The sequence below is a fragment of the Crotalus tigris genome, unplaced genomic scaffold (genome assembly GCF_016545835.1).
Source record: "Crotalus tigris isolate CLP2741 ecotype Arizona unplaced genomic scaffold, ASM1654583v1 scf7180000017694.5664430, whole genome shotgun sequence".
Taxonomy (NCBI): Eukaryota; Metazoa; Chordata; class Lepidosauria; order Squamata; family Viperidae; genus Crotalus; species Crotalus tigris.
In genome coordinates, this window is record NW_024096572.1 from 362972 (window position 1) to 507150 (window position 144179).

A 144179-nucleotide genomic window follows, 5' to 3' on the forward strand; every position below is an offset into this window, starting at 1 on the left:
CTCAGTTGGACTTACTCTTTGTCCTCAAATAATACTCTAGGCATCTTTTGCACCGCTTCATTTCCTCATGATATCTACACGATAGAATTAAAAAGATTTGCTTATCCCTGAATCTTTAGGACATGTGTATGAAACCAGTAGGAATAATAATCTTGGAATCTATGAGTAACAGAAGAAATAAAGCTTTTCTATGGTCAGCTGATGATGGTCACAGTGAATAGATATGTAATCAGGTGTTCATTATATGGTAACAAAAAATGAAGACATTTCTTACAGCTCTGAATATATAACCCTGATCAATTGCTCACCACAATGCAAAGTGACATTCCTCTGCCTAGTTAAATGGAATTTATTTTCTCCTGTGAAAGAGGCAGGATCCCTGCTTTATATATATGTATATGTATATGTCTTTTAAAATGCTAAAAATGCGAATCCTGGGCATTATGTTAACCAAATAAGAATATTAAGCAGTCTGGTTTATTATATCCTGGTGTTCGTTTTTCTTTCTTATTTGGTTAATATGTATATGTATATGTATATGTATACAAGAGGTAATAACATTCATGAATGCTGAAGCCAGTTTGGGCCAGTATTCTAAATATCTCTTTTCCCTACATAGTATCTAAATCAATTGGGCTGCAGAATAACTTTTTTTTCTAAAGTCAGTAAGGGGTACATTGAAAAATGCCTTAATAAAATATCAAATGCCTTGATAAAATATTTCTGGAAATTTGGTCTTTTCTGTAAATTTCTCTATTTGGGATTTAACCATTTATTTTTAAATTATTTAATTTTAACCTCTGGTTTTAATGATCCATTTTGGATACACAATCCTCTGTGTATACAGAAAAGGAGAATAGAATGTCCTAATCAAACGAGCAGGCAAACAACACAGAAGGCGATTTCACTGAAATTAGTGTAAATATAAAAAGGGTATAAATTAGGGTTTAAATGTAGTTCATTGATTCATTTTTGTTTGTCAAGCTCTTTTTAAGTACACGCTTTCTTCTAAGTCAGTGGTTCTCAACCTGTGGATCGGGACCCCATTTGGGGTCGAACGACCATTTCACGGGGGTCACCAAACAACGCAGTCCGCCATTTTTCCCCCTTTTCCTTAGATGTGCTACTCCCTTTTATTCTATTGGCTTTCGAAAGCCAATAGAATAGACTCTCTTGAATAGAGTCTAATTCTATTGGCTTTCCAAAGCCAATAGGAATTGTCCAGGCTGTCTCTGTCCTGCTGAGCCCGCCAAAAGTCCCATTCTGCAAACGGTGCTGCACCGGTTGAGTAGTCCTCGACTTACGACCGATTGAGTAGTCCTTGACTTATGACCGGTTGGGGGTCGCGGCATTAAAAAGGTTGAGAACCACTGTTCTAAGTCAAGGTATCTCACCATAGATGTGCACATATATGTAGATTTACTCAATTATTCAACTGATTAATTGATTAATGCAATCAATTGACAAAAAATAGTGATGATTAATCAATTGTGATAGTAATGTTTTGGTCCATTTATATTTTCTTACAATTGAGAGTGGAAACTCTTAAGGCAGGCATGTCAAACTCGCAATGTCACGTGACGTCACACAAAGTATTGGAGCTTTTTCGCCATTGCCGGCAATGGGGTGGCCGTGGCTCTGGTATGATGAAACGGGCCTGCAGGCTGGCAGTTTGACACCCCTGTCTTAAGGGAAGGACTAATTGATGATAATATTCAAGAGCAGGGCCTTACTTCAGAAAGCACAGGGCCAAGACTTAATTGAGTTTTTACTTAAAGATATACTTGACCCTGACCTTTCCATGAGAGAATTTTAGTCTCAGGAATTACTGAGGACTGGGTGCTGATTTGAGTGAGCTTCTTACTAGAACTGATGACAACAGCTTTCTAAAGAAATGAACAGCATTTTAATTTCCCATAATGCTTGGTTGTTATTTACTCTTGAATGTCACCCTGGCACTCATTGGGGGAAACATGATCTACCTCCTGAGTTCCAAGAGGAAATAAGGACATTATCTTTCTGTTTGGTAACAATACTTGGCGCGAGGTTAACTTTTTGGCTAATAAGCAAGGCCAAAATCTGAAATATAAACAAATTGGTTTGCTTAGAAAGGGCTTTTTGTTTATTCACAACTCATTGCCAGACTGTTCCTTATAAAGTAAAGGATATTTCCCCGAAAAGGTCCTCTGCTGTGGAGGTGACACCACCCAGAGTCACCCTTTGAGGGAGATGGGTGGTTTCTAAATTAAAACTTACAATGGGTATATGTATGCATGTTTGTGTGTAGGTTTGTGTGTGTGTGTGTGCGTGTGTGTAACAAGCACACAATCAAATACATACATACATACACACACACCATTTTAATGCCTGTTGGTATAATGGTAGGCCTTATTCCAGGCCTATATGCATTAACTGCTGAAGCTGTCTGCCTCTAAGAAATCAATTGGAGGGTCTTTACCACAATACCTACTGTCCTCCTCTTCACAATACCCTGAAAGGTTAAATATCACCCAATTAATCAAATTGTCATACTGAAGCTAAGAGATGTTATTCTTTTCCAACTGACGAAAAAGGAGCAATGTAAGGAACAGGTGGTCCTGGAATTAACTTGTTTTGGCTAAAAGAATACTGAAATCTTTTCTTTGTAATTCTGTTCTTACATAGAAATACAACCAAGTGGGTTAGGGCGATGCAACCAATTATGATTCAGTAAACAAAACCATGATTTAAAATGGTGGTTGAACAGAATGCCAGTCTTCACTTTTATCAAACTCCCTCTCAAGTTTGTGTATTTTAAATTTCATCTCCAACCTGATTTCCTGCAGATGTGGAGCTTTATGAATCCCATCATCCTGCATAGTCCGCACAGAGAAGGGTCTTCTTAAGAAAGGCTACCCTAACAACATCTCATCATGGCTGTTTTCACCCACAAGGCAGTTCTTTGCCCTGGCCTAGCTTAATTCTTCTGCTTGTTTCTCTACCATCAGAGAACAGAAGAGGGAAAGATCCCTGTCAGTTTGGGTTTTTCAAATACTTTGACTGGAATTACAGCAAGGCTTCAAAAGCACTAACTGTTCGTTTTTCTTTGTTCCCATTAAAGCTGAAAATTCCTAGCCAAAGTAACAAGGATTCCCATTTAATTTTGACAGTTCGACCTGAGTTAGTCAAAAACCACCCAAAGGTAAATGGAATAAAGGCAGCAAAGGGTGGTTTGTGGGTCGGTTTTTGGTGTTTTGTTTTTGTTCTGTGGGTCAGTGACTCCTAAATCTTTCTTTGGCATACAAATCAAAAATCTCCCTCCAAAGTCGGTCTGTGTTGAGGATGATTATGAACTAAAATTTGGACAGCAAAATTAAGCATTGCTGATGCTGTGTTCAGGGGAGGATTTTAAAAACTTGATCAAATATACATTCCAATAATATCGTTAAGTCCAGCCTCTACATTGCCCTAAATCAGTGTTTCTTCTTAAGAGTTGTGGAATTACCCAGGCAGCATGCTGGCTAGGGAATGCTGGTAATTAAAGTCTGCATGTCATAAAGTTGCTGAAGTTAAAGAAAAAAGATAAAGGTTACCCCTGTCCAGTTGTGCCTGACTTTAGGAGGTGGTACTCATCTCCATTTCCTAGCAGAGGGAGCCAGCGTTGTCTGAAGACACTTCCATGGTCAGGATTAGACTGGACAGGACAGCAAAGGGGGATAACCTGGATTGGCTTGGATGGCTTTTCACATACTATGGCTAGAAGAGTTCTTGGCCAAACAATTTGTGCAAATGCTTTCATCTGTTTTATTCTGTCAGTCTATTTCTTGGTGTGTCTTTTCAGGCTGGCAATGTTGTAAACCTTATGTAGAGCTACCATATCACATTGTTTTAAGTTAACCTATCACTTAGGAATCTCCTCCAATGTGATGAAAGTGAGTCCCTGGACTCCATGCTCTTTTGAACCATTCCCCCTCATTTTGAGAGGGGGGAAGCTCTCATATGAGGAAGTTCCACAACACTAATTATGGAACCAACAATATCTAGTTGATTTATGGTGCCTTTGAATTAGTATTGACTCCTGGCAACTGCCTGGACAAGTCTCTGAAGTTTTCTTGCTAAGGTTGTTTTTTTTTTTTTTTTTTTTTGAATTTGTCATTGCCTGTTACTTGGGACTGAGAGGGATTGACTGGCTCAAGGTCACCCAGCTGGCTTGTGCCTAAGCAGGACTAGAACTCATGATCTCCCAGTTTCTAGTCTGATGCCTTAACTATTACAGTATATCAAATGGGCTCAGGTTGAATAATTCAGTTCAATTTCACTTCCTGTGCTAAGCACATTGGGATACAAGATACTCCACAGTTGAATATTGCAATAAGTAGCAAATTATTATGTTTTTTAAAACCTGTTTTTTTAAATTAAAAAAAATCAGAATTCAAAGATCTGTGTTAGGGTGATGCCATTGAACATGACTTAAAAGTAAGCAAGAGCTGGTGATATTATGACTTAAAAGTAAGCAAGTTTGCAGGTGATATTATTCAGGGTAGTAAAAACCATACCAAATATGAAGAGTCTCTTAAATATCACTCAAATAGTAAATTCAGTTTAACTAATGTATATTAAGGCAAAAACTCTTAATTTCACATACACATTGAGCTCTCTGCAACTAACCATTAAAAACAAATCCTTGAGGACATAATGAATCAGACAATAAAGATGTCAGTTCAGTGCAGGGCTGCTGTAAAAAAGGCAAATTCTATGCTGTAGATCTTTAGGAAGAGAGCTAGAAATAAAAATGCCAACATTTGTTTATACAATCTCAGGATCTGAGATATTACAATTCTGGTTGTTGTGCTTTTAAGGTTTAGAATACAGCTGGAAAAAATTGCGGAATGGAGCCACCAAGTTGATCAGAAGCCCAAACATTTTCCTACAATGGGAATCATGTATCTTATGACTACTGAAGTTTCAAATATGGAAACTAAAGAAACCAAGGTCATAATGGGGCTGACCTCACAATCATTCAAGTGGTTTTTTTGTCTGTTTCCTTTGTTTCTATATTCCTATTATTTGCACAAAAGTTTTATAGTTTGTTATTGGGAATTGACACAGAAACAAAAAGAATGCCAAGGTGAAATGGAGGTGGTGGAAAATATCAATGTAATGCTGTCATCTAGTGGACAAAGAAAAATTATTATTGCAATACTAAAATATTATACAGTTGCAACCTGCCTTAATTAAGGTTGTTTGCAGATGCGGCCACCACTATAGGTGCCATTCAGAATATTGTGGTCAGAGTAATACCATTACTTGTAATCTTACAACACATTAAGGTCTGGTTTGTACACATATAATACACTTGTAACTCATGTAATACATATGTAATAAAGTATGGTTCACAAACCACACATCTTAAGTCAAAATACTGTAAAGTCTTGTTAAGTTTTCAACTTTGAATATAGTGCCAATCCAGCCTTTGGTTTGGTTTCGGTTTCAATTCATGTATTCTGAGTAACAAAGTCTTCTATGCACACTACAAAGTGTTTCTGCACTTTGACATCATTATTCTACCAAATGTTCTTTTAAAAAAATCATGATCAGAAAAATAATGTGTTTAACAGGCATACAAAAACAATTATATATTTGATCCAGTTAATAAATGTTTTTGATTTTACTTATAATATAAACTTTAAATTAAAATTGATTTTAAAAATCATATTATTTGATGGGCCATATTGAGAATATGGAATAGATATAAACCAGGGTGGTGCCCAAAAATTCTTCTGTGGATTTCAGCATAGCAAGCATTTCTTAGAAGAGAAGCAGCAGGTGAACAGGAGGAATTATTGGAAAATCCTCAAGGGGAATATAATATTAAATCAGGAGAGCAACTAATAGCAGAAGGTTATAGTTGTCAATGGTCTTCCTATTTACAGTTAGCAGAATGATTCAAATTAGGTTAAAAAAAACTTATGGAACAAAAGAAGGCATAGTCTGAAGTACAATATGCACCTATATTGAACATATAATTGCTAATTTTTTTAAACACCTTTGTTGATATTTTAACAGAACAAGAACAGGTTAAAGAATGTATGATAAAATGGGCCAAGAATTTTAGTTGTAATATACAGATGGTTCAGTGGGAAAACATGCAGTTAAAAGGGTTGAAATTTATATTAGGGTTGTGAACTTAAAAATAATGCAACTTGAACTTTCATAATAATGCAATTCTGGGTGATGTATTTATTTACTGTCATTCATTTGCTTACAATACAAAATAAACAACCATGCAGTGTTACTAGACAAACTGGTAAGACAAAACATCATGGTCTAGAGATCAACTGATTAGACAAATAATCTCAACAAAAGAATGGATAAACAGATACAATGAATTTGGTCTGCAGCTAGAAATTTTAAAGTCTGAAAACGAAATAAAAGAAGACACTATTCCAGAAAACAGAAAAGATAATCAGAGCTACTTTAATTATCCACTATTAATGGAATATAATAACTGAGTCAGTTATAGATGAATAAGATAAATTCATGAAGGACAGATTTGCCAATCACTATTTAGTCATGAACTGCCAAGCTCAGAAAGCCTCTTTCATGGTGGCATCTAACTAACTTCCTAGAAAGGCCCAATGGGACCTTCTTTATGTTGATTGCATGAAGAACTCTTCTCCACACCCACCAAGAATGTGGGAGATTGTGCAGATTTTAATAAACATGATTATTTAAAGCATACGATTTGTGCTTTCCCTTTTTACTGTGTCGCTTTATATAAAATATTCATGTTTTCAGTGATATATCCTTCTTGTTTTGTCAGGACTCTTCTATTTTAAAGTTTTGTCACCTAAAACCATCCAGAGACTCCTATTACTAGGCAGGGTGCAAAGAATGATGATATTGATAACACTGATTAAAAAAACAAGATATAAATCCTAAAATGTATTCTTCCCAATCCCAGTTCCTGAAGAACATTGACTTATGGACTTTCCACAGACATTTAACAATCAGCGATTGAGGGCCTCTAATCTAGTCAGGCAGGGCTACATCAAAAAAACAAGACAATAAAGAAATACAAATGACTTGTTTACAAGCAGCAAACTTATTTTTCAACAAAAGGTAATGCAAGAATAAAACTTGTTTTCCACCAAAATGTAATGCAAGAATGAAACAAATTGTCATTGAACATTTCCCTCCAAAATATCTGATTTGCAATTGACAAGCTTCTTGTTCCTCTTGTTTGGCAAAACCTTTTATTGACTTTCTACATTTAAATGGACTGGGTGCCTACTCATTTTTTCCAGTACTGCAGACAATTTACTTAAATGAGGTAAGATCCTCACTATTCTAATGGTTGTCTTATTCCTACTATAAATTAGGACCATTATTTTACAAAAGCTTTTCCAAAACATGGCAGAGAGTTATCAATTCCTCTTTCAAGTGAGCGGCAATTTCTGATACTTTCTGTGGTGAATCAAGAACTTCCACACTGCAGGTAACGGGGTTGTAGTGAAGAGGAAAAGGCTTCTTGATCGAAAGAGCATATTTCCTGTGGAGCAAGGTACAAAGGATGTATCTCTGGTCTGAAGAAAACAATGGTCTTTTCCAGTTGCATGACAACATAATGTACCATCAGCTCTAGCAGTAAAGCAAGATTTTTTTTTTTTTTTGAAGATCGGTGTGCTATCTGAAATATGAGTGCAACCTCATGGTTCTTCCCCAGCCTTTGACTGACCTACACATATATCATTAGGGTTTTTAATAACAACCTTCAAATGTTAAAAAAAATGTGAAGGTCGTAGTAACCTTTATTTCCAAGAAGATATCTGGGACTACTTTTTGGGAAAATAAAATGGATGAATAGCTGTACCCCAGTATGTCTAATTGCCCAGAAAAAGGATAAGTAAACATAGGTAGCATAGAGTGTTCTAAGGAAGTGAGTGGCTAGAACAATTGTCGTACGTACTTTGTAACTGGTTATGTCCATCATGGGAATCATTCTTTGAATGGGTCTCACCAGCAAATAATTTATAATTGCATCCTCAGTATATTTATATACTCCAAAGATATTAATGCTGATTGTCTGAAAAGACCAGGAGTCCCTGATACATGTTAATGAAAGAAGTTCTAAATCAAGATTACACAACTTTTTAAAGTTGGGGGCTCCATTCACCTTGAAAGTCACATCGAATTCATGACCAAATATATATATATATGGATGGAATTACTTTGCTTCAAATAAAGTTTAAAATTAATTAACATGTCATTAAATTGCCAAATATGATTAATGATTATTCCCATATATCTAATAGTTTTCCTTCTCCCAAATTGAAAATCATAATTCAGCATCAGTTTCACAAGAACTCTGAAGAATACATTTGATCATTGACATCTAGAGATTGCAGGTATTGTACTCGTGCTATAAATCCAGATCAACCTAATCTGGTAATATGGATCTACCATCTTTATACTTACTGTAGCTGAGACTTTGCATCTTCAAAACAGTCTGCTACAAAGTAAATGGGTTGAAAGGTCTGGTCATGATAAGGTTGGACCACCATCACATCTGGATCAAAGGGTTTATATTCTGGCTTTTCTGATAAAGCATACTTTTAATGAAGAAGATCAGAAGAATTCATTTTAGATTGAAGTCAACTCTGTTGACAACACAATAGATAATTGAGAGCAACCAAGGAGATGAAGTGAATGGATGGATAGGGTGGTTGAGTGAAATTTCCATGAAATCCATGGAGCTTCAAGAAAAGTTGTTTTAAATTTTGCTTTCCCACATCATAGAAACAGTTTTCAGTGCAAACCAACATTTAATTCAGCTTTTTCAGAGTTCAGATTTATTTGATTTGCACTTTGCTAATGTCCGGCTTTATACATTTTTAAAGACAGGTGAGAAGGAGCAATTCTAGTCTCTATTTTTTTTTTGCTGTTTTCCAAAAAAGAAAGTTTTTCTTTTTAATTCTTAAATGTACATGGAACTTCTTTCATCCAGAGTAGAAGGAGATTCTCCCAATGTAATAAAGCATATCCTTTGGAAGGTTCTACACTTCTAGTAAATTAATAATGAGCAACTTCCTAGATTAGTTAAGAAAGGCGAACCAATAACTCTTTGAAGAGGCTTAGCCATGGCTTAGGCAAGATGGTTTTCTCCCTGGCTCCCAGAGCTATCAAACCTGTTGGAGATGGCTATTTTATTATTTCTTTGTTGGGAGATTCTATATGGTGCAAGCATGTGGGTGATCATTGTTCTCTCCTTGATCCAGAGAGGAGTTCCAAGAAGCTGATCCATTCACCAGTTCCTCTAGTCCAGGGGTCAGCAACCCACGGCTCCAGAGCCACATGCGGCTCTTTCATCCCTCTGCTGTGGCTCCCTGTCCTCCATCGCCATGTGCACTCCCACAAACAAAAGAAGTTTGTGGGACTAAAAAAAAAGTTCAATTAATCAATTCCAACTTCCCACGGGAAAAAAAAGCAGTGGCAGCGGGGCGCTTTGTGTGGGGGGAAGCAGCAGCGGCGGTAAAGCGCTCCGTCAGGGGGGGTGGGGGAAGCAGTGGTGCAGGGTGCTCCATGGGGGGGAAGCAGTAATGGTGGTGGAGCACTCCATCGGGATTGGGTGGAGGGAAGCAGTGGCGGCGGGGTGCTCCATGTGGGGGGGGGAAGCAGTAGGGTTTTGTGACTCCCAGTGTTTTCTGTGGGAAATGGGTCCAAATGGTTCCTTGAGTGTTTAAGGTTGCTGACTCCTACTCTAGTCAATTCCTCTATTATTGACTTCACAAAAGTGGAGCTGCCTTCAGTCTGCCATTACAACTCTGGAAGTCCTTGCTACTGTATTTCTTAAGTGCCAAAAGGGGGGAAAAAGAGTGTTTATAGCAGCTTTACCCAGCTTTGGCATTCTGCAGATATATGGATTCTCAATTCCCAGGATTCCCAGACACAATGACTATTGCTGAGATTTGATTTTGGCAGCTGAAATCCATGAATTTGGATGGTGTCCAGGTTATGTAAAGCTGCTCCAGAGATACATCCCTGCCTGTGTCCTCATATTATGACTCTTATCAGAAGTGTCAGGGAAAGAAAGAAAAAGAAGAAGAGAAAAAGAGGATGTCTTTTCAGAAATAATGATGGTGTTCTAATATGACTTAATAAAGCCCAAATTTATTTTGTGTCAAAACTGGGCATATCTTATTGAAACTCCTCTAATTTGACCCCTGCCTTATTTTTTCCATGCTCAAAAGCTGTGCAGGATCAGATCTAGTTGTAGCTGGATGGATATCGCTAAGGAATTCCAAAGAGATAAATTAAATTGGGAAGCTAAAAAAAAAACAAATTCCCTAATAAAGGCACTGGGAGGCTGCTGCTAAGGCTGGCCTTTGGTCATGTACAGGAATCATAAGGAGTTAAGCTAGCCTGAGAGTATCTTTATATTTTGAAACTTATAGTATCTCCGAAAGTCAAAATAGGAAATTTAGGAGAAAAAGCAGCCTTAATTCCCTTCCAAATGCTGAATTTTAGCTGGACTTAAGCTCTATTATTTAGTTTGTAATTGCATGGTGCTCAGTAGATTCTCCCTGTGAATATTCCTTAAATCTAAACCAGATTCATTTGTAACAATATGCAGATACATATTGTTACAAGGCTTACCAATACATGTTGAAAAGTTTTTATAATCTCAGACCCAGCTTTTCTTTCAGAACCTTTCATCCTTGCAGTGGGAAGATACGCTTAAAAAGTGCTTGATGGCCCCATATAACCCTTCACAATGAAGGGAGGTTTGTTTTTCAGCAAATGAAGCACGCAGAGCAAAAACGCCTGCCAGCTGTGAACTATGGGCCATTACATTTTACCGTACATGGGCTCAACTCCAGCCTGGGTGTTAACATAAAATTCATTCTATATAATGCGGAACAGCTGAACATACAGTAAAAATGTAGTGCAAAACTGAGTGTGTTGGTCAGTTTTCTAAAGTTCAAGAGACATCACACTCACTGGCATGGTAAGTTATGGGTTCAGATAGAGTATGTTTAAATGTCACCTCCCATTTGAAGGACAAAACCATGTTTCAAGGCCAAATGGTACTTGAAAATGAACTCTGAAATTTGCCTTCTTTTAAAAACACTGGCTAATTATTGCTTTATAAACAGATATATTTAACAGCAGCATTACAACTGGAATCATTTTGGATAGCTCCAGCTAGGACAGCCAAGTGAAATCTTCCACCCAAAGTGGTGCCTTAAAGATATACCGGACTACATCACCTGTAATTCTCAGCCAGCATAGTTAGAACAAGTGAGGTGGATACTGACGTAGCATCAAGCAGTGGCCAGGAGTATATACATTAGAGGCACTTTGTCTCTATAAAAATTCATTGAATTTAAAGCAGGTCCATTAAAAACAAAAGGATTTAAATTAGGCATGACCTACTGTAAATCTTATCTACTTAACTGAATTTACTGTAAGTGTTACTAATTTGTGGAAAATTTAACTTCAGCATGTCTATATGCTAGGTCACCTAAGAACAGTTAAATGAGAACTAATTCAGGGGCATCCATAGAGTGGGACATCAAGGAAAGCAGATGATAATTGAGGTCCCATTCCTTTTATTTTATTTATTTTTATTTATGCTGACTGTGTTCAGCAGGTCAGCGGTTCAAATCTCACCTGCTCAAGGTTGACTCAGCCTTCCATCCTTCCGAGGTAGGTAGAATGAGGACCCAGATTGTTGGGGGCAATGTAAAATATATATACATTGCTTACTGGTGTACACCTTTAGAGAGTGCTTGCACTTAAAGCGGTATATAAGTCTCATAAATAAATAAATAAATAAATAAATAAATAAATAAATAAATGAAAGGAAAGCAGATGATAATTGAGGTCCCATTTCTTTTTTCCATATGCTACATCTTTTTATGCATATTGTACATAAAATATATATTGTCATAAAAAAACACCTCCAGACATGTGTCTTTTCTACTTATGACTAGGTTTGAATCCAAGCCACACATTTTAAATACAGGTAGTCCTAGGCCAGGGGTAGGCAACCTTGGCTCTTTTATGACTTGTGGACTTCAACTCCCAGAATTCCTGTGCTGGCTCAGGAATTCTGGGAGTTGAAGTCCACGAGTCATAAAAGAGCCAAGGTTGCCTACCTCTGGCCTAGGCTTATGACTACAATTAAGCCCTAAATTTTCCATTGCTAAGCAAGACAGTTGTTAAGTGAATTTTGCCCCATTATACAACATTTCTCGCCACAATTGTTAAGCGAAACACTGCATTTGTTAGGCTAATAACATGGCTGTTAAGTGAATCTGGCTTCCCCATTGACTCTGCTTGTTCAAAGGTCACAAAAGGGGATCATGTGACCTTGGGACACCGCAACAATCATAAATAGGCCAGTTGTCAAAAATCCAAATTTTGATCACCTGCCTATAGGGATGCTGCAATGGTCATAAATATGAAAAACAGTCATAAGTCACTTTTGTTTGCTGTTGTAACTTTGAATGGCCACTAAACAAATGAGTGTAAGTTAAGGACTACGACACTGAAACAATGACCAATCTGAGCCTTCATTATAATTGGTTGATGAGAAGTATCTTGTTTATCATTAAAATCCTGTGAAGAGTTTTATTTCATTTTAAAATAAATCTATAAACCTCTGGCTCTGAGCTACTTCCAGTGTTCCTGGTTGGTAATCCCTGTTTATTGCTAAATATTGCACACTTCTAAGCTGTTGATGTTTCTACATATATCAGACAAAAATATTTTTAAAAGCTTACTATCAGTTCCCCATAGGAAGAGAGGAGACCTGCGCCATAGGCTTTGATCGATTCATTTTGTTTGCAGAGACCAAACTCAACTGTAAACCAATAGAACTAAGAAGAAGAGAAGGAAAAAACAGATTATTAGAACTTATCTGAGAAGGAAAAAACAGATCAATGAGAACAAATTATGAGGAGTAATAAAACTTTTCCAATTCTTAATCCAGGAATTTACTACCACTCATCCTTGGGTTAGTGGAATTGTTTGTTCATCTGCCTTGATACTCCTTTGTTGTGATGAGAGAGTATTATGTTGACAACTTTTCAATTTTCTCACTGTATCTCTACTTGACACAACATTTGATGCATTCTGGAAAAACAACAACAGCACAATATCCACCAGCTGAATTGGGACCCCTGAAGTTCACTTCTGTAAAGGAAAAGAGGGAATGCAAATATGTCCCAATGGGAATTGCTTCTATCTAACCACTTTTTTCCAATGTTACACCTTCCAAGTGTATTAGAAAACAGTTCCTATTTGGATGGTTGGAGATAGCCATGCTATGGGTGCTTGGATCCTGGATGGTTGGATATGGGGGAGGAATGCTATCCTATGAGAATATTTTGCAAGAAGTACCCATGATAATAGAATATCTCTCTCTTTCTCTCAATGTGTCTGTAAGGACAGCAAAATCTGCATTTTCTTGCAGTAAATAAGCAATATGTCCTGGCTCTTTGGAAAGCATAGAATATTTATATGATATGTTCTATTGATGTGAGTTATTGCATACATGTGACTCCTTTGGCATTGTATTTCTGCTGTGAAAATGTGTGTAGGAGATAACCAGGCTGAGCCCGAGGGAGGGGATAAACACATCAAAAGTCACGAGTCCCTGCATGCCTGCAAGAGATCAAATGCTTTTCTTATCTCCCGCTCATTTCCCTTAATGGCCAGTTGGTCAGATTCTTGTAGAGAGCTTAAGCTTATACTAAATCTTTATACTCATTTGAACTGCCTGAATCTCCTGATTTCCCATGTGCTTGACAATGTGATTTATACTCACTGTTGATAATTTTTCTATATCCTCATCAGATACTCCAAGAGAAGCCAGCCCGATATCCTAAATCAAGCATATTGATTTTTATTAAAATCGTAAGATGTTTTGCCACTCCATTCCATAAAAGCCTTTCAGAATTATGTCTTCTTTTTTTGTTGTTGTTAAAAAGGAAAAAAATTATAGAACACAAAGAAATATATATAGTCAAAAAGAAATAGCAGAGTTATATTATTTTCAGTAGCATCTTCAGGTGGTCACGACCTCTCCCCACGAGGGGCAGGGCTTGCACGGCAATGCTACATTTTATTTATTACATTTTTAATGCTATCCATCATCCCTGCAAAGTGACTCTGGGTGGCTTACATGCTATAAAAACCTTCTAAAAAATAATAATTAAAATTTTAAACATGAAATATTAATGTTATTTCGTTGTTAAAAATCATTATTGATTTAATTATAGCATTAATTATTAATATTATAATAAAAATATGAACACACTGCTTTATCACTCTGTTTCCCTACTCCTTCCCTTTAGGACCCAGCAGCATACCCATACCAGTCAAGAAGAAAGAACTAAACAATATGCTGTAAAAAGTCCCCTGATCTGTAACTTAAGAAGGACAGATAAATTAGGAAGATGAAGGCTATGTAGACTGTTCTCATGTGAACTAGACTCAAGCAAATGTTCAGTTCAGAAAACTGTCTCCATTTAATCCAGTATACTTTTGCTGACAGTGGTCACTGAAGTAGGTGCAGGAAGCCAAAGGATTGCTCACAACTTTGTCCTTCATCAACTGACCAGAGATACTATATGGTTCCTGGAACACGGAGATCTAATAGCAATAGTTGGACACATTCTCCATTAATTTACTTATGAGAACACGGAGCCTTTTCCCAGGAATGTTTATACTGTAATCAAGGTTGTCATCTTTAGGATAAACATCTGTAGGGTTTGTTCTGCCTGCAACTTTCCTTAAGTTAATTTATTATTTCATGACTGTTAATAATGCAATATAGAGCCAGGACTTCATATTTGGATTCTTATTTAGCCAAGAAAAAGAATGTATGGAAGTGGAGCATATACTTTCTAATATGAAATAATCCACCCCATGTGATTTGAACATCTGGCAACATCAGTGCAGAGCTGTAAATCAGATGGTTTATCCTAAAGCAATTTAAGCCAGCATTGCTCAGCCCAACCCAGGCAACAGCTGCTTGCTGAAAATGGCCCGTGCAGCATTTGAATGAAGATATAACAGGAGACAGTTTGCCATTATCAGCTGCTGCTGCTACTGTTGCTCTCCAGAAAGTTATGGAACAATCAGCTGGTCCAAAATGCAATGCCACAGGAAGTATGGGCACATTTTAATATGGCCATGACATTCCACCGCTCTGCAAGCTGCACTGGTTAACACTGAGCTTCTAGGTATGATTCAAATGCTCGTTGTCATCTATAAAGTCCATCATGACATGAAGTCAGGTTATTTGAGGGATGGATCACTTATATCCCATATTCATTCATTAATATCAGGCAGAGCTGGTACTATTCAGCTCCTTCAAGTAAGCTATGCCAACTATCAGGATCCAGGAAGTGGTGCCATGGTACCTGTCCTTTGACCTGCTATTTCCCCTCAGAAATGCATGTGACTTCCACTTTAATGATATTTTGGGGGTCTTCAAAAATGTAGCAATTGTCCCAGGCCTTGGGATAGAGCACCTGTGGATTTTTTAAAAAATATGGGATATGGTAAGTTTTTTCTATCAGCTGAAATCTATCCTCCTCCACCTCCTCAGGAGCTGTGGTGGCGCAGTGGTTAGAACACAGTATTGCAAGCTACTTCTGCTGACTGCCAGCTGCCAGCAGTTCAACAGTTCGATTCTAACTGGCTCAAGGTTGACTTAGCCTTCTATCCTTCCAAGATCAGTAAAATGAGGACCCAGATTGACTCTGTAAACTGCTTAGAGAGGGCTGTAAAGCATTGTGAAGTGGCATATAAGTCTAAGTGCTATTGCCATGGTGGCGAACCTATGGCACACGTGCCACAGGTGGCATGCAGAGCCCTCTCTGTGGGCACACGCGCCATCGCCCCAGTCCTAGGCCTTCAGCTGGGTTTTATAAAACCTTTTTGCTTTAGGCCTCTACCGCTGTGTGCAAAAAAAAAAAGGTTCAATCAATCAATCAATTTCAACTTCTCGCAGGGAAAAAAAAAGATCTCGCAAAGTTGGAATTGATTGATCTTTTTAGTCCCACCAAGTCTGCTGTTACCACCACAGCCATGCCCACCCAATGGGTCATGCCCACCCAATGGGCACACCCACCCAAAGTGCCACACCCACCCGGCACCTGATGCTACATAAGTGGGTTTTGGGTTGCAGTTTGGACACTCGATCTCTATCACTGTGCTATTGCTTCTGTTTTTGATGTTGCTATTGTTATCATCATTATTTCTCAAACTTTAAACTTATTACATGATGAAAATGCTTTTAATAGACATTTTATTACATATTTTTATTTTTGAAGGAAAATATTTGTAGCTCAGGGTTGAAATGAGGGGTCCTTGGTGCTCTCAGAGCTTGCCTGTTTTCTTGCAGATGTTTCATTACCCTAATTGATGATGTTCCCTAGTTAGGGTAATGAAATGTCTACAAGAAAACAAGCAAGCTCAGAGAACACCAAGGACCCCTCATTTTTATTTTTCTACATCACCCTACTTTAAAACCTTGATTATGTTTTGCTTTTATGCTTTATAAATTCCTCCAGAAAAATATTTTAAAAATAAACACAAATGTACAGTCTGGATAGACTCAGCCTTTTGTTTACACTTAAGAACTATACTGCCCCCTTCCGGTTTCATGAGTGAGGTTCAGAATACACATAGCTGTCTAGCAAAACTTACCTTCTTTATCAAATTTCCTAACATCCCTCCAACTTCTGCTGTGTTTTACAAAACTTTGCCCTAAAAATTAATTCTGATTTTGTAGGTAGCATTAGGCAGAAATTATGGTCATCTCCTATCTGGTCTAAATTACCAAATAAGGTGTCAGGTAGGACACTGCCTAATACTAGGTCAAGCTGTTTGTCTAGCTCAATATTAACTATACTCTCTGATAGAGTTAAACAAAAGAAAGGTTTTTGCAGATGTTAATAAGAATTCCAGAGGAAATAATTTTTGTAGAAGATGTAAATGGAGAGGTAGATCCAAGCTTAAATAAATTATCCCAAAGGAAAAAAAGGAAGACAGCTTCCAAGAAAAGAAAGACAGCTTCCAAGTATACACACACACACACACACACGCGCGCGCTTGCAGAGTTGATAACTTCCCACTCTAATATTCACATAACATCCCAATGTTATTTCTTTTAACTTTGATTGTGGTTGTTGTTTGTTTTCATTTGTTTGCTGTGTTGTGCTGTGTTAGTTAATGGTTCAGAGAATTGTAAAACTCAAAACATAGGTTAATGATTTAATTACTCAAGCATATGCCATGAACACATCACCATGCCAGGGGCATTCCTTCCATCAGAATAAGGAGAACAAAATTACCTGTGAAAACTGAGCAAAGTCCTTATCAGCTAACATGGGAACATGGCCCAGCAGTTCGTGGCAACAATCCCTGCCAAAATAAACAGGTTAAAAATTGCCATAATGGTGTCCCTGGTTTTTAATAAGTGAAAACTCTTAATTGCCACATCAAACCACAGAAAGCCTATGATCTACAGTATATATATATATATATATATATATATATATATATATATATATATATATATATATATTTTTTTTCTGAGGTTTTCACGGGTGTTTGTATATAGGTCTTTGGTTGTTCGGGTTTTCCCCCGTGTAAAATTGGAAGTGTCTTGGCAACGTTTCGACGAAGTCACATTCGTCATCTTCAGGCTGGTGTTTTTAGCTTCTTGCTTTGAGCAGCAATGTGTGGTTTTAGCTGTTTCTTCCTTTTAACTGCCAGTGAGGGTATGAACTGATTGGATGGGAGCTTGGCTGTGTTCTGATTGGGTGGAGGTGTGTTCTGAATGGTTAGGGGCTTGGCTGTGCTCTGATTGGCTGGGGGAGTGTTCTGTTTGGTTGTGCTCAGGTTAGTCTGAGTTGCAGAGGGGTTTAAGATTTTGGGGTTAGGGAGTCGTTTGTCAATAAGGGCGGGTTTCCAAATGGCTGGTAGGCGGGAGGTATCATCTCGCTTGTTCATGCTGTGTGGGCGTTTTTCTATCTCGATGGCTTCTCTGATTATTCTGTTATTAAAATGTTCACTTTTGGCAATGGTTCTGGTATTTTTAAAGTCAATTTCATGTCCTGTGGCTTTAAGGTGTTGGACCAGGGAAGATGTTGGTTCCTCTTTTTTGACTGAGTTCTTATGTTCTTCAATGCGTGCACTTATTCTTCTGTTGGTTTGTCCGATGTATGTGGTGGGACAAGTGGTGCATGGGATTTCGTATACTCCTTGATTTTCTAATTCAATTTTATCTTTGGGGTTTCTAAGGATGGTGGATATTTTTCTGTTTGTGCAGAATGCTGTTTTGATGTTGTGTTTATGAAGGATCAGTAAGATCCTTCATAAAACACAACATCAAAACAGCATTCTGCACAAACAGAAAAATATCCACCATCCTTAGAAACCCCAAAGATAAAATTGAATTAGAAAATCAAGGAGTATACGAAATCCCATGCACCACTTGTCCCACCACATACATCGGACAAACCAACAGAAGAATAAGTGCACGCATTGAAGAACATAAGAACTCAGTCAAAAAAGAGGAACCAACATCTTCCTTGGTCCAACACCTTAAAGCCACAGGACACGAAATTGACTTTAAAAATACCAGAACCATTGCCAAAAGTGAACATTTTAATAACAGAATAATCAGAGAAGCCATCGAGATAGAAAAACGCCCACACAGCATGAACAAGCGAGATGATACCTCCCGCCTACCAGCCATTTGGAAACCTGCCCTTATTGACAAACGACTCCCTAACCCCAAAATCTTAAACCCCTCTGCAACTCAGACTAACCTGAGCACAACCAAACAGAACACTCCCCCAGCCAATCAGAGCACAGCCAAGCCCCTAACCATTCAGAACACACCTCCACCCAATCAGAACACAGCCAAGCTCCCATCCAATCAGTTCATACCCTCACTGGCAGTTAAAAGGAAGAAACAGCTAAAACCACACATTGCTGCTCAAAGCAAGAAGCTAAAAACACCAGCCTGAAGATGACGAATGTGACTTCGTCGAAACGTTGCCAAGACACTTCCAATTTTACGCGGGAGAAAACCCGAACAACCAAAGACCTATATATATATATATATATATATATATATATATATATATATATATATATATGTTGTTTCAGCGGTTTCTTTTCTGCTATATTGAAAAACCTTGACATAACTGATTCTCCAGGTGGTGTGTGGATTTCAAAAGCTATGCAGGAGTCAACTTCCTACCTATTTTGCATGTTTACCAAAGGACTGCCCTGAGCAGACACAATCCAAATTCAAACCAAATGGAGCATCCGTAGACCAGTTCCCAAGGTGGCCCATAACTACTGCAGCATACACATGGCATATCCAGTCCTCTATCAGTTGAGGAAGTGGTCAGAAACTTTGAGGGACAGGTATCAGAACACAAGTACTTTTACTTTGTAAAGGTCTCCAAATGATCCTATAGCCAGCCATGCTGAAATGGATGAAGTGGCCAGCCAGATGAAGGTGCAGCTCCATTATGAAATATTTTAAAATATATCTAACATTAAGATTAAGATGAGTGAATCAGCCAGTGTTTGTGGGTTTAACAGCCAGTGAGAGTGCTGGCTGGAGTCTTTTGTCACAATAATGCTTTCACTGGTTGCAAATCCCCAAAGAAGTAATTGATTAAGTCAGCTCACCACAGTGCTTGGATATATAACATGCTCCATGTGTAAATGCACAGCTACAGTCTCAACTGGCTGGTTGGCATAATACACTGGCAGGTGGCATTGAAAGAGAGATGGTAGCAGGGGAGGAAAGTTGGTGGTCATGGAACCATGGTTGCACAGTTTCTTTTTTAAAAAGGGGGCAGAAGCTCAAACATAGAAAGACACACTAATTCCCACAATATAAGAGTGCATGGTAAAGGTGATGGAATTAGCGGAGATGGCAAAACTGTTTTAATTGTTCCATGCGCCTTGGACTATAGTCATGCTAGCTGCATGAAAATGGAAGCGTCTTCAGGCAATACTTGGCTAAGAAACAGAGATGAGCACTTGCCCCTAGAGTTGGACATGACTGGACAGGGAAAACCTTTATCTTTTATTTAGTTTTGTTTCTACGATATTTGGAAACTACTTCTGGATTTTTGCTTGAAACAGAAAAAAAAACAGAACTTTGATTTTAGATTTTGATATTAGCATGAATTAGTTATTATATAAATGGCTTGGAATGTTGTGAAATGTAAAGAAAAAAGCTGAGGTTGTAATTATTTTTTTTGTATTTTATTGCACTGAAAAAAGTTGGTAGTCACTACTGTTCTCTTTCTTTCTTTCTTTCTTTCTTTCTTTCTTTCTTTCTTTCTTTGCACTTCCCTCTATCTTCCTTTCTCTCAGTTCTCTAATTTTTGTTTCTTTTTGTATTTTTATCTTTTAATGAAACTCAATAAAATCTATTTAAAAAATATAAAGAAAGGCAGCAGCAGCAACAGGGTAGCAGCCAATAAAAAGATCCTATGGATTCAGTGATTGCTCAGGATCTTCCCAAACCAAAATGCCAATATATATTAACTGTATTGGCTGGTCTCATTGAATATTATGGTGTCAGATCACAGTTACCCCCATCTCAGGAATAGACCACTGTAGTGCTGGTAAAGAGGTTTTATTTTATATTGTTGTTTTAAATACCATTCATTACTGTATAAGAGCTGTGGTGGCACAGTGGTTAGAATGCATTATTGCAGGCTACTTCTGCTGACTGCTGGCTGTCAGCAGTTCGATTCTCACCGGCTCAAGGTTGACTCAGCAAATGAGGATCAGATTGTTGGGGTCAATATGCTGACTCTGTAAACCACTTAGAGAGGGTGTAAAGCACTGCGAAGCAGTATGTAAGTCTAAGTGCTATTGCTATATAGAAGATGTAAAGATATATATAGTATCATGAAAAATTCAGAATGAGAATGTTCCTTCCTTTTTATATGAGCTGCATACAAGTCCATGCCTTTATAAAGTTGTATTTAGGAGGAGTTTTTTCAGACAAAGCTTACACTACAAATTATTCTGTTCCATCTTTTCTTTGGCAGCTGACCAGACTACCATCTGTGGCTATAAAAAGATATTGATTTCTTTTCCACTTTGAAAAACTACAAAACAGACTGCAAAGCAAAGAAGGAAGAATACTTGTCTCTTCCCATATTGGTCTCCTATTAGAGAATGCAACTGGAAGAAGGAAGGGAGAAAGAAAAGTAGGAAGTCTGAATGGGTGGGAGTACACATGAACAACCCCATGTGTAGTTTAAATTTCAGAGAAATTTATACAAACATTTTTAAAGGATAGAATTTGGCAGTGCACATACCGATATTGGATTCTGGTGTCAAAAGTTGAAAAGAATGTAATAAAATATGGCTGAAAACAAAACTGATGGATAAAAGAAATGAGTGTGTAGCCTAGCCAGAAAAGAGCATTGGGTGAGAACACATCATAAATGATTGAGGCTGACAGTGAACAACTGTGTGAGTGCCAAGTGAGCAAGAATCTTAAATGCTTCCTACTATTTTTTTTTTTTTTTTTTTTTTTTTTTTTTGTCTCCAAGCTACTTTTTAAGAATTACATCCCTTGTGTCCCAGTTCTGGTAAAACTGAAATGCTGGCTTTGCCTTCTTCAGACTGGAATCACCCAACATTTTGAGACCATGGTTGGCAATTCCAGGGCATGGCATCAGTAGCAGCTGTTAAAATGCAGCCTTCAGTGACACACTTAGAAAATCATGACATGTATCAGCTTATTTTTACTTACGGTTCTGGGGAATGCATGGGTGACGACCAATGTCTTATGTACTGAGTACTTTGGAAGACACGAAATGCCAGGGCAGCAAGGAAATCCCGAGCAGATAGTAGCCCTGCAGCTGGTCTCAACCTGAAGCCTGTTCTTTCTATAAGAGAAATTTACAGTGCAGTTCAAGTCGTGATGAAAATATACTTATACCTTAGTAATGATGCAATGTGCCAAGCTCTGCTTATTTTATTATTCCATGTTCATGTTTATTGTCCTGCCCTGAAAATGTCTCTGTTTCACACATGCATTTCTTATTAATGTAGGGCTCTTCCCTTTTGTTCTCTATTCTTCTGCAGGATTGTAACTTTCCATCTAATCATGGAACCTTGGATAAATGATTTTGGAACTTTCTCAGCGTATTTGCCCCTCACAGAGCAACATGCAAAAATGTAAGAAAATCAAACAAGTTCACAGTGATCTCCCCAAGGAAGGGGGGGGGAGGAAGATCTGAAAATGAATTCTACTATTAAAAGAAAGGTGATGCCTGCTCAGAAACACCAAGGATTGAGTATGAGCTGTTCCCACACTCTTAGAGTCAGAAGCCTTGCCCCAAAGTTGGAAGCTAACGTTGGGAACACTGATCCTTTCATCTGCCCTTATCTGTTGAGGAACCAGTTGTCTCTTCTGGATAAAACTCCCCACAGACCTTCTGGGCTACTTGAATGGATTGGTATCTTTGTCCTCTTCTATTGTCTCATCAAAGATCAGGAACTCAAGGCAACTCGCTGTGAAGTAGGCTGGCCTAAGAAAGAGTCACTGATCCAAAGATTCAAAGTGGATCTCCCTAATGCCAATTCTCAGCCATTAAGCATAATGCTGTCTAAATGGGAACCATGAGGCTATAAGTTAAAAAAGAGAGGGGAAACCATTAAGCTATAAGCTCATAATGTTCAAAGTCAACAAATGTCATCAACTGTGTTCTTGAGAAGTTGTCATGAAACAAGAAGCTGTTCAGTATAATTGATTTCATCAGGTTTATAGCTCTGATGGTGTCTGTGATTCTATAAATGTTGCTATCATCATCTCTTTCAGAGGTTTCTTTTGAGGTCAATTAAAGTCCTCTTGAATCCGTGAGGATAAGTTGAAGAAGGCAGAATGACAAATGGTGCATTTCAACTCTAACTAGCACGTTTTGCAACATATGGATAGGAGCTAATAAGGACAGAAGCAGCACCCATTTGAGACATGCAAACAGAGTATTTATGGGGCTCTTTTCTTGCTAAGGTTTAAGAGCATACAGTAATGGCCAAAATTGTGGAAACCTTTTGGGGAAAGTATACAGTAGAAATGCCACCTTTGGTTAAGTTTACACCAATTTTTCTTCTAATTTCTTTATAACTGTAGCCTTGTTCACTTAATAATACTATTTTACATCACTTTCTGGGCTACCAGTCAACGCTTTGCACCATTACTTTAATTTTATTACGTTTTACAAGCTCATTAAACGAAAGAAAAAAAAACTCCAACCAACTTGATAGTGATCACATAACACACTGACAAATGTCCTCTCTCAGCTTCAATACATGACATCAATAACTAAATCCTACTGTGATCTGATTGGCTCATTGCGAAAACAAGATGACACCTGATTGGCTCTCTAAACACTCATGCTCATTGGCTACAATCAGATGAAGGAAAGCTACCTGATATCAAAATAAGCAAGTTGTGTTTCCTTTTTCTAGTTGTTTGGCTATAACTTTTCATAGAATACAGTACAGATAATTGAACAAACTTTGTTGCATTACATTCTTGATTAAATTATCTTTCCATTGATATATAATTTTATGGTGCTACTCCAAAGAAAAGTGGTGTTATTAGCCATCAAACCTCAAAAATACACTTTTCCCAAAAGGTTTCCACAATTTTGGCCACTACTATAGGTTACATCACTCTTGACAACTTCAAGGATCGTAGCAATGTCCCATCTGACAGCAGCTTGCAGGCTTCATTCTGTCCTGTGCCCACTCAGACACAAAATAGATGAAATAAATCTTTTTCTGAATGCCTTAAAATGTTGTCTACATTCTTATAATTTTTTTGAATGCCTTAAAATGTTGCTTACATTCTTATAATTGTTCAAATAGTGTAGGGATTTCTCCTTGTTCAAAATAAAAGTAAGTGGTCAATACTATGCTTGAAATTGTATTCAATATAACTTTTTTAAAAATTAACACCAGTCTGTAGGTTTCCAAAAGTAGTCCTGGAGTTCTGCTGCTTATTGGCCTTTGGCAAATTTCAAAAACTGGCTGACTTCCCCAAATTACCAGCTTCTTCAGCTGCATAAACCTTCAAAGTAGAACGCTAATTATTGGGCTAGAAACAGTGGTGGGATTCAGCTGGTTTGCACCACTTCGGCAGAACCGGTAGCTAATTTTTTGTTGCCCAGGTCCAGAATGGACTTGGCATCCACACAGAGAACTGGTTGGTCACATATTTGAATCCCACCACTGGCTAAAAAGAAGTGCCACGTTGCTTGGCCTGGAGGCTCCTTAAAGTGTGTTTCTACACTAGCAGTCCTACAATTGCGCTAACCTGTTAGAAAAGCAGAGACATCTTGGAGTTGAGGGATACAATCCGCTTGGTATCCACAATATTTTTCTAGTTGATGAAAGGCTTCCAGGTATTGCTTACAGGCATGGGTGGGGTAGAGGGCACTCAGCTTCTGGTAAATTTCTTTCCTAAAAATTACAATTGTTAACTAACAAAAAGTTCACTTAAAAAAAATAAAAATAAATCAGAGTCATAATATCAAGGGTGTTCAAAAGTCTTGTGGCAGCATTCCAAACAAGCAACATCAATGTAGGAGTTGTCGGAAAAGGCAGGATGGTGGTCACAGTAGTATAAATAAAGTCTGTATTTTGTGTCCACTGAATCTGTAAATGTACTATCCTGATCACCATTTTCTTATTTTGACCCTTTCCTCCTCATGGATGTTTCTGCTCCAAAAACTCTTACTGTAGTGTTTTATCCTTGGTGCTCTCGGAGTTTGCCTGTTTTCTTATAGACATTTCTTTACCCAAACTAGGTAACCTCATCAGTGCTGGTAAGGAGTGGGATTTGCTCTCCATTCATATTCTAGTAGCCTGCCCTGTCAGTATTGGTGGTGATATAATGTTGTATATGACAGCATAAGAAATTATTAAATATAGAAATGGTAAGATATATTTTATTCTAATTACCTGCAAATGAAATGAAATGATATTCAGTTTGTATTCTGGACCCATCCATTAGTGTGAAGAATTTTGTCTACTCAAAAATCAAATACAGATGCTGAATGGAACCAGTTACATATCTCGAGTTTGAAATGGAATATTGTACTGGCAATATTAGATTAGCCTTTCCTACTGTGTCTTTTATCATTCCCAGTAAGTGTGGGGTGCTTCACATTGTATTCTAGTACATTGGAAAGGTAACAGTCTGGAGAATTTGGCCACATGAACAGCTGAACATTTAAAATAAAATAAATATAGACAAGTCAGCTCGTTTACTTAAGTAATATGACTGCTCTTTTTTCTAAGGAAAGATGGACAAAGACATGTATTTTTTATGGGTGTGAAAGAAACTGTAGCATACAAAAGTTCCATGAATCACTATTTATCTAAACTGCAATACAAGCATTGCAAAACAAGGTTAAAGTACTATTGCAGGTAGACCTCAACTTACAACCAGAACTGGGATCAGAATATCCATTGTTAAGCAAGGCAGTTGTTAAATGAGTCACACCTGATTTTAATGACTCTTTGCCACAGTTGTTAAGCGAATCGGTGTAGTTGTAAAGTAAATCATGCAGTCGTTAAGTGAATCCAGCTTCCCCCATTGACTTCTCTTGTCGGAAGCCAGTTGGGAAGGTTGCAAGTGGTGATCACATGACCCTAGGATGTTGCCACAGTCATAAATACAAGCATATGAATTTTGATCCTATAACTGTGAGGATGCTCTGACGGTCATAAGCGAGAGGACCAGTTACAAGTTACTTTTTTTCAGGGCCATTGTAGCTTTGAATGGTTGCTAAACATTTGATTATAAGTTTAGGACTAACTATAGTACTGTAGATGAACATGAAAACTGCAAGATAGCAATAGCAATAGCATTTAGACTTATATACTGCTTTACAGCCCTCTCTAAGCAATTTACAGAGTCAGCCTATTGCCCCCAAGAATCTGGGTCCTCATTTTACTGACCTTGGAAGGATGGAAGGCTGAGCCAACCTTGAGCAGGTGAGACTCGAACTGCCACACTGCAGGCAGCGAGCGGTCAGCAGAAGTAGCCTGAAGTACTGTATTCTAACCACTGTGCCACCATGGCTCTTATTGACAGTGGCACTGTCAATTCCCCATGTGCAGAAATCCCTTTACTTTCAAGTCATACACTTACCAAGTAGCAGTTTCTTCAGCAGTGTACTCAACTCTTGGCAAAGAGTCACCCCTGGAAAGGCAATAGATTCCATCTTTGAGCTTTTTATATTGTGTATACGTGATCCATATTGCCAAGCTTCACACAGCCAGGCAAAATTAAGAAAGCAGATTTCAGTAGGCTATCTTGAATGCTAAGCTGGAGTAAGTACAGGAACCTAGAAACTACACTATGATTTTCCTAACCTCATTTATAGGAGCTAATTAAGGCAGAGTCTCTGAATATGTTCAAATGATTTTTCCCAGAGTTTTCTGCACTTGGCTGAGTTGTCATTTATGAGATAAGCTGTCAGCTGATTGCCCCGCTGCTTCCCCCCCCCCATTTTTTAATGTTTGTGTTTTCTTCCATTTCTCTATTGGTCTCCCCCAATCTCTCACAAATGCTAGTTCTTGAGGGGTTTTCTTAAAGTATTTTATCAAGGAAGGCTGAAAACGCAGGAAGCCAGAGATCTTTAATGAAGCAACCCAGTGCTCAAATTTTAAGGCAGCACTGCATAGCTGTTGGCTTGAGGGCCACACCAGGCTTTGGACAACATATCAGGGCTGTATTCTGAAAATGGGTGGAGCCATGTCCTATTTTGGGTACCTTAAAATTAAGGATGAAAGTATTCAAATTACATAAAGCTTATTATTTTGTTCAGTTATTAATTTGTTGCACTTACTGTCTATAGTTAAATGCCAGGTCAGCAATAAAAGCCCTCCTTTTCCTATATTCTGGATCAGCATAACCCTAGAAGAAGAAGAAAAATGCTGCTTGCCAAAATCCAAACAATTCCATTCCAAAGTCTAGTGCTTGGATTTAATTGTGACAATGAAAAGAGAATTTTAGAAAATCTGAAACTTAAGTGAACATCGGGACAAAAGATTGCAGATTTTTTTATGGTGCCCTTAAAAAAGATGAGAAACAGAGACATGATAAGTGATTTTCTGACTTGTTTTGAGTAGATGGGTTTTGCCTTGCCTTTCAAATTTACTCTGGAGGCAGTGTATGAAACCAAATTCATGTAAAATTAGGAGTTTGTAGTATTCCTTGGCTATAAATGGGGAGGAAAGAACCAAGTACCAGTAAATGAGAATATTTGTAGCTGAGGGTCCTTGGTGCTCTCTGAGCTTGATTGTTTTCTTGCAGACTTTTCTTTCCACAAACTACATAACCTTATTGATCACTAGCATTAGTCACTAGCACGGATTATGTTATCTAATTTGGGTAATGAAACATCTGCAAGAAAATAACCAAGCTTGGAGAGCACCGAAGACTCCTCAAAGAGCCAAATGGCAATTGACATGTAGAGAAAACCCTACCATAATTTTGATCTAATTGATCCATCTAGGATTCCATAAAACTTTTTCATCTTTTGTTCAGTTTGGTTCAATAGCTACAACCCAATTTGTCAATGTTCGGGACTATAAGAGTCTTGCCCAGCTCTTATTTTGCCTTCAGTGGAATATGTGTAGATCTATTTGGATCTGAGCAAGCATCTGTTGCTTCAGTTTCATCTCTCTTTTACATAAGCCCCATCACAATCATTCCTCCTTCATTAAAAAAAAATAATTTAGTTTTTACAGAACAACATCAACGTGGACAGCCAGTCTTCAATCTATATTCTGAACGGTGGTTGTAAGAAGAGTAATTATGCCAGGAAAAATAAAAAGAGCAACTATCTTCAACTGGATGGTTATTGTACCAAGAAGCCTCTATTTTACTATTGGTACAAGATTTGATAGGGATGTTGGTAACTCCAAGCCTAAATAATTTAGAAAGATACAAACTTAACTTACCGGGTGGTCAAAATTCAGATCAGGGTCAAACTTGGTGATCAGATGATGGCAGTAGTCGAGATCTCTTATTTTCTTTGGGAACCATGGAACTGTTGACAATAGTACCAATTGCACATTGTAAGAATGTGACATCTATAGGTTCCACGAGAGTAGCAGGAGTAATTTATTTGTTCAGTGGTATCATATACACTATTTTTCTTCAGTGTGATTCCTTCAGAGATGTTTACCCCACAAAGCCGCAAATCCAAACCGTCTAGAAATTCTGATAGCTGTAGTTTCAACATTTCTCAAGCTATACAGTCAAACAAAGAACTTGATAAACGAGATCATTATGAAAATAATCTTGACTTTAGCAGCTGAGGGATTGTTTAGGAGTTCATGAATATAACACCAATGTTCCTTCATTATCAATTGAAAGACCTCTGCTTATCAACATGGCATTTTGCTACAATAATAAATGGAATCTAAATCCATACAGAGAAACTATTGTACAGACAAAATGTGGCTCTTGAATCACATATTATCTTTAAAATTCTGGCTAATGGCTTTTAAAATCTTAGCATGTTAGTTTAATTATAGTTAGGAATCCCCGGTGTATACTGAAGAGGTATATTAGGAAGAAAGAAGGTAAAAGCCTTTTATGACATACCTTTTTCTTCTCTGATAGCTTCCACAATCTCTGCCACTCTCTTCAAGGAATTTAAAAGACTGCTAACCTCACAGTCCTGAACTTCACATCTTACAAAAAATTCAAGGTTGTCATCAGCGTTCTTTGATGTTCTAGCTGCTCTGCTTTCAAAGTGATGGATTTTGGCTTCAAACATCTATACAAGCCCAAAACAGGAAGACATTTTTTAAAAACCATTTTAGCTTGTTAAAATAAACGAAGTGCAAACCTGCTTTTCTTCTAAGAATATTTCCCTTTAATAATAAACAATTCATAATATTTCTTGTTTATTTTCACACAGAGTAGAAGATACAACCGCAAAACTCTCTAATAGATCTGAATTATGCTTAGAATTCCCAAAGATGCTTCCAAGTGTGCAAAGTGTGAACCAAATCTAAAGGCAGTTATGTATTTTGCCTGTAGATGTGCAACAGCTCAGAAAAAATGTTGTTACTCCTGAGAATAGAATTATTATTTTTGTTCTCTACTTCTCCTTTAAGTTGAAGAGTGCTGATATAGGGCAAAAGATAAAGATGGGTTTAAATCTGGCAGACACCTCAAGAGAAAGAGTACAAGAACAGCCATGAGCTCACAGAGATGCTGTAGGAGGTATGATGTTACAATTAAAGGAACTAGTAGTGCTGGATTTAAATTCCCATCTAGCTCCCCAAAAAATCTTGGACTAGTTAGTTTCCCTGTTAAAATCTTCCCACAGAATTTTCATTAGGATAACATGATGAGGAAAAAAGAGACAGTATCTATGCTACTTTGAACTCCTTGGAAGAAATCCAGGATGGGAATTTAATGTACTAAGGAGCACAAACAGTACTGAATGAAAGTGAATGAAACATAAAAAGAAAACGGTTGAGTTTCCTTGCAAAAAAAAAATAAATATCCAAATATATGTGTGAAATATATTAACGCAGTTTATCATTTGCCTTCTAAATGGGCTGGGTATCTATTGCTATAATTCCATACAGCAGGAAATCCAACCTATCCTGAACTATGAAATTGAGGTAAAATATGCCAGGAGGTGCTTTCAGTGTCAGCTTTCTACAGCCTGTTTCCTTCCACGATCCTTTCCATTCATCAGGCTCTTAGATTGGAGACGTTTCCTCCTTTCTTTTTCCTCCTCTCCTTTCAAACTGGGAAGCGCCGAACTCCAAGCTTTAATGGCCTTTTCTCTTTAGAAGACACAGTGTGTGAACCTGTTGGCATAAGGCAGAACTTTCAACAGATGTACCTCGAAAACTCGAACTGTCTTGGAGATGCTGGTTTTCTTCTTGCTGCTCAGGGCGAAGGTGAGGGTCAACAGAGCGCTCCGCTCGTCTCTTTTCCGAGTCAGATCCGGGGATCGCCGCGTCTCTGACGGCTCCATCTCTAGAGATCCGAAGAGCTCACGAGCGATCCAAAGAGCTCCTGGTCCTGCAAGATCTCTCGTGAAGGAGACGACGGTTTCCCCGACAGGGTCGACCTACTCAGCTGCCCATACGCGTCTTCTCGGAGCGCGGCGGTGGGGTTGCGTACCTCCTTCGGCCGGGGAGGACTGGGGACCGGATTCTCAAGTATGGGACAGGTGGTTCCCCCAATGCTTCCTCCTTCCTTCAATTTAATGCCTCCAGCGCCAATGTGAGGCCGACTGGGGATGATGGGAGAGGACTCCAGCACATCTGGAAGGTAGCAGGCTGGGGAAGTGTTTGACACGTGATCTATCCCACTGTCAGTAATCGACCCTCGGAAACAGTAACTCTCGCCCTCAAACTGGTTTGACAATGACTTTTGAGGTTCTTGCATTGTGGTGTAATGCTGGGGTGTTTTTCGGCTTATGTATCAAGTCTGCCCATTTTTTAACTGACTGCTAGCTGCTTTGAGAATCATGTGTGTTCAGAGACGCTTAGAAATGACTCCGCTCCCCCACCCACCCCCCAAAAAAGGCTAGACAGAATATTCGATAGCAGCCTTCAGACCGCTTAGGCTCAGAACATTTAAAAAGCTTTACTCTAGCTGTGTGAATATTACTCCTTTTTTTCACTTCTGCTCCGATCCAAGAGGGATGCTGTTGGCTGTCAGCTAAATTGATCTGCAGTAGTGGATAAGAAGCCCATTCATTCAGTCGCATTCGCACCGCACACTGGGCTTGCCTGGAATTGGACTGTATGTAGTTCCGACGTTGTAGGGAAACCTACAGTAGCTATTGTTATTTGATATTCTGTGATTCAGAGCATCATATATTTTATTTGAACAAGCTGATAGTAGGAACTCAGCAGTTGTGCTTCTTTGTCGGGGTTTATGGTTAAAGGTGACATTTAAGTATGGTTCTTCAGTTTACTTGGCAGGAATTCCACGGAATTCAGTGGAATTTACCCCAAGGCAGATGGTGGCATCGGGGGAAGCAACCTCGCTCAAAAGGCTCTGAGGAAGATTTGCAGCGTAAAATAATTTGAATTTAGTATCAAGCACATTCTGTCAAATTAAAAAAGAAACCAGACGTTTTTGATTTTCTGTCAAAGACATGTACAAGTTGTATTATTGAGGGTACCTTAAAATCTGTTGAATTAATAGGCTCCCTAATAAATTTGATCCTTCTCTAAACTACTCTCAGTCCCTGCCGTTTTAAAAAAGCCTTCGTCTGTTCTTTACATGGAAAGGGACAAACTGGGTGAAATATGCCCAGTTCCTTGATATTGTCTTGGCAAATGCAGAATTGCCACATTGCACGAATAGAATCTTGCTTGAAACCTTTCAAGGAATAAACTCTTAAATGCAAACAACACCTGCACGATTTTTGCAAAACCTATGAACCCACGACCCAGACTCCAAACATGTGTTTAAGGTTCTGAAGAGCCCCCTTACAAGAATTTAAGGTCCCGTTGCTCGAGATTGAAACACTGCAATACCAATTCAAAGCGGTTGGACACCATTTCATCCTTTACCCCTATATGGGCAATCGCAAATTCGTAGAGGTACCACGGTGCTGTCCTCGGTGCTGAAAAAATGCTCGTTGACAGAGGAATCCACACCAGTGGATTAAATTGATATAGTTCTCTCTGATTTGTTTCTCCAATTAGTTTTCATTTAAGAGGCGATAAATGAGCTTGTGTGTCTCTATATATCATTATGAAGCACAATTTCTGCAAGATAGTACAGAAGTCTGTTTTTGAGGATGGCTGCTCATTATTTTTCTTTGGTTATTAAACCCTTGATTTGAATGCAATTTAATTTAAATTTGAATGCAATATAATGTAAACTGTAATATTTAATAATGTATTTAATGTGTCATGATTTTTTTTAAAAGTTGGCATATATTAACTATTTTATGGGAAAGAGAAATGTTATTTCTAAAAGTATTTTAGAAGGAAAATATTTTGTTAAAATATTGTTTTGTTTGAAAATATAAATATAAGTCAATTGTAATTAATACATTAATTTTAGACAATAACTATTATGAAAACCATTAGGTTCCATGCACAAAAATAGCAAATGTATTTATTTGAAATAATTATATATTTTAAATATTGGTTTAAGAAAAATATGATTGACATTTTGGTAATATTTTCTACAAATTAGCCAGCAAAGAAGAACTTAAATGTAAGTATATTTGTTTAAAATGTTTAGCTTTACATTAGCTAGTATTTGAATCATTTGAATAAGGGTATCAATGTATACTCTTTTTCAGAAGATAAATGTAAATAATCCATATACATTTAAAGATAGCACTAAAAATTGGATTTTTCCCTGTAAAAAAATGAATTTGCCAACATATGCAGCACAGAAATATTCTGCACTGTAATGGTTCTACCAGCAAAAATACATCAATAGAATGTGTAAAATTGGACAGAGTTGTAGGTAGGACATGAGTAGTGAAGAAAAAATATTTGCACAGCATGCTGGACTTTTGCATGTCACAATTATCTCTTTCCCCATAGTTTACCTATGGAACTTTACAACAATCCCAGTTGATCAATTTAAAATATTTATCTTTAACCTATTGGACATTATTATACAATAATATATGATACCTAACATCAACATAATCTTGATATCTAATCCATAGATAATTAGCAGTGTGAGAAAGTAAAAGTAAAATTAATAAAGACTTTCATGGTTCAAGTGTAGCTTCTTGAATTTTTTCCAGAGATGTATTGGAATTTTAAAAAAATGTGTGGAGGGATGTTTTCTGAAACCTTGACCATATGCAATCATTTTCAGTTTCACTCTTTCTTATGTCATTTCTTCTCCTACACAAACTTTTATCACCTTCCATAACATTTTCAGAGAGTTACCCTGTTAACAGAGTCTTGATAAGCTTCACAATGTGATATTGGATTGGAAAGAATAAAAGCACTTGATTAAATGCACTTCAAAAATGTATAGCTCTTATATAAAAGATGAATTGAATATGCTTATCTTTTCTACTATTTTCCTACATTTTGCCTTTTCAATTATATAAGGTGCATTGGTTTATACCAGGCCTTACTGTAACAATATAAACACTTAGCATATAGAAATCATATCTGAAAGACCTACTTAAAGAGTTATTTATATTAATTTTGTAGAGACTTATATGATCATATCAAAAACTGGAGAGGGATTTGTCTATAGATATATATAAACATATTATATATTAGATTTTGTTACTTTTCTGCATTATATGTTAATTATGGGCAAATTAACTTCATTAAAAGAAAGAAAAGAAGGAAGGTGAGCTGGGAAGTATCTCTTTCACTTTATCTTCTGGAGAGCATTGCAAAGAAGTTCCATTTCATCTGCAAAGACATCAAGAAAATAAAAGTTTTACTTTGTTCTATATGTATTACATTTGAATTTTCTTCATGGAGTACAAGGCAGTGCATATGGAATTATTCCTAGTTTACCCTGTCAGTAGAGATAATGATGCAGAGATTACTGGGCAAGCAAAAGAAAACAAATAATACAAACTTATTGCCATAGGCAGAATGCAAGGCAACTCACATATATGCTGACAATATATGTGTTTGGAGGAAAAATATTGCATGACTTATGAAAAAAAAAACCAATGAGGTGATCAACTGTGCTACAACTGTAAATTTATTGTCTATAGATTCCATACAACATAGAAGCTCCCACTCATACAATAATCTTTTTGTGCACAACCATTAATAAACACTTTTTCAGTTTTTCAGATCTTTAATAGGAAACTATTAAAAAGACGTTGTTGAGGCTGATAAACAGCAGAAATGCATATGGTGCATAAACAAAACTACATTCATTATGAAACTCCTCTGAATTCCAGGAGAGAATGAATACAACTGTCACCACAATCTAATCACAAAATGGTTTATTTTAAATATGCTACTAGAATTGGAATTTTAAAAAATCTGTTTTTAATTTATCATGAATGTGAAAATCATGATACTTGATTCCACCTAACTCATATAGGGCTTTGAAATTTAAAAATGCACTGGAAATCAAATATCCATTTCTTTGTACATAAGGAATTATTAGTTGAATAAAATGAAAAGCAAAGCACACATATAAAAGATTCTTGTCATCCGAATAAAGCCATCCAAAGTTCTGAATTTAAATACTTACTGCTAATGGCATCAGATAAATTCTTTAATTGCTTGATATTGTCCAAAACTTCAATTCTTTCAGTATATGGATTGTAGCGGACTGAAAATGGCCGTGAAATCATTGAGGCATATTTTCTGTAAAATGCAGAGCAAACATTTAAAGATAGCCATATGTTCAATTTTTGGGTGAAATGTCATTCTTTACAGCTGGGAACTGTAAATTTTATGATTTGTTTGAAATGTAAAGAGGAGCAATAAAACTGAGATCTTGTACAATAAATAAAAACTATAATGCATGTCTTAGAGGTGGAGTGCAAGCTATGCCTTTCATTTGATAAGGGGACAAAATAGAGACTTTTTTTTTCTCTTTCATGTATTTCCTGCAGTCTCAATTTCTCAGTCTTCTTTTGTGTATCCCTTGGTCCAACTTCTCTGGGTTATCATTTATATCACAGGTGACCTTTTATTAATAACTTTATAACACCTCTTTCAAATTGAAGATTGCTACAGTAGCTGGCAGTAAACCTATGGAACTGATACCATGAAACCACTTGCAATAATCTAAGCAGATCCTACCTTAACTTTTGTTTTGCATCTTCAAAACTTTCAGCTACGTAGTAAACGGGCTGGAATTCAGTAACTGGATATTTTTGGATTGCAGTCTTTTCCAAGATGAGAGGTTCAGTGACAGGTTTATCTGACAGAGCATACTAAAGAAAAAGGACAGAAGAGGTTTTTTTTTATCTTAAATAGAAATTATTGTTGCTGCCACAATTTAAGCTTAGTAAGTTCTAAAAATCCTTTCCAGTACTGAATAGGAAAGGGGAGTGTCACTGTATTGTAGTCAAGTATACAGAGAGATGTCTTAGGAGTGTAGAAATGCAAATTAAATTAGAGAGGCAAAATATCAAGGAAAACAAACAAAAAATCTGGCTGAGAGCTTAGCATCCTCATAACTCGGATTTCAGAAAAAATATTGGGGGAAAAAGGAAACATGTGGCCATGATGGAATGTCTTTACAGAAGGGAATTATGTGATGGCAACTCAAAACTGGGATATTCCATTTAGAAGAATGATTACATTCCATTTTTTATTGCAGTACTGTGTTACATATTAATTAACAAGGGTGATAGATTTATTGATGCCTTCATGGACTAAAAGAAGATCCTCTATCTTACAACAGCAGTCTTTAACATGTCAGCCTCCAGATGGTATGGAATAAAACCCCCATTGTGGTTAGAATTAGCAAAATATTGGACAAACTGACTGATAATAATGAAGACTGCAGTACAATACTTCTGAAGGCACCAGTTCAGGAGCTCTACCCAAAATTCATATCATTTCTGGCCAGTCCTTTCCAACGACCAGCATAACCACAAAGGAATCCCTTCAATTCAATAAGACTGAGATGGACCTTCCTAGAATAGGTAACAACATAGTTTCACAATTTAGCATGTCCTAATTTTTTCCATTTTTCTAACAGGTCTATGGGAAAGATATCAATCTCATTTCTACTCACAAAAAGAAAAATACAAGATGGCCTCACAGATTAAAAACCTAGCCCAAAAAATACATATGGAAATGAACTTTGAACCCACCCGGGTTCTTTTATCAAATTTATTTTAGGCACATCACCATGCTTTTCTCTTTCACATGAACCCAATAGTCCATAAATAGCACACTGATATTATTTTTGAAGAGCCATAGTTTATTGATTGATTGATTGAATCAGTGTATACTACCACCCATCTTGCAGATGTCACTCACACCTTTGTTTTTTTTCTTTTAATTTTAAAAGAATTGGAGAAGATTTGTGCAGCATGATATCTTTTTTTCTCTAGAAGGCATTCGGGAAAGGAGGAAGAGGGAGCAGGATATGATCTCTATTTAATTATTTTTTATAAGATAACATGTCACCATGAATTTGGGACTCTCCATACTGAGAGCATGAGGGTGCTGCCAGGGTTGAAGTTTCAAGCACAGAATGAGCACCTTCCATACTGAGGGTGCTCACTCTGTGCTTGATCCTTCAACCCTGGGAGCAGCAACTTAATGCTCAGAATGAAAGTGGGCTTCCATGGTGATGGATAGCCTGTTTTGGAACATTCCTTTGCTCCAAGATGGAAAGTAAAGATGTGGTTTGCACAGTGATGTCACAGTGACTTTTTTTTTCCAGGAAGCAGAATAGCGTTAAATTTGAAAATTTGGAGAATAAGGATTTCAAGGAACAAGAAGACAATAAGAAAAACCAGAAAAAAAGCTACCACATTTAAGCTAGATTGCATTTGAAACAAAGCTATATAAACATCACTATGCCAAAATTTTACTTTGCAGAAAGGTTCAGCAACTTCATTTGCAAAAATCATGAATTCATACTTGCAGTTCACCATATGATGACAAGAGTCCAGCACCGTAGGCCTTAATTGCGTTGCCTTCTTTACAGAGGCCAAATTCCACAGTGAACCAGTAAACCTGATGTAAAATAAGGTGTAGAGATTATTGTTACCGTGGCCTACAGAATTTCAGATGATGCTGAAATAGGGCTATGAAATAAATGAAAGAAACAGAATCAGTCATATAAAGGAAAATTTCGTTTTATGAATAGTTCATCAATGGATACTTTCTTGATGATTCTATTATCAATGAATAATGATTAGTTGTTTATTTGGGTAGAATTCTGACTCTCTCTGCATATAATTAACCTTCAAAATGCTATTTGTTTCACCTGTACATAAAATGCCAATGCATTAATGGTTATAATCTTTTGGGAAATATTTCAAGCTTATAAAAGTACTACACTAGTTAATGAATTTTTAATGGTTAGCTACATTAATATAATGTACTTATCATGTAAAAATGAATTATTTTTCAAAGGAGAGTTTCAAGATAATTCTGAAACCAACCAGCCAATTAACCAATTAATTCCATATTAACTGCAGGATGTGACTGAAGCCATTATCAGAATTGAACACTGACCGTTGCAAGTTTCTCAATATAATCATCTGGAGCTCCTAGAGAAGCCAACCCAATCTCCTGTAAAAGCAAAACATTTTCAGTTTCTTATTTTTATTATCATCTACACACATCCCTGCACACACACATACACACACAACTTTTTTAATCTGAAAAATGAAATAAAAGGGAGATAAATTATCAATAAAAATATTTCTCTTTTCTATTTGTAAATTGCATTTCCTTCCAACATGGGAAATTACAGATATAGTTATGTATGTACCTTGTAGAGGAAAAAAAATGCATCTATGCAACATGCACATAAGTTGCAAAATTGGGTGCAACTCACTTAACAACCACCTTGCTTAGCAACAGAAATTATGGTCCCAGTTGTGATTGTAAGTTGAGGACTACCTGTATAGGAATGCAGCTTTACTGATAAAACTGAACTTGAAGGTGAAGGTTCGTTCTCTGAACTTGTGGGCTGGTTTCTGAACATTTCATTACCAGGCTAGATAACATTTTCAGCAGAGTTTAGGGGATGGCAGTGTTGGTGTTCTTCTGCTTATAAGGGCTTTGTGTGGTTAGTAGATCTTGTGATGGGTCAGGTGTGGGTGTGTCAAGTGAGGATCTTGTGATGGGACAGATGTTGAGTCATCAGTGGGAATCTTGTGATGGGTCTTGTGAAGGGGAGGTTACATCAGGTGAGGCTCATCCTACACCCGAGCTACAGATATTCACCACTATTGCAAAACTGAACTTTCTGTCCCAGTATTGGTGTTGCTAGTATTTCAATATTTTTATTTAATGTAGTTATTTAAATTTACTGACTACCCAAGTCTGATGGGCTCCACATGATATAAAAAAACTAGAAGAAAACATAAAAATAACTAAAAACATTAAATCAAATAGGGAACCCAGACTAAAACAACAGAATCAACAGAGCAGAGCAAAGCAAAACAAAGCAAAACAAAACAGGGCCTTAGACAAATAATAAGCATCAACCTCGGGCCTGGGACCAAAATCAAGTTTTCAAATCTTTCTGGATCCCTTGGAGAAATAATGGTGACATGGTTCCGAAAGAAAGCAGATTTTCAAAGAATTTTGAGGCTTATTCCTCTAAAAGAATCTTTTATTATTCTGCATAGCTTCGGCACTAACAAAGTTAAGCCAGAAACTGAATCCTCCCTTCCCCAAGCATCTGTAACAAAGCATAACTCACTCCTTCATTTTACAGTCATCAATCACATTCTCCAATTAATGTGAAGTGTGAGGTGCCCCTCCCGTTGCAGCTAAGCTGACCTTGGCCACACTGTGCCCAGACATTGTTATGGTTAACTTGCATACTTTCCCATCCCTTAGACTACTACTATCTGCCTTAACTCTAGAAATGCTATACGGGCTAAATAAAACAGGTTTGCTTCTTCATATATGGCAAGCAAGAACATCCGATGTTAGCAGTCTTGACAAATGGATTCTCTCCTGCCTGAGTGAACTTCCTGCTGGTCAACTATCAACATTAAAATTTAGCTTTTACTTACTTGAGAAAACTGAGCAAAACTGGGGTCAGCAAATAAAGGGACGTGTCCTAGGAGTTCATGGCAAACATCACTAAAAGAAAACATAAATCAGTATGAAAACTTTCTGATAGGATGTGTTTGTGAGAGGGAAGAATTCTTGCTAGGAGAAGCAGTGTCATTTGCTACACATGTTTTGGCCTTCTTTCAAGCTTAGCCAGCCAAAAGCATATATATATATATATATATATATATATATATATATATATATATATATATATATATGTATAGAATTAAGCCTTTCCTACCATGGCATCCTTCCCTTTTTTTCTTGTTCTCTGTTGTGCCAACTTATAGACTCATGATCTCTAAATAAAAACCAATCATCTCTGGAGAATATTCATGCATATTTTCTACAAATTGACTATAAAGTTATATGCACATTTCTATACTGTTTTGGTTCACTTCCCCTTTAATCATGCATAATATTCCAGGTTTCCAACTATAATACAACTGTATACTTTACAAGACCAAATACGTACGGTTCGGGTGTATACATTGGTTTTGATGAATGGCGAATATACTGTGTAGAGTGAAATACTCTAAAAGCCAAGCCACCCAAAAAATCTCGAGATGAAAGAAGACCAGCCACGGGCCGTAAACGAAATCCAGTACAGCCTTGAAAGAACAGAAAAGTTCTAGATTACCATGAGGCTGAAATCAGATTTAGCTATGCTCTAAAGTTCAATTCAGCATTCTTATTCAAAAATCACTGAGTTACTTACTCCTAGTAACATATGGATAGAATTGCAGCCTGTCAGCTTCTGATACAGAAGTCACAGTTTTTCAACCATTGTTTACTTACTTTTCAAAAAGTTTGAGACATCTTCAAGCTGGGGGATGTTATCTTCTTGGTAGCCGCAGTATTTTTCCAGGAGTGGAAAAACATGGTTGTGTTCATAGCAAGCATGTGTAGGATAGAGAGTCTTCAGCTCCCTAAAGACTATCCCCCATGTCTTCTTCTCTTCCTCAGTGTAAGTCACCCTGGGTATAGGTTGTCCACTGAAAGGGAAGTCAACACAAAAAACTGATTGACCTCTAAGAAATACATTCCCATCTTATCAACATCAACACCAGAAATTCAACTCATTCAGTCCGATGTGATGTGGCAGATCTTTACAGATTAGGCAGGGAAAGTAATCATTACGATGAACTTTTTGCTACATACATGCATCCTTTGATTCTTCCCTTGTAGGTTTAAGCAACTTTATGCTAATATTCAACCACCACCACCCTGCCAAATATACAACTGCTTATAGATCAAATAGAAATAAGGCACCTCAAAGGTTAATGTATGCTAAAATTCTCCTTACTAATAAACACCATATTCTGATTCAGATAGCCCACTTTGAGATAGTTTGATTACTGCTATGAGTTTATCATGTTTTTCACATATTAAACTTGTTGTGGAATAATTAGAGTCCTGATCGTTTTATTTCAGTCTGCTATGTCCATGTGAGGTTGTCTTATATTGGATCAAACTGATATTATGCTGATCTTGCAAATTCTGAAAAAAATTTCCACAAGGAAAAGGTTTCTTGTTAGGCTTATTATCAGATATTTAGTGGCTTTCTTCCACTGAGAAGCAGCAGAGGGTGTTACTACTAGGATTGCTGTTTTCTGCTAAGCCATCTTTCCATTTCTCTGAGGTTTCTGTAGCTGCCCAAATCCTTTCATTCTCCACTATTCAGTCAGAATGGAAGAAGCTTCTTGGATGAGAAGTGAAACATCTTCAGGAGGGGGAAAAAAGCCCAGTTGCCTTTTGAAAACGCACCTTTGGGGTAGTTTGGAAAACTTTCCAAACTAAAACAGGCTGATAGGATCTTCCATCAAGTTTGAAGAGAAGTGCAGAAAGTCAGGACAGATACAACTCTGAGATATAACTCTCCAAAGAGACAATTCTATAATAAAAGGCAGGGCATTCCTTGGCATCTTATAATGTAGCAAATCAAGATCATCGTGCTCCATCCATCAAAGTACTGTGGAAAAATCTTTCCTCCATTGAAATAAATTTTGAAAACAAATTCTCTTTCTTCAGAATGAATGAAAAACGGGAAAAAAATGTAACAGAATTTTTCAGCACAGCATTAGGTTGAATTATTTACCAATGACAGGGTTTTCTATTGCAATCTTCCCCAGTCTGATGCAGTTCTGAGAACTTCCAGAATTCCCAATCAGTTGGTAGATCAGGTAAATAGGTGCACAAAGCAACAATAGCAAATTCAACCCTAGTCTTATTATAAAAAGAACAGAAAGTGTTCTTTGCAACACTTTCTCTTTGCTCTTTGCAAAAGAGATGAACATACACACTTATCTCTTTTGCGCCATCAAGAGGATAGCATCAGGTTTAAAAAAAAGCTCAGAGCAAGCTGCTTTGTAATGAGGTCTTCCTTCTGATAGACTTTTTAAAAGCTGCAGCAAACAAGCAGAGCTCCACACAGTTGGGCTCTAATTCCTAAAATGCTTCAGCAAAAGACAATCTGGTATGACACAAGCAATTTAAATATTTAAGAAGATGCAGAAAAAGAAGATTATTGGTGGGGCAATATTGGAAGAAAAATTCTTTGTCTACTATGGAAGAATGGATACTTAAGGTGTCTAATTTAGCAGAAATGGCGAAAATCTCCACCTATTTGAAGGACCATTCACAAGAAAAATGTATTTCAGTCTGGAGAAGATGGATTGATTATATTCAAAAGAAATATGAGACTGAAAAGTACTATCTTGCTTATGAGTAGATTTTAGATTATTATTAATAGTTTAATATGGTTGAATTTATATTATTTTTAGTGTTATGGTTTAATTATATTATTATTTTTGTTTTTAATTAGTTAACATTTGTTTTGAAAAGGAGTTAAAGTATGTTATAGATTGATTGATAGCATAGTTGGGTAATGTTCGTTAGATTATGATTGCTTATTTGTTACCCTGTAATCAGCTCTGGGAAGTGGGGGAAGGGGAAGGGGTGGGAGGGGTTTGGGTTATATTGTATTAAATTTGTAAAACTTTTAATTAAAAAAAAGAAGATGATGTAGAAAAAGAGACAGTAAAGAACACTGCTAGGATCCCAGAAGATCTGATAGCTACTTTGTCCCTCATCCACGGTACTCTGTTATTTAGGATTAAATTACCTGAATTTGGGAAAACAAAAACACCTGTTGGGGATTAATTCTTAAGAAACATCACCACCATTCCCAACATCCTTACTTCTTACTATGTAGTAACAGTTTGGCCTAATTTCTCTCATGCTGTTCTTGCTTTGCCGCTTTAATGATCTGAGGTGAAATAATCTGATGTACATGTCAACTGACACTGAAAACCAGGCCCGTGTACAAAACAGCTGGCTTAACTAAACAATGCCTTCAATCTCTCCTGGCCTTAAAACTGGGGTGCTAAAAGTCAGCCCAGGTAATGGCTCAGCAGGAATGGCAGATCTGTCTCTTCCCTAAATATAGGTCCCCAACAGTCAGCCTGGCTCTGTCTTGAACCCAAAAGGAATCCTTTGACTTGCTCAACTTGTTGCCTTGACATTAAAACCAGGGCGGGCGGGCGGGGGGGGGGAGAATCGGCTGTTCAGAAAATAATTTTAAACATAGACAGGCGATTTATCTAAGCCTTTCTCTCATCCTGCCCCAAATCAAAGCTTTTTTTTTTCCAGCAATTGAATAGCACCGTGGCACCGTGGGGATAATAGGAGGGATTTCTAAAGTGGCAGCTCTTTGTCAGAAGACGAGTGAGACTCCCACCATTCCTTGTCCCTTCACTTCAGCCTGATCCTAGGGGCAGCCCCCCAATAACTGTGCAATTTTCTGTGTCTCTGCACCAGTCCTCCTTGATCTCTGGAGCCTTAAACATGATTTTGAATGAGATGGGGTGTGTGATGAAACTGCTTTGGTTTCTATAGCATTGACATTTCTCATTAATCCTTAGGCCACCTTCATGGGCCTAAGAAAAGAGGAGAGGTTTAAGGCTCTGTCAGACACCAATTTGAAAGCTGCTGAGATCAATAGATCAGGGCTCAGGGTGGCAGGTGAGAAGGAAAAAATGAAGAGACGGGGGTGTAAGTGTGGGCATACATAAAGAGGGGGGAACATAAAGATGAATGACCGAAGGTCTTAAAAATGAACCACACAACACCATCCTAAATTGCCCCTCCAGCTCCACAGATTGTCCTTGAAAGGACTATAATTTGATGCTCATAGCTCCTATTGTTTGCATGTTTATTGATTTCCTTTATACACATGCATGCAATAAATGCTACACCTTGCCTGATTACCCATTTATTTATTTATTTATTTATTTGAAGGAGCTCATCTGACATGCGTAGCTTGGCTTGTTTCATCTTCATAGCAACTTCAGGAAGTGGACTTGGTGGAAAAGAAAATTCACTCACTGGCTTTGTGACTTCATCTGAACCTATTAAAATGCCTATCGCTACAACTCTTTGCCATGAATCCATGCCAGCTCAATGATGTTTTAATGTATGGTTTTATCCATATATTACACCATAAACTATTCTTTATAAATCACAATGGCTAGATTCAGACAGGTTGACAAAGCAAAGCTACCCAAGCCCAAAGGGTCAACCACTGGCTCTAAAATCCACTTACTACACCCCAAATCTGAATTAGCAAAGTGTAGCATTTGTTTTCCCATAACATACTCTGCTGCCCATTCAAAAGAAGGGACCATTTCCTAGCTATTCATGGAGGTTTGGTTCCAACAACATGCAAAGACAAGGGCTGGGTTCCAACTACATATTTACCAAATCTGTTTCAGCCCCTTCTCCACAACCCCATTTCTTGAAACTGCTGGTATCAGCTTCTGTCTATATCAATGAATGCTATAAAAATCAAGCCTGTTTTTGTTAAAAAAAAATTCCCTGTTCTATCATTGAGGTTGAATTTGGATTCAAAATCCTTTTTTAATATATTTTGAATTGATCCTTGAAATCCTTTCTATCATGTTGTCAGTTTTGAAGCAGAAAACACTGATGCCCAAAACAAGAACTCCTTCAAATGAGGGCCTGGGAGAGGACTTCCCTCCTTCAGAAGGAAGGAAGGAAGGGAGGGAGGGAGGGAGGAGGGAAGGGAGGGAAGGGAAGGGAGATGGAAGGAAGGAAAGAAGGAAGGAAGGAAGAAAGAAGGAAGGAAGGAAGGGAAGGAAGGGAAGGGAGATGGAAGGAAGGAAGGAAAGGAAGGAAGGAAGGAAGGAAGGAAGGAAGGAAGGAAGGAAGGAAGGGAGGGAAGGAGGGAGGGAAGGAGGGAGGGAGGGAGGGAGGGAAGGAGGGGAGATGGGAGGAAGGAAAGAAGGAAGGAAGGAAGGAAGGGAGGGAGGGAGGGAGGGAGGGAGGGAAGGGAGATGGGAGGAAGGAAAGAAGGAAGGGAGGGAGGGAGGGAGGGAGGAAGGAAGGAAGGAAGGAAGGAAGGAAGGAAGGAAGGAAGGAAGGAAGGAAGGAAGGAAGGAGGCCAATCTCTGGCCATCCCATTCCCCATCCCTTTGATTTATTAGCTATTAAAGATTGGTTGCCTTATGAATTTAAAATGAGTCCTACTTGATATAGACAATAAATAAATGAATCTTCTATAGTTCAATACCTCAACATTTGCCTACCTATGTTTGGATAATTTTTAAAAAATTGTATATTGTTTTATCAATTTTGTTTTGTTTTACTTCCTTTGGCTTTTCTTTTGTTGTTCAGTAAATATAAGGGGATTATTGGTCTTTTTTTGTAAATAAATTCAGGAATGCAAATTTTGGTGTATTATGGGCAAAATATATTGGCAAAAGAAAGCTTAGGACCATATAGGTTGGAAACATGCGGATAGATCGATAGATGAGAGAGAGGGGGGGGGAAGACAGACAGACAGACAGACAAATAGACAGACACATATACATACATACATACATACATACATACATACATACATACATACATACATACGTCTGTACTTCCTAACCCTAACCCTAACTTCCTATTAGTTGCTAACAGGATTTAATTATCAAATTTCATCATGCATAAAATTACTCCTACGCTATCTCTTCAGTCCCGCAGTCTAGAAAATAGTGTGAAGACTAATCAGCTCATTGAACATTTTATCATGCAGCTGGAACAGTGACGACAGTCACGATTAGATCAAGAACACACGCAATGCATTATTTTAATCTTGCTCATAATCCTTGCTATAATGCAAATTATACACACTTCTTTCCTCTCCCCTGTTTAATGTGAAGTACATGAGACGCTATTTTATTTGGTGCCTGGTGCTTTGTAGTCGCCTCTGATGCTGCAGCACAATTAGATAACAAAGCTTTGTGGAGGCTGGAGCATGATCCTCATCTGAATGCCATTTATTACCAGAAGGCTATAATTGGGGGATAAGCACAGTCAGAGGAGGATCTAAGAACAGAGGAGGAAGAAAGCAAGCAGGAAAAAATAAATATTTTATGGAAAATTTGACTGGGGAAAAATTTTGTCTGATGGTCCATTTTATTTGGACTCTCAGTGAATTCAGGTGGGCCCCATATGAATGAATCTAGAATTCACATGAGACCTTCTACTTTCATTTGCTCTGGTTGGCCTTTTTTATTTAATTTGATTACAAACTATTTATTTAAACTTTTCCTCCTTCCATTCTCTTGATTTCAAAATGCCTAGATTTCCTCTCTGTTCAAAAGCTTCCAGGTCTGCTACTGATAATGCTACCAATGAAAATAAGATTTTTGTCCTTATTTGAGGATTCTTTTTGATAGACTGGATCTTAATTTAATTTAACATTCTAAAGCACAATTATCCAAAGGTAAAGAGATACACAGATGCTCTTAGGATTTTATGAATTTAAATTCAGCTGAACAACATGAGAAATGTTATGATGGTCAAGATAGTTCAACAATCAAATAAAAAACTTACAGGGAGAGTGAGATGATTCTTATTGGAGATCTTTGGCCAAAGATTCAGGAATAAAGCACTATGGACACTCCCAGGGCTTTTTTTCTCATAGAACGCCCAGAACGGAGTTCCGGCACCTTTTTGGGATGGAACCTTGTAGGGCAGGCAAGGCAGGTTGTATGACGTGTGTGAGTTCTGGCACTTTTTTTTTTTTTTTACAAAAAAAAGCACTGGACACTCCAGCTCTGGAAGACACTGATCTATTATTCTTTGAACATCTATAGACAGCTTGCCTGCTAGTAGTCTGGAGTTTGTTATTATTCTATTATTTCATGCTGCATCCAATCCAACCTGCTCTACCCAGAATAAATTCATTTCACTTTTCTTCTTCCTCCTTCAGGGCCATAATTTGCATCATCCCTCTCACTGACCAAATGACCAATGCCATTTCCACATCCTTCTCAGCCATGTGGTCAGTTCCTCAACATCTTCAATGAAGCAGTACTGTTGCAAAGAATAAACAGGGAAAAGCAAACCTTGATTTATAATGTGTCTAATATGCTCCTTATCACTTCTGGATACCATAATTCAAGATGCCCATTTCTCCAGTATGTTCTGCAGACTCAAACTTCTTTACTGATTACTAAATAAACATTCAGCTGACTTGTGGTCAAAGATGCAGAGGCCATTACTAAGGCAGTGAATGGTCCTGGACAGAAGATCGATGGTGAATGTGCCGATGCTGTTGTTGTGGGCCATCATCTGGACTCTGTGGTCAAATGTGGTCTGTAGACCACTGTTTGAAAATCACTGATCAAAAGGAGCACCTATTTTGTGCCAAAGAAGTTATTTTAGGAGGTAGTTTCTTCTTTCTAATCTGCATACTTACTGCCTATAGTTGTATGCTATGTCTGCAAATTCCTTTCTTCTGGCCCGGTAAACTGGATCTTTGAAACCCTAGAATCAGATAATAAAAAAGATTGATTTGTGAGTGTTTAAAAATGTAGGTACAATTTAACAAAAATGGATGTATTGCAAGTTGATTTAAGGCAAATCATGCTTTAGAAGGGAGTGGAGGAGTGAATGGTCAAGTTTCACCAAATGGTTCAAAGACCTGACCTAGGCAAGTTTAACAGAAATATGTAATAGTACAGCTTGGGAGAACATAGTTAGTTTAGATTGTTTTAAAAACACCAATACAGCTCCATCCTGTCCCCCATTGGAATAGCCTTCCTGAAGAGCACTGATTCACTGATTTGTATTGGTTTTAATCCTATGTTAGCAGCCCAGATAAGGCATTTGCAATTTCAGTGGCCCTATAAATTGAATTAAATAAATAATGAAGACATTTTTCATTATTTGTAATCACACAGCAGATTTGATTTATTTACTCTGCAAACTTAAATGGCTGCCCATCTTAATGAAATAACTCTGGGTGTTTAATAAGCATAAAAACAAAAACACTCATATAAAAACATTAGGGGGGAAAAAACCCAGTAAAAATGCTCATTAAGAAGTCTGTTAACCAAGAGAAAAGCAGAAATCTGGCTTAAGTATTGGTAGGTGCTAAAGCCTAGAGATGAGCTGGATTTTTAAAGTTTTCCAAAAGGCCACAAGAGCAGGATCAGGGACACCTTAAATTGGGAGGGAAGCTGTTCTGCAGGGCAGGCACCAGAAGAGATCCCAGATTATTTTGGCATTTATGGAAATACACCACTTCACTGTACTAGTATTCTAACCCTGGATTTTATAAGTCAAGAAATTATATACTTACTATAGACAAACGGTTGGAAAGAAAACGCCTACTTTTTAATTATTTAAAAATGAAAATAAAAACAGTTCATGTAAAATGACAACACATCATAATTAAATACAATAATGATTATGATGATGATGATAAATTGTATCAGAAGAGAGAAATACTGAGTGATAACTGTCAACCAGCCTGCCTCTTCTAGAGACCTGCTTTTCTTAGTAAACCCCAAACCCCAAAAAGACATTTTCAATGTCCAAAATAAGGCATCGGTTCCAGATACAAAATGGAAAGCAGTGCAGCTGTATTAAAAAATATCTTCATCCATAGCAGAATAGTATCAGGATCACAAGAAGTGATAGTATCACTCTATATTGCACTAATGACGGTTCTGTGACAATTTGCCATGGCCAACTCGCCGCAGGCAACTTGTTGTGGTCAACTTGCTGCAGGATAACTCGCTATAGGACAACTGCAGGACAACTACTGCAGGACAAGAGTTACACTAATATCAAAGAAATAGTGGAATAGAACCATTGAAGAAAGAATGCAAAAGGAGGGACAGAATGAAATGTGAATGGCAAAAATTAAAATATTTTTAAATTTATTTTAAATAATTAAATAGAATTGTTAAATTGTCCTGCAGAGAGTTGTCCAATGGCAAGTTGGCCATAGTGAGTTGTCCTGCAGGGAGTTGGCCATGGCGAGTTGGCTGCAATGAGTTGCCTGTGGCAAGTTGTCCCATTCCACTAATGAGGCCAATACCTGGAATATTTCATCCGTTCTATGATACAAAAAAGATGCTGAAACACCAGAAAGAATGCAGAGAAGGGCAACAAAGATGATAAGAGGTCTGGAGTCTGAACCGTAAGATGAACAGTTAAAGGAACTAGATAATGTCTAGTCTAAGAAAGAGAAGTCTTAGGGATAAAGATGATGGCTATCTTCCAGTACTTGAGTGGCTATCATAGAGATGAGGGGATTGACTTATTGTCCAAAGCGCCTGATGGTATGTCAAGAAGCTATGGAGGAAGCTCATTAAAGAGACATCCAACCTGGAACTAAGGAGGAATTTTCTGACAGTGAGAAGTATTAACAAATGGAACAGTTTACTTCCCAGACTTGTGGGTTCTCCATTGCTGGAGTTTTTAAAGAAAAGATTTGTCTGGGATGGGCAGGGGATGGGTTAGAAGACCTCCAAGGTCTCTTTCAGCCCTATGATTCTATGATACTTCTGTATTGTTAAACACTTGGGTGATGGCATCATGATAATAATTGTATACTAGGATCTGATAGCTTCACATATCCTACATAGGGCAGATTAATTCCCTAGGATGAAGCTAAGATCTAAGTAGGCTAAAGCAAAATTAATATATATAGTGAGGAAATTTCAGATAATATTTCCAGTTTGACTTATTATAAGCAATATCTAAGTATACCTTTGTTTCCCCATTCCAAACAAAACCAACAGCAAACCCTACAAGAAAAAGGCCACTGATGAACTGTTTCTAGCAGTTGGAATTGAGATGAGTCTTTCATTTGGATGCATTATCTTTTGTTAATAATTTCATCTTGCTTTTGGTTACTGTGCTTCTGTATCTATAATATTATTCACTTGTTCTTCAGTACAATGACCCCCCATTCACCTTATTTTGTTCTAGGACTCGACCAAATATTGTGTGTGCCAAATAATTATATGGGGTGCATCATTCATTTTAGATTAAACTAGTGAGCTAGTGAAAGAAAAATCACTCTTCCTCAATTAGTGTAATAGCAGTATTTTTTGCTGCACTCTGTATAATTTATTTACAAGTACCCAGCTTCAGTTAAATTAATAGTGATAATTACTGGCTAGGCTACATCTTCTGACATCAGAAGGATACAGAATGTTGTTTTCCTGATCAGTGGTAAGCAATTATGTGGTAATTCATCCAAAACTGTATTTGCTACACAACAGTGTATTGTATTGTGAACCTCTCCCTCTCTGTCTGTCTTTTTCTACTAGTGATTAGTAGAGAAAGGTCCCCTCCTAGCACCCAAAAAATGTTACTATCACCACAAGCTGATTGTTGCTTTAAATCCCCCCATATCTCTCCCTCTGTCTGCCCCCCCCCACCTCTCTCTCTTTATTTTGGATTTTTACTAGAATGCCAAAATACATAATTTATCAAAACTCTAAAAAACACTGGAACCAAATGTTTAGAATTTTAAAAAAGGAATTATTTAGAGGAAGAGTTAAAATGGAGAAGAAAAAAAGGCAAAATAAAGAAGATATCACATCTTTCAAGGAGATATAACAACTCTATGTGTTGCTTGTTGTCTACTGAGTATTTCCAAACAATATGCAAGATACTTTGCTGTAAAGGGAGCTTATTTGATCTCCCATTAAAATATTTCCTGCATTCAGAGCTTAATTAACATCACTTAATTATAGGAGCCTCAAGTCAATTAAAAATGCCCCTCATTGTTTTCACCCAATGAAGTGATAGCATAAATTCTGGTATCTAACTAATCAGATACACAAAAACTAGATCCACTACTCTTAATAACTCTGAATTCACATGTTAAAAAAAAAAACAAAACCAAAGTTTTTGTGATGTTTCTCAATCTCACAAACACTAGATGGCACTGTTGAGCTACAATAGAACTTTCCTCCTCCAACGTGGATATTTTTTTACCGAGATTTCTTTTAAATTGTGACACTGCATAATAAGTAATTCTGAAAGTTGTAATTATTGTATCTCACTGTGTTAGGGATCGATGACAGATCTACCAAATTGTAAAAAATCATACATTCTTGGAAATGGATAGATTTTTTGTTTAAATTATCTATGCACATTTTCATCTGCGCCATTTGGATTATAAGACATTCCCTACTTGTATGATTCTGACTGTTTCTTTTAAATATGCCCCTAACTTCACAAAGATGGAGCTTTATACCAAAAACCACAAATGAAGGTCATAATACAGATTTTTGTTTATCTATGGCAACCATCCTGGTGCCCTCAAAATGTTGCTTTCGGCTCAACTACCAAAATTCTCAATTCTGGAATGGTACAATCTGAGTGATATTTACATTTTAAAATGTAAAATTGTATATGAGATTAGAAACAGATTATTTTTTTAAATGACTGGGTAAAGATTTTTTTTGTCTTTAACAGATATTATCCTTTCTTACAGGATGATCAGCATCCAGTTCTGCTCCATAGCTGAGGATCTGATTGGCAAATCTGTCCAGTTCTTGAATAGATCTTGGGAACCATGGCACTAAAAAGCAGAAAAGAAACACCAGTTGTGATTAGTTCCCTGACACTTCATAACAGGGTAAGGAATATTAAGTTACTCCTATTACTTTATTCAATATTCACTTGACCTTTACACTGAAACATAAATAATAGATCATTTACTGTATAACATTGGGTTAAAGAGTGGAACTGCTAGTTTTGTTCAGTAAATTTTGCCCTGGTGGCTGAGAAAGAGCTCAGTGGCTTGCCCAAATAATTGGAAAAAACACAGATGAATATATTGGAGGCCATTTTCTAAGCCACTATTTTTCCAGTTTATATTATGCAAGAAGTAAGCAACTATTGTAAACAAACCAATAAGGCCTGTCTGAATAAAATGATTGGTGTAAAAGAAAGGTGTGAGCATAGAACTCTTACTAATTGGACCACTAAAAAAGATTAAAATATATTGAAATGCATCCATTTTTTTCTCCTTGGCAATGACCTCTTGATAGACTTGTATTCATGTTTTCCATTTCCATTTTTTCATTTTCATTTTCTATTCACGTCTCTCCAAAACTTTAGTTGTATTTCATATACATTACAGAATATTAAAGTGAACAACAGTCTATTTTGCATATATAATATCCATTTTGTGCTGTGCTTTGAATATTTGGTGTGATTACTGAACCAGGATCTTAGGGAGAAACATAAAACATCTCCCTTATCGTCTCTGAGCTGTGTTCATTTTTCACATTGGTCTATTTTATTTCTTTTGATTTGCAGAAATCAGGACTTTCTTATGAGACTTAGTCAGGATTTAAATAAACATTACTGGGTTGTTGTTTTTTGAGCCACTAGATGGCAGCAGTAGCAAATATTATAGCTTTGAGCATATTTGTGCATGAAAATCTCTTTTTAAAGGACATCCAAACTCTTTGGAGAAACAATTGTGCCCTGGAGATTTTTAACAAAATAATTGAAGCAAGACACCCAGTTGGATCCATGTCTGTTATGATCCTCATGCACAGTAACTCTCTCAAATACTGAGGTTTCTCTTATGAAACTGGATGCTTGTAAGACCCACAGTTACATAACTTGAGCCGTTCAGGACCTTGAGAGCTAATTTCTTGACTCAAATTCTACAGATCAAAAAACTTTCTTTCATTTTAAAAATTCTCTTTTACTTATTGCATTCGTGCAATCCTACTCACATTGCTTGGCATGTTATAATTAATAGTGACATAGTAGCATCATATACATGTAAGTAACCAACTTATTGACTAAGGACCTTATTTAGGACTTTGAGGGGGAAAGACCTGCTTAAATTTATGTATCCTAGGAAGAGGCACAAGTTATAAGAAGAGGCTAGATTCCCCCAAAAGAAGTTAAAGGGCATTTTCAGAAAGTTTTAAATTCCTTTGTTTTGCATAACATATTAAATTTAAAGTTGAATAACGTTCAGAACCCTATTGAGAATAAAGAGTATTCAACATTTGGCTACCCTTGCAGATATCACTGGCATGGTTCTCTCAGTAAAAAGCAGTCTGGTTAGTCAGACCAAAAGACTCCAAGCAGCAGCATTGTTTCCTACAACAGACAAAAAAATGCCTACGGAAAGCTCATAACAGCGAGCACAGTATTGTGCTTTGTTATTTATTTCCCAATAACTCTAATTTCAAGGCACTAGCTTATAGACATCCAGGCTGGTAATGATGTTCTAATCCTTCAGGAGCTTGTCCAATCAGAACCAATGTGCAAAAAGTGGGTTGCATATACCTTACAAATATCCTTATTTAGACCTTTCCAATCATTCCTATGCATTAGATAGAATAGAATAGAATAGAATAGAATAGAATAGAATAGAATAGAATAGAATAGAACCTATACCATCTCAAACAGGTGATTGTCTAGACTCTAGTCTCTTCTTAAAAATCTCCAATGATGGAGCGCCCATGATTTCTGGAGGCAAGCTGTTCCACTGGTTGATTGTCCTCACTGTCAGGAAGTTTCTCCTTAATTCCAGGTTGGTTCTCCCTTTGATCAGTTTCCAGTCATTGTTTCTCATCCTTCCCTCTTCCTTGTGGCAGCCCCTCAGATACTGGAATACTAGCTTTTTTGTATTAGCTTTTTTGGTTGCTGTTGGCTCATAGTCAAGTGATCATCCACTAGGACTTGAAGGTCCCTCTCACAGTTATTGTTTTTAAGCCAGGTCTCGTGCAATCTGTACTTGTACCTTTGATTTTTCCCGCCTAAATGTAAAACTGCTTTTCTCCACATTGAAACTCATTTTGTTGGATAGGGTGCATTGTTCAAGTTTGTCAAGATCTTTTTGGATCCTTAGTCGGTCTTCTGGGGTGTTGGCTACTCCTGCCAGTTTAGTGTCATCTGCAAATTTGATGAGTTCCCCTTATATTCCCTCATCTAAGTCATTTATGAAGATGTTGAAGAGTACTGGACCTAAGATGAAACCTAGGACATACAACTCCCCCCTCTTAAATGTTTAGCATTTTAATAATGTTATTTGAATACATTTTTAACCTTTCACTGGAATAGTGTCCTCACCTCCACTGTAGCTGTTTATTTTCATACTTAGCTTTATTATTCTGATTCTACCTTGAAAGTGTATTATAGAAAATGAGGATGTGTATATGTGCATTTATGTGGGTCTGTCCATCAGCTTTCCTCATCCTGATTCTTCCTAGATATGTTAAATTGTAGCTCCTTCATTGTCATTGTACAATAATAAGAACATTTGCTGATTTGGAATGATTGGGTTTAAAGTGCAACATACATGGAAGATGGGAGCCAGTTGGATGTAGTGGTTAATGCAACAGACTAGAAACCAGGGGAGAGGGAGTTCTAGTCCTGCCCTAGACATGAAACCATCGGTGGGCTGGTCATTCCTTAGAAGAAGACAGTGCCAAGCTGCTTCTGAAATGTTATACCAAAAAACCCTGCAGGGACTGTCCACCTACTTGCCATAATTTTGAGTCAAAATTATGAAAGAGATAAAATATAACACCCGCAGGGCAATTTTAATGCATATATATAGGAGCACGAAGCCGAAAACACCAGCCTGAAGATGACAAATGAGACTTCGTTGAAACGTCGCCAAGACACTTCCAATTTGACGCGGGAGAAAACCTGAATAACCAAAGACCTACATACAAACACCTGCGAAAACCTCAGAATATATATATACACACACACATATATATAATGCATACACACACACACACACACACACACACACACACACACATACAGAACTAATCCCAAATTAATTTATATTATTTCATCCCATATAAACATGTGAAGGACTGCTTTTTAGAACATGCTGAGATATTTCTTTTTCTGAGGCTGTTAATGAATGGCCAGCACAAGCAGTTGCCACACTGACACTCCATGGACTTCTGTAGGGCCCACGCAAGTTGTTTAGTAATAAATATTGATTTGTATGCAGGAGGAATAGCAGCATTTTATGGTCCTGCTGGGGACACCCAAGTGGTGACCAATTTGCTAGAGGTCAGATGCTTAATGGGATGCTAATCAGCTATTTATATGAGAGTAAGGAAACCAAAGAGATTCAGAGATTCTCCAGAACTTTGCCCATTTTGGGGAGGGGGTCAATGACAGGACTTCAATATTTATTGCCATTTTCAGCTCAGGTTGGAGCCTTCTTTAAACATGGCCAACTGTTCTGGTCAGCCCCAGGCCCCCAAGCTAACAAGGCTTCTACAGACCCTCAGCTTCCAACTTGTCTCCAAACTGTAATAAATTATTTCTATTTTCTCACTGAAACTGAATCATATTTAATTATTTCGCTCAGGACTCCAAGGAATCTAAGCATACTGAAAGCACTACATTGTGTCTTCATGACAATTCATTTGAACCTTTAGTGCAGTTTGATTATCAATTATACAATTACCCCAGAACCCTGTGATCAAAACCATAATTCACTATAGATATCCTGAAGCTTTTGGGGCCAGTTGCCAAATTTAGGATTTTGAGAAGTTATTATGGGCACTGTTGCAACAAAATGCAGTTAACCTGGCAAACCACAAAAGTCCTTTTCATCAGAGGGTAACTATAATAAATGTAAATAAATAAATATCCCTTTAATGTAGAAGGGTCTGTCTGATGCACAGCTTTCTTCTGTCTTTTTTCAGTCTCTTTATCATTTTAGTTTTCTAAAACTGCCTCTGGGGTTTTGCAGAGCCCCGAAGCTTGTTTAATATCAAAAAACTATTAGATGGGGCAATTCATATTTGAGGTTGGGGCTTTGTTTTGTATTACAGTAAGATAAAATCTCCTTTCTGCTGTTAATGGCTAAATTCTTACAGCACACAGAAGTACTATTCGCTCAGGTCTATCTCAATCTCACTGCAGAGTGTTACACAAACTCAGCCAAAGTGTGAATTTAAGCCTTGACTCAAATGTTAAATGTGGGTATAAGAATTCTGATCATAACAGAGATATAAACTCTAGAGACTTATACTAGAGCCTTCTGATGTATAAACAAATGGTTCTCTTAAAAGCAGGGTGGGTGGGAAAGCCTTCCATGCTGTGTGATTGAGGAAAATGTATCACAAATAAATGTTAACTGCTCTGTGATATTCCTAAGATTAATGATCCTGCTCTTAGTGATGGGCAGGATACCCTATCCATCACTATCAATTTGTCATCAAGACTGTACGTATCTCACCATCTGCCCAGCTATTGTGCAGTTGTTGTGTTACCATCAGAAGCCAATTGGGATAAAGTAGTTCAGACCTGGCTATTTACTGGTATGTGTGTGTGCTTATTGCGTGCTTTTATTTTTTTATAATCTCTTTTGTCCCTTCTCTTTATCAATCATACCAGTTGCACAAATATGTGGTTTTTCTTTTAATTTAGTCTCTGATTATACATTTACGAATGTAGACTGGGGGTGGGGGGGAAGAGATATGTACAAATCTAGTAGAATGTGTTTACAGATACCTATATATACAACAGATCTTTAGATCTGGAAACATATTGATCAGGTTGGCTATAAGCAAATCATTTGAATGGTCTTACTCTGTGGATTTGAAGTTTTTTGTTATGGTACACAAGGCTTAGAAACAGAAAAAATATTCCTTCTGGACTGCCAACCCCACTGCACCTTTTAAAATATATTATTTGTATAAAGCTCAGCTTTGACTGTAATATTACTATGTACTAAATCAGGGCTTTAGACTTCTGTGTAGTCTGGTGATGATCTGTTTATGTATACACAGACATTTGTTAGTATTTCCTAAATACTAATCCTAACCTCCAGGGACTACAAGTGACCTAAGGATGGAGCAGATGGGGTTGGCATACTTTTTGCCTCTTTTTTGTGTTTTCAGACTTCATAGGATAGTTTCCATAAAATCGGAGGCTTAATGCATCTATTTTTCTATATGTGTGTGGGAGGGGGGGCAGGGATTTCAAAAAGTGCAACCATGTATCTGACACAACCCATCCAATAGATCAGGATAACCTATAAAATCAACAAATAAATAAAACTCAATAGTTGGGTAGATTGTGCCACCGTGAGTTCAAGGGCTGCAGAAAAGTGGATCACAGATCCCATGAGATATGGGTAGCATATCCTGTTTTTTTTAAAAAAAATCATTATATCAACCAGCCCACAATGATCCATCTTAACCAGATTTATTTGAACATATAACTAACATGTTTCAATGGTTCTTACTAAGATGAGTTGCATAATTGCCTCCAAGTAGAACCTTCCCCCTTATTTCTTTCCTTCCTTATTCTTTATGGCAGAATTATGATAAAGAGAGAAGAATCAAGATATTCCTTTAGCCTCCAAAAGTAATTAAACTTTCAATTTTAAGTTATTGTGGCTCCCTGACAAGCCATAACATTTTGCCTGTCATGTTCCTTTCCTTTTTTCCCTTTACAATGTCATGGGTAGGACACAAAAGAGAGGATAAGAAGATTATCAGGATTCATTTCAAGAAGATACTATTCCCCTTTCATGTTGCTCCCAGGAAGGAAAAAGACACAGCAGACCTAAAGCATTTTAAACCAATCTTTTCTGAAATCCTATTAGGATCGCACCTGCCATTTGAAGAAACCATGATCAGAAGATTTGGATGAATGTACATGAAACAAATGTTTACTAAACATGTAAGTTCCCCTGACTATATTTTCTTCTAGATTCTATATACTGAATGCAGGTAAGTCATAGATATATAAGTATGTGCATGAATGTAGTCTTGTTCTAATTCTTTGATTTATTCCTATTAGAATTAAGAAGTTATAAAAATCTTTGAATTTTTATGTTATCTTCTTATGAATGTGGCATGAAATAAGTTGTCCAGATAAAATAACTATGCCCAGGCCAATAAAAAAATAAGTATAATTGGAGATAACACTCAGGACAATTGACCTAGTTTGAGGCTATGTCAGTCTTGCTTGCAGTCATTCATGAATCTGTTTTATTTGGTTGCTGTATCAGAAGGCAGGACAGAATGTAATATTTGAATAACTAAAACATTTTTCTAAATAACTCAGCATAATATGCCTTTTAACTTATATTTATATGCAGTATGCACATTTCAGGATATCACAAAGGAATATCACAAAAGATTAAAAGCAAAAATGTGTCCATCATTTCTTTGTTTGAAAAATGTGGATCAGGCTGGCAGACCTTACAAATGCAAGCCAACTGAAATTCTTGAACATCCCTTGGTAAAAAACAGCAAAAGCTCCCTTGTACAAAAATTTGTTAGGTTGAAACCTTTTTTTCTTACCTGCATCCTTCCTCTTTTCACGTGAAAGTTCATGAACATTTGCTCTGATGTCATCTCTCAAGGTCTTGATGATATCTGGAAGGGCAGAAATATTCTTGCTCTCCAAATTAATGAAAAATTCATATTCATCTTTATTCAGCCGGGAAGGTCTGGATTCTATGTGAGTCAAGTTTATCCCCTTTTCCTAAGACAATGAAATAAATAATTTTTTTTTTGCAGGTGGCCTAGAAAGTATCTGACAATGTATTTTCTGTGGTCTGTGAGAGTATAGTGTGTATACTTTATAAGATATTCTAGTTATTTTTAAAAAATAAAAATGTATATTTCTGAACCCCACAGAAAAGAAATTGGTAATTGTGTTATACAAGATTATAGGCATGTATATGCTATTATAATAAAGATTAAGTTGATATTTCTGTAAAACATGAATATAACAAATGTCCTACCTTTCTTCATTGCCAACTACCCTTTTCCCCAAAAGTAAGGCCTACCCTGAAAATAAGCCCTAGCTTGATTTTGGGGATAGGCTTAATATAAGCCCTACCCCAAAAATAAGCCCTAGTTTTGGGGCAAAGTACACACTTAAAAATCAAGCTAGGGGAGGGGTGGGGCGGGTAGATCTGCCCCACACACCCCGCACCCACTTACCTGGTAGCCAGGCCTCTCCTTGCTGGCCCACTTCTTCTGCAGCGTCTTCTGCAGCCAGGCCTGCATTTCGTAGTCAGAGGCCTTTCAATCCATAGCTCGGTTCTGCAAGGCCTCTGCAGCCACGGACCAAGCTATGGATTGAATCCATAGCTCGGTACTCAGCTGCCTAGGCCTTCTGGAAAGGTCTGACTGCAAAATGCAAGCCGGAACGCATCTGCAGAATGAAGCTGCTCTTTTGGCTCCAGAAGAAGTGGACCTGTTGGGTGGGGCTATCGGTGCCAAGGATAAGACATCCCCTGAAAATAAGACCTGGTGCCTCTTTTGGAGGCAAAAAAAAAGTAAGATCCGGGCTTATTTTCAGGGAAACACGGTATTAGACCAGTGGTCATTAATCTCAATGGCTATTTGGTACCATTCAGCTCACAGACATCTTGATTCTCAATAGCAATTGCTAGGGAACATCAATACAAGGTAACTATTGTCTCCATCTTCTGTCAGGGGCTTGTTGTGATCATCACATTGGCCACTGGGAAATAGGATGTTGCATCAGGTGGATCCTTTTATGTTCTCCTATGAAGCATTTTTGAGGAAAGTTTACTTACAGTTACAACCCTTACTGTTCAATCCATTGGAGGCATCAGAAGGCCAGATAACAACCTCCCAAAATGAATACTGTATGGAGACTTACCAAATGCTTACACTCAGATCCTTCCAAGTAATACAGTAGAAGGCTCAAACATGACACAGATATGTGACACAGTTACTATCCCAGTAAACCAAGAATAGTTCCAACCCTCTTGTGCAGTATGAAAGAAGGCAAGTACCTCCATTTCAATAGCTGATTTGAGAAACAATCTTGTTACATATATGATGACTTAATGGCAGGGATGTGTCATTGCAGTTTCTCATTGATTTATTTTTAATTAAAAGAACCTAACAATATTAAAGATCAGGTGGGGCAGGTCTAATAGTTCTCAAAGAAGGTAGACCCAAGGACTATATACTCACTCCATGTCAAAGTTACATTTTCTTTTTTTATATAGTTGTGATCATGAAAAATGTCTATTTGAAAGACAGCTACAAAAATGAATTGAGTATTAGTGATGTGTGGTTTTAAATATCACAAATACATAACAACACCAATATAGGGAGGTAGTTATTTTTTTTCCAGAGCTGAATATTTAATATATTCAAGAGCAGGGTGTTAATGGCAGAGAGAGAAATTCAAAAGGACCATTTGCTCAGAAACAATGTACACTACTGGATCTGTCTTTTCTGAAGTTTTAAGTAATGAGCAACAAAGATGGGCTAAACTGTTTGGCCAGATACCAACACAACAAGTTGAAAAGGTCAGAAGTGCATTCAAATCCCCTGGCACAGGAAAGAGATCGTCCTAACAGGGATAGCCTCCATGCAAAGACCTCTATTAACCAAGCTGAGCCCTGAGGTCAAGTTGTTTTAGCTCTCTAAAGATCTGCACTGGTCACAGACAATGCTTTGTATTTGCTATTTAATTAGGTGCTCACAAATCATTAGAGGGCTCCAGAGCTAGGGAAGGGTGAAGTTTAAATTACTCCATGTAAGATTTATTATGATCAAGACCAGACCCTAAAACTCACAGTCTGCTCTAAGCAAGAATGCTACAGTTGGCTCTAAACAGGAATATTATGTTTAATTATAATTCCAATTTACCATAATTCAAATAATTCCATCATTGGAATTAAGATTTGGGATTTATAGTGAAATAGCAAGGTTCTTTCTTTCAAGAAGTTGTGGTATTTCATGAAATTAATGAACTGAACAGAGAACACTAGATGGAAATGTGAAACTTTATCTTCATCTCTACTCTTCTTCCATTGCCCTTTTGAGCTCGAGAAAGGTTGCTGTATCCACCATTTTTTTTTAATAATTGGCAGAAGCCAATGATCAAGGGGTCCTGAAAGATGACAAGTGATTAATCCCTCTAATTCTATACAGCATAACAGATACATGCTTAATTATTATTAAAGACATACTAGGGAACAAGGACGCCTGCATCTTGAAATCTATACTTACCTAGTCATATACTGTAATCTGAAGATAGGCTGCAGAAACAACACAACACAATTCCTACCAGCTACATCTATGGTTTCTTTAGTTGTGTTCTGGTGTGGTGGATCAGATGGGAAAGGTGAAAGGTGAATTCAAAGAAATAGTGGGAAATATAAATAGATAGCCAGATCCTTTCATTTTTTTAAAGGAGCCAGATGGGGGGAAAAAAAAAACTCCTGAAAGCATCAACCAGTCAATTATCTGCATTACAGAGCACTGTGGATCAAGGATCTAAGCTGATAAGAGTCAGCTTCCTATCTTCATTTTTTTTATTATTTATTATTATTTTTTTTTTTGCCTTTGTGTGACAACAAAGTTAGGATTGCAATATGAGTATCTCTCATTTTGACCAGCAACTAAAGGATAGTTGTCTCGAAAGAAGAGAATATTTATAGCTCAGGACTGAACTGCTGGGTCCTTAGCACTCTCTGAGCTTGACTGTTATCTTGAAGATGTTTCATTACTAAACTACGTAACAACATCAGTGATAGTAGGGAGTACGGTTTGCTCTCATTTTATATATTAGTGGCTTAACCTAGCAGTGTTGATGGGAGTGATCTTAGTGGTGCCTTGATTGGTCTGTTTATTGTTAGCTTGTTTGAGTAGACAAACAAGCTAACAATAACACTCAGACATTCAAAACACTCAGACAAACTAGCTAACAGTAACGCTCAGACATTCAAAATACTCAGACAAACTAGCTAACAGTAAACAACAGACCAATCAAGGAACCACCAAGACCACTCCCATCAACACTGATACTAGTATATAAAATGAGAACAAACCATACTCCCCACTACCACTGATGATGTTGCCCGGATTGATAATGAAACTTCTACAAGAAAACAACCAAGCTCACAGAGCACCAAGGATCCTGCAAGATAGTTGATTTGAAATTTTAAGCCTAGATTCCATGCTAAATTTTCCCATTTATTCACTCTCCCCATAAAGAAAAAAAATGAAAGAGCTTCAAGCACAATCCCAAAATCCCATTCATCTGTCATGGTGTGGAAGGAGATAGAATTTTATGATCACTTCCACTAATTTCTATTACACTGTTTATATGTTTTATCAGTTTATGTTGTATATTTAGGTCCCCTTAAAGCCATGAAAAGAGTTTGTGCAGCTGGTATCAAGCTCTAAGCATTTCTCACTTTCATATATTTTTGCAAATTTTTATTCTCTTATCAGGGAATCAAGTGGTGACTTTGAGGTGTACCTAATTTGTTTACAATATCAATCTTTACTGGTAAAGCGTGGATGATCAGCAAGATAAACAAATATATTTACTTTTGTATGTTGATATAATATTTTCTTCCACTATGCTTGTCAGCTCCTACCCCTGTGAATTCAATAAATATCAAGTTCTGGAAAAAACATAAATATTAAATTATTTTCTTATCAAATTATCTGTGCCGATTTCATAATATTTGAGCCTATGTAGAAAAAAGGATCAGATTTGTTTTTTCAAATGCAGATATATTAACTAAATTGAACTGTAAAAAATTGCTGTGATATTAGAGTATGTAAATTCAGCAGATATGTAATACCTTTCTTTTTAAAATTTTAATTTTTTAAAATAAACATCCTAACCATTCCTTTGTTTCCCCTTGTGGAAAATTCTGCATTATGTTTGAACGTACATATATTTTTGCATTTCTCACAGCAGAGGAACAGATGGTTAATTTTTAACTGCTTCAAACAAACACATTTGATCTTGGAGTTGCTCTGAATTCATGTACAAACATCACTCCCCCATGAAAAAGCTCAGCACATGATCATCACTTCCTCTGTTGCTAAATTATGTTGCAAACATGAGTATTTCAGCTAAAGTAAACATTGCTGAGTTCATCCAAAATGCTGACAGATAGTTACAGCTTTGATACTTATGTAATGAACCTGGAAGGGGAGAAAGGGCAGCCATCTTTCTTAAATGTCCCCTAACTTGCTGCATGTTTTTATAACAGGGGTGCAAAAAAACATCTCCCCCAGAGACCCCCTTCAGAATCAGTGGCTCATTTTGCATTTTTGGAAACACATCAGAAGAAAAACAAGTATGTTGGACAAAGCCTTAAATTAAAAACATTTATCCCATATCAAGAATAAGAACTCCCTTTTTCTGTTGAGGATGCAAATAATCTAGGAAAGGCTTCTTGCTGGTGGTAAGTGGGGCCAAAGCCAGTGATGGGTTTTGGCTGGGTCCAAAGTGGGAGATACTATCCTTTTTTCTTGACTTTTTCTTTCCACCTTTTTGTCTGTTCTTTCTCCCTGCCAGTGGTCTAAGCAATCATTTTTACTTGAGGATTTAAATGGCAGGATGAAGACAGTATTTAAAAATAACTGAGGGAAACTCTATACCATTTCAGACAAATGGCTGTCCAGTCTCTTCTTAAAACCTTCTAGTGTTGGAGCATTCACAACTTCTGGAGGCAGGTTGTTCCACTGATTAATTGTTCTAACTGTCATGAAATTTCTCCTTAGTTCTAGGTTGATTCTTTCTTTGATTAGTTTCCATCCATTGCTTCTTGCCCTGCCTTCAGGTGTTTTGGAGAATAGCTTGACTCCCTCTTCTTTGTGGCAACCCCTGAGATATTGGAACGCTGCTATCATTTCCCCCCTAGTCCTTCTCTTTATTAAACTAGACATACCCAATTCCAGCAACCGTTCTTTATATGTTTTAGCCTCCAGTCCCCTGATCATCTTTGTTGCTCTTCTCTGTACTCTTTCTAGAGTCTCAACATCTTTTTTACATCGTGGTGACCAAAACTGGATGCAGTATTCCAAGTGTGGCCTTACCAAGGCATTGTAAAGTGGTATTAACACTTCAAGTGATCTTGATTCTATCCCTCTGTTAATGCAGCCTAGTACTGTGTTGGCTTTTTTGGCAGCTGCAGCACACTGCTGACTCATATTTAAGTGATTGCCCACTAGGACATTTCACTAAATACGTCTTATTTTAATGGGTCTGCTTTTGTTAAAGTCCTTCTTTCCACCCTTCTGTAACAGATTTTCAAAAGTTACTTTAAAAAAACCTTTCCATTTGGAAAGATCTTGGTTTTCAAAGGCCTGATTTAGTCAAATGATTTTTAACCAGCACTGGTTTAATTATTTCTAAAGCTACAGTTTTGTGGCATGCTATTGTTTGTTAAACAATTTAAAAAGTTTAATGTCATTTCAACCTTTTTAACAATAAAGGCAAGGTAAAAATATTTCAATAAATAAATATTTCTACCCATGGTATTGCGAGAATGTGTGACACAACTACATAAATAATTCTGCTACTTGTAAAAAATTCCCTTCTCTAGCTTCTCTATAAATCCTGATGGAAAAACTAAAAGGTGCTAGTGGAAATTTCCAACCCACAATCTCCTAGAAAGTCGAAAAATATTCTCCAAGTTAAATATTCCTGTTCCATTAAATTAAATTAAATTAAATTAAATTAAATTAAATTAAATCTATGCCACATAATGGCTTTCTTCCAATAAACATAGTATATAATCTGACACTTATTTTGTTGACATCATGGGGTGCAATACCTCAGTGGTTAACGATATTGAGCTTGTTAGCTGAAAAGTTCCCATTACTTGCCCCAGTTCCTGCCCACCTAGCAGTCTGAAAGGATGCAAATGTGAGTAAATAAATAGGTACCATTTTGGTGGGAAGATAATAGTATTCCATGCCCCTCAGTGTATAGTCATGCTGGCCACATGACCATGGAAGCATCTTTGGACAATGCTGGCTCCCTCAGCTAACAAATGGAGATGAGCACCACCACCTCCCAGAGTTGGAAACGACTGGAAAGGGGAAACCTTTACTTTTACTTCTGTTGATATCAGTTGGCAATACTAATATGAGGCAAGTAGGCTATGAATAAACACACAGAGACAGACATACATGCATACATATACAAAGAAGCCTGTGCATTGCCTATGACTTTTATGTAAATTACCCAGAATCTCTGGGAGCCATGTAGTATATAAATATAGCATTAATATAAATGTATTATAATATACACAACAGTGTGAAATTCATAGCTGCCAGTCCTTTAACTTGTATTGACCTTCCTTATTCTTATGATTGGTCATACAATCAGCCAGATGTTTGGATTTGGAAGTTTTATCCAACTACTGAGTTTTATCCAACTATCGAGTCCCTTCTCTGGCAGATCTGGGAAAATGACTATTTTACTACAAGCTTCTGTGGATGGAAGCTAAAACAAGTGGGCTTTCCTTATTGACTGCTGTAAAATGAAATAGGGTTGAGTCGCATGAGGGATAAATAAATTCTGTTTAACCTGTAAAAGTTTCTTTAAAAATCAAAGGCCATCCTTTCAAGCCTATGGAATGCCCTTGGCCAGTTAGCCCAAACTGGTGCCTTTAAACATGTTGGATTACAATTTCCCATATCCCTAGCCAGCACAAACAATGAAAGACCAAAATATTGGAAGGGTACCAGGTTCCAAAAAGCTGAAATATATAACATTCAACAAATGATGAAATGAACTCTTTATAATTAGTGCAAAGAAAGTTACATAAAAGCACATGTTTGGGTCCATTTAGCCCAGATTTGATTTTTCAACTTTCTAGTAATAAATCAGGCGCTGTTTTACATTTAGGTCCATATCATACCACTGAGACATAGGACTATATTTTTTTTCCTAATGCCCATAATAATTTCTTGACAATCTCTCATTTGGCCCAAATTAATTAAATGGTCATTCAGTATGACAGGCAGGAAGCAAGAAAAGCTATTACAGAATGGAGAACAATATAATATTGTACTATAGTACTATATTGTAATATAATACTGTACTGAGAAGGACTTGTATCTTACAAAATTCAGGCTGTCAGCTAGAAGAGGACAAATATTTGCTTAGCCAAAGGTTAGGATTAACTGTAATGATCTACATGTTAAAGGAGGAACATTGCTGAATTTGCTCTTGATGTTAAGAGATATTTAAAAGTGAAACAATTTTCTGGAAGGTGAATAATCAAGTCTTCTTTTTTAAAATGCTGAAGTCTCCTTTAAGTTGAGCTAGATTCTTGCTGATTTTATGGAGGCATACATTTAGTTACCTTGGCAACAATTGGGAAATAATTTGCCATTTCCTTCTTCCAGGAAGGGTTTTTTATTTTTATTTTAAAAATCCCAGTTTAGCCTATAGCCCTAATATTCCTTGAAGACCTCACATATAGATACTAACAAGCTGCTTTGCCGCTGAGCCCAGACAATGCCTGTCTCCACTACTAGACATCTTTAGACAAGGCTAGCTTGTCATCTAGGAGGTAACCCAACTCTGAATTTCATGTGTCAAGCTGATTCTATGAGATGAATGAAGAACAGAGCTGCACACTCATCACAGCTTCGCAAGAGCTCCACAGGGGAAGGCCAATGTGTCTGTGGAGGCCGAGGCACTTCAGGAGAAAGAGGTTAAAGGAATATTGTTTCTCCACTGTTATACACAACTAAGAAGTGCAGCCAAGCTCTCCATCAGATTGAAGAACAGCATTTCAACCTCCTTTCAAGTTAATGTCAAGTGAATCCATCTGATTAACATCCTCGAGAGAGAAAAAACAAAAACGAAGAACATATACTGCTTCTCAGGATACTATTCCATAAGCAAGTTAGCATATCAACAAAGTATATTAGTCTTTATGTTGCTACAGAGTGTTTGTAATGTTTTTGTTGCTAAAAATAAGTGATTTTTTTTTTTATCAGTAATCATTAAGGAACCTGATCTACATGCAGGTTTTGTGTGCTTGGACCCTCAGAATCTCTCTAGACCTGATCACAGAAACTCAGACTGTACAACATGATTTTGCTTTCTTTTTATTTATTTGCTAAAATACCCAGCAATATAGTTATCTGACACTACTAGGACTAATACATCTATTTGATTTTAAATCCATCCTCAAGGGATGGGTTTCATCAGAAGGATGAAAATTTTGATAGAAACCCTCTAGTAACGTCATTGTCTCACCCCAGTGCCCTCTGTGTAATTCACAAGCAGGCTGTTGGCTTTTTTTTTTTTTAATGCAGCCTCCGGCTACAAACATTTGCCTGCCCATGATCCAAATGACATCTCAAGACTTGAACAGAGCCATTTTGTTATGTAAAATGTCTTGTTTCCATCCCACATACTGTATGTGTGTTGGGGGGGGGGAGGGATTTTCAATCAATGCATTTGACTCAAACATTTTATATATCTTTTGAGCAAAGTTTGAGTTAGATGCATTGATTGAAAATCCAGTCTGAAGTCAATGAACACAGAAGGAAAGATTTTACACATCTCATCCGGGTAATCATTGGGTTTTTTTTTTCTTCAGTCATGAAACAGAAGCTTCAGGAAGAAAAAAAAATCTACCTGTCCCTCACCGCCCTGTATTTCCTCTCCATTTGCAGCTCAATTGTTATTTTCCTAAATAAAAAAAATCATGGAACTCTGTTTATTACCCAATTTGTGTTTCAATATAACTTTTTCCTAGACATACAGTGCATTAAAAACCCACACTAGATCTTATTTAAAGAAAGAAAGAAAACTGGAATTTCCAAAGGGAAATTAGCTACCAGAAAGCAAGTAGAGTTATTATCATACTGTTATTATCTTTTTGGGTCTTACATGGGGGAGGAGAGCATCAGTGCTCTCTATGGAATGCTTCTGCATAATTCAGAACATGTGGAAATATATCTGACATTGAAAACAACTAGTGTTCCTGTCATAATTTCTTTTTCTGTTCCTCCCACCATCATTCTCTTTCAGTTTGATTAGAAACATCTGCTTTGATTCTCTCCACACCAAAACATTGAATGAAATTTTCAAGAAGTTGGGAATACTTACATAGAATTTAAAAAGTGTGTATTAATGTTCCCTCTTTCATTGTAAAATCATTTCTGGCTTCTCAGATTTAAATCCCAAAGAAGGATATCACAGGAAAAATCCTTATGTTAAGATTGTGGGATTGTTTCCTTTTTTTTTTTTTTTTAATTTTCCAGACTGGGAAATGTGGACAGCCAAGGAGTTTTCAGAGTGATGGAAAGATGTGCAGGGAAAGAAACCATTTAAGAAATAACTTTAAAGTAGTTTCCTATGGCCATATCAAGAGATAAATTTAAGAGGATTCCAAATATGATAAATGCAATTATATTAATTATATATTATGTCTGAAACTGAGGGCAGATTTCTTTAAACAAATCTTCTCAAGGTGAATTATATAAACTAAGCATAATGTATGATGCTCTATAGTGAAGAGAAAGTGTATATTGCCCTTGAAATGTTTTGTTTGCATTTCATCTATGAGCACTTCAATGAGACTTTATGACTGCAGAATTACATAAAGTTCTATTAAGTGCAATAGAAAGGAATGTTGTTAACATGTTTAAACCAAAACGTTATCAGGATGCAGGAGTTGGCAGGAGCTGAGATGAAAACAGGAGCTCACCCTGTCGCATAGTGTTTAGGTCTTGACCCTGTCAGCTTTCTAGCCAGAGTCATAACCCCTGAGCCACTATGCCGCCCTAAAGAAATTGGACAAAATTTCTTTAGGGAAAAAAGATACAAGTACTTTTTGCAGGTGAAGAATGACTGATGAAATCTCACAACAGATTTTGATAAACAGTTAATATAAAATCCAGCTCATTTTGAATTGCTGCTTTCTGCAATTCCTCACCATTTTCCCTTGCCAAACGGCCAATATCATAGAATACTGTAGGAGCAAAGAAACAAAAGAGTAACAGCCAGAGTTTGGGAGGTGACAATTTTGAAATTGTCATCTGAGATTGGCCACAAAGAAGATGACATCTGTGGACTGCATCCATGATGGCTGGATTGTCATTTTGCAGCATTGGTGGTGCCTCTTTTCCTACAACTGCTTTTGCAAAATACATACCTCAAATATGCGAAGAATTTTGGCCAAAGCTCCAACTTCTTCTTTGAGGGAAAAAATCAGAGAGATTGCATCATTCTGGGAAGTGTTCTCTTCAATGTACCTGGATTCCTATATAATAAATATGAAATTAATTACAAGGCTTCGGTGTCTGGAAACTAATTGCATCTACTCTGAGTTCTAAAATGGAATCTGGCTAGCTGTTTTACACTCAATTTTTCCAAGTTTTTTTTATAACTTGCATCCACCTTAACTCACATATAAGCAGACTGATTAAAAAAAGGTTTTTTAAAGGTTAAATGTGTTTAAAATGATAGTTGTTGCCATTGGCTTGTTCCTTAGGGATGGGGGAGCAGCCTCTATTGCCACAAGCTTCATAAAATTTGAATTGCAAATACTATATACTGAGTGGGAATGGAAGGAGGTTGCTGTGAAACAGTGAGTTGAATTACTCCATTTGTAAGATATCCCTCTGTTCTTAGGTTTGGCAAATGATTAGAAGCTTGCTTTTTTAAAATGCACAAAAAAATAAATCTAATGTCTACCTCCTCCTTCTCAGTTTTATTCGTATTGCCAGTCTTCCTTGCTACTTTCTTAAGCTACATGTGTTGAGTCTGAGACAAGAGAACTTCTTGTTAAATTACCTATACTTTTTTCAGCGCTTATCATTTGTAGCATTAATCCACTGGCCCAGATCAAGCCTGTGAAGCTCATGAAGCATACTTATTAAATGTCAGACAAAGGTTCAGCTAGAACTATTCAATGGCTCTTGGTAAATAGAAATGTCTGTTTTCAGTAAATGTTTGTTACAAAAAGGGGGGGGGGGAAATCAGCTCAAACCATTTTGGTTAAATTCTTCATGTTGGAGAGCAAATTGCATGGTCAATAAATTTTAGGACTAGGGTGAGAAAAATATCTTGACACAAAAATGAAGTTCTTTATTGCTTCATTGCTAGAAGCAATCTTCACAATTAAGCAATTGTGAAGAAATTAAGCATATCCAAAGACTGGGAGGAAGGAGGGTTATACCCTCTTATGAGGAAAATTTTGAACAAATCCAGAGTTACTACATTTATCCCAGCAGGGCACATTTGATGTTTTGTACATCCTTTATTTTTATTCTTGGAAAATCAGGAATTCATTAGTGGATTTCACTGTGGTATTTGTTTAGTTCCACTTTAGTTAATATGGAAAAACAGCTTTTTAAAAAGAAGCCAGAATAAAGTGATAGAGTCCCATCCACAAAAGCCATGGAACTACTAAACTGTTTGAAGAAAAAGAAACAGCAGCAGCTAAAAGTCCATTAATATTAAATATTTCCATTCAGAAATTATCCGAGCTGAAGGAAGCCTCTGAAATAGGGACAATTCAATGCAATTGAAAGGTAAATCTGCTATTTGTTTTCATAGTCTAGGTCAGTGGTAGCGAACCTATGGCACGTGTGCCAGAGGGGGCACTTGGAGCCCTCTCTGTGGGCACACATGCCGTTGCCCCAGGCCCGCCTCCCCTGTGGCCCCCTCCTCACCAGCAGCCCCCGGAGAGTCATCCCTGGGCACAGCCCACGCAGAGCAGCGCAGTCAGGGACATGGCAGCTGGGCAGCAGGGACAATGATGCTGCGTGGTATGGGCAGGGGGCATGGCCATCATGGCACTGCAGGGCCATCTGGGCAATCTGCTGCAGTGGGCTGGCCCTGTGGGCAGGCCGGGGGCAGGGCGGGGCAGGCTGGGGGGCAGGGCAGTTTTTGAGCACTCAGTCTCAAAAGGTTCGCCATCACTGGTCTATGTACATAGGAAGAGACTGAAGCACCTTCAGGTTTCTCTGCTTTCAAATGCATCCAACTGTTAGATAAATCTTGATCTAGCTTTTAACTCCAAAGACCAGAATTATGCATGCTAAAGTATTCCCTGTGATACATTATGAAAACAAAAGTTGGATTTGAAGAAGCACAGTAGGAAGACTATTGAAGCCTTCGAACTTGCTGTTGAAGAAGATTCTTGAGAATATTGTGGGCAGCCAAGAAAACAAATGAATCATCAAACAATTCAACCCAGAGTTCTTAACTGAGACACAGATTACCAGGCTGAAATTATTCTATTTTGGACACAGTATGCAAAGATCTAAGTTTTTGGAAAATGTTGGAATGCTAGGAAAGACAGAAAGAAAGAAAAGAAGGTGGCCAGTAGCAATGTGGCTGGGCTCAGTTACAGTAGTGATCAATGAACCTTTGGAAGGCCTGAAAGACCAAGTTAGAGATAAATTGTCATGGAAAAAAATCTCTGTATTCATTAAGAGTTGAAAACAACTTGATATAATCACTTAGTGGTCTAACTTTCATATTACACTGAGTCAGGCATTCACCAGATTTTAGATATGCTTAACTATTGGTGATAAAGAAATACATTTGAGGATACTTGCTTATACTGGGAAAGAAATAAAACATTGCCGTAAAGAAATTGGATGACATTATTTTCTTTTCCCAAAATTCCTTTGCTCACAAATTCGAGGATCTGGGTTTCTAATTATAGATATGTTTTGGTGTCCATGGTCAGCATACGCTAAATATTTCTATCTATCACATAATTCATCAAAAATATCATTCACCAGGACCCATCTCCAGATTCTAAGAAGTCTGCATGAGATATTATGCAGTTAGTGCAGTTAGTGTTTAACTGCAGTTTCTTAACATGAACATATATTTTAAATCTCAGTGTATAGAAACTACGTAGGTTAGACTTAACTTACATTTATACAACTTATTTATTTGTTGTGGGGAACATTCTCATAAATACCTAACTTTCTCCACAGTAGTTCAAGTAAACATATATTTATCATAATACAAATTATTTATAGGAAAATCTATGTGGAAAAATTGCTATGCCTGCAAATTGATTCCCCCTTCCTCAGTTCCAGAACAATTAAAATAAAATAAAATAAAATAAATTAAATAAAATAAAATAAGTGCAGGAATAGAAAGATAATGACTTATATTAGCCTATAATTACCTTGCTGTTGAAGGCATGAATTGAAAGTTGTATAACTAGTCACTGCAACATCATGCATTCTTTAAAAAGTACACATTAGTTTTTACTTATAACATTTAAATAACTTCATAATATAATGGACTTACTTGGAAAAGATCTCCATTCATGTTGCTGACCTTTTTGTTGTTTTTTCCCCCCTGAGCACTAATGAACAGTATTTTTCCTAGAACTTGAAGATATGAGCAATTTTACAGTGTTTGCAGGATCTTCTGCAAACTATGAACACACAAATTTAAAGCTGAGTTTACAACTGAAGGTTACACCCCCCTTTTGATCTCAATTCTTTGGCAGAGTTTGGACAAAGGTGGGGTTTTCTTCACACACCCTCTACACCACCCCCTTCAACTCTAAAGGCATCACGGTTTGGCCATGAGTTGCAAAAGCCAAAACTGGGCTCTTTTGTTCTTCTACATGTGCTTTCTGTTTGGATGACAGCCTGAATTATTTCTTGTCTTCTTATGGTTTGCATTGTGCAACTCTGTAATTTCAGTTCTGGAAATATTCCTTCCCTACCTATATGAACCAACCATAACAATGTTGCTCGCTGGTAGCAATACCAGAGAGGCTTCTGCAGATACTTTTTAGATCCTAAATGGATGATCCAACCAAACAGGACGTCCAAATAATAGTTTATTCATATTTATTTCATCATTTGAAATAAATATTTATTTCATCATGTCATTAGAGGGAGAGAATCTTTTCATCATTTATTTCATCACGTCATTAGAGGGAGAGAGTCTTTTATTGCCCAATCCTGAGGCATACATTCAAATTTAAATGGGCACAAATTCCCTGTGAATAAAATCACAAAATTAGCAAGAACATAAATTATATTTTCCACATCTTGATCTGCCTGTCTTCACAGAAGTAAGAGTATCAGATTGCTAAATTTCACAAGATTCCTGTCACTTATTTTCAGGTAATCAAACATAAAATTGTAGCCAACTGATAGTGAAATGAAGGTACTTTCAGTTCTCCCCATGTTTTCCATCTGTTTGTACAAATTGCTGTCTGAACTACACAGTTCTGCAAGAAATGAGTTCAGTGAGACTCCCAAATGAGCAGGTAGAAGGAGTGCAGATCTCTTAAGCAGGATGAAACAGACCAAATGAAATCAGGACACATCGATTGCAATGATCACTAAAACAGCTTCCCAAGGTCACCCTGCGCCATTATGAAATAGGACAACCAGCTCCCCCAGAGGCAGTACTGGGAGACAATGAGAAGCAAGTGACAAACCATGACCAAACCCTGCAACTTAAGTTTTTGCAACAAGATACAACCAAGTAGAACAGAGATGGCCTCATGATACAGTAATACTGTTGTCATTTTGAAGCAATCTTGGTTTGCAGCAGACTCCTATTTTCTTATATATCAAAACCAAAAAAATAATATAATTTAATAATTGCTTGACATTTGTAGAACTTTTCCTACACGCCTGGGACACTAGATTTCCCAGTGAGTATTTTTGACTAGGATCAAGCAGGATATTAATCTTTTTTTTAAAAAAAAATCTGCCTTTTATTTAGTTCTCCATTCTTCTTTGGATACATGTGGCTCACAATTTTAATTATTTGTTAATGCTGGCCTCTCTATGAAGCTTGTGCAACTGTAAAAACAGGATGATTTTAATACAAAAGACAACGTGTGGATGTTATATTCAGGAATGAGGATAACGCCAATATTTTTCTATAAATTTTATTAAAAACTTTAAAAAGAAAATAAAAACTAACCAAAATTGATACATAATAAAAAAGGCAAAGAGAAAGAAAGGGAAGGTATAAAAAATAGAAAGAAACTTTAATTTTCTTGTAACAAATACAAGTGATTAAAATTTAACTTTTGCTCTATGGTTATAAAAAGGCTGTCTTTTTTCTATTATCTAATATTTTCTAATCATCAAAACCATAAATCAAAAGTTTGTTTTCCATTTCATGCAAAAGGTTTATAAGTTTATAGTCAGCAATAAATATATTGTAGATATTGTCTTCTCTGTAATCAAAGAAGTCAATTTAGCTATCTTTGCAAGTTCCATCATCCTCACCAACCATTCTTCCATTGTGACTAGTGCCAAACGCTTTCCTCTTTCAAGCATATAATAATCTTGCTGCAGTTATTATATATAAAAACAAAGTTCCATTACTTTTTTCTAGCTGCGTATCCATTAATCCCAAAATACAGGTCTCTGGTTTCAATTGTACATTACTCTTTAGAATCTTCTGAATTAGTGCATGTACTGAATCCAAAATTTTCTGGTTTTTATCATCCACCAAACATGATAAAATATCTCTTTAGGATAGATAAAGCCAATTAATGGGAACATGGCACAAAAAATAGTTTGCTAGGGCATATTTTTACTTACATGATTGGGCGCAAGTAGGGAGAGGCCCACAAGTCTTAAGACAGACTGAAAAGGGACAATAATTCCAAATTATATTCACTGGTAGTTCACTTTGTATGTAGATACTGGATTGCCACATCCTATGATGCTAGAGCGACAATATGTCCTATTTGTACAGTTTGGGGTGTTCATAGATTTACATTTCCTGTTCAGGAAGTGGGTGGCTATTCTGACAAGGAAGGCCTTTACACAAATTCGTCTGTAATTTATTATGTGTTTATCAAATTTTGAAACCACCCATGTCCCTCAACAGAGGAACTACCTGGAACAGGTGGCTTAGGACAGTTGGTCATCGTGTATTTGAATTAATGCAGTGTGCTTTTTATGGAGCTCCCCTTGAAAACCACTCAAAAGCTAGGACTTTCCCTGAAAATAAGACCCAGTCCTTTTTTTGCCTCCAAGAGGCACCAGGCGTTATTTTTGGGAGGTGTCTTTTCCTCGGTCTCCCCTCATGGCTGTGGCACCAACAGCCCCATCAGCCCACTTCTTCTCCGGCCGCCACTCGTGCACTTCACCCCCAGCCTCCATTTTACCGTCAGATTCAATCCATAGCTCAGTTCTTGGCTGCAGAGACCTTTCCAGAAGGTCTCTGATGTCAAAATGCAGGCTGGTGTCGATTCATGGGAGGCCTGGCTGCAATGGTAAGTGGGTGTGGGACGCATGGGGCAGCTCCACCCCCCCTAACTTGATTTTTAGGTGTGCACCTTGCCCCCAAAACTAGGGCTTATTTTTAGGGTAGGACTTAGGCCCCAAAATCTAGCTCTTACCGTATTTTTCTGTCTATAAGACGCACCCTTGTATAAGACGCTCTGGCATGCGAGTTTCTCTGTGCCAATCAAATCTGCAAGTTCGGCCAGCCGACAATCTTGCTCCCTCCCCCTCCCTTTAGTGGCAAGCCCACAGCGGCTTGACACCTGCACCCGGCGGTACGGCAACCCACACAGGCATGCCCTAGGCTGCGGTGTTGGAGTTATTGGGTTATCTGGCCTGCTAGGCTGAGTCATTAGCTGCAGTAGGCCAAGGTATGAGGAAGTCGGAAGTAAAAAAGATTGGAGTAAACAACGTGCCGTGCGGTGCAAAGGAATGTGTTTTGGTCTTTTGTTGGTGCCGGGTGTAACAGCTGTATAGTAGCGTCTGCAAAACAAAGCTAGCACATGTAATATGCTAATATGCTGTGTCATAACAAATGTGGTTGGTGTAAGGTGGTCACCAGGTGCATATAAACCCGCCTTCTGATAACACAATAAAAGGGATGCTTCGGCTTTGTTTGGGGCTCCCATCCCGAGGAAACCACGTGTACGTGTCTGTTCTTCTACACCCATGGGAGACCGCTGGGCGCGTGAAAACCCACACTGCGGAGGTTACCATTATTTTTCTGTGTATAAGATGCTGCATTTGTATAAGACGCACTTGATTTTTGAACAGGGTGTTTGCAGGAAAAAGCATCTTATACACGGAAAAATACTGTATTTTCAGGGTAGGTCTTACTTTTGGGGAATCACGGTAGTTATGAGCATGCTATGGCACATGCACATCACCTCTGCTTTGTGAGCTGTACAGTTGTACCAGTACAGTAGGTTTCTTAGTGCAATTCAAGGTGATGCATAAAGCCCTTCATGGCATAGGCTGGTTATTTGAATGGCCATCTGTCTTCCATAGCTTCTTTCCTTCCTAAATGATGACGCAGTCAGCAAGCTTTGCATACCATCAAATAGATAGTATCACCTGATAGGGACAAGGAAATGAACCTTCTCTTTTTCAACACTTGCCCTCTGCAAAGAGGCCTCCAAGATTTGCATAGCCCCCACTTTGACCCTATTTAAATGAGCCCCTAAAACCTGGTTCTTCCCACAGGCCTAGGATTAAAGTAGTTGGTGAACTTCTCTGTTTTGATGGTGCTGGTACTCTTTTTATGGATACTTCTTTTATATGCTCTCTATATTATTTTACTTTAACTATTTCACGTTAAGGTAGTCCTAGACAAGTTATTAATTAATTTAATAAGTAAGTAACATAAAACAATCTTTTTTAAGGCGTCCTCTGTTTGAAAAAGTACTTGAGCTATCCACATTTAAAAGAGAAATAACATCAGACAAAGTCTTCAAATTATCCATCTAGGTGTCGGCCTTTTGCAAGTGGGGGCACAGTTGGATTGTCAGGCTGGAGAGCTGAATGCTTGCAATGGTTCATACATTTCTTCTTCTTCGTACAAGGATTGTTTTGTCAGCAGATGGCACTCTGTCTACATGAGTTTACAGAAATCGCACTCTGGCATTTTGCTTTAAATACATCATAGAGCTGGAACCAATGCAAATAAACAGCACCAGACAGAGCATGAATATAAGGAACTGCAATCCCTCTGCACCTGTATCAGCACCTGCCACTCTCTTCACTCTAGTTAATTGAGTCAATATGGATTGGGCTCACTACAACATCCAAGTGCCACCATTTTTCAAGCTTTTTGATCAGTACGCAAACAAGCAACACTTAGCAGGGCTTTTGGTCAAAGTTATAAACACAAGAGGTTAGTTAATACTGAATGGTGCTCAGTTTTGTCTACACTGGTTGGCAGTGGTCCCCTTCTAGGGTTTCAGGCATATTTTCCAAACCACCTTGAAGGTACAAGGACCGTTCTTCAGACCTGTTGTGTGAAAAATATGAGGGGAACACACCAATTACTGTACTGAATCAAAGGTTTCCATACATTTGACAGACACAAATATGTAGCCTGGGTTAATTTTAATCAATCAATACATGAACAGGTATAATGTTTTTGATTCATTTATTTAACTGGGTTCTTTGTATCTAAGTTTAGGTCTTGTGTGGAGAACAGATCTTATTTTAAGTCATATTTATGCATAAATATTCAACATTCAAAGGTGTTCACAAACTTTAAAGAACCACTGTATATCAATACAAACAGTGGGTTCATATAACAGATTAACAAATATAGTGCTTGTTTATATAATACCCAAACACCTAAACAAAGTATTATGGCTTAATATGATAGACTAGTGTATTCAATGAGCTATATGCTGTATTGCATACCACTTGATTCTTCAGTCTTATGGTACTGCACAATTAAGATCAAAACGAAATATAATATACCTAAAATGAATCAAATAACATTTCAATGATAATATTAACATTAAACTAAATAGGCATCCAGTGACCTCATGCCAACTTCCAAATGAGATGGGTGGCTCAAGAAATGTGGAAAATAAAATAGAAATGAATGCCTTTCTGCACAACTTCTTCATTAAAGTTTTCTTGAATCTCAGAAGCAAAGGAACCATTCATATCTCTGACAGGAGGCTGTTCAAAGGAGTGGGTGCTACCATAGAAAAAGATATATTCCTTACTTTACCATAAGGGAGGATGCTGCAGTGTGCCCATCTAAGACAAACACACCAGCTAGGTGTTTTTCCATCTGAAGAACAGTGTAATGGAATGTGAGAATAACCTTCGGAGACAGGAGGAAGATTTACAGCCTAGACAATGGTCTCAGATAAGACAGATCTGAGTCCAAAGCTGGAATGGGATTGCAGAAAGTGTTTATCAGAAGGGACTCTACATAGTTTCTGGAAAGCAAAGACAAAGGGGAAAATGGCTTTCAGACTTGCAAGATTCGTATTCATGGCTTTAGTTTTCTATCTTGATTACTTACAAGGCTGGCATATAAGTACCCAAATGCCAAGACATGTAGGCCTTTGTGGGTCTATGCCAACACTTTGAATTGTACCTGGAAACCTACTGGCAGCCAATGCAGCAGCCACACTAGAGGTGTTATATGTAAATAGCAACTCTTATCTGCTAGCATGCAGCTGCAGGATCTTGTATCAATACAAGTTCAAATAGTCTTTTGAGGCATTCCATGTAGAGGCATTGTAGTAATTTAGCCAGGAAATGAAGATCATGAGTTACTTCCCCAGAAATGGCCACACTGGGACTCAGCCAAAGCTGATCATCTGCTCCTCTAGCCACAACCTCTGTATCTATAAAACAATAAATGAAGGTGAATCTAGGAGAACTTTCAAGCCATAGATCTGCTATGGGGTGAAGAAGAATGCCACCCCATCCAGATTAACCACTGGAGCAGTTAGAGCCACATAGTTTCTGGGACCAGATTTCAACTTATTTCTTCTTATCCAAATTCTTATAGCTTTCAGTCACTAGATTAGGACTTCTATAAAGACTTCCTCTCACAGAAACCTGGGGCAGACCCTAAAATTCTCCAAAACTGAACAAGTCACATCTATAGAGATATTCAATCATCTAGGTCATGATTGCCCTAAAGGTGCTGTTCAAAAAGCAACTGAATTTTCTTGGTTTTTTTTCCTTGAAAATTTTTCGCTTCTCATCCAGGAACTGAAGAATGGATGAGAAGTGAAAAGTTTTCAAAGAAGAAAACAAAGCAAGTCCAGTTGCCTTTTAAGCAGCACTTTGGGGACCACCAAATCACCTTAAACCAGTGGTTCTCAACCTTTTTAATGCCGTGACCCCCAACCAGTCGTAAGTCGAGGACTACCCAACTGGTCATAAGTCGAGGACTTTCCCTGCCCAGGAGCGCCACGTATGCATGGTGCCGCCCCCTGCGCTGGCCGAGGCGTAGCCGGCAAGCGGCAGAGACGGCGCAGGCCAACCACTCACTGGGCCACCAGCTGGCCCAGCCCAAGGGAAGTAAGGCACCCGCCGGGCCCCACGCACGCCAACAACCCTCCTTGCGCCCGCCAGCCTCTCACCTCCCACCCCTGGCCCTCTTTTACTTACATTTTTAGTAGTTGCTCAGCAGAGAGGGGTGGAAACTTCCAGACAGCTCGCCTTCGCTGCAGACAACTTGCAGCATCGTTTGCAGAATGAGACTTTTGGCGGGCTCAGCAGGGCAGAGACAGCCTGGACAATTCCTATTGGCTTTTGAAAGCCAACAGAATTCTATTGGCTTTCAAAAGCCAATTCCTATTGGCTTTTGAAAGCCAATAGAATAGAATTCTATTGGCTTTCAAAAGCCAATAGAATAAAAGGGAGTAGCACAGCTAAGGAAAAGGGGAAAAATGGCAGACTGCGTTGTTTGGCGACCCCCGTGAAATGGTCATTCGACTCCAAATGGGGTCCCGACCCACAGGTTGAGAACCACTGCCTTAAACAGAGCTGCTGGTGGAGTGTACTCTAGTAATACACAATAAGGGTGGAGAGCAAGAGCACTTTGCTTCTGTTATCACTTTGATGTAAGCTCAAATCTGTGTTCAGTTGAGTTCATTTTCAGTGTTTTGCCACACATTGTTTCAGCATTTTTATTCACATTATCTCCTTCTGTGCCATAATAATACCAAGGAACCTCTTGGAATCTGTAAATAAGGAGAGATTACTTGAGAGCAAAGCCATGAATTTTTGTAGTCTCCCAGAACCCCACACAAGAACAGAAGTAGAAGTCCTCAAGGATTAGAAGCAAGCACCAGAACAGTGATGAGTTTCAGAAAGCCAGGGAATGTACCAAACAGCACCCAGGGCTGGCAAAGACCAGTAGCTCAACTTCCTGTTCTCTCATTCTAGAATTCCCCAGCTTGGGTGATGCTTTCTCTACCTATAGTGCTGAAACAGCTCATGGTCTTTTAAATGCTCCAAACCAGGGGTCCCCAAAACCTTCGGTCCGTGGACCAGCACTGGTCCGCAGCATGCCAGCAACTGGGCCACGCAAACAACAAAGCTCCATCTGCAGGATGCAGGCAGCACATGAAACCACATCCCCTCTGGTCCATGGAAAAACCTTTCTCCATAGAACAAGTCCCTGGTGCCCAAAAGATTGGGGGCCGCTGCTCCAGACGATAAAGTTATCCAGGCGTCCCCACAGTCATTCAACTACCAAGGCCCTGGCCTGGCAATTCAGCTTGCATTAACACCTAACTGGCCAATCTCCACCCAGGTCACACAATGTACTAATATACTACAATGAATTCCCAAACAGTTTGAACCGCAATTTCCCCATTGTAGCCTAGCATAGCTTGCCTTATTGAGTGAACTCTCCTAGTTCCAAATCAAAGCACAGCTCTTTCTCTTCAACATAGAGTCCATTTCTCTCAAAAATCTGATCACCCCTTCCTGCATATACTTGTAAGGACTGAGCTGTAGGTTATCTTCTGAATCACAAATTAACAACAACAAAAACAAAATGATCAGCATCATAGAACAAACTAGAGGACAAGCTTCAGAACAAACTAGTCAGCATGTTATACTTCAAAAGAGGGTTTGTTTATAGTTTTGCCTATCCAAATGGAGTCAATGATCAGCCAGAACTGGTGGAGCCAAGCCAAATTGGATGATTCTTTCAGAGTGGCTGGAATTTCATGGTGCACCACATGCAGCACTATTCAACATTTCTTGACATTTACTAAAACAGCGCACAAGATTGAGAAGCATCACTAAAAAAGAAAAAAAAATTCTTAAAATGTGATCCCAGAAAATAAATAGGAGTAGCAGAGTTGCAATTAATCTTCAAGATACTAATTTCTTTGCCACAAAGGAAGGATATCTTCTAAAATTAATCAATTTAAATGTATTGTAAGACTATAGTTCCTTTCTTAGACAGAATGGCATCTGTTTTGGGTTGTTGCCCCCACTCTACCGTTCCTACTCCCAGCTCACTCCATGCTCACTGTTGTCCCCCACAGATTACTTTCAACAGATTGCAAACAGTGACCAGAAAATCCCACCCCTAGAATTCAATTTCTTCAATTTGGTGTCTTCCCGATGGGCTGAATTTCAACAATTGCTACATTCAACTACTATTCATATCCGGGGATGATAATTATCTGGTCCAATAGGCTAGGAGGGAACAAGATTAGGAAGGTAGTATTATGTTAGGCCAGGGGTGTCACACGGCCGGCCCAGAGGCCGGTTGCATCATGCGAAGGCCACTCCCACTCCAGCAATGCAAAAAAAAAGTCACAATACGTTGAGATATGTCACGTGATGCGGCAAGTTTGACACCCATGTGGTAGACTATGATCCTGGTACCAGCAGTGCTTGATCTACAAAGGCACTGAGGGAGATAGGTAAGAAATATACATACAATACATACATACATACATACACACACACACATAGATAGACAAATAGATAGAATGAATATATCTATATTCATGAATATACACCAGGATATAATAAACCAGCCTGTTTAATATAAACAAGCCTGTGGTTAAAAAGAGTTACTAAGCTTTCGTCCGGCCAAAGAACTGCCGGTGTCATCAGAGTTAGAATAGCAGGAAGATTGGGAAGGCAGCTCATATAGCCTCCTGCCTCTGCGCCCGGCTCCTTGAGCGTGTCATTGGCCCGTTGATTGTGTTAATCCTTATCACACCGAGTTGTTCTGCATCAGGCAAACTGTCTTTGACTCCACTGGTTGTTTTACGATCCTCAAGTACTCTTTTTGAGCGTGTGCAAGCACTTTATATATATATTTATATATATATAAATATCAAGGCAGAAACTGATTAGGATCTTGGCAAAGAATATAAGCATCTGTGTCAGCATCAGCCTCCACAAATGAATTATAGTACCAGTTTTTGGCTACTAGGAAGGCTTCTGTGGGTTTTTGTAGGCTGCTTTCACACAAGATGCTTAAGCTATAGTTAATTGTCCTTAATCTAATAGGTCCCGAAATATCAGGAAGTCCAGGAACTTATGGTCTGAGCTCTCTAGACAAATACTTCTTCCTGTCTCACTTTGCCTATTAAACAGAATCTTCAAGTCTGCACATATTATAGTCATATTAATTTGTTACTGATTGGCAATTTGTTACAGGAATGCAAGTATTTCTTTATTCAAATTGTTGTCCTACTTGGCAAAAGTCGACACAGTCACAAATATGCACAGTGGTGCTTAAAAGTTTGTGAAGCCTTTTGAATTTTCAGCATTTCTGCATAAATATGATCTATAACACAAGCCCTAGAACTATATAAAGAGAACCCAATTAAAAATATGACACAAAACATAATTTATTGAGGAAAATGATCCAAGGCTTCAATAACTATTTTTCCAATATGACCAGTTACTCCATTATTCCTCTGAAAAACACAAAAGGACCATCCTGGACAAAACCAAAGGTATTATCACAATAACATCCCAGCATAAAGCCCACCAGCAGAAATGAGAGCCACTACCTATCGCTAGCAATTGATCCTAATGGTTGCATATGAGCAACATGACTAGCTTATTTCCTCAATACGTATGTGTCAAATATCTCCGTATTTCATACATAAAAATACATTAAAAAAAATCAAAAGAGCCCTAATTATGTAAGACATATGAAATAATTGGCTTGAGCCACATATCTCCAAGTCCCATCTGCTCCAATTAGCATGGCCCACAATGCAGGATGATCAGATTTCAACAATATTTTTAGGATCATATATTCCCTTCTCATCTAAATTCTTTGTTTTCAATGAATGGACCAGAACTTTAGAAAGATGGCATCTCTCACATTACCATCATGAATTTTAGAAATCATAAATAAAACAAAATACCCTAGAGAAATCATCAATCCCATAACAAAACTTTAATAGGAATTTAGTAGAAGTTGAGCAGAAGTAATCTAGGACTTTGATAAACTTAGTTAAAATTCCCTAATAATTCAACCATGAATTATTATAAGGGAAGTAAATTGTTCTTCACAGCTGGTCATCCAAGAATGGGTGGCTAAATATGACAGAAGACCATTAATCTTGAATAGTCTGTCAGATATATGCAAAGTAGATATATAGAGAGACACTGATTTTCATGAGATCTCTTGCATACCAATTTCCGAGAGCACTGAATCATTCCCAAGCCCTCCTTACATTAAGGTTATTCTTTCCATTAAGGCCAACTATATGAGTACAGAAGGCACATAAGCATTTCCTGAGGACCAAAGGCAACTTCTTCCAGCATCTGGAAGAAGCTAATTGATACTGTTGTTAAGTGTGAGAAGCAGATGTGTTATCTTAATGAACTGCTTTGCCCTTCGGCAACCAATTTGCTTCATCATGTTACAGAAGAAACATAATTGGCCTCAACTCCTTGCATGATCTTGAAGTTTCATCCAACAATTGTGTGAAGGCAGAAACCTCTCAGCATTTCCAGGAGTTGACTGTGGGTAGTGCATGAAGCTTACTCGAACTGCCACAGGAGGCAGCATAGTGAAGCACCAGAAGTAGGGTGTGTGTAAGTCACTTTACAAAGCAACTTAGAAATGTTTTGCACAAGAGTTCTTCAAACAAAATCACCTTTCTGAAACTTTACCCAGGGTTACTCATTGCTGCTCCTAGCCTTTCCGTACATTTGTCTAGTACAGGGGTAGGCAAGCTTGGCTCTTTTATGACTCTTGGACTTCAACTCCCAGAATTCCTGAGCCAGCCATGCAGCTCAGGAATTCTAGGAGTTGAAGTCCAAGAGTCATAAAAGGGCCAAGCTTGCCTACCCCTGATCTAGTACTATGAAAAGTCATCTAAATCGATGACCAACGTTACACACTGAACTACACATTCCATCCTTTAACAATATCATTCCCTTTAACTTGCAAGGTTCCAAAAACGTGTTAGGAACTGAAACCCCACAAATTCTTGACAAGGCTGATAGGGATCTGGACCCTTAATGCTGCAACTGAAGAGACCCAGATTGGAGAAAGCTGCTCCACCAACTTTTTCTTCCACTAAAAACCTTCACGTCTTCTGGGAGCTCCCGGTATGAACCTGACTGATCCGCTTGCACCACCTCTATCAGATATTCCTCCGTGCCTTCTTATCCTGCCAGAGATGCAGCTACCTTGTCCTCGGGTGCATATCTGAGCTAAGAGGCCTACGGTGGAAAGCGGCTGCCGGAGAGTTATAAAGGGGCGGTATTTCAACTTCAAGAGGGTCGGCGAAAGAGCGAGAAGCGCCGTCCTTCCTTTCTTGGCTGTGAAGTCTGGCTCCAAACTTTCGAATGAGCGCCATAACTGAAAGCAAGAAGCCAGATGGGCAATGACCCGCTTTGATCTTTCCGGCCGAAGGAACCGCTCTGCTCGTTCCCGCCTTGGCCGCTGATGGAGGCGGCACACGTGGCCCTTCAATACAGACACACGACCTGCCTCCGCCGAGCCAGCCGCCTGCCTCCAACCTTCTCCCGAGATCCTTTGCGCGGGAAGGCGGATCTAGGTGGGGGGGGGAGAAGGCGGTGCGTGTTTCTAGGGGCGCCTGGCAAGGGGGACGAGTAGCTTGGCTTACAGAGCCCGGCCACGCCTGCGGCAGAGTAAGCTCTTGTTTCTTTGCGCGTAAAAGCAGCCGAATGCGCTCGCTTAGCCCGCAAATAGAATGGAAGGGAGGGGGGGGTGTTTTCTATGATCTGCGCTACACTCGGCGGTTCCACGTCCCCAGTTATTTTCCTTTGGGGAAAGGAGACAAAAAAAGCGGCTCCCTCTTTCTCCAGATTTCGCTTCTTTCAAATGGGAGCGAGGCCTTCCCCCCCCCCCGCAACACTGCTCATTAGCATGAACTGGAGCTAAGATGCTTAAACACCTCATTGTTCAATGTGTTGTAATGGGGCTGAACGGGGTGGGCGGCTCTTCGAGGCCGAGCATAAGATGCAGCCTTCCGCCCCTCCCCATTGAATTTTTTTAAAACGGAATCATAATGAAAAAGTTTCCCAAAGGGGCAGAAACAATGAAGGTTTGAAAAATAAGGCAGAAACTGTCCAGTAGTGCTGCGCTGAGGTCAATGCCACGGTCACCCCATTCTGAAAGAGCAAATTTAAACAGCGAGAAAAGGGGGGGGAGATCCCAACCCAATGGAAGGGTCGGGATCTCCCTCCCCAAAATCCCACTTGCCCCGTTTGTTTCATCTTTCTTTCTCCATCGCCAAGTTGCAGAGGGAATCGTTGCAGGAATCTTTCCGAAATACGCAGCGCTAGTGGAAATCTCCCGTTTACATTACCGTAGCTGCCTCCGTTTTGTTTGTTTCATTACGCATTAACACCACAAACAACACACTTTAGCCGCTTCTTGCCTAAAACTCAACTTGATGCCGCTTTTGAAAGCGGGAATGAAATAAAGAAGAAAAAGACCAAAGCAACCTAGATGTGGGGCAAAAGGCTTGTAACAAATCCGTGTAAAATTGTTCCATTTATACTTTTATTGAACTCCAGCAAAAGGTTTTAGGACGTACGTCTTTAGTTGGAAAACATTCAAAATGAGTTAACTTTCTCTGCCTCTCCTTCCTTGGCAGCTCGCGTTGGTTTTATTTTCCCCAAGCTGCGCCTATTCTTCCTCGATCGCCTCTCTCCTTCCTCGGTTATTCAGCGGTCTGGAGCTGCCAGTGCGCGCGCGCAGCCGGACGCTCCGCTCCCGCGCCAGTTGCCACCCACTGCACGCTCTCTCGCCTGTTACCGAGGTGTTTCTATACAAACTTTAGCGTCCAGTTGTCATATTAACTATTACACGGCGTAATGACTGAAATCGTCAAAATAAGAGGGAGACGCGAGAGACCTCAACCCCCACCCTGCGATCCCCCCACCAATTTTTTTGTCGTCGTCGTCCTCCTCCTCCCCCTTTTTGCCTGCTCGAACTCTTTTTTTCCCCCAAAAGAACTTTTGCAACAAAAGCGCTAATTGGGCTCCAGAAAATACTCTGACAAGGCATGGAAGATAAGTTTCATAAAGCTCCACGGTTGTGAAGGGGGGGCAGAGGACTCTCAATAGACCCCACGCTTCTTTTCTAAACTCTCTTGCTGAGCCAAAAAAATAGGCCGATTCTTGAATGCTAGGCCAGCAGAGAGAGCGAGAGAGCGAATGCCCTGCGTATTGTAAAGGTCCCCTTTTTCCTCGTTTGTTCTTCCCCATCCTCCCAACCAGGCGAGTTATGTCTTCTATGGGGAGAATAAGCTGGGCTTTTTTAATTAAAAAAAAAACCGATGAAAGACCTTTTACTTCGTTTTTTTTGATCTTAGACGTGGAAAAAGAAAGAGGGGAGGGGATGTGCCTGAGTTCCAAGCCACTGTAACAAAATACGGGTATAAGAATCATAGGGTTCCTTTCTCCTCCCATAAAAGTTCCAAATGTATGGATTCTTTTGAAGATCTGTATTTAGATTAACAGCTTTCGTTATAACTTCCAAAGGCGGGCATCTCACCCTAACTAACAGGCACAGGGATGAAGGGGGGCTGGGGGGGGGAGCTTTAAAGCAAAGTAAAAAGCAGAAAAAACGGGAAAAGAAAAGAGAGCAGACATTTAAAAAAAATAGGGCAGGGGCTGCGACACCTCCCCTCTCCCTCAAGAACTATACTACAATAATAACATGGGAATTTCTTAATTTAAGGTGATCAGGATAAAGAATATTTATTGTTTGAGGAAATTAAGGACTCTTAATTGCAGGTGATGAATTAGGAAGAGTCCTGGATGGTCTGTAGAGGGAGATCATATTTCTCTATATATAATTCTTTTAATTTAACAGCTACATTTCTCTGAGACGTAGTTTGAATAAACAACCAGAAAGCCTGCTTACTTGGGAGGTTTTTAAAGGGATTTTGAAATTTTCTCTGACAACTTAAGAAATTTCTTGGTAGTTCTGGCAGAATTGGAAACTTGTCTTGCTTAAATTATGTTATAAATAGAAAGGTGACCATTCCCCCCTCTTTCTTTCTTTTTCCATTTTCTTCTATGGCATTTGTGAAGTTGAGCTATGTACCTCGTGAGCATTTATTTATATCTTAAAGTTATATGCTGTCAAGCAGCTCTGGGCACTTACAATATCATAAAAAGAATATAAAAACATTAAAATGTTAAAACATTAAAAATTAACAAAAATTGGATAAAGCAGAAACCAGTACATAAATGGAGTAGAGGTGGAATCTTCTTAATCCACTAATTATCTTCATTGGAGTCCCAAGCCAATTGGCAGAGCTAGGTTTTAAGGCCCTTTCAGAAGGCCAAGAGGCTGGGGACAGATCTTACCTCAAGCAGCATGAACTTCCAGAGGGTGGGAACCACAGCAAAAAAGGCTCTTCTCCTCGTGCCTACCAGCTGAAGTTCCTTGATTGATGTGATTTGCAGCATCCTTGTATTGGAGCAAGTGAAGTGGGCCAATCTCACTGGGGTGAAACGATTCCTCAAATAACGTGGTCCCATGCCATAAAGAGCTTTAAAGGAGTTAACCAATACTTTGAATTGAGCCTGGAAGCAAACCACCAAACATTGCGGCTCACGCAACAGTGGTGTTACACAGTGATCCCTAGGGACTGGTAGGACTGTCCGTGTAGTTGCATTCCATGTCAGCTGTGGCTTCTGAATTCTCTTCAAGGGTGACTTCATGTATAACACATTGCAAACACAAGCTGACCAGGGGTGATGACCGAGTGCAATGCCTCATGATCCAGGAAAGTACAAGTAAGTAAATTGGGTCTAGGACAACTGGCCTCTGCCAAGTTGCTGCTACCAACTTGCTGCAGGACAACTCCACATGCCCAACTGCCATGGGGACAACTCTCCACAGGTGGCCGAAGAACCAACCATCAAGCAGGTGGTGGCAAGCTGGCAGCGATGAGCTGTCTTTGCCAAGCTAACTGAGCTGTCCCATTCCAAATAAGTTTATTGTTGCAACTACAGGTCCTAACAATATAGCATAGCATAAAATAACTATGCTATTTAAAATAGCTTAAATATTTCTTTCAAAGTTTAAATGACAGAGCAAATGTAACATCCTAACTAACAGCTGGAAACACATCTGAGATCTGAGCCCTTGAGTTCACCTATCATCAATAATTTGGCCCCTATATCATTGTAAATGATGGTTGATCCACTTGATCAACACTATGAGGCCAGAGATGATGTTCAACAGGGCATGTATCTAGTGGTTCAAGTCTGCTTTTCTGCAATCATTATGCTGTATGACCAAACTGCTATGTTGTTGTCATAGACATATGATAACTGAGTATTTAAAATTAAAAATGCAACAGTAAATGCACAATGGTCCATTCCATATAACAACATGCCATTTTATTATGTATTTATATTTCAAAATTTTGGCTACCAAATTCCAACAATTCTGAGTGGCTTAAGTAATAACAACAAAATCAAAATAAGACCACAAAAGTGGGTTCATCCAGAAGGATTGATTTTTCTCAGCTGCTTAATCAGATCCACTCCATTAGACTCCAGAGTAGAGGTAGAGAAAGTTGATCATCAAATTTGCCTTTTCTCCAAGTCTCTGTCAATCTGTTTGCCTTATTTGATAATAAGCTTAGAAACAGAAACCAGTCCATTTCTGGCTAAAATGTGGATTCAACACGCTTCAAATCTATGAATAAATATTTAAATAAAATCCTTCTGCATCTTTGTGTGTTGGCATCTCATGCAGAACCCAAAGTTTGGCCCCAAAGCAGTAGCTTCTGAATGATGTAATTGTACTTACCTGTCCCATGCTATCAGGATGCAGCAATGGAGGAAGCCAAGAGAATTTAGTTTGCACGATGGAGAAATTATGCTATGGGCTAAGATAGTGCACTGTAGTGTGCAAAGTGATTAAACTATTCAACACTCCCCCCCCATTTAGACACCATCACAATACAATAGATGTTCCCTCAAAATGATGTTCAATATTGGACAGAGGTACCTAATAAATATACAGGTTCCCCCTATATATACATAATTAACCATTCACCTATAGGGCCTAGAACTGTGACATAAATCCTTTATTGGCCTTCACAGATTTTCAGTCATTTGCCAAGTTGACACTCAATTTACTCCATACAGGACTCCACTAGAAATCTAAAAGTGATTGCAATGATTTTGTGGTGAGTCGTAAATCTGAAGACTTCAGAGTGCATCGATGCTCTGTAAAAAATAGTCTGATGTCCTAAAATATAATCATTTTGGCTGTGTAAATTAAAATTAGCTTTTCTTTATTATTTATGAATGTAGGTTTCTATGATTCATGATGAATATATTTAAGAGACGTGGGGAAGCTGCTATACAGGTATAGATAAAAAACATGACAGAAACTTAAAGTTTAAGCACAAAATGCATCCTTTCTTTTTTAATGCTCTATTTTATTTTATTGTTAATTTACAAATAGTCTTCCTGTTGCAATATGTTCATGCTTGAACACTTCTGCTAGTTAGCTGCTCATGAATGCCTAGAATGGGAAGCCTCTAGTAGGAAGAGACCAATTCTACTATCTCTCATGCTCAGTGCAGGAATTCAGGTTAAAAACATCCCTAGACAAATGTCTCACAAATCTTTATTTGATCATTCAGCAAAAGAGTGTCCACCATCATTTTAGACACTGATTCAATTGCCCAACTGTTATTATCCTTAGGAAATGCTTATTAGCTTTCAACCAGAATATAATGTATAGTTTGTCTCAATGATACACATCACTCCATTTTCTCCACTCTGGGATAATAGAAAGCAGATCATTGCTACTGTCACCTCCTTCTCTTCCTTCTGTGAGATATCCCTTAAGAACTGGAAGATTGGGTTCATACAACATGCTTAGCTTAGCTACAAAATTAAGCAGTTCCCAGTGAGTCCCAAATTAATGAAATGTGCTGGCTCAGACAATCTGCTAAGTCACAAATAAACCAAGTTTAAACTAACCTATCTTAGTATATTATATAAATACAACTACAGGATCTTTTAGTCACCTAGACAATGTACTTGTGTAAGCTGGAGCATTTAGGTACTGGTCTACTATATATCCAAGATCTTTTGAACATGTACTGGTTTCTTGTAAAAATATCTTCTCTGGCTAATGGCCAGCTTCCAAGTACAATTGAAAATGTTATTTATGAGTTACTTATCATGGCTTAGGATCAGGTTTTCTAACATTAAGTAGTTCTGGAATAACTTTTCTCTTGGTCCTCCATAAATGTTTAGGATGGAGTAGAAAAATGACTACTAGGTTTTGGAAATCTGTACCAAAGATAGTCAGCTGGTAGTTCCCTCTTTGTTGACTTTCTGCCAATAGTTGAAAATGTTTTAGTCAGGACTTGGAGATTTTCAGCTAACAAAATAGATGGGTATTTTTGTTGACTTTTTTAAAGGATATCCTTTAAAAATATCTTTTTGGGCAAAGAGGTGGGATATATTATATAAATATATATATATTCAGTAGCAGCTAGTTTGTTTTTCATAAGCTAGAGCAAGGGTGTCAAATTGCCGACCTGTGGGCCAGTTGCATCATACGGAGGCCACGCCCACTCCAACTCCAGCAATGCAAAAAAAGTCATGACACATTGTGACAGGTCACATGATGCGGCGAGTTTGACACCCATGGGCTAGAGTATTACATTTTTATGATCTCTTGTTTTCAGTCTGAACCACTGTATAATTTCAGAACTCAATAATGCTGTTCTACTACATTTGCTGACCTGTTCTTCTGATGGGATAAGGTCTTATACAATTCTTGAAAAATATACATGGCCTTTTCACATCACTATTTTCCATGCTCTCATATGGTGGAATTTAGCTCACTTCATTCTCAGTCACCATAATCTAACAGTCTTTACACTTTAGGTCTACCTCACACTTAATATCTGGCATAAGTAAGAATATAAAGACAATGCCAGCAATGATAATGACAATGATCAGCATCCCAGGCATATAAGCAGACAAATGCAACTATCTTGGTATTATGTCTATTTGGACCATCAGTTTACTTGTCCTTTGGCAGGCCTGATTCCTCCTCCCCACAAAGCTGTCATGAAGAGAAAGCCATATGGATGAGATTATTCCCATCACCTCAATTTCACAAGATAATCTCTACTGTCCAGCTCAGCTTAACCATATTTTGTATGCAAGTGGACCTACTTTTAAATCAAGTAAAGGGCTATTGCTATTTTTATTTTCTAAGTGTGCCAAGAGATACTTTGAAAATAAATATGAAGCTGTATGATCACATGTATGTAAAATTCATTTTGTGAATAGTTTTGTAAAAACACAACGTCTGAAGACTGGAGCCAGGAAAGTACCAAGGGAGGCATAACTGGTGCTCATGAACCCAAGACTGCTTCCCCTGAAGCACTGTATGAGATTTTCTTTAGAAGGTATTTCATGCCAAGCTATTTGAGAAATGTAATTCCCCTCTATCACTCATAAAAATGAACCTAAATCCATACGATAATTCTTTGGGCCTAGTTACAATGGTGGCTGGATATTTGTCCTCAGTGAGCCATTTTATAAATCTCTCCTGAGTCCTGGTGTGCTTGTAGCTATTAAATTTGTGCAGCTACAAAGTTCCCTGCTGTAAAAAAGTCAAAGTGCAATGGGCTTTGGATTTATTATCTATCCAAGAGACAGATATGGCTTAAATCTTGGTGGGGGGGGGGGAAATGCCTCCTTGGGAGAGAAAGGGAAAACACTATATTACTTCTGGTATGTATAGTGAGTGTAAGAGATTTCCTCTTATTTGAGAAGAAATTCACCAAAATGTTTCTTCCAATTTTGTTTATTTCAATGGAATTATATGGCTATCCATTTCATCAGTACAGCTCTGGGCAATTAACAAAATGCTTTTTAAAAGAATGCAATATATGAATACATAACTTGACAAACTAGAAGTAAAAAAAAATGGGCACCAAGTTCTTGTTTGTAAGAGGAAACCATCTATGTACATTTGTGTGAGGGTGAAGGTTTGTTCTCAGAGCTTGTGGGTTGGTTTCCTAACGTTTCATTACCAGGCTAGGTAACAACTTCAGTGGTGTTTAACATCCTACACCAGAGGTAGACAACCTTGGCTCTTTTCTGACTCGTGGACTTCAATTCCCACAATTCCTGAGCCAGCTATGCTGGCTCAGGAATTCTGGGAGTTGAAGTCCACGAGTCAGAAAAGAGCCAAGGCTGCCTATCCCTGTCCTACACCCAAGCTACAGATATTTGCCACTATTCTCTCAGTTTGACAATCATTTTTACTCAGATGTAAACCCAATCAGGGTAAGGAATCTTTTGTAAATCAATATTTTCAAATCTGAACTTCTTCCTTCTCACAAGCTAATCTCTGTTGCAATACTCTTATGATTTCCTGCTGGATTCAGACCTGGAAATGCAGTCCAGTCCAGCAATATTCCAGTCAGAGGCACTAAAACATGGCTACCATGCAGCAATTTTCTTTCACCTTATGGCCTGCAGATGTATTGGATTCAGAGGTTTTCCGCACACAAGTAGGCTTTGGGGAAATATCCATTTCTGCACCCACCAACTTTTCTATGGAAATATATAATGTGGTTTTCATCCCCTCAATTGTTTGTAGCACATTTACTTGTAGCCAAGTAAATGGGAGGTAGAGATAAAGCAAAATCCTGGAATAAATAATCACTTGAATCAGTATTAATCTACCTGTTTATTTCATATATTGAATAATTCTAGTTTGGCCCCAAACTCTGTAAAGTATTATCCCTCTAACAACTTAAGGGCCTTAAGGATACCTGATTGGACAACACTTATTGGGGTGTTGGAGTATCTTCAGTTAACAATTCTGGCGGGCATAAGGGTAAATATGGACACTGAACTCCTGAACTCTGTTGGACTTGTTTCCAAGAAAAGAGGCATCAATCGGCTAATGCAATTTCAAAGCGTTCTTTCTTCTTCCTTTGGGAAATATCGTTAACAAATTGATTGGGCAATTTAATCAAATCAGTTTGAAAGTATCTTGCCTTTTCTCGCGGACTCCTAGAGCGCCAGGAGAAAAAAGAAACGGGGATTTAAGCATCCTTTGTGGGAAAAGCCTCTAGCTCTTGGACGCTGCCAGGTTCGCACTGAAAAGCGGCCGTCCCTCTCGACCTCCGCAGCTTCCCCAGCGCTTTTCAAGCGGGCGCTCCACCTCTGCCTCTATTTCATCTGGGCCGCCTCAGCGCCTTGCAGAAAAGCTGGTCCTTCTACCAGTTGCGCTGTTCCCGGCAGCCCGTCCGCCGCCTTGGGCCACCCAGATGGCTTTTTTCTTATATTTGAACCAGTAGCTGTTTCTAAAGAGGCGCCGTCATCTCCCTCCACCCAGGCCTAGAAGCACGAGAAAAGATCCGGACCCCTCGGGCAGACTCCCCGTCCTTTGGACAGCCTGCCCCTCTGCTCGAGCGCCCGGCGCCCCGCATCCTTCCTAGCTACCTTTCCTCCACCCCTCCTTCTCCACATACACCCCGTCCCATTGCCGCCTACTTCTACGGTCGACCAATCGGCGCTCGCTGATCCGTGCGGGCCCCATCCTTCCTCATCCCAAGCTGTGGTCCAGCCCAATTGTTTATTCAGTGGCTGGGCCAACGGCACGCGCCGGGCGCACGCACTTGCAACAACAAACCTTGGAAGGGGAGAGGTGGAGGGGAGAAGAAGGGGCGGAGCCCGGCCCAACGCGTGTGCGGGGTTTTCGCCGGGGTCTCTGCGTGTGCACGCGCGGGCGGGGCGGATGGGGGACGCTTCCCTCCGTATCGCGCTTTCCTCGCCACCCATCTATCCAGTCCTTCCTCACCCCACCCCACCCTCCCCGCAATGAAAAAGCGGCAGCTCTCTTCCGCTCACTGCCACTCACTGTAAAAGCCGGGAGCGTGGAAGGCGCAAGGTGCAGGGTGGGTGTGAGGAGACGGAGAGGGAGCCGAAGTGGGAGGAGGAGGAGGCGCGAGCGTAGGGGGGGGGAGTGAAGTGTGAAAAGAAGAGCGGGGGGGGGTGAGAGACGGTAAGCGGAGCTTCGGCCATCCCTTATAAGAGAGACAATCTCTGGTCCTTTTTTGGCAAAAGAGCTTTGGCCAAGCAGGCTGCACACACGCGAGCGCCACGAGCCTCCTTCGATTGCAAAGAAAGGGGAGGAGGGAAAGCAAGCGGTGCCATCGGAGCTCGCTCGCTTTCTATCTTCTGCAAGCCTTCCCCCCCCCCCCTTTCCCTTCCAGATTCACTACTCTACCTCCCTCGCGCCTAAGGCCAGCATACGCCGCGAGCCCCGCCGCGCGCCTTGCCTCCTCCGTGCGGCCGCCCAATGGCCAGTGGCAGCCCTGCCAAGATGGACAGCAGCGCCAGCCAGCCTCCGCCTCCCCCGCCGTTCCTCCAGCCCGCCTGCTTCTTCGCGGCCGCCGCTGCGGCCGCCGCAGTAGCCGCTTCACACAGCGCGCAGCAGCAGCAGCAGCAGCTGAGCCCGGCGGCGGGCAGCCAACAGAACCAGCCCTCTCCGGGCGTCGCCAAAGCGTCTGCTGCGGCTGCGCCGAAGCAGCCTCAGCAGCAGGTCAAGCGGCAGCGCTCGGCGTCGCCGGAGTTGATGCGCTGCAAGAGACGCCTCAACTTCAGCGGCTTCGGCTACAGTCTTCCTCAGCAGCAGCCGGCGGCGGTGGCGCGGCGGAACGAGCGCGAGAGGAACCGCGTCAAGCTCGTCAACCTGGGCTTCGCCACTCTCCGTGAGCACGTCCCCAACGGCGCGGCCAACAAGAAGATGAGCAAAGTGGAGACGCTGCGCTCGGCCGTCGAGTACATCCGAGCCCTGCAGCAGCTGCTCGACGAACACGACGCCGTCAGCGCTGCCTTCCAGGCCGGCGTCCTCTCGCCCACCATTTCCCCCAATTACCCCAACGACATGAACTCAATGGCAGGCTCGCCTGTCTCCTCGTACTCCTCGGACGAAGGGTCCTACGACCCCCTCAGCCCCGAAGAGCAGGAACTGCTGGATTTCACCAACTGGTTCTGAGAGGCCCTGGTGGCCCTGGCCGCGTTGACTTTGCAGCAGGTGGGTTTGGCTTAGCGCGGCTCTCGGGCGGGGATTCCAGGCACAGAGGGGAGATGGGAGGTGGCAGCCGCGTGGCCCCTGGTGCGCATGGAGAGGAGGAGGAAGAAGCAGCACTTGCTGCTCTGAAGAAGGGCGTTTTAAAAACCCAGCCGAGTGACTTTAGCATAAGGAACACGACAGAAGACTCCAAAGGCAGTTATGGGGGTTTGGGGAATGAGAACTACATCCCATTTCCAGTCCCACAACAGTCTTAACCTAGTTCTTGACAGGGGCTGTCATAATAACCACAAATCAAAGCAAATGGCTGCTTTGCAGAAGATGCTTAAGTGGCAAAACAAAACCCCAACTTAACATTAACCAAGCTTGACATGTTGAGCAAGAGCAGCCATTAATTTTTTAACTGACCTCATTAAGCTGTTCTGTGCACGCAGCCAATGAGAACTGAGAGGCCCGACTGACTCTGTGGTCCATTTTTCAGTTGATGGCAATAAGGTAGAGTGAATGGTTTAACTGACAATGGGGTGACTTTGTCAAAATTAAAGATCTTGCTTAGATTGCCAAGTGACAAGTGGGAGGAGGGGATGTAGCTTTACAGTATTTGCATGTGAGGTTGCTGCAGTCCTCTGAATACTCCTGTAGTAGCCTGAGTGACTTTAATAATACCCATCAGTAAAACAGCCCTGGCATAAATGGGTTTGTAAAATATGACTCTCTAGATAAGAAAAATAATTGTAGTAGCTCTGGAAAAATAGTTTCTATACTTACTGAGAATCTCAGTAAGGCAGAGGGCTTGTCTCAAATAGCTGGATTCCATTCCACTTAGACTGATGTTGTATGTTTCCTTGCATTCATCCCACCCTAAAGTGTCTCACCTAAATAAACATGTGTAAAGATCAATTAGAAGACATTATAAGCTATCATACCTGAGTTTCTATTTGCTGGCATTATAATCCAAAAGCATTTATCTGGAAGAAAATCAACATTTCCAGGTAACAGGCCCCATAGTTTTGTGATACAAACACCCAAAGGAAATTATTTCCAATTGTGACTGATAGGGGACGACACCCATCCTGTAACAATTAGCAGGAACATCCATGGTCATAAGTAGACAACTTACGTCATGTCATGTCACACAGGTCATATCTATCACCATAAATAGATTTCCTGTGTCATGTCATTTAAATCCTGAGCCTCATCAGTGCTTGACTGGAAGATTGCCTAGGGGTTGGGTGCACATACTTTTGAGAGTCACCATGGAAGACAAGCTCAGAAAGACTAATTAAACAGTCCTATATTTAGTGCAATTAAATGTGTATATTTAATAGGACTGACTTCCTATGAGATGTGTTTAACACTGCAGACTAAAGCTACAAGTACTGTATGTTTTTTATATATAATCATCTCCAAGTCTTTCAGAATAGACACATGACTGCACATTCTAGGACAGAATTGTTAGTTGGGAATGGTTGTCACTGGATATACTGAAAATTGTATAACAACCTCAAATTATTTACTTGGTAGTATAATTATTTACTTGGTAGTATTAAGTTAAATCCAAATGTGCAAGTAGAGTGCAATCACATATACACATATTCAGAAATTAGACTTGTTTTGTTTTGTGGAATAGCAGCCTGTCATTCAAAAGTCAACTATTTTGAGGATTGCTGTTTTCTATTTGGGTCATATGTTAACAATGCTTTCTCTTCTCTTTCCTTATATTGTACAGGACTTCCTGAAAAATAATTCCATCTTACTACCACTGTTTTTCCCTTTCATTGTGGAAAGGAAAGCCAAGACACTGAAGCACAGAAGGAATTAAACTTCCTCTCCACAAAACCTGAAGCACTCCCAAATTCTGCCTTTGCACTCCAGCTGTTTAAAGAGACATACAGCCCAGGTCTGTGGGCATGTACTAGGAAATAAAGTCCACTGAGCTGAATAGGACTTACTATTCCCAATATGTATGCATAGAATTGCAGACCAATGCTTCAATCTCTTATACACTTACTGAAAGTGGGGCTTACTTGCAAGTAAACATGTAAAATCAAGCTGCAGACTATGGACCTAGAAGCAAAAGGGAGGGTTGTAATGTGAAAACATCTATCTACCTATTCTTTACCCCCAAAGTTAAATTATACTGCCTATTTCACTACTGCCTATTCATAAATCTTCAACAGAACCAGGAGCTTCCCTTTTTACTGAAACACAATATTGCCTCTTCCCCCTTTCCAAAAATGTTTTCACTACTTTCTGGCCATAAGTTGAAACAAAACCTAATTATATGTGTCAAGAAGTAACAGAATTCATTCAGATATAATTATATGTGGTCAGACCAATATTAAGCACATTTACTAAATTCAGTAAATTTATTTTGAAATGTGTGTGAAAAAGGCCTGCCATCCTAGTTGCCTAATGCTTGTGAAGCTGTGGAAACTCCAAACTACGCTCTACTTAAACAATCCTCTTAAATATGTCTTCTCCAATCTTTGTCTACTTTCCCACTAACACTGCCACTATAAAATGCTTCCATTTTTTTCTTGCAATCTTTTTATTATATAAAAAATTCTATTTGTATCAACCCTAACCAACTTGGGGAATATATTAAGCTATTTTTGTATATAAGAGCCAGAGAAATTTATAGCCTTTTTTTGTACAAATGGTATAAAATATGTATATCTTGATAACTTTTTTAAAGATATGTGATGCTTATTACCTCTTCCTATCTAGATGTGTAGACAATATGACCTTACAACTGCCATGTTTTTGTTATGGGGTTTTGTAAAGGACTTGGGAATGCCTCCAAATGTACTTTAGCACCAATGTGTCTTACTTTTTTATAGAAAGTTTGCTAATGTATTAATAAACAATGTTCAAAATGAACAAACTTTATGCAGCTATTGTCCAAACACAAAATGGTAGCTATTTATTTTACAAGCTGCTGCCTTTTGAAGAAAAAAGAAGGGGAAACACTCTTCTATGGCCTTTCCATTCTGTTTTATTATAAACTCACAAAAGTCACGTGTAACAACATTTTATACAAATTAGTTTGGTAATAAACTTTGTTTCATTTAAAATGAAGCCTTCCTGGTTGTTGTGTACTGTTCTGCCATTGATTAAACCTGTACAGAAAAGGCAAATATTTGGGTGGCATGTCACTTCTAAATGGCCATATATAGGATTTCTATACAAAAGCTCCTATATTATGCTGGTATTTTTTGCCTTTCTATTTTGCAAATGTCTGTTAAATCAAGAGAGGCCTGCCTGTCGGCCTCTTCCATTGTCCTTCATTGTAACCACTGGACATTTCAAAATTTCCTCCAGAGAATGGATCCCAACAGAGAGGGGGCTCTTTCCTGCATCTACAAGTCTTTCGAATTTGACCACCTCCTGATAAAACAGGGTGTTGTGGATGGGTCAGATTGGGCTGGGAGAAAATTAAGGGGCTGACAAGCAGGGGCTTGTGAGGAGAGGGGCATAAAGGCTATTAATATATAATTGCTTTTATAAGGCACTGTACCTAAAATTGCTGGAGGTATGTGTCAGTGATGGAAAAAATGAAACGGGGGGGGGGGGGAAAGCAACGAAAGAGAATTGCCTACCTTAGATTTAAGTAATTGATCTTTCTAGCTTTTATGTTCTCTCAACAGCGTGATCTGTGTGTAAAAGTACCCAATTACCAAGACTCAAAAAGAAATTGGGGCCTTCGCTCTCACTCCTTTTTTGGCTAGCCTCCTTGTCAGTTAGTAAAGACGTGACTAGAATCTATCTCAGGCTCATTCCCCACTACTGCTACCCTCTCCCCCATCCCCTTTCCCCCTCCTGCTTTCGTGCTCAGCTCCTCCAGCGTGGCTTTCCAATTCAGTTTGCGCGTCCCACCACACTAAGTGGTGTGCATCCTATGAAACAAGCATCCTATCCAATGAAAATCAAATTGCTGAAAGTAGGCAGCCACCTCTGTCTTTGAAACCCAGCTTGCTCAAAACGAACAGCAAATCAAGCAGAAATTCTTCAGGCATAGGCTACAGAGGAATTTTATTTAATTTGCTAGCATTGCATTTCCATACATTCAGCCTCTTTTCTCCCCCCACCCCTTTCCCCCATGATTCTCTCTTCTCCCCATTAATATGCTGCTTGGAGGGAATGGGAAAGCAAGCAGAAAGCGTCCCGGCACCCTTTACTTGAGTACAAATATTCATTGTTGAATTAGATCTTGGAACCACTGTTTGATTATGAAAATAGCAACGGTTATCACCCACCCACTTTCCTGTTTTCTCCACTTTCCTAAGTCTGATTTCTCTCTCTCTCTCTCTCTCTCTCTCTCTCTCTCTCTCTCTCTCTCTCTCTCTCAAACAGACTTTTAAAAAAATATTAATTTTTACACTGGTGCCATGACAGTTTTTCAAACTGAATTTAGCCATAATTTATAGCTATGGGTAAGAATCCTGCTTATTTTGATCTGAAGGGCCAAGTTAACATTTCCATACGTGGACCAATGTTGTACTGTTTATTTTATTTTATTCTCTCTCTATCTCTCCCCCCACCACACACACCCCAAATCAGATCTGAAAATGATGCTTCCTCGAGAGAGAAATGAAGTTCTTTCACTGCTTATAACAAAGTTCAAGACAAAAACACCTAGATTTTCTCCTCTGAAGGGATCACATCACTTTCCTGGAAAGAGGAAGAAGGGACCAAGAAGGAGTGAGGTAAATCTCTGAGCATTTAAGCACTACAATAGTCTTTTCTTGTGTTAGTAGGAAAGCTACTCAGGAGCTCTGACATGTTGGATTCAGCATTTATAAACCCCTTTAATTGCATGATTAAGTTTTCAAGTAACCCTTATGGAGTGAGATGGGTGAGGACCAGGTCAATTCACTAGAAATGCAGGTGGACATTTTAGATGTTTAGATGTAAAATGGGAAGGCAGAATCTGACAAAGCCTTTTGCAAATACATCTCAGCTATGTTTTTCAGCCCTTTATAATAAACAATTACTGGATCAGTTCAGTAAGCCCTGTTTAAAACGCAGAAACAAAACATGGCTGCAGGAATACCAAGAGGCTGCAGGGTTTCACAGAAGCAACTGGAGGGTGTCTGCAGAGATGCCTTGGCTAGAGAGGAGCTGATAGGCTCAGACAGGCAAAAGAAAAAACAGCTATCAATGTACAAGATCAGGGTACACATTACAATGGGCTAGCATCCATGCCTGAATACTCATCATGATGTTCCTTTTGGAATAAGCAATCCTATGTAGAGCACAGAAACGGAGCAAGAAATAATAAGCCAAAGAAATTAAAGGTGTAAGAAAAAGAATGAGAGGCAAAACATGCTTACAATAAAGCCATGCTTTATACCTCTCCACATCTTTTTATCCTTGAAAATCCATACCATCCTTAGAGTACATTTCAGCCTGCTTTGTTTTCTAAACTTCTCAACTCTTTCTGTTTGAATGAGAAATACTCAATTCTAAATAAAGGTGGACAAAAACATTTTATTTTTGCTTGTTCTGAAAATAATTTCTTTCTCAAAACAGACCTTTCTACCTCTATTTGCATGTATTAAAATTTCTCAGTTTCCCTACTTTTAGTAACCTTCATGACAAAATATACAAATTCAAGCTACTTGCCCTAATTTTTACTGTTATGTAACTGTTTATTATGAATATTCTGCTATTTCAGTTATCTGACTCTAACTAGCTTACAGCAAAACATACAATATATGACATTACGCTAAATAAATCTCTCTCTCAAAGTCCCATCTGTAAGAATTTTTGGATTCAATAAAATGTCAATCCAAAAGATCAGTTTTCTGATCCATATACCTTGTTTGCATCATATAATCTATCTAACATTTGCTGCAAATCACTCCAATAATCAGTCAACAACACAGAATCATCTCTATACCAAAGTACATTCATACTCCCAATCAGCACACCTCTAATATCATAACAAGTACTCCTTACATTTTATCCATTAATTCACACATCTTGGCCTTATTCCATGATCAATGCAAGACTGTTTGCTAAGCATTTCATATATTCTCATGCATGCTTTGCTTTCATGTATACTGTTCTGATCATATTCAGCAATCAAACTTCAACCCCATATTTGCCCAAAATATTTCATAATTCAAGTTTAATCTCTTTATCCTCTTGTATGTCTTTTGTAAATAAATAAATGGATTGTAAACATTCTTCTTCACATTCATATTTTTCCCAGTGGCCTGTAACTCATATACTAAACCATCAGTTATGAGATATAGGCTTTATATTAACAAAAAATTAACCTAGTCAATACTGTGTGTATTTGTATTTGTGTGCGTTTGTTTGTTGAGTGAGTGAGTACATGTGGCCAGAGAGATAGGATTTACATATAAAAAGAAATGCCCACAACAGTTGATATTAAAGGAATCCCATGGTTTTTTTTGAGAACCTATGGCAAAAAATAATAATGGTTAGGAAGGCCTCCAAATATGGAAGATTGGTGATCTATACAGGTATATTAAACATCAGCACCTAAAGAGAAAGGTCCAAAAACTATTTAAATGCAGTTTCCTAAACCAAGGAACTTCCTCTCTTTTCAACACATATTTGAGACTGACACCATTTGGAAATCCCTTTTCATGGGGGAGGGGTGCATGGACAAAATGGTGCAATATTAACAGTAGAGCCAATTAGATTGAAAAGAGCAACAATTACGAAAAATGAAAAATTTATACACTTCCCATCTTCCCCTTCATTTCATCCTTCCATATTTATTATGAATGCATGATTTCTAGTTATTTCTTTTCTCTATAACAGCTGGTCAAGCTTGACATCTCCCAAGCATTTGACACCAGTTTCCATTTGAAGTGTATCATGACACAATCATATTCTATAACCTAAGCTTCCCTTGTCTGTACAGCAGTGGTTCTCAACCTTTTTAATGCCGCGACCCCCAACCAGTCGTAAGTCGAGAACTACTCAACCGGTCGTAAGTCGAGGACTACTCAACTGGTGCAGCACTGTTTGCAGAATGGGACTTTTGGCGGGCTCAACAGGGCAGAGACAGCCTGGACAATTCCTATTGGCTTTTGAAAGCCAATAGAATTAGACTCTATTCAAGAGAGTCTATTCTATTGGCTTTCAAAAGCCAATAGAATAAAAGGGAGTAGCACAGCTAAGGAAAAGGGGGAAAAAATGGCTGACTGTGTTGTTTGGCGACCCCCGTGAAATGGTCATTCGACCCCAAATGGGGTCCCGCCCCACAGGTTGAGAACCACTGCTGTACAGATTCTTAATCTTCCCGGTCATGGTTGCTCCAAAGGTGCTTTTCCAAAAGGCAACTAGACTTTCTTGGTTATTTTCTTTGAAAACATTTTGCTTCTCATCCAAGAAGCTGCTAATTCAGTTCAAAACTGAACAAGCTTCTTGGATGAGAAGCAAAATGTTTTCAAAGAAAAATAACCAAGGAAGTCCAGTTGCTTTTTGGAAAAGGACCTTTGGGCCAAGTTTCCCTTTTAATCCAACAGCACTGTGTTCCTCCTCCTATGAGACCATGAGTAAGCAACCTACAGTTGCCACTGCTGATTAGCATTTTCTCCACTATTCCACCTCAGCTTCAAATCTATCATCTTGGGACCAAGATCAAGTATGATTAGGAAATGTTGGAAGACTAGGCTCCATTCACAATCTGTTTCCTGAGTTCCTTTCATGCTTGTCCTCTATTTCCATTCTATTTTGACAGCAACATCTTTTTAAATTTCCACAATGTATGAAATCTTTATGAAAGAAAAGGGGCATATCAGGCTCTTCTATTTTAACCGTATTGTGGAATGCCATCTGTGGGAATTTTTAGATTTTAGATTCAGCAACTGTCAATCCAACAAGCTGAACAGACCAATCCCATGCAAGTCAAGTCTGTTATTGTAACAGATATATTAACACAGTGGTTCTCAACCTTTCTAATGCCGCAACCCCATAATACAGTTCCCCATGTTGTGGTGACCCCCAACCACTTATACATCACCGGATGCCAGGGGCGTGGCCAAAGAAAAGGGGAAAAAAATGGCGGACAGCCTTGTTTGGCGACCCCTGTGAAATGGTCATTCGACCCCAAATGGGGTTCCGACCCACAGGTTGAGAACCACTGTATTAACAGAATCTGACAAGTCTGAATGTGCCTCCCTCTACCCCACTTTATTTTCATGTGAACTAGGGAGGGATTGTTTGAGACATTTTCTCATGCTATCTTCTTGGCCCAGCTCAATCCCCTTACAGTATATGACCATTGCCTTGGTAGAATCTCTTCCTCCTGTCCCTCAACACTATTCACTCTTTCCTCTACAGCATATAAAGAAGGATCAAACTTTTGTTGCTTATGTCCTAGTTTCTTTACAATTGCTGCTTCAATCATGTCCTTTCCCTTCTCTCCTTGAAGAGCTGACTGCCTAGCCCGGGGGTCTTCAAATGTGGCCCTTTTATGACTTGTGGACTTCAACTCCCAGAATGCTTCAGCCAGCATGCCTGGCTGAGGAATTCTGGGAGTTGAAGTCCACAAGTCATAAAAGGTCCAAGTTTGAAGACCCCTGGCCTAGTCATTAGTCAGTTTCAGTTATCTAACACCACAGCAAATTCCATTATTATGGCAGGATCTCTCTTCTTTATCTTTGGGCAGATTTTGCTTTTGACTCTTCCATTTGTTTCTTTATTTTATTTGTAGAAGTTTGTCCAGGTGAGGTATGAAACCTTATGGATAGAGAAATTAGCTTAGGGAAGCTAGGATAAAGTCAATTCACTGCAGGACTCTGATCATGGATTCCTTACTGGCTAATGACATACTGGAAAAGGATGATAGCAAAACCAGAAAATGGTCAGCCTATCAGTAACAAATGAGTAGGATGTTCACCTGTGAAGAATATTAAGTACCCTCTCTCAGTTCTTGGTCAAAAGTGCCATGTACCAAAGGCCAGACAAGGACATTTCACCCTAAAGTGGAAAATCCTGCATCTACAATCCTCCCCCCACAGCACTTTTGGTAACTCTGCATTGAGGAAGACAGTCTTTGTACACTTTTTTTGTGCCATTTGGTTGACCCGCAAAAAAGTGGAAATCTGCTAAAGTTGGAATTTTTCTGCAGCTCTTTTTCTTTTTTTGCCTACCAAAAGTTTTTGCCATCAGTGAATTTTGTGCACCTATGTTTATCTCTAATTATTTTTTCTGTTTTGCACCTCCCCCAATAGGTTAGGATTAGGGTTACTGATTGATGGTCAACAGTTACCCTTGCAAGAGCAAGAGCCTTCTCTTCTTTTCCTTGACACACATCACACAACCACACTATATGCTGAGTAGCTTATGGCCAGAAAGCGGAACTATAAATCGTAGGAAGAAATGCAATAAATAACCACGGATCTGTAAAATCCGTGGTTATTTAACATGGTTTGCTTGCCCTTGCAGGATATCTCCAAATCCACTGTCACCTCTCTTTTGCCTCATGGTACCTAGGGCCGCCTTTAAGAATTCGCTGCGAGGTCCCCCTATCGCGGCTGGATATTATAGGACAGTGCAGAAAGAGGTGGAAGCTTTTCTAAGCGCGAAATCCAACCCCCGCACTGTTAGCCCGCTTTCCTTTGTGAAAGGAAGGAAGGAAGGAAGGCGGAAGCCTGCTTTCTTATCCTGAGCCACATCACGCGCTGGTCACTGCTCAGCCTCCGCAGCTGGAAAGCGAACCCTGCCGCAGGGCCCGCTGAAGCGGAGGGAGCGCGTGTCTGGCTTAATGATTTATTCAAGCGATATAGCATCCCAGTCCGCTCTCGACGCTGATTGGCTGCAGGCATGCGTCTCCTGTCGTCGCGTGCGCCGAGAGCCCTCCCGCGCAGCCTAGGCGCTGCTCCTGAGATAACAGCGCCCTGAAGAGGCGCTCCGTTTACCCGGTGATGAAAAGGAAGCCGGGGGGAGGCGGGGAAGCAGGGAGGCGGGAGGAACCGTCCTAAGAAGTGATGGTTGCGGGATGGAGGAAGGAAGGGTTGGGGTTTCAAAGAAAGAGTAAATCGTACGTAATTCAGTGCAGGCAATGGTGGATAGCAAAGGCGCTTCTGATTCCGAGCTAATTGCTGCTCCTGGAGGCTTCGGAGACAAAAACTATTTCAGGTTCAGACAGATTCGTTTTAGCCTATCTGAATCGAGGCCACTTTAGGTGCGCGGGAGAGAAAATCTTGTAAGAGATGGCGCTGGTGAATTGTAGTTTCTCTGGGACGTGAAAGGGAGGAGGGAGAAGGCTTTGAAACTAGTCCTGTCTAGTTTACATTTTGGAAAAGTCAGGAAAGTCTGACTTAAAGTCTTGACAGCTGTTTAGGATAATTCAGTGGAGTACAGGGCCTTAATATGCTTAGTTTTGTTCCGGTTTTGCATTGCTTCAACCCAGCCATTGAGGTTTGTGATTTAGTGTTATGCATGAACTAGGCCACTATAGTTTGATCAACAATCTGTAGTTGGACTAAAACACAGCTGGTATAGTAGGCTTCAATTATGTATCTAAGCAGTGTGAATTGTGCCACTATGAGATTAGTTATCCATGGCTTCCAATCTAACATGTTTTGTGAGTCTAGCCAATTGCTGTTTATTCAAGAATCCAAGGTTAAAGAAACTTGGCTTAGTAAAAGACAGTTTTACATAAAAGGAAGATAATGGCAGGAAGGAAACAAAATGATGGTGTTAAAGCCCATGTCCAAAGATCTTTCTTTGCACTTTCTTTTTTGGGAGAGCCTTTCTACATCTCTTGAAGGGTGGTTTATATTTTGGATTTCTGAAATGTACTGTGTAATTTTTGGGTGGTTAATAATAACTATTATTTAGCAACCCAGAATATGCAGTGCAAATAGATTGTATGGTCAAATCCAAACATATATAGACTATTATCCATTCTTCACAGGGACAGTTCAATATTTAGATTGTCTAATTTAATATGCCCATAAAAATTAAATTCCAGAAAATGAGTGGTGCTAAGTTATTACAGCAGAATATTTTGATAGGTGGTAAAAAAAGCCATTCTATAACAGTGGGCTAAGTTTTCTCTGATATTTTCCCTTTCATATCATTTGGGTAGGAAAAAATGTATTAAGGATTGATTCAGGGAAGGTTAAAAGTATTGAAGTTGGTTATTAATCATATACCTAATCCTCGTATTGTAATCTCAATGATTCCAACAGGAGAAATGGAAATATGTTTAATAGCAATATCAATCCTATATATGTGGATGTATGCAAGTAGACATATTAAGGAGAATCCTTGACAGATTCTTAGGTTTTGATATATATTAACGTTCATTGGGTAATTCTGTGCAGATTTATTTGCAAACCATTTTCTCTGTATTCAATGAGGTACATTCCCCTAATAATATCTTTATATATAGTTCTTGCTTTAAGCATGGTTTGTTGAATAAATCACAATAGAAGTATTTATACAACACAGTAAGAAAAAACCAAACGAAATCTGTTATGGTTTGTCATGACATCTGAACCCAGCCAGGAATGCAGTTTTACAGAACAAAGCTATAGGTGCCTTCTCAAAATTGTCCCATTGGGTTTAATGGAGCTTACCAATCATTTGAAATGGAGAAGAACAGCACCCTCTATAGTCAGCAATGACTAATGGAGTAAGGTAATCCTCGACAGTTCATTTAGTGACCGTTCAAAGTTACAATGGCACTGAAAAAAAGTGACTTATGACCACTTTTCACACTTATAACCATTGCAGCATCCCCATGGTCACGTGATTTACATTAGGATCCTTGACAACTGGCTCCCATGGTCGGTCACTCAATGATTGCTGCATTGTCCCGGGGTCATGTAATCACCTTTTGCAATCTTGTAACAAGCAGAATCAATGGGGAAGCCAGATTCACTTAACCGTGATACTAATTTAACAACTGCAGTGATTCACTTAACAAATGTGGCAAGAAAAGTTGTAAAATGGGACAAAATTCACTTAACAAGTTTTTCACTTAGCAACATAAATTTTGGGCTCAATTGTGGTTGTACGTTCAGGACTACCTGTGAAATCTGCAGGGACTCACTTTTTTTACCCATCCTTTAAATAAGTCCAGAGATAAATTTTCCTCTTGTTCCACTTGATGACCTATTTCCAGGGCATCCATCAAAGAGAAAGGGTGAAAAAAAAATCAAGGAATGACCTTGACCATGCTACAGAAACCCTGTCTCTTTTTCACCTGTATGGGAGCACCCTGTTGACTTTTCCAGTACCTTCCCCCAACACCTGCCTGGTGCTTTTTTTTAACTGAGTAAAACAGTTCAGGTTCCTTGTCCAACTGCCAGCTCAGCCACTGATCCATCCCCGAGGTGAGTTAAAGACAAAGCAAAAATGCTGGAAATTCTTCATGAATAATGCTGCTCCTCTTTCCTCCCTGGAAAAGAAGACACCCATTTCAATGCAGGAGCATTTTGTTATGCTGGTCTCGCCTAAATCACAGAAAGAGCCAAGAAGAAAAGCTGCAACAATTACTGGGGTCGCCTGTCAGAAATCATTAACGCCTTCCTTTCCCTGCCTGTCAAGCATGCTGGAAGTGAAAACTGCCATAGCAAATCACACCTTCACCCCTGCAGATATATGAAGGCCAGAATGGGGGGGGGGGAGGAAAAATGCTACATATGCAAGTAGATAGACCTTAGTAACACTGTTGTGTTTAAAATAATGGCAGACCTTTGTTTTAGATTGCCTTGATTCTTGGATAAATAACAACAACAAAAAATTGCCATCAATATGAAATATAATATTTTAAAAAGCAAGTTATTTTAAACTTTGGATGTTGATATTAAAAATTAAAACAGCAGATCAAAATCTAGGATTTATAAACATCCCAGAAAGTAAGGCCCATTTTGATTTTGTAAAGAAGACTTTCAGACAAGGAAGTGGTAAATCAAATGAATATTTAGGAGCCTGGGTAACCTATAGATCATCATCCTCATCTTCATAGTAGGAAGGAACCCTGGAAGTCTTCTAGTCAACCCACTGCTCAAGCAGGAGACCCTATATCATTTCAGACAAATGGCTGTCCGGCCTCTTCTTAAAAGCTTCCACTGATGGAACAACCACAACTTCTGAAAGCAAGCCATTCCACTGGTTGATTGTTCTCACTGTTAGGGAGTTTCTCCTTAATTCCAGGTTGCTTCTCTCCTTGATCAGTTTCCATCCATCGTTTCTTGTCTTGCTTGCTGGTGCTTTGGAAAACAGATTGACCCCCTCTTCTTTGTAGCAGACCCTCAAATATTGGGACACTTTATGATGATGCTTTATATTGTGTTACCCTTCCAATATCCTTAGGTGGTAAGTTGACTTCATGAGTTAAAGCTCTGATTAAAGGACAGAATCTAAGAAAACTGTTTAGGAGAAAAAATTCAGAACATTGAACAGATGTTGAATGTGAATGAAAGATAGACTTACACACCATGTCATATTCCTATTTTAGTGTTGGATTTATATTATATTTAATACTGGGTTATGTTCAGAAACATGAATCTTTTATTCACCTCTTTCAGTCAAAATACTGATACATAACAATTATTACTGTTGTTGTTGTTAGTTGTGAAGTCATCGCAACCCCATAGACAATGTTCCTCCAGGTCTTCCTGTCCTCTAGCATCTTCTGGAATCCATTTAAGCTCATGCCTACTGCTTCAGTGACTCCATCCAGCCACCTCATTGTCTGTTGTCTCATTCTTCTATTGCCCTCAATCTTTCCCAGCATTAGGCCCTTCTCCAGTGAGTCCTCATTAGGTGGCCAAAGTATTTGAGGGACTTGCAGGAGTCTTCTCCAGCACCATAGTTCAAAGGCCTCAATTCTTTGTCGCTCAGCCTTTCTTATGGTCCAACTTTCACATCCATACATTGCAACTGGGAAAACCATGGTCTTGACTATATGCACTTTTGTTGGCAGGGTGATATCTCTGCTTTTTAGTATGTTGTCTAGATTTGCCATAGCTTTCAATCCACTATTACTAATCTTGAATAAATAGTAATATTATGCTCTGTTGGATAACAGAACTGGAACTTTCACATTTTCTTTAAATCTCTGGGCAAAATCAAGACCATGATACTTATATTACCACAGTATTAGCCTATCAGGATTGCAAAATCCAGACAACCATCACCAGGCACAAACAATGAGATAAATAAAACTGACTTATTGTCATCTAGGTATTATCCAGGAATTTGGAACCAGTTAAGGTAGCCTATCAGTGTCCAGATTTCAGTGGCCCACTTTCCAAGCTTGATCATGCTAACCAGGTATTTTAGGAATTGTTCTGTGATGTGAAAACTGCCTGAGAAGTTGGTCAATCAATACAGTTTTCTCTTGCTCCTATCTGACTGTTTGGCATTCTTATTTTGTTAGTTGGTCCTATACATATATAGGTTCCAGGATGATACTTGACCTTCTAATCTTACTTTAGGGTAGTCCTATTCTGGCCAATGATGCTACTTAATCTCATGTCTAATCTATTTGACTCTCAGATTATTCTATCATATTCTGGCTAACATAGGGATTAAATCTGAGATACTGTCAGTGAGGTCTCTAATCCAGACAAGTTCTTACACTGGGATAGCTGGAAGTAATATAATATATGCCATTCGCAAAGCTGTACCTAAATAAAACCAGAGTCCGATAAAATAAGAACACTAAACATCGTACCTTAATTATCTTAACTCATGTTTAATATGTTTAAAAACCAGTGTAGTAATCACACATCTAAAGATTTTGCTTGATATTTTGTTAAGATTTTAAATAGTCATTTTCATATTAAAGGAAATATAAAGTAGTAGAGCAGTGGTTCTCAACCTTTTTAATGCCGCGACCCTCAACCAGTCATAAGTCGAGGACTACCCAACCGGTTGTAAGTTGAGGACTTTCCCTGCCCAGGAGCACCGCGCATGTGTAGTGCCGCCCCCTGCGCCGGCCGAGGCGTAGCTGGCAAGCGGCAGAGACGGAGCAGGCCGACCACCGCCTGGGCCACCAGCTGGCCCAGCCCAAGGGAGGTAAGGCACCCGCCGGAAAAGGGGAAAAAATGGCGGACAGCCTTGCTTGGTGACCCCCGTGAAATGGTAGATCGACCCCAAATGGGGTCGCGACCCATAGGTTGAGAACCGCTGCAGTAGAGAAAGAAGTTAAAAAGGAAAATATGCCCTAACTATAAATACTATTCGATCTATGATATTTATTCTTCCTTTATAATGTTTAAATCTTCACATATTTCCCTTAAATGTGTGGAATGACCTCTCTGGATATCTTTGTGTAACCATATCTGTTTCTCTTTCAAAATCACCTTTTGCAAAGGACATTAGAATATTTTTATGTTTCAGTACTCTGCTGTCATGAATAACATATATTTCATTGTAATATCATATCCTTATCTAATTGTATTCATTTTGTCAGTCAGTTTTAAATTGTAAGTCTTTGGGAATAGGAACTTATCAAAATTATTCTGTATAAACTAACATGTACAGAGATTATAATCATTAATATCAATTTCTTCTACATATCAACTCTTCCAATATCATTAGAATATTCTTCTAATATCAACTCTTCTGCTGCACGTTAACTTCCATTTTGTCTGGAGACTGAAGGGAAGCAAATGTTAAATTTCACTTTCTGCATTCTGAAGAGGATTGTTGTAGCAAGTAGAAGACAACCTGGACTTAACCATCAACTGCAGTTGCCCCCCCCCATTACATTCTTCTTTCTCCCCCATTTATTTTGTATCGGATTGTCCACAAGAAGTACTTTAAAGTCCATATTTTAAAAATCACAGTTCATCTATAAAAGTCTCAGTGTAATTGTAACTCTAATGTCTGCCAACTGGAAGAAAGTTGGATGAGCTAAACAGGCTTCTTCAATGAATCTCCATTCTTCAGCTTACTTAGAGGTCAGCTGGGAGATGTCCTCCACCGATATGGAATATTAATGAGCAAAAAAGGCAATATTTAGATGGAACAACATATATATGAGCAGAAGGAGAAGGAGAATCTTTCCATAACTGTGGATTGTGCACCAGCCCTTTCCTGGACCAAAAAGTCCTGCTCTTAATTACCATACCTTAGTCAAATCCCATTTTGACTGCTGTAATGACTATTCTTGAAAAGTATCTGGAACTTTCAGTTGGTTCAAAATATGGCAGTTTGCATGATTTTTTGCAAGTCTAGATTTGCACATGTCAGCTCTCCTGCTGGAGCTGCATTGGTTGCCAATGTGTTTCTTGGTCCAATTTAAGTTGCTGGTTATCATCTTTAAAGTCCTATGTAGTCTGAGATCAAGTTATTTGAAGGACCATCTTTTCCCACCTATATCTACCTGACCCCAGAGCAGGGAAGTAGGGTATGTTACAGGTCCCTTCTCTTAAGGAAATCCACCTATTGGGACCAAGAAGAAATACCTTCTCCGTGGTGGCTCCCTCCCTGTGGAACATCATCCCTGCAGAAATAAGACTGGTCCACACCTTGACACCTTTCTAAAGCCTCTGAAGACATGGTTTTGCCAATTGGCCTGGGGACCCCAGGGTAATATGGAGCTCATCCATAGCAATAGCACTTAGACTTATACTTATGGCTGTAAAACTTCATAGTGTTTTACAGCCATCTCCAAGCAGTTTGCAGAGTCAGCATATTGTTCCAAACAATCTGGGTCCTCATTTTATCAACCTCAGAAGACTGAGTCAACCTTAATCTGGTCAGAATTGAACTGCTGACAGTCAGCAGAGTTAGCTTGCAATACTGCATTCTAACCACTGTGCCACCTTTGCTCAATCAAATGGTTGGTTTGGTTGTTGCCACCGGGGTGGGGATGGGGTGAGAATTGATTTAGTTTTGTATTGGGCTTTCTTAATAAATACAACTTTCTTAATAAACTTTTTAAATAAATAAAATAAGTATGAGGTCCAAGGTCTCTAAAGCCAAGTCCGCTTCAGATCAACATTTCAGTAAGCCAATGGCTACTTTGAATGGAACTCTACATTCATGAAGGATGGCTGAGAAATACTCTGCATGACAATATTCTGCATAAACAACCCAGTTTTGGATATTGTATACCCAATATCCACATGGACAAAAATATGTTCTTCTTTGTATTTTGTAATGCAATTTGCAATTGAAATAAAATTATAAAACAACACTTGCTATAGGAAAGTATACAGAAACTTAATGTAGAGGAATATATTTGAAAATTCAATTTAGTACCGAAATATATGAGAGGTGTATATGGAAATGTGTTTATTGAAAGTGAATGTATATATAGAAATATGCATTGTGTATAAAGTTCACAAGTGGTCTGAACAGAATTTGCATTAGATGAAATGTACATTTTAAATATGCAAACAAAACTATCTTGCTTGATAACTATGATTAAATATTAACATCTCCACGCTCAAGTATACACATTTGCAATTTACCTGTTCATGTTGCCAATGCTGAAAACATTGGAGCAGCATGTTTAAATTGAAAATTACACACAAGCACACAAATTTATGTCTAGCATCTAAAATATTATTGTGCGAGGTCCCTAGCCAGATAGGTAGTTTAGAGAACCATGTGTGCAATTTTGATACAACTTGTCATGTAAAATATTCAGACAACACTTCAGTCCTCACAAATGGACCTGGTAATCACTGTAATATGAGCTACAAGTATCTACTCAGAAATCATAGTGAATTCAGTGATTTTCTTTAATAACTTTAATAATAAGTTATATGTTATTATAGGCAGAACTTTATTAATTCATTTATTAAATTTAGAAGGTCACACAACTAAGTAACATTCCAAAATTAAAGGATAATAAAAACAATAAAAAAACAAAAACAAATTGGGTGTCCAGAAAAGGCAATATCTCAACTAGATAATATCCTATAGGAAGCTGAGACACCATTCTAATCCAAAGGAATTCAAGGGAATCCCGGAGGAATGACCAAACCTTCAAAGACTTAAACATTGGTGGGAGCTCAGGGATCTCTAGGGTGTGCTGTTCCAGAGAACAAGTGCTGCAACAAAAATGCATACTGTTTCCCAACAGACAACTCTAGTTGGAAGAGACCTGGGGTATCCCAATTCTGCCTGATCATATATTGAAAACTACAACTTCTCAATTCTATAACATATTGCAATATGCTTGGATGTTTGAAGAGTACCTATTTCTTTCTAATAAGTGAAAGGCTATTTCTGATTTGTGTTTTATTTTATGTACTTCAGGAACTTTTAAAATTTGGGATTGGCTTTAAGACATCAGGAACTGGCATTATGGGCCCATAGCAGCATATTGTCCTCTCTTTTCTTTGATGCTATTCTATTGGGGGCAGGGTCAAAGCAGGAATTTCTACAGGAGTCTCCTTTCAAGATTTTGAAATGGCGAACCCTTCATTATAATGACATTAGGAAGTAATGATTTGTGCTCTGTCTTCAGGATTTCCTATTTGCCCTCTGATTTCTGGCCTAGAATGTATCTGCCAGCTGAGGTCACTTTCCCCATTGACTATTTCCAAACTTTGTCTATCTAATGCTTTAGCAAGCGGATGGTGAGTGGTTGGTGGACCATCTGAAGGGGGATAGTACAGTGCTACCACTGACCAGCACCTTCCTTTTAAAGATATTGCTAAATTTGAAAGACTACGTACTATGAAATTACTTCAGTTCTTTACACTAAGAACTGGCAACAGCCACTCTAATCCCATCCAGATCTAATGCTGATAACCTCATAATATGTTCTTTATAGGCATAAATAGATTATTGGATTATTGGAACAGTGAAGCAATGGAGAAAGCACTAGAAGTAGATGCTAATGTCTTCAGCAATTAGAGATAGGTTAATTCATTGTTTGAAGAGAAGGTGACTTAGCAGGTCTAGTCCATTAGTACCCATGATGAGATTCCTAGTAAATGATAGCTTCTGGAAGAATTAATAGGGTAAAACATCGGATTATTAACTTTTTCCATTCAGTGGGACAAGGACATTTGTCCCTTGCCCACCTTAATATCTTCCCTATCAATCTTGTTGAAGTTCACTATTTCCTCCCTTTTGAAAGCGGTATCTGTTCCATACTGAAAAAAAGGCTCCAGGGTCCTCCGAGAAAGCAATAGTGTTTTAAGAAATAAATAAATTGTTCTAAATAACATTATTAGAGCAAAAGAGGAACTAAACATTTGATTGCTCAGATTATACTTGTAATGTGCTTAGTAGCTCCAGCACATATCTGCCACATATCAGTGACAGGAACAAAGTTGTTTTCCAATGTCAATAGTTAAGCAGCCAGAATGATTCCATGAATGTGATATTGTCAGTGAGTACTGAATGTCTATTTTTATTTATTTGGATCCTGCTGTTATTATTTTGTACAAATAACTCAAGGCAGTGAACATATCCACATCTCCCTCCTATTTTCCCCACAAAAACAATCTTGTGAGTTGAGATGGGCTGAGACAGTGACTGCCTCAAGATCACCCAACTGGCTTTCATGGCTAAAGCTGTATTTGAACTCACAGTCTTCCAGCTTCTAGCCTGGTGCCTTAACTACTAGACCAAGCTGGCTCTCAATCAATGTTGACAGTGGGAAAATCAGAACATGAGAAGGGGGAATTTAATGGGATGCTGTTGCAGCTGCTGGTTGCAGACTTCATACATCCAAGAATACATACTGATTAGAATTTGATACTGAAGCAGCCTTTACTGTACCATTTTGATGCAGGTCCCATCTATGACCTTGTTCAACTGGCCCATTAGCCAACAAGCTTCCTATATATTATATCTCCAAAATCTCTTTCTTTCTAGGTCCCACATCTGTGCATTGTATTTACTGTTCTTGATAAGCACCTTTTGCCATTTATATCAAAATCCTATTCAAGCATTTTGTACAACTGCTTCCTTTCTGTCCCAAAGGTGCTTTTTCAAGAGGCAACTGGACTTTCTTGTTTTTTTTAAAAAGCCATTTCGCTTAAAACATCTAAGAAAAACAAGAAAGTCCAGTTGCCTCTTGAAAAAGCACCTTTGGGACAACCATGACTTGGGATGACTGAGAATCTCCATAGACATTTGCTTCCTTTCTGGTTCCTGACAACAACAGGTGGAAAGGAAAGCTGCAAGTAGCCTTATCCACATTGCAAAGAATAGCAATATGCAGTTTCAGTCTTTCTGCAGCATCATTCATCTCATCCCACTCCTACTCCAAATTAGCCTTTCGCAAAATTGATATATATAAAAATAAATAAATAAATCTCATGCAGAGTTTTTCTGTTTTCTTGAAAGCCCAATGTCATGTGCGTTGGGGTGGCCTGTGGAAATTGATTTGCGAGTCAACTCTTTTCTCTTTTCTTTTTATCTCTCGCTTGAGTGGTTTGTAGACCTTGGCCCTTGCTTTCACTCAAGGGGAATACGGTTGTCTATGGAAGAGGTCAGCATTTCAAATTGGTTGAGTTCAATGGCACAAATGACATAGAACTGACAAGAAAAGACTGTGTGTGTGTGTGGGTGTGTGTGTGTGTAAGGGAGAGAAATGTCTATGTGTGTGTGTGTGTGTGTTGCTACTGCTGCTGGTTACAGACTTCATACTTCATAGATCCAAGCTTGGGGTTTTGCATTGTGAGGGGACTTGGCACCAAAATAAATTAAATAACAGTCTCAAAGACTATTGAGGGAAGGACTGAATGCACATCAAAGATAAGTAGAAGTTTTCCTTTCTAAAAGAGAGGTTATTTTTTCCCCTGCCCCTTCTTACCTCCCCTCCCCTCCTTTCCATATCTGCACAGGCAGAGTCTGCATGTTAAACATGATTTAGCAAGCATTATTCTGGGAACCTTTTCATTAGGTTTCTGCAAGCGATTGCCTATCTTGGCCTATGATTAATGATCAGCTGTGCAATTTGGAGCCCATAATGACTCAACAATCCACAGGCAAAACTATATAGTCACATTCCTTTTGCAGATTTGCCAAGCTGTTACCGAGGGGCCCACAGCCCAGACGGATTGTTGAAGAGATAGCTAAGTATTTCAGCAAATGCCATTCTGCCCTTATCTTGCTGAGGAGTGTGTTAGACAGCAAGCTCATTTACAAAATGCAAAGCCTAGATTTCAGTGGTTTCTTTCTTTCACTTTTCAGTCCCTCTCCTCTCCCCCACACATCCCTCCCCCAAAATAAAAAAAATGGGGACTTGAAATAATTGTTTAAAAAGGCTGGTTATAATAGAACTCTGTGTATGACCCTGCAGTGATTATGTGGACAAAATACTTCCTTTGTTTCTAAATTTCAAATCTGATTAATTGAGGCCTAATGCTATTAATGCTATTTGGAAAGGAAAAGTTAATCTTGTAAAAGCTCAGGGTATAACAGAATCTGAAAATCTGAGTAGATTTCAAAACCTATAGCTGTTATTATTATTTCACTAGTATCCTTTGAATAGCTCCGACAATTTCATTAAAAGATTCATTTTAGATGGATGGATGGATGGATGGAGATGAATGGTGGATAGATGTGATGATACTAGAGATGGAAGGATATAGGAACCTTAGCATTTACACAGTTTGGTTGGATTAACCAAACACAGCTTGATATAGACTATTTCCTCCTTAAAGTCAGATAAAAGTTGTAAAGATGATTATATTCAAAGTAACAGAAAGAAATCTAATTTGTTAAACAAGTAGTGTAAGAAGAAATTTCTTCCATCCTCTCTTAAATTTAAAGGACCCACATGGGTACCAAAATATAATTAATCAAAACCAATATGTATGTGTATATATCTATGTATGTAACATATATCAAAACTCTCCCTATAAAATAGTAGCAAAAACAATAGTAGCAAGTTTTTAGAACCAAGGGCTGCAATGAATTGAAAGATCAGATATGCGGTCATACACATACAAACTCATTTACAGATACAGGCAGGGCTTTTTTTGTTCTAGCACCTTTTTTCAACAGATTTTCCAGAGTTGCGTTCTTTTCCTATTGTTTCCCTTCCTATCCTCATTTGTTTTTGAAAATGCCCCACTGGCGGTATGATGTGAGCGAGTCCCCTTCGGCGCTGTCTGCCTCCTCTAGAAGGAGCCATGAGGTGCCTGAGCTCCAGAGCGTCGCTTGATTGGCTGGGTCAGCCCATGTGGTGTGGAAGCCGATGGTGGCGGTGGGAGACACATAAACATGGAGGCCATCTTTCACAAGCGGGTGAGTGAGTCTTTTGCCTTCCCTTATAGAAGGTAGGGTGTGAGGTTAAAAAGAGGCGAAGTGAGAGAAAAGAAAGGCAGCTGGCATGGAAGTTTGCCCTACAGTGAAACTTTGCTGTTTTAGTTCCTTGGGTAGTTCAAAGGCTGGGGTGTCTACTAAAATCTCTTTTTAGTCTTTTATACTTTATATTCAAACTGCAGAAGGGAAGAATAAGAATAAAGCCAATGTCTTGTGATTTGGAAGTATTATTATTATTAATAATATATATTAATTATATATTGGTCAGATGTAAAGGTAGACCTATAGTATGAGGTTTAATCAGATCTATTTATTAAATTGGATTTAACTTAAAGGTAAATTAAAAGTAATCTGTTCACTGACAAAGTTTCAACTTTAATTTGTTTCATGTCAATATCCATATTAAACTCCAAATGTACATTTTTCCACCTTGTTTGACAACTTCTTAAAAATAATTCAATCTTTTACAAACAACCAAATTTTGTTTTATTGGGCCGATTTCACTCCACATAGAAAACTGACATTTCCACTCATTAAACTAAATGGGTATGCCAGTGGTAAATGTCCCAAAAGATTAATAAAATGCCTTCTTGTAATGTAAAGCCACACAGTGCATGGTAACATTAATAGTATTAACTTACCTTGAACAAAATCCTAATCTTTTAGATACACTAAAAATGGAAGGTTTTTTTTTTTCAACTACAAAGGTAAACCTTATAGGGTTAGGCAAGGCAGGTTGTATGACGTGTGTGAGTTTCGGCACCTTTTTTTTTTTTAACAAAAAAAGCACTGGATACAGGGATCACATAGATAGTGAGACACCCCATATTAAACTCAATAGCTAAGAGGTTATTGTGTCCTTTATCTGCTGCCAATTCTAATTTGTATGAGTCTCACAACCAACTTAAGAATTGTAGCACTGCAACTTCTAGAGACTCATGGCTTTTCCAGCCCTGAGTAGCTACCTAAAGTGAGGCTCTGCCATCAAAGTTTCTGGTATGGAAAGAAGAAACCATGTTGGCTGGAGACAATGGAAAAGATAGATAGATAGAAATAGTGATAGATAAGCTTTTTTGTTTATACACATTAATATTATTCAGTGTGTTAAAACCATAGGACATATTATCTTTATCTAGGGCAGTGGTTCTCAACCTTTTTAATGCCGCGACCCCCAACTGGTCATAAGTCGAGGACTATTCAACCGGTTGTAAGTCGAGGACTACTCAATTGGTGCAGCACCGTTTGCAAAATGGGACTTTTGGCGGGCTCAGCAGGGCAGAGACAGCCTGGACAATTCCTATTGGCTTTTGAAAGCCAATAGAATTAGACTCTATTCAAGAGAGTCTATTCTATTGCTTTCAAAAGCCAATAGAATAAAAGGGAGTAGCACAGCTAAGGAAAAGGGGGAAAAATGGCGGACTGCATTGTTTGGCGACCCCCGTGAAATGGTTGTTCGACCCCAAATGAGGTCCCGACCCACAGGTTGAGAACCACTGATCTAGGGGATTATCATTATCTATTTTAAATTAGTGTCCACATTCTATGAAAATGATTTCCCAATTTTCCACCTGAAATTTGCATTTACAATATAAGCTAGAACCAAAAATAGCGTCAAAACAAAAATGTACAATTACAGAGTAGTACAATGCAAAAATGAAGATTGCTCACAATCAGTCTAGATCAGGGGTGTCAAACTAGCAATGTCACGTGACATGTTGTGACATATCACAACTTTTTTCCATTGCTAACAATGGGGTGGGCGCGATTTCATCATGATGCATCCGGACTGCAGGCCGGCAGTTTGACACCCCTGGTCTAGGTCAAAGGCATCCTTAAACAGGATACTGTTCATGACCATGAGACATGCAAAGATGTTGAGGCAAAAATCCCTCCAGAGAAAATGTATTCATAAATATGAGGACTACTACTGAAAAAGCTTGCCATCTGGTCTGCTATCTGGCCTGCATTCCATATATCTCTCACGGGGATGGGACCTTCAGCAGACTTTCTCTGCATGATCAAACTTGATGAGGGCAGAAACATTTCCCAAAGTACACAAGTGCTACACTGTACAGGGCTTTGTCACGTGTATAGGTGATTACCAAGATTTTGGATTATGCCTGGAAGCCTAGTGATAGCCAGTGCACCCTCTTGAAAAACACTGCAGTCATGGGTTTGATTCATTAATAGGCTGGCCATTCTATTCTGCACCAGCTATAGCTCCCAAGTCATCTTCAAAGGTAGTCCCACAAAGATATATACTGCAGTAGTCCATCTGAGCCTGTGTCATGTGATTTCTACAGCATCTCTGGCTTGGGTTTGATTGGGTTGAACCAATATGCTGCATTGGCTTATTGATAACACCTCATCCCAAAAATTTCACAGAGAAGTTAAATTATATAGGAGAAAGTGGATGTGGAACATCACATAAGTAAAATCAAGGCCTTGTTCATTTATTACCCAGTGAAAATGGCTGCTCAGGTTAAGTGGATCCACTTTAATACTATATTGAACCCTCACTCCTTGCTGGCAGGATACCATGACAAATTGTATCAATCAATATTTAGATGTCTAATAGGACCAAGAGGAGCACATTACTTCATCAGAAGTTTAATAAGCATCATCTATCAAAGTGATCAATTTGTTTCTGCACCGCAAACTGAGTCTAAATCCTAATTGAAGGGATCTAAATAAACCCAGTTGTTCTAGAATCTTCTGTCCCCACCCCCCAATTTCCCAATAACATTTTCAAAAAAGGCTTTATTAGAGACAAGGTGAAAATTGTCAAATTCAGCTATGTAGAAATATTGTTTCTTCAAGAGAACTTCACCACTGTTTCTTTCAAGATGATGGCATTAATATCGTACATCAGGGGTCTTCAAACTTGGCCCTTTTATGACTTGTGGACTTCAATTTCCAGAATTCCTCAGCCAGGCATGCTGGCTGAGGAATTCTGGGAGTTGGTCCACAAGCCATAAAAGGGCCAAGTTTGAAGACCCCTGCCCTACATCAAAAAAGAATTTACCATCTCCTGAATCAAGTTGCTGCAACCACTTGTGTCACATGCTAACATTGTGGTTCTCAATGATATATCTCAATGTCAGATTCTTTGGGTCACCTATAAAATTTCTGATGACACAAGACCTATCTATTACTTCTGCCAATCACGTAAGATCTGATAACATTAGCATGTCCCAGGTCCCACCTATTAAGCAGTAAAATATGTTAACCAAATTGTAGAGTACCAGTGATTGGTGTGAAACAGTAAAAAAAGTCTTGGCTTCTTTTAACAGAGGTTTTAGTTTAATTCTGATAAATTACTGAACTTTTTAAGATTGTTTCATATCTGAATGAACCTCATGCTCACATTATTCATTTTCTTTTCTTCATTTCTTAGATGTAGTCATGAGAACAAAAGCTCTTTTTCCACTTTAAACTAATTGAAGTTCCCATTTTTTTGAATGTGTGAAAAAGCTTATTGTAATGTTGCGTAAGTCCAAACATGCAAGAAAGTACAGCTACATGAAAGCTATAAAGACAGTGGTTTCAGAACCATGGGGAAAGGATGCTATCCTAGGCTTTCAGTACAAGCCACCATAACATAGCATGTATCATGACTTTCAGGGCCACACAGGGCCAAATTATCTGAAAATATATCAAAAGAAAAGTTGATCATGATACCTTACTTTCATGAAGTAAGGTAGCTGAAACTAGGAAGAGATTTTTTTTATCATGGCCCAATATTTATATAAAAGCCTCTTCCTGCAAGTTAGACTTACCCAGTGTTCTGAAAAGAGGTTATGAAATAGCTCTTCTGGAAGGCTTTTTAGACTTAGTTATGAACGGACAACTTCATGTAAATTTTCATATTTGCTGCATCTTACTATATTGATTTGTTTTCATTACATAACCATTTATCTAATATATACAGACTATTTATATACCATTTATATTATATCTATGCCCCTCATATCCTGTTTCAACTTCCCCCCTCAGAACACCACTACAGGGCATTGTATACAAAAACAACTAGACACAAAGACAATTTTTTCCCTTGTGCTATTACTCTGCTAAATACACAATTCCCACAGTACTATCTTATGCCTAGGATATCTAATCATGTAGTAGGACTGTATTACTATTATCTTTCTCACCTTTCCTATTACCTACTCCTGTTGGTATCTTTTGATTATCACTTGTTAGTTATATCTTATGATTTATGTTTATATCTTATGATTTATGATTTATCACTTTGTTGCTTGCATGCACACTAAAAGCTTATGCACAGGAGGCAAATTCCCTGTGTGTCCAATCAGACTTGGCTAATAAAGAATATTCTATTCTGTCCTCAGCTGGAGATCTTTTGCCTTCTGTTTTGTATACAGTTAGTATCTTAAAATTTGAACCATATAAAAAATAAATAAAATAATGGAAATCAATTAAAAAAAATTAGACCAAATGACATAAATTGATCTGTCTCATGACATCATGATTTACATAATATCACTCCTCCTCTCCCATTGTGGACACTCCTGGAGGAAGAGAGTACTACAATTTGTAACAGCCTCCTGGATGCCATAGCAACACATAAAAAAGGTAGGTGTCCAGATCTATTTCTAAAACACATTTCATTTTTAACACATGAATACATTTACTACTACTATTACTATGTCATTGATTATGCATCTTCCTGGGTACTACTACATTTTTTTAAAAGTAACCAGATATAAATATTGGATAGGGAACAAGCCACAACTGAATCCTGGCTTGTTCCCTAACCATTATTTATATTAAAGTGTGTTATTGGAGAACTTTAGTTGCTGTGGAGGCATAGTTGTCTACACGTTCCTTCTGCTTTCCTTAAAATGAAAAAAGCACCTTTTCACTATAGGCCTGACTCCTGATGGATGTGCAATGTCATGACTTGTATTCAGGGACTGCACTATGATGGCACAATGCTGCTTTCACCAGACTGATACATTTGTCCCCCTCCAACAGATGCTGATGTGTAGAATCCAGCTGGATACCTTCACCTAGAAAAGTCTAGGGTAGGGAAGGCTACATTATATCTGAAGCAGGTATGTTTCTAAATGGATTCATATACATACATTTTTGGGTTGACGTGAATAGGAACTCAAAGTTTATATGAGGGGAAGAGAGGAAATATTCCACATGCTGTTATTAACAGAGGTCACATTTATGCTTAGAGAGTTCCAAGAGATCAGTAGAAGTGACAGATCAGACAGGCCAGTAGCACAAAGTTGTATTCACATTAGCTTTGGGAGCTTCTTGCATGGGCCAAGAAAATCCAGGTCATGTTGATAACTCTCTGTGCTAAAACTTCAAGGTAGTAGCATGCTGGTAAGGTGGCAGCATCATTAATAAATTTATATGCCCCCTTTTCAACCTACCTATTGGCATGGTGAATATGTTAAATTGTTTTTCTCATATTCTTATTTTGGCAGTTCTATTAGATTTGGTTTCTTGAATCTGATATTTTTTAATCCTTCAATACAGTGCATGTGTATTTTGGTTATATTTCTCTAAATATATGCAATACTTTAATGTCTACATGTATTTTTGTAAAAAAATTTTTGGCCAACTGCAAATACAAATTTGGAAGAGTGTTATTTTGAATCAAGATACGGTTGCATTCATGTGGTAAATAAACATATTTCTTTCCCATTAATTTTATGAAGTCCCAAGCACAGCATGCTAGAATATTAGAAAAAAAATAGTATTTTTATCCAGCTGTTGTTGTTTTTTTAACCATGGTCCATTTTCCTGTATTTAATATGAATATTTTTCACATTCTGTTACATGATTTAAAGTAACAAACTAATCCTCTTTCCATTGCAAAACACCAAGAGGTATACACAAATGAAATAAGGGAATCAGAAACACTGAAATTATTTCCTTGTAGTTAAAAAGAGTCATATTGCCTTAGTGAAGAACTGTATTTAACCTGCCACCATTTTACCTATCTTTATCATCCTGAGCACCCAACGTTTCTCATTATGGACAAGAACCTGGTGGCAGAAAAACAAGAGAAACGCAGGCGAAGTTTTAATTGCAATTGTTTGCATTTGCAGATCCTAGGTAAATGTCAAGATTTTTTTAAAAAAGGAAAACACTCTCTTGATACGCGTATTTCAACGAAGCAAAAGCCCAGAGACTCTCGCCTCCTCCCACCCCCTTCCCTCCCTTCAGTGTCTGTTTGAATCGTATTCTCCAGAGTTGACAAGCACATGTTTTGGAAACCATTGAAAAGTTTGAGTCATAAATAGAGAAAGCCGTTTGGCTTAAATGTTGCTAGGGAATACCTGGCAACAAGCAACAATGGTTCTTTTAGAAGGTCCAGGGCAAACAGTGACCGTGGTAATGGGGTGGGCTTAAGGAGGCTGCTTGCCCCAAACCTCTCTACTCACACTGAGCCTCCAGCATTGGGCTGTGCTCCGGAAATTCCACACACAAAGCCCCCATTCAACAGGAGGCGGGACAATGCATGTGCTTTGGGGAGAAGGGGAAAAAGGAGGAGGCCTTAATGAGGGTGGATGCTTTTTTGCCAAAAAAAAAAAAAAATCAAACTTTTTTTCTTTTTCTTTTTCTCGCAAAGAACTAAGGGAGGCCCAAAAAGTGCTAAGTTTGTAAAAGAAGCTGAAAAGATTCAGAATGGGAACATAAAGGAGCCAGGGAATGTCCTGTGAATTTTGAACAGACAGCAGAAAAGGGACTCTAAAAAGCAATTAGTGATGCTGCTCAGAGATGAAGAAGGAGATTGCAGAGAGTGAGGAGGCATTAAGAGATGGGAGGGAATTACACTCATTTAGTAAAGTGCTAAAAGAGAGCAAAGGAGAGGTGGATATCTCCAGGAATTTGGATGATGAAAATAGATGCACAAATAGATGCATAGTATTTAAGGACAGGATGCCAAGCTAGGGACTCATGCCAATGTGGTCCTTTAAATTCATTGCTAGCGCTCTCCCTTGTTCCTGAAAAGTGTGTCAAACAGCTAAGTCTGGAGAGAAATAAACTATTTTTGTCTAAATAGCATTCCAGAAATGGATCCTCTGATCACCAAGACCCAAACCATACATGTACATTTCACTGAAGGGAAACTTGTTACCCTGTAATCAGCCTGAACCAAAGTATCTCTGAAATACACAGATACTCTAATATCCCAAGGACATGGATGGTCATTTAATGACAGTAGTGTGGACAGGACTGTCAAAAGAGAAGCAAATAGCAGGAGTGTTTGCAAGAAATTTGTTTGTCCATTAGACTTTCTTTGCATGTAAAGAGCTATAAAATCATGGATATTGTACATGAAACTGGAATGGGAGCAATCTACACAATTGTTTCTGAAAATGATATTCATGTGATTTGGTTTGGAGAGGAATTATATTCATAAGAACATGAAAATTGTCTTCGACTAATAAGGAAAAGGGCTGTGCACCATTTGGGTTTTAAAGGGAAAATACTTTTCAAGAATGCGTAGAGTGTGAACACAGCTCCTATCTGCAACTGGTTAAATCTAATCTGTTTCTTTTTCCCAAATATTTTTTGGCCTTGGCTGCATGAGCCAGACAAAAATTTTGGCTGCTTTGGAATTCTGCTAACAGGTGCTGTGTTTGCATCCCTTTGCATTCCAAGACACCTTTCCACCATTGAGCCTGAAACCCTGCTGAGCCCTAGGAACTAATTAGCTGATTGGGAGATGTCAATATTATGTACATATTTTGGCTTATCATTTAAATTGGGACCTTAAAACCAAGAGAGATCCAAGTGTGGAAGTAGACAAGGAGTCCTAGTGAACAATCACTTAAATATGAGCCAGCAGTGTGCTGCAGCTGCCAAAAGAGCCAACACAGTGCTAGGCTGCATTAACAGAGGGATAGAATCAAGATCGCATGAAGGGTTAATACCACTTTATAATGCCTTGGTAAGGCCACACTTGGAATACTGCATCCAGTTTTGGTCACCATGATGTAAAAAAGATGTTGATACTCTAGAAAGAGTACAGAGAAGAGCAACAAAGATGATTAGGGGACTGGAGGCTAAAACATATAAGGAACGGTTGCTGGAATTGGGTATGTCTAGTTTAATGAAGAGAAGGACGAGGGGTGACATGACAGCAGTGTTCCAATATCTCAGGGGCTGCCACAAAGAAGAGGGAGTCAAGCTATTCTCCAAAGCACCTGAAGGTAGGACAAGAAGCAATGGATGGAAACTAACTAAAGAGAGAAGCAACCTAGAACTAAGGAGAAATTTTCTGACAGTTAGAACAATTAATCAGTGGAACAACCTTCCTCCAGAAGCTGTGAATGCTCCAACACTGGAAGTTTTTAAGAAGAGACTGAACAGCCATTTGTCTGAAGTGGTATAGGGTTTCCTGCCTGAGCAGGAGGTTGGACTAGATGACCTCCAATGTCCCTTCCAACATTATTATTGTTGTTGTTATTATTATGCAGTGAGACTTGGTTCTTTGATGATTCCTTCACACAACTCCTCCATGTTGTGAAGTATCCAACTATAAATGGAAGCTTATTCATGATGTGCTCTGCTACAACTGACTTCATACATCCAATCAAATTGGTAAAATTCCTGACAAAAAAGGGAAAATATTTTGTTACACAGCAAGCTTTCTCTGAACACTATAATATTGTTATTCTCCAGTTATTTTTTTAATCTGACTTTTATCTGTAATTTAAGTCCTGCCTCATCCTGTTTGGTTCTGATTTTGAGACCTTCCCACAGTGGCACTGCCAAAGCCAATGAGATGTGTTGTTAATTGAAAACTTATTTCCCTGTCCTGATTTTTTTTACTTCTTTTCTGATAATCCTTCTTGGATTGTCCCTCAGTACTGACTGTCTCTTTGGTTCTGACATACAACTCTTGATGAATCCTAGACCCATTTCTGTCTTGCAGATTTAAACTGAACACATGCAAAGAAGGATATTTGCTATGTAATCAATATTACAGATGGCCAAAATGTATCACCCAGGGAAATTTAAATGAGCCAGTAACATGACTTTTACAGTTGTGAATACAGGTGACAGGTACATCCATGTGCAAAAACATCACCCATGGAGGCCTGATCAAATGTTGCATCCATTGAAAGAAATTAAACTCAGAAATGAAAATGCATTACATAAAAATATATTTTGAGTTGAATTGCTCTATGTTCTTGACTGCAGCCAAGAAATTAAAAGACGCTTGCTCCTGGGGAGGAAAGCTATGGCAAATCTAGACAGCATACTAAAAAGCAGAGACATCACCCTGCCAACAAAAGTGTGTATAGTCCAGGCCATGGTTTTCCAGTTGCAATGTATGGTTGTGAAAGTTGGACCATAAGAAAGGCTGAGCGTAAAAGAATTGAGGCCTTTGAACTATGGTGCTGGAGAAGACTCCTGCGAGTCCCTTGGACTGCAAGGCGTTCAAACCGGTCAGTCCTAGAAGAGATCAACCCCGACTGCTCTTTAGAAGGCCAGATCCTGAAGCTGAAACTCAAATACTTTGGCCACCTAATGAGAAGGAAGGACTCACTGGAGAAGGGCCTAATGCTGGGAAAGATTGAGGGCAATAGAAGAATGGGACGACAGAGAATGAGATGGCTGGATGGAGTCACTGAAGCAGTAGGTATGAACTTAAATGGACTCCAGAAGATGGTAGAGGACAGGAAGACCTGGAGGAATGTTGTCCATGGGGTCGCGATAGGTCAGACACGACTTCGCAATTAACAACAACAACAACAATAACAACAACAAATGTTCTATGGAGTTGCAAAATGACAATCCTCAGATTTTTTTTTTTTTTGCTATTTCATATTCCCAAATCATGCTAGAAAAATGTTATGTTGCATTGTTATGTAGCATTCTATCAAATTAAAATTATTCAATTTTCAAAATATTTCAATTCATCTGTTGAAGAAATGTCTCATGTTGTATCCATAAAGATGTACAAAAACTTTCCTAGTCATGTTTTAAATTTTAAAAAAACATGCAGTCAATAACAAGCTATTTGAAATCTTTTGCATACTTTTTAAATCTTTTAATTCGCATCTCGTATTTTCTTTCTTCTGACGTTCGCCTTGCCTTTCACCTTTCCATAAAGCATCTAATCTTGAACATAAGGAATGAATAACATTTGAAACATGGCTTTTTCAGTACCATAGACAGCACATTTGTTTCAATTTGAGAAAGAAAAAAAAACCTGTAAAAAGGCGAACATTTCCAAGAGGGGTTTTCTGAAAAGCCAGAAACAGAAATAGCACTCAAATAGCTCCATTATATCCCATTACATTTACTGGATAAATCTCAAATCACTCAGGAAAATTACACTGGAGAATCAGTGTGACGATAATTATAAGATCCAGGATCAATTCCATGCAGATAATTTTAAAAAGGTTTGCAAATGAGCCAATCCAGATTTGTTCAATGCAATATTGGGTCTTCTGACATGGAAGAAGCAGCTCCATAGATCCTCAGTGATTCCATAAGAAGGTAAAGCAAAGAATCAACTCCACCTTCAACTAGGGAAGTTCCCTGAGTGACTTGGGACCAGTTGCTCTCTTTTAGACCAACTTACCTCAGGGGGCTGATGTGGGAAAAATGGGAGGAAGGAATCTGCATTGACCACATAAACAAAGGTAGGAAATAATTCTTACATATGTAAGCACAAGTATTTCAGCCTTTGTCTTCTGCTTGCTATTTGCCTTATTCAAGAATGGCCAACTGGTTTCCAAATATCCTCAGCTCACTTTAAGAATATGTCTTGATTTTTGAAGCTCGATTTGCTGTTGAAGATAACATATTAGGAAAAAACAGATTTTTCACGAGCACAACATCATATGTCTTGATGGTGCCCTGTCAATAAAGTAAAGAATCCAAGATAATGTTTTCGCACAGGAACTCAGAACAGAGTTGAATTGGCAAGCTAGATGGACATATCATATTTGAATAAACCAGATACGGGCAGAGAGAGAATGAAGAAGAATGTGATGTATCTATACATCAGGAGTTCAGCAGCACCTCACAACCACAGTCGGGACCAGAATTTCTGTTGCTAAGCAAAGCAGTTGCTAACTGAGTCACGACCGATTTTACAACTCTTTTGCCATGGTTAAATAAATTGTTACTGATGGTGCAACTGTTGCAAATACATATCAGTTGTCAAGCACCCAAATTTTGATCCCATGACTGTAGGGATGCAACAACAGTTGTTGGTGAAGGACCAGTTGTAAGTTATTGTTTTCAGTCCATTGTAACTTCAAACTGCCACTAAATGAATGATTGAACAACAAGGACTACCTGTACTTCTAACATTTTAAGTTTGTTATGCTGCAATGGAGCATTTAATTGCATCTCTGTTGTTTGAGGGTTGGTTTTTTTTTGTTGTTGTTTTTTACAAAAAAAGTTGTTATTCTTTAAGATAGTCCATGTTTTTAAAATGTTTTGTATGCTTCTGAGGGAAGATGGGAGGGGGGGGGAGGACAATATATATCATTGTTTTAAATGCATTATTTGCCAGAAGAATTTTTTTTATTATGGTCACTGACCAGTTTGCCAGTTTGCTTCTGATTCAGCTCAAGGTGCTAAGAGATACCTATAAAGTCCTGTCTAGGACCAGGTTATCTGATGGATCACTTCTCTCTGGTTACATCTACTCAAACCAACAGGCCTGGCTGAAGAGGCATCTATTAAGGGGTGTCATTTGATGGAGGATATCTTTTTCTGCCATATCACCCCCAGAGGTCCCTGATCTTACTTGCCTTTCAAAAGGCTGTGGAGACACGGCCTTTTCACAGTGCCTGGAGATCCAGTGATGGTCTGGAGCCTGGTAGGTCCTGATCCTATGGTTATATTGATTGACACATGGCTTGCACTTACCTTCTTATTATATTATTTTGTTTATAAGGTTTGTTGCATATTTGTTTTAACCATGTGAACTGCCCAGAGTCACAAATATGTGATGGGCAGCTATACAAATTGAACAAACAAAGAAATAAATGCTACTCACAATATAGCATGAGGAATACATTTTTAGTGTATTAAATTGTGTAAAAGAGTTAAACTGACAATTAAAGTTACAGCAGCAATTGAAGAGGTATGTTGGAGGCACAAATAGCTCTGCTCAAAAGGTATGGCTTTCATCATTATAGTCTGTATCTCCTGGTTCACAACCAACTGCATGTGTATTTATTAGCCTGCTTCCCTGTCTCAAATTGGCAAAAACTACCCATACAATGAGAGAAAATCTCTTCCAAACAGCTGGATGGATCACAATTTTTATTAATTCTGGAACCTACAATTTGAGCCATACTACTGAATGCTGAAATATTCTGAAATATTTTTGTGTTTGCTACTTTAATGTATTCACTTTCCTGTTATGAGTGTCTATATACAATTAAACCATATCCACTGAACTTTTTTAAAATACTGGACAAATGAATTAATATCGCTTTTGAAAGTGTAAAGCAATGCCAACATTTAATACGCACATTTGGGGCTAAGGGAAACTGTATGCTTCAGCATTTTAGAAATTCAACCTGGTAATATGTTTGTAGGGAGAAAAAAAAAAATGCCTACAACACCTGTATGGAAATTGATCTCTAATCTTCTCTATTCACTTACAGGATGGCATGGAGCTCAAACTGCTCTCTATTTAAAGTAGTGGCAATTCTTATTTTATATTTTTATTTAACAGCTCAGGTTGAGTATTTGTTTTCGAAAGAATGGTGGCTGTGCCAAGAAGGGCACTGAAGAGTTATTTTTTAATCTACATGCTTGATAGGACAAAGCAGGTGTACAGTAAAGGCTTTCCACACTGTCTGCAGAAGTTGTAATCCCCACCGTACCATAGACAAGGCACCTGCCTGTGAGAAAAGAGATAATTCAAGTTCCAGGTGAGTTCAACTTTGCTGAGTAAAGACTGATAAATGAGCCACACTACAACCCAATCAGTAATTGTTTCAGTAGATCAATATTTAATAAGTGGAGTTGGCTCTTTTTGGATTCCCCTTGAAAAATAGCAGTTGAACTTCATATTGAACTTTAGTTACCTTCGATAGATCTCAGGCACCTGTAATTTGGTTCCTAGCTGGGCAGCCTGATTTTCATTTAGATCAAAAGGAACATTCCTGTTCATTTACTTTGATTTCCCTAATAGGTGTGAAAGTGAGATCTGATCATCACAGAGAAATATACAACATAATCTTGTCTTGGTTGGTTCTCACTATTCTCATTGTCCATTAGTATGATCAATTGTATCTGATGTATAGTAAAAAAAAATGCCTTCTTACACAAAGGTCAATTTCAAGGAGAACTAGTGCAGCAGCTATGGTCAGGTTACTGCCATTCAATTAATACTAGATAGCTACAGCATAGATTTATAGCCTTATATAGCTTTATGCTCATCCAGACATGAGTAGTCTCTCAGATACCCAGGCCCTATGCCAACTTTGGCAATTTGAAGGTGTGTAGTCTTCAACTCCCAGAATTCCCCTACCAGCAAGCAAGCTGGCTAAGGAATTTTGAGAGTTGAAGTCCACACACCTTCAAGTTGCCATGGTCCCCTATATGCTATACAGGGCTTTATAGGCAATAACCACCACCTCAAATTGCACTCTGAAGGCAACCAGCAACCAATAGAGTTTGTATAACAGTGATGACACATGGGCAAAATGAAAGGCTCCCTTACTGCTTGTGCTACTGCATTTTGAACCAGCTAAAGAAACAAAAACTTATTTGTTTCAAATATTTCCTGTAGGAGAAGGAGTGGCAGAACCTGGGGGTGGAGTTAAAAGAGAGACCACCTTAGAATCCCTAAGTAGCCACAAGCAAGCTAAGTCCAATCTCTCTTGAATTTCCTTGACCTTTATCTAACCCCAAGCAGGTGCCAACTGTTAGTTGAGAAGGTTCCTGTGCATAGACATGATTAGCAGTAAGTCAGTCTAATTGGACCTTCACACGTGAACCTGATCTTTCACGCCTGATATTTCCTGTTTGGTCACATATTATTTGGTTTCATATATGACAAAAAACTTTTATCCCATTTATATATTAGAAATCCCAGGTTTAGGCAAACAATACTGAATAAATAAGGTATTTTTAAGCTTTTCAACTAAGATAATAATTTAATTTAATTTATATAATAGGAAATAAAATAGCATTCAGTTCTATAACTGAAGTATAGATATAGGTATAGACAATAATACTAAGATATTACTTAGCATACTGATACTAAGAAACTAATATCTAATTTTCTAGTGTTAATATTTAAAATTTATTCCAGTAGTTAGGAGATGGTGAAAGCAATTTTTGGTTTCGGATCTCTTTCTACTTTTTTCATTCACCAATCATTTTCCTTTTTTAAGCATGAGGATAAATACATTCAATGTCAGGTATGGGCACATAAAAAGTTTTCTAGAAGAAAACACTGAAAAATTATTGAAAAATGAATCACAAATACAAATTTTATTTCCCAAAGAGTTCTGTCTAGAACTCATCATGTAAGAGCATTAAGAACATATATAGAATAGTGCATACCTACTGCATACAACAGCAAAAATATTTCATTAGTATTATATAATATTTTTCTTTTAAAAGTGATTTTTTTTTCTGGAAGTCGGAGGAAAAGATAGAAAGGAAAGTTATACAAAAGCGAGGAATTAAATTGAACAGATTCTTCTTTCCAGACACGCTCTGGACATATGTAGGTTAAGGACAAAAGATGAGCAAAATGGACTATAAGAACATGTGGTTATAGGAGAAAGGGGGCTTACTTCTTAAGCTTTTTGTAAAACATTTGACAAGGTGGAAGCTTACCGCAAGGAGTTTGAAGGGTTGGTGAACTGGTGCAAGGAAAACAGCCTAGTTTTAAATACGGAAAAACCAAAGAGATCATTGTTGATTTCAGAAAAGGCAGGCACAGCCACACTTCTCTGTGCATAAATGATTCACCTGTGGAGATGGTTACCAGCATCAAATTCCTGGGTGTGCAGCTAACGAGTAGGCTGACTTGGTCACTCAACAGTGAGAAACTGGTGAAGCGGGCACAGCAGTGCCTGCATTTTCTGTGCCGCATGAGAAAAGCACATCTTCCTTCCCCTGTCCTGACCACTTTCTACAGGGGGACAATCGAGAGCATCCTGTCATACAGCATCACAGTCTGGTTTGGAGGCATCACTGCTTCAGACAGGAAGGTAGTGCAGAGAGTGGTGAGAATAGCCGAAAATATCACTGCAGTTCCCTCCCTCCCATCCAGGACATAACACAGAAGTGCTGCTTGAGCAGGGTCCGTAAGATTATCTGGGACCCTACACATCCTCTTCATGACCTGTTTTCCTTGTTACCTTCTGGGAGGAGACTTCATATCCAAAGCAGAACATCCAGATTCAGCCAGAGTTTCATTCCATATAGCATTATCCTTGCGAACTCTCAAGCTTCCTCCTTCCATTATATATTCAAGATGGATAATATTTAATATTTATTTGCTACATATATGTAGGGATGTGGATCTATACATATGTTGTTCATAGTATGTTTAGGTGTGTGTCATGTATATGTTTCACTTTGAGAGCAGGCAACTAAATTTCATTTTTGATGTGTGCCATTGTGCCCACAGTATAAAAATGACAATAAAGGTTATCTTATCTTATATTATGTAGCTCTGATATATAACAACTGTCATAATAGTTAGAAACAAATCAGCTCACTTGACAGCAATTAACTGTTCCTATATTGTATAAATATCATTTCATTACATTCCTCTAAATCAGTGGTTCTCAACCTGTGGGTCGGGACCCCATTTGGGGTCGAACGACCATTTCACGGGGGTCGCCAAACAAGGCTGTCCGCCATTTTTTTCCCCTTTTCTTTGACAACACCCCTGGCACCCAGTGATGTATAAGTGGTTGGGGGTCACCACAACATGGGGAACTGTATTATCGGGTCACGGCATTAGAAAGGTTGAGAACCACTGCTCTAAATATCCATGTTAACTCTCACCCATGAGATATTTCACAGCAAGAGCTTATCATAATGCAATAAAATAATTGATTTAATTTCTTTCATTATGGAATGATCAACACATAATAATGAATAGTCTGCAACATATTTCCTTGTACTCCTTACATTGTATTACTTGATAGTTATGGAGATTGTAAATATGCTTAAAAAATTAAATTGTAGACTCTGCCCTGTAAAAGGGTTCAGTTTTCAATAATAGTTGACCACCTGACCAGGAATTAAATTTTAGCATTTAAATTTAAGTCATTTCATGAATTTGTCTGATGGATAGAATTGTCAGTTTTGATGTTAACTTGGTTTCTTATTTTTTAGTGTTAATGTCCTATTATTGCATCATTTGGGGGGTTGAAAATTTGCAGACGTTTTCAAAATATGTTCTAACATACAGGTTTTGGCCTCCAGCATTGCTTCCAATTTTGTAACCACTTTTCTTTAGTACCATGAATTTTATGTAAATATTTTTGCTAGCGTATATATTTAGGGTGCATATTTTCTTAATACAAACATTTTTGTACACTTCTTTGGATTAGAGAACCGTACTACAAAGTTAAGAGATCTTTGGATTCCAAAGGGTAATATGTTTTGAAGTTTTCTTTCCCCCCTGAAATACTTGTTTAGTAGTAATACTAACTGAATATAACTTTTATTACTGGGCAGTATATACCAAAATAAACAGAAATAACAACAATTTTTTTTATTAAATGTGATATTTCCTCCCATTTCTTGCTGAAACCCCAGTAATGTCACTGCTGGGGTTTTAAACAGACAGTTTAAAAATCATTGCCAAACAGTAATCATAAGATTACTTTTTTTCCTCTCTTAGGCTAACAGATTCAGCCCTGCTGTCTAAGAAAAGCTTCTTCAACCTGGTAATCTCTACATTGGAGTTTTGGTATACATCTCTCATTAAATTCAAAGTTGGGAAAAGCTAAGATGTGGGAAAGGTTAAAATATGCTAAACAGTCATAGTGGAGCTGGGCAGCTTATAATTTTAAATAAATAAATAGGATTAAATATTTGCTGGTGTATTTTGGTGCACATTCCAAAATGCAGGAGAAGAGAGAAAACACATGTCATTTGATCCTGCTTTAGTATATTGTAATGGAGATTACTCTCTGAGAAAAAATTAATGGAAGAAATGGGGCTTAATATTTTTATTACCTAGATTTTTAAAGTATTTTAATCATACTAGATTGTGTTTTCCTCTATCATGTTTTTATCTTTGTTTTAGTAGATACTTTGTTGAGTCATGCATGCTATCCACTGGAGGCAGATATAGATGTAGATATAGATATATTATAAATAAATAAATGAGATTCCAACTTAAGGTGTTAAAATGAACTAAAAATGAGGCTTTACTCCAGAACAGTAGTTGTACAATTGTTAAAACTGTCCACTAACCTGGCTGTGTCCAGATTCCAGCAGTATTTTTCTCTATTTTGCGGCTCCACTACCAGTTGACAGGGTGCTGAAATGGCTGAGGCTGTTCCACTGGAAACACTGCCAGAAGGGTCAAGCATAGTCAGGGCTTCAGCTGACCTTTCACCCATGCAGAAGCTGATCATTCCAGGTTAGGTCTGAGGTCAGCAATGTGCCTCTATGAGGAAACAGCACTGCAGGGAACACAAAGTTTGGTGGATGATAGGATTAGAGTATGCCTCTGGAAGATTATGTACTAAGTTTATACAGCTCTCTAAACTGTTTGGTCAACACTGGAAACATATTGTGAATGAAACACAATAGGTTTTGTGCATAGATTCATTTATTTAAACATGATGCTTGAAACTTTTGCATCTAAGGCTCAGCTTCTCTTTTTCCTGAAATATAAACTTCCATTGCTATGGGCTAGCAAAATTCTTGCAAGGGTGGAACATTCTAGGATGTCAGAATAATGATTGTACTCTTTGGAGCACTGGTGATATTTCTAGGGTTTTCTTCCTGGTGGTTGATAGAATCCTTGGTTGCCTCAGGGATTAATGAAACATCCTTACTCTCATTCTTAAAGTTATGGTGTCACCACTACCTATACACTAGGGATTCACTCTCTGAGTGATTTGAAGTCCTAAAGCCACTTAATCCAACCCTACATCAGTTCATGGCATCCTATATAGTTGATAGAATCATTTTCATGTGAGATGGATGGCTACACAAATATGATAAATATATTAATCTGGAAGCTATTATTTACATGTTTTAGACAATTGAGATACTGTACATCAAACTTTAGATAACATTTTTTGGTCTGATAAGCAAATTTGTAGTTTTTCAAAACGTACTTTATTTGAGAGGAGTTATCTGCTCACTAAATAGCTGCCCTGAGGGATATGACGCATCATAAAATATCAGTTTACCAAAATAGCAAATAATGAGCGTATCTCCTGGTGGTTCCTGTTGCTCCCTCTGATGTTCTCTATCTCTTCAACTTTCCTTTGATATAATTATGACAAGTGGACTGCCATAAAACTCTTGGATGCTGCCTGCTAGAGTTGTTATTTCTTAAAATGCTGGGAGCTCATCTGAGGTTCAAGGACTAGGGGTCTCAAAATAGAGGAAGTAGTAAATAATTTCAAGAAAGTGGTATTTCAAGAGGCCATCCCGTAAGACTATTAAATCCAGGGGAAAATGACTAAGAACATTCCATCTTGAATTTAAAATTATCTGATTAAACCACTAACAATATGAATGCACATAATCCATAGTTCCAATCCACACAAGTGGCATTTTTTATTCAATAGAACACACATAATAATAAGGAACCAAAGTCTGAAAAGTAAAACTTCATGTTATACTGTATATTGTCCATGTATGGATTCTTTCATATGTTTATGGCAAAAGCTCTTGACTTAGAAATGTCTCCAAAAACTTAAGAAGAAAAGCTTATATTGGGTTGCCTAAGAGTGTATGTTTGATTCTTTTTTTTTTTTCAAAAATCGTCAACCCGTCTCCTCAAATCAAGTTATTACAAATCCCCATTGCCCTGATTCCTCTTTTTCTCAAAGCACATGGTTTGTTCAAAGAGAAATCCCAGCAAGCAGGATACAGTTTGAAAAGGGAACAAACCAATTGAAGAAAGCACCATTCTTTGTAGGAGTCACTTTGCCTGCTGCAAAATTATTCCAATAAAAAGATTTTGAAGGTAAAGAGCAATTACGGTTGGCCTCTTTTGCTTAAATTAAAATAGGAGTGTAATGAAGAATCTGACTCCTTCCTCTAATTTTACAAGTTCAATGGTAATCTAACCATGCCATTCATTTACAGAAACCATTAATTTTACTCTGTGGTTGAAAGTAGAAGGTTTTCTTTCTCTCAATCTCCCCCCCCCTTTTGGGGGGGTTCTTTGTCTGTGCACCTGTTTGTACCACTTTAGCATCCCATTTAAAAAACTTTGGGTAATCCTCTGGCACTGACCCTGGTGGGATAATACTTCTCTTTTTCAGCAGCATAATTACAAAGGACAACAAGAAGAAAACACATCGTTCAGTTCTACTTTTTTTTTTGCAGCCAATACAACTGTTTTCCAATCTTCAAGGTGAATTGGTTCCCCCCAAACCTTCTGTTTATAGGCTAAATCTATAATGTAGAAGACTTGTGTATGGGGTACTGCAAACAATAAAGAATTGTTAGCTTTGGTTTGCTTTCTATCTCCTGCAGTTGTCAAAATGTCTAGCATTACCACTTGTTTTGAGTCAAAACAATCTGACTTGCTTTTGTGTGAATTCAGTGTTTCCACTGAATTCAATAGCAATTATGAGGCCATTGTAGTTAAGTGTGACACATGCATCATATTTTATGTGACTACATTTTCATGTATGTTCGTGTGACAGTGAAAGTCCATTTGTTGTTGCTTGCCAGAATAAGTTCATCATGAAGGTATTTAACATGTGTCTGTTTTTAATCTACCGTACTTACATTCTTAACCTGTACAGTGTCAAAATGTCTTAAATGTAGAGTAGCAACTAAATATTAGCAACATTAACTAAATACTATTCAGAAATGTGGATAGCAAAAGTGATTTTAATTTATTAGGAATGTTGGTAGATGACTACAAGAAGTAAAGAGTTGGAAAGACGTTACATAATTCTCTCATTATCTCCAAAGTTTTATTTCACTCCTACCATCAAAATTTGTTTCAAACAATATCACTGGATTTATGTTATTGAATATACTCACTTCTTATACATAATACTTAGACTTTAATCTTGCAGTTCCATAGTAACATTACAGGAGCCAACTTGAATAACTTAGAAAGTCTTCCTCTAAAGTTGATGAAAAAGCTTCCGTCTTTGAAAAGAAGACTGCATTTCAGCATTATGCCCTTACAGAAAGTGGCATGACAATAATCTCACAGCTAAAGAGTTCTGATTTTGGAAAAGCAAAAAAGGGGAACAAAGATAGATAAAAAAATGAGAATTCTTGGTTTTTCTATAATGTATGTGATTTGTTCATAATGAAGACTATAGGAAGAATTAGGTTTCTTCCATTTAATGTCCAGTGTTCCTGATCCACTCTGAGTCACCAAATGTTTATTCTTGAACAAATAAATAGCAGAATGGCAATTGAGGAGTAATCAGGGATTCATTAATTGTGGAAATTCCAGGGCTTAAACTCAGAATCGTATGGAAGTAAAACAACTGCATTGTATTGTGCTTTAATGAGCTATACTATTTTTCTGGCAAAGATTTCACCATTCAAGCTTGTTACATTGCACTTGTAGGTATCTCATTCTATCTCCCAATAGTCTGTGCCTCAAAGGTTCACAATCTGTGGTCCTTCAGAAGTTTCATAATTGACTGTGCTTTCTTGAGATACTACAAAAAATATACTTCATCAACATCCTGATATTCCTGTTCTACCTAATCAAAACAAACAAATAAATTGTAGGAAAAGACATAATAAATTCCATATGTTTGTAAGCAGGTATAGGGTGAGGGAAGTGTGACAAGCAGAACCAATATGCTCAAAGATAGCTTTCCAAAATAATTATCTAGGTGGCTGTAAGGTATGGCCTTCTGCCTCATGCTTAGGCCCTAATTCTTCTAGATCAGCATTGCCAGACAGCTCTGGTGTTGTATTGCTACTTCTTCATAATCTGGCCAAGGACTGAAATCTTATCATCTCCCTTCAGTTTGATGAAGAGCTGCTATCTCACCATTTGTCAAGCCATCTAGCCTGCTTTTAAGTAGCTTACTAATTATAATGTCATGTGTAGTTTGCTGAAATCAAGATATATTATATCAAATCGTATTTCCACAAATTTCTAAAGAAAGCAGTACAAAACATTAATTTGAGAAGACCTGTCCCGGATGAATCCATATTTAATAATCTGCATTGTTTTGATGGAACTTATATGTTGAATGTTTTATTGTCTGTTCTACATTCATCCCAGGTTATACTATGTGATTAATTGGTCTGAAATATCCTTGCTCTAATTTTTTTCCTTTTCTGCCAAAAGAGACGAGATTCTTCCTCTTCCAGTCAATCAGTATTGCATTGATTCTCCATTCATGATTCCAACTGAATTTAATAGGATTTCCATCTACCTATGTTAGTGCAGGAATCTCTCACAGCACTTTGAATCTATGTACTAGATTCCTCTTCATCAAATGGATAAAGAGCCACTTTGTGTAGTGGTTAAGGGATTGGCTTAAAAACTAGATTATGACTTCCAGTTATGCTTTAGGTATGAAAGCTGCCTGGGTCAGTCACTTTCTCAGCCCAACTCACCTCACAGAGTTGTTGTGGGGAAAATAGGAGGAGGAAGGAGTATTAGGTATGTTCACTGCCTTGAGTTACTGTATTTTTTAAAATAATAAAAGCAGGATTATATATATATCTCAACTGGCATATGCATGTTCATTCGATTATTGATAAGTATCATTGCAGGCTTAATGGTCATAAGAGAAAAAAATATTTTAGCAAAAGTAAAAACCTACTATGTCAATGGTAAATTTTGTGGAGTGGGAGTAGGGAATGTAGTATTTTTATAAGGTAACTACCCCATTATGCTTTTCTCCAGTTTCATATGTGTTTCACAATTATTTTGCAGCAAAACCAGCAAGAGGTATATAAGACTATTTTTAAAAAATCAGGGTGGGTGACTCCATTTCTTTCAGTGAAGATTGAAATGCTAGCAGGAGCAAGAACTTTATTATTTGATCAAAAAATATAGTTTTACATTAAAGAGATTACTGAACCTAAATTTCAGGAAAGGGACTTCTAGCTATTGCTAGTGAGCATTTTTTTCTTCTATGAATATTGCAATCAGGATAGCTCCCGGCCTTGTTAGAGTTAGCAGAATGAAGCAACTGAAGCCAGCAAGGTGAAGAGTTCAATAACGTTCATAGTAATAATAAGCCTATTAGTCATTGTTAATGAATATCAAGCCAAGCTTCTCTGAGAAAACACAAATACATGGTACATAATGCTAGCACACAGCACATAATACTAAAGCATGACCGAGTTTAACACCCAACTAAGAAACCTTTTAGCTTCAACTGCTAGCTAGACAATATGCATTGTGAACTGTTTATTAGAATTGACTCCTAAATAATCTCTACTGTCACATTTTCTTGCTGTTCTAAATCTCACAGATTTTATTAAGCTTATACTGTATTACAGCTTTTGCGTGAACATTTGCCAGTTTTTCAACAGTAAGTTCTTCTGTTATTAAAGTGCTGGAGTCACAATAATTTTTCTCTACTAGAGTTTCTTGTTTAGTGACACTCTAACATGGCTAATGGAAGCTTCAAGTAAATTTGAATCCTAGTTCATAGAGTCATTGGAGCAAAAAGACAAGAGGATGCTGTACATACAATACATTTGAAGGATTTCCTTGCCCCATAAGAAGCCATTGGTTGGCTCAGATGTTCATCAGTGGCTGACCATCCTCTGTATGCCTCTTGGGGTTTGGGGTTTTTAAATTATTTTTCACATTTTTGAACCACCCATGTCTCTCAAAGAGGGCCTCTGAGTGGTATACAATAAAATAGCAAAATATTAAATAGTATATATAAAAGTTAAAATATTTTTAAAGAAGGCAAGAGATTGAAATTAGTTAAAAGGTGAAAGGAGGACTTTCATGGGGCTAACCAGCCCCATGGCTGCCTGCTCCCTTAGCCTTCACATGCAAAACCCCATATTTTAACTCCTTTTCTGAAGGCTCTGAGAAAGGGGGCCTGACTCACTTCCTGGAGGGAGAATATTTCACAGGGAAGGGGCATGGGTATTTGGATAGTGACAGGGACTTCTTTGGAAGATTACCTCATTAATGGAAAATTCTCTGCAAAGAAGACTCGTCAACCTGTCCCTCCCCCGAAGGGAAATTATATTGCAATGTTAGTATACCATGGTCTGAATGTTGGGTGCAGAGACAATTGCAGGAGGGGTCACCATGTGGACAAATAATAAAATCAGCATGGCATTGTGTTATGAGAGCCGATCCTTTTGGAAGTTGTGTTGTGACATGGCACGGAGATACGAAAGGAGTGGAGATTGCAGTGTTCTGACACAATGCTGTTACTATTGTATTGATATGGATATCTTAATGGTAAGGTAATCGAAGACTTTTGAGGAGTACCAAACTCAAGAAAGCTGCCTTAAAGCTGCCTATTCAAATGGCACAATCCTTTTCATCATTAACACGGTGTCACAAACTGTGGTTGGGGAAGGAGAATGACAATTATTTTGTCCCTGTGTTGATTTTTAGGTCGCAGAATGATTTATTATAATTATTTTATTACATTTTGTGAAAAAGCAGAGGCAGAAATATTTCCCAAATATCTACATACACACATACACATAATGATTCAGATAATTTATAATATATTAATTCTTTTGATCTCATACTCCATCCATCATAATGACAGCTGTTTTCCTGCTTCCACAATATTGGCAGAAATGATTTCTTTCTTTATATGTGTATAGTTCTGTTTATTTATTATTGAGATTGTAAAGGTTTGTATTTACTATGATGCTCTGAGTTGCCAGCTATACTTTATGAATGACAGCTAAACCAGTGCCAATGGAACAAAAGCAACATTTTGGAACATTTGAAGTAGTATTTTTAATAAGAAACGGACTGTTGCACAATTCAATCACTATGACGCACGTATAGCATTTGCTGGTAAAATGAAAGGGAACCCCTGATGCTTTAAGGAAACAGTGACTGTATTATTCATGTGCTAAGCTAAGCCAAACCTCTTCAGCTGTAGGACCTTTGCAATACCAACAAGTGTATTAAATGCACACACATCAAGCAACACACTCTCACAATCCCACTAGCTTCTCTTTTTTATAAGTATTGACATTCTTCTGTAGTATTAGGAGAGCTAAATTAGCTTCCAGTTCTAAGATTTTCTTTAAAAAAAATCTATAGCCAGTAATTATTGGCATTCAGGGGTACAAAGGAAGAAAACAAAGAACACAAATTCTACCACATTCATGTGGGATTGGGAGTTGAATTAGGATCTTCACACCCCATTGAATTATCAGCCCCCCATTAGAGCCTTATTAAAATGGTAATGATTATATGCCAGTTATAAGGAAGGCTGCAGCACCTGTCAAAAATACCCTGATTATCCAGTTCATTCAACTGTCTGGCTCTTGAATTTAGGTCTCAGGTTTACTCCAGTGTGAAGTCGTTCCTTTGCCCTTCCTTCCCTATGCAAGCTCTCACCCACCCTTGGATTTCTTTTTTTAATGAAAAAGATATAATATCCCCCTCACTTCTATGGAGAAGGCAGGAAATCCTCCTTTATTTATTACATTTGTTACCCATTTCAAGTCATGTTGTTTAGTATTTTAATAGAAAAAGTTATGATTTGAATAAAATCAGCAAGAACCATGAAAGGCATTTTTAGCTTAACCCCCCCCCACTCAAATCTGAAGATGCAAACTCCCAATAACTATCTGTAGCTCTTAAAACAAGCTAATGAGTGGGAAGATTTGGAGGCTGATGAATGTGCAGCTGTGAAACTAACTTATATCCAGAGTGTATATTAATACTGTACATATTTCTTCTAGTTGGTGAAATGCAGGCAACAGAATATTAATTTCTAAGAAAGATTCTAAGACAAAGATTCTTGCTTGCAGAGAATAGCATAAGCATTCATTCATTCATTCAAATTGTTATAAGCATGCTTTGCATATAACTAGGATTTGGTTGGGTTTATGGCACACTGGCTAAAAGGTGCCCAAACTACTATCCTTGCTACTAGCAGGGAGAATAGTTGTGACATAAATATGATTTTTTTCTTTTTATGACCCTTTAATCCCTTTATTTGGTGTGGATTTGGGGTGACTGAATGGAACTAAGTGTTTACTGGCTGGATGCCCTTCCTGACGCCTAGGCAGAGTCTGTAAGAGATATGAACATGGTAGATTAATTAGAATATTGCTACTGTGTTTTAGGAAAGTCTTGACCAAAGCTTGATGGGTGATGGAGCTCAGTATCTATGTATGGACATATATATAACAACCATAGTAATATGCAAAATTGCAAGATTAGTGAAAAGTAAGTTTGAACAATTAAAAAATTATAAGGAGAAATATCCAAAAGATCAAAATAAATATTCTCTGATCTTGTAGCTGATGAATACATGTAGGGAAATGAAGGTATAGGATTAATTATAAATGATAGAGATACAATATATGTTAGAAAGTATGATCTGGTGTATTCTAGATTGTAGTGGATATTGTATGTATGAAAGTAGGAGTTTATTATGCTGCAGACCAATATTAAAAGAACTAAGAATGAATTTTAGAAAAACTGTGCAACATTATGAATATGATATGGAAAAAGAACTATCCTATTAGGTCACATGAATAGATGGATAGAAACAAGATAAGTGAACACACAAAAATGATGAAACCATTCAGAATTAGAACAGAGATAATTTATGAGCCCAGATTGTCAGCACATTAATAAGTGGAATAAAAATGAGACTTAAGTATAGATCTGTCTTCCAAAATCCCAATATATCTGGAAGACACCAGATTTAGTAGACTGTGCTTGAAGACATTTATGGAAAGTCCCCCCACAACACCTTCACAATGGTCTTCCCCAAAAATGGAAAGTTGAAGACCAGATGGAAGTTGCCTAAGGGCACTAAAGTGAGGATGGCTTTTTCAGGAGGGTTTCACCACCATCTTCAAAGCAACTGGTAAAAAATATCTCCCTCAAAAAATATACAGCATACTTTGAATTCATTCACCTCATCCCAGATGAATTAGCCAAGAAATAGTAGGATTTGTCCCAAAGTACCTGAACTTGTGTTACAAAAAATCGAAGCCACCTATTCAAACCCACACATTCAAAAGAAGCCCATATGCCTTAGCAAGATGCTGTCCCCATCATCTCATTGATTTGTGATGATTAAATGTTTAATTCCAAGCAGACAGAAGTGATGTTATCACCCAAACTTCTACCAAATAAGTCACAGCAAGCTGAAGAAAAAGTGAACTGCCTTATTCTCCAACATTTAGATTACCTTAAATACCATCACTCAGCATCCATCAGTGACTGTAGTAAGGGCAGATAAGCATATGGGCTTATGCCAGTATTTGTACATATTTATTCTGATCTTTTGCAACTGATGCTCTAGCCCTCTCTTCTGCTAATTTATCTCCTTGAATCACACAGCATTAGTGGATCAGCAAGTAGGCAAAAACTTTGGGGAAATCCTCATTTGTTCACTGAAACCCAATTAGATTCAAGGTAATTAAGGTAGGCCATCCTAGAATCTCCTCCCCTCTGGTGAGGTAGTAATGTAACCAGGTTTTAAGATAATCAGAAAATGATCTGAACATGACAAATCACTAATGGGAAAAATCCTTCACTTTCAGATCACACAACTGCTTCAAGATGAAAACAAAATTAGTGCATAGATAGTCACCATCTCCCATAGGACCATAGTTATCTTCATGAGATGTTCTTGATCCCACTCATGGAGACTGAAATGATGCAACGACATCAAATGGAGAAAAGCAACAATCAACTTACAAAGTAGGTCAAGATAGAGGTACAACGTGCAAGCAAATAACAATACACCAATATTATCTCCGGCTTGCCCCTGTAGGAACTCATATTAGTTACCACACAACACAGTTTCCAATCAGCACAAACATTTCTCAGAAGTTGCTTCTCCTCTGGTGTGAAGTTCCTGTTCCTGTGACACCAAAGCCCAGGAGGATACATCATTAATAATACAACCCCCTGTCTTACCATCAGAGTTCATTAACACACACCAGATCTGTTTGTTTGTCTTCAATTAAATAATACAATACATCATTAAGATTTCATATATATTTCATATATTGCTTTTGATTTCTTGGTGTTCTCTGAGCTTGCTCATACATAGAGCACCAAGAACTTTATAATTCAGCTGCTGGCACAGCTATTGTCTTCTATTGGATATATTGATTTTCAATAACATTTTAGGACAAATAAGTTCATGACATACATAGTTTAAAATAGGTTTTACATTTGTGTCTTTTTTGTCTGATTTATTTGAAGTTGCAAACTTGTCTTTTTCCCAGAGAATCATAAATAATATGCTTACCAAGCTCAAATATATGTTCCTGTATATGTGTTTCTTTTGTTTTGCTCAAGTATCTTTCAGTCATATCTTTTGTCTGAAGATAAGGAAGCCCTTAAATGAGATTGGACTCCTAATGTCTACATAGACAAAATCATGAAGTTTTCTTGGTGCAGTATAGTAGTGGCTTGCCTTTATCTTCTTCTAAGATGATTTACAATTGTTCGC

General features: G+C 38.3%; 3 protein-coding genes across 3 annotated transcripts; 1 reads left to right on the top strand and 2 right to left on the bottom strand.

Annotated features, from left to right (window-relative positions):
- Positions 1-6271: 6271 nt before the first annotated feature.
- On the bottom strand, positions 6272-30080 carry LOC120305852 (tyrosine 3-monooxygenase-like). The gene is made up of 12 exons (XM_039338158.1): positions 29946-30080; positions 28685-28859; positions 28036-28124; positions 26919-26986; positions 26219-26269; positions 24377-24522; positions 21806-21941; positions 17352-17421; positions 13814-13870; positions 12768-12863; positions 8458-8591; positions 6272-7531 (listed from the first exon to the last, which is right to left on the bottom strand). Exons 1-12 carry the CDS (start codon positions 30078-30080, stop codon positions 7372-7374), a joined length of 1317 nt encoding a protein of 438 aa, XP_039194092.1. The 3' UTR covers positions 6272-7371.
- A 2081-nt stretch (positions 30081-32161) lies between these two features.
- PAH (phenylalanine hydroxylase) lies at positions 32162-71340 on the bottom strand. The gene is made up of 13 exons (XM_039338189.1): positions 71185-71340; positions 68060-68167; positions 57435-57618; positions 50604-50692; positions 46562-46629; positions 39589-39785; positions 39266-39401; positions 38748-38817; positions 37231-37287; positions 36631-36726; positions 34831-34964; positions 34274-34389; positions 32162-33468 (listed from the first exon to the last, which is right to left on the bottom strand). Exons 1-13 carry the CDS (start codon positions 71203-71205, stop codon positions 33425-33427), a joined length of 1320 nt encoding a protein of 439 aa, XP_039194123.1. The 5' UTR covers positions 71206-71340; the 3' UTR covers positions 32162-33424.
- A 19996-nt stretch (positions 71341-91336) lies between these two features.
- Positions 91337-97272, top strand: ASCL1 (achaete-scute family bHLH transcription factor 1). The gene is made up of 2 exons (XM_039338190.1): positions 91337-94194; positions 95921-97272. The coding sequence occupies exon 1, from the start codon at positions 93457-93459 to the stop codon at positions 94153-94155; it is 699 nt and encodes a 232-aa protein (XP_039194124.1). The 5' UTR covers positions 91337-93456; the 3' UTR covers positions 94156-94194; positions 95921-97272.
- Positions 97273-144179: the final 46907 nt, after the last annotated feature.

Bases quoted from the DNA above. Each gene is read 5' to 3' on its own strand.
- ASCL1 (XM_039338190.1), top strand. From the start codon at position 93,457: ATGGCCAGTGGCAGCCCTGCCAAGATGGACAGCAGCGCCAGCCAGCCT.
- PAH (XM_039338189.1), bottom strand. From the start codon at position 71,205: ATGAATGGAGATCTTTTCCAA. The intron at 46,630-50,603 runs GTAAGAAAGGAT...ATCTGATTCTAG, and splicing joins AACTGGATGCTGATCATCCT to GGTTTCAAAGATCCAGTTTA. The intron at 39,786-46,561 runs GTAAGTATGCAG...CTTCCCTTTCAG, and splicing joins ATAGCATACAACTATAGGCA to TGGACAACCTATACCCAGGG.
- LOC120305852 (XM_039338158.1), bottom strand. From the start codon at position 30,080: ATGGAGCCGTCAGAGACGCGGCGATCCCCGGATCTGACTCGGAAAAGA. The intron at 13,871-17,351 runs GTAATTTTGTTC...TGCTTGATTTAG, and splicing joins ACTTTGCTCAGTTTTCACAG to GATATCGGGCTGGCTTCTCT. The intron at 8,592-12,767 runs GTAAGCTTTTAA...CTTCATTAAAAG, and splicing joins CTTCCTATGGGGAACTGATA to TATGCTTTATCAGAAAAGCC.